Source organism: Equus asinus, chromosome 13 (assembly GCF_041296235.1).
Source record: "Equus asinus isolate D_3611 breed Donkey chromosome 13, EquAss-T2T_v2, whole genome shotgun sequence".
Lineage (NCBI taxonomy): Eukaryota > Metazoa > Chordata > Mammalia > Perissodactyla > Equidae > Equus > Equus asinus.
In genome coordinates this window covers 11,063,285-11,192,548 of record NC_091802.1, presented here as the reverse complement: position 1 = coordinate 11,192,548, position 129,264 = coordinate 11,063,285, and the positions used below count along the sequence as shown (strand labels likewise).

Genomic DNA, 129,264 nt, shown 5'->3' with positions numbered 1-129,264 from the left:
CACTGGGGCTGGCCCCAGATATGACACTTTTAAGTTTAATTTGCATTATTAACATTTTCTCCATTACCTTCTTAAATCTAGACAATCAACAAAGCCTGATATGTAGTGTTTGCCAATTTCTTTGTTGTAAATACTCCGACCAAGGCCAATTTCAAACTACCTACTTGATGTCACTAAATGAGTTGGGAAGAGATACACAGTAGTACATCATTATATAGTATTTCCACCATACAGATACAATAAATTTCAATAACCTCAAGAGCATATATAATAGTAAAATGCAGTAAAATAATCAGGAAGTAATGAGTTTGGGGTATTTATTACCTCTGTTTTTAAATATAATTTATATAATTGTAAGTTTGCACAATTTAATTTCTGATAAGAGCTGTGTTTAAAACCCGGTCCAGGGCCAGCCCAGTGGTGCAGCAGTTAAGTGCACCAGGGGTTCACCGGTTCGGATCCCGGGTGCGGACATGGCACCACTTGTCAGGCCACACTGAGGCAGCGTCCCACAAAGCACAACCAGAGGTACTCACAACTAGAATATACAACTATGTACTGGGGGGCTTTAGGGAGAAGAAGAAGAAAAGAATAAAAAAAAAAAGATTAGCAACAGGTGTTAACTCAGGTGTCAATCTTTAAAAAAAAAAAAAAAAAACCCGGTCCACAATGTTTCTGAAAAACAGTCAGCTTTCACAAATCGGTGGAGCACACCACTAGGTGGGAGTGAGAACCAGGCTACAGTGGGATGGGACTTTTCTGACCAAGCCTCTAACCATGGCCAGCAAAGTCCATCTTCCTTGCCTTCCCAACAGTCTGCTCCCCTACTCTCTGCTTCAGCCACACTCCAGGACCTCACTCAAACTGCTCCTGTAAGGGCGAAACTCCTGCCATGTTGGGAAAATTAATCTCTACCCCATAGCATCCTTTGTAGCATTTATCACAATTTGCTATTAAATTATTCTGGGATATAGGAACTTGTTTCTTGTCTGTCTCCACGAACCATACTATCTGTGATGGCCAAGGTTGAGTATGGGTCATAGTCACATTTATTCTCTCAGTACCTACTACAATGTTTCGCACATGGTAAGTGCTCAGTAAGTATTCATTGAATGAATGCTCAGGATGAAGGGCTGCCGGAATGGACAGTCTGCTAGGGAAAGGTTGCATGTGTGTGAGGGGCATCACCAAAAAGCACCTTCTCTGATGCCTTCTCCTTATTTGGAATGGCCTGTGCTCCACCATCTACGAGTGAAAGTACAGAGAATCTTCTCAACATACACTGAACCTTCCCAGGAAACACGACCCTGAGCATATTCATTCCGTGACAAGGTAGAACTTTAGGCTCTTGTAATTTGTTTGTACAATGCCTAATTGAGTATATTTTAAGAACTTTCTTTTGAACATATTCTTGTCAGTGCTAGCAGGCAGAAGCGGGATGTCCTCATCAAGCTACTGACTGAACAACAGGGGAGCTTTGCCAGGCTTCTGGGTACAGCTCTAATCACCAGGTGAGTCCTGCCAAGAAAGTGGCCCTTTCTGCCGTGGTGGGATGGAAGGTTTGACAATAAACCATTTGTGACAGCAAGTACAACCGGCATGAATGATCATTTTATAGAAAATCAGACACACACAAACATGCTCTGCTCATTTAAGCTTTGAAAACAGAAAACCAATAGACCTTACAACTACAGAGTTTAAAACCACACAGAAGACTAGACGCTTAGCGACGACACTCTCAGAAACAAACAAAACCTACTGGCAAATCTGACTTACTAGAAAGAACCCATCTGTATTAACATATCCAGCCCTGCTTCATCATTAAGTATCAGAAGACTTTAAACCCAGGTGGCTATCACTGTAACACAAAAGTTCGAAATGACAACCACACTATCAACATATCCGTGCGGTCACCACTAACCAGCACGCGGTTGCTAGCAAAAAACTATAACTCTGACTCTCAACAGAAAAACAGCATAAAGAATTACGATCGTCAGGAAGAATCAGACAGGAGCAATCAGGGTGTTGCAAGTCCTGATTACGCAGAGACGCTAATCACGAATCATGCGCACTCCAATCATCATTTTCCAATCTGCTCCCCTAAAGGGGAAACAGGTAAGGATTATCCTACCTGACGATATCCAACATTGTCAATGCATCCCGTACTCAGTGAAAAAGATTCCACTAACAGCTAGGGCGAGTATATAACGCGTTAGCCTAAGCAAATGGTTATTTAGGTTCCTCCACTTATGTTGCGACATTTATTTGCAGATCAGCTAAAATATATTTGTTTCCATTTGGCTACCAAAAGGGATAAATTAATTCCTCCCAGAATGCTCCACTCACTTACGAGCTTGGAGTCCTAGCCGTAGGAGCCGCTTATTTACATATCTCCGCCCACTCCCTTCGCCAGACAGCTACCGTAATAATCAAAATAAAAGCGATACTTACCTCCCGTTTCTCCAGTAGTTTGGCCACCCCGATCCTCCCCTGAAATTTTTACAAGTCTTGATCTTACTCTAAAATATATTTTATTACAAAGGGCTAAATAAAACGTTGATAATCCTAGACGCGAGAGAAAATTACCCTAACACTACTAACGCTGACATCTTCCACCAAATAGTTTCAGTCGCAGCGCGGAAGCCTTCTTCCAGGAACGGTGAAGGGTCCCTCGCTCCTCCAGCCTTCATCTGTACGTTCCCGTCATAAAGGTGGTCAGAAAGGTTTCTTTTTCAGCCCAAAAACGCTGATGAATAATGCCATTTCGGTGACAGCTGGGAGGGCACTGCCAAAGGTAGGTGGTGGGTTCAGGGCCCCTTCCAATAAAAATCCCCAAATCCCCAAACCAGAGACCCCACCCCCAAAGTGTAGGTGGGGCGGGATTTCAAAAGACTACAGGAATGTTGAGTGGATCTGAGTTTCACACACGGAGCAAAGGGCTGGGTGGGGGAAACTTTGCGATTTAGAGTAAACCTCCCACGCCCATATCCAAACATTGGGCGCTACCTACCTGCAGAAGACAAAAATGTACCAGTATGTGGTGCACTCCCAACGCTCGAATATGAAAAAGGAGAGGGCCACAGATGCACTACAGTGAGCTCCAATGGCTTGAGAATGCACCAGAGTCAAGGAGGCTTATGGAATGGTAGAAAGTGATGGGCCAGAAAAGGCCGGTGGTGAAGCTGGCATCCGCCCTCAGGTTCACCTCTTGCTCCTTCCCCACACTGCAAAGGCCAGAGCTGGCAGGCCCGCCTCCTGAGGCTTTAGGACAGCCATGTGAGTAGAGGCCAGGGGTGAGCCTGCACAGCTGGGACCCAAGCTACCCCCACCCCATATCTATAGGCTAGCCTGCACCCTTCAGGTGAGGTAGGAGTAGGCTCCTTCTCTCCCGCAGGCCACACAGAAATGCTCGCAGTGACTTGACACACTCTGCAGGATTACCCTCCAGCACCCTGGTCCTCCTGGTCCACAATTCAATGTCAAGAGCCTTCCCTGATCCATCTTTCTCACTTCCTCTATTTCTTCTGAGTTCCCACAAGGCTTTATACCTTTACACACTCCTACAGCACAGTGCTTATCACACTGAATTACAGATGTCCGTGTGTCTGCCGCTTCCTCAAGGTATAAATAAAACTGTGCTTTACCTCCCCTTTTGGATCTCCAGTGCCTGCTGCATAGCAGGGCAAATGATCGCAGATTGTATTAAATCTTCCGCATTGCCTAAAGAGATCTCTCAACTGGAGAGACTGTTTGTCCGCTAAGGCAGACACCATTGTGCCAGAAAGGCCCAGTTAGGCAGCTAAAGGGAGTTGTGATGGAAATGGACAGTGTGGGAAAGGTGCGCAGCCAGAAAAGATACAGATGAGGCTCTGGGTGCTGTTGAACATGGAAACTCCTAAGAAGAAACCGGCCAGCTCCACTGCAAAGAGGCCCAGGGTGACAGAGAGCGCGGCCACCAGCCTGCAGAGAAGAAAGAGGGTTAGTTCAGGCTTTCTGGACTTCTTCTAAGACCCCTGCACTCCCACCACTGCTTAATTCTGACCACCCCGCCCCAAGTGCTCACTGAATGTCCTGCTTCTCATATTCCTCGGGGGTGAACGTGAGAGGCAGGCAGGCCTGGATGTTGCTGTCCTGGGGAGCAGGGCAGAGAGGAAGAGAAGTGAAAAAAGGGCGGGCTGCGGGGCAGGCCTGGGGTCAGCGAGGGATGGGAGGACCCGACCAGGGGAGGCCCTGGGAAAGGGGCGGGGTTGGGCTGGGGCCACTCCGAGGCAGGAATGGGGGCGGGAGGTCCTGGGTCTTACCCGGGACCAGAATAAGGTGATGACGACCACCAGATGCGCCAGGAGCGTCAGGAAGCGAGAAGGCACGAGTCCTGAGATCCGGCCCATGGCCTCCAGCGGCAGAGGCACTGCCTGCAGCGGAGACCGTGGTCTCAGGGGCTGGAAGTTCAGGGACGGCCACTCCTGAAGTCTCCGAGGCCAGCACACAGAAACTCGACAGACGCCTCCTTCCCGCTCGCGCTGGCACCGCCCAGTTGCCTTGGCAACCGCGTAGGCGGGCTTCGCGGCCGGATCTCCGAAATCTCGCGAGAGCAGTAAATTGGGGAGCCGCAGCCGGTCTTCGGGAGGCTGCCGGTCTCGGGTGCCCTGCGAGTGGTCCCGGCCTGGTGCGGACCGCCGGCCAGCTCCCAGCGCGCAGCCGAGCCGTGTGCACCTGGGAGTGTGCGGTGTGGCGCCGCCCCGCACCGCCGAATCTGCCCCCGCAGGGCGAGCGAAAGGAAACCCGCCCTGCCCTAGCCCGCTACACCCCTTCCTCCCCGGATGCCCACGCCCGGTGCGGCCGGGCCCCAGGCCCCCGCTACGTTGCCCAAAATGACCCTCCGCGTAAGAGTTGCTCACCAGAGACGCTGTCACCGCCGCGCTGGGATTAGGGCATCTCCATGCCCAAGGCATGGACACTCGCTCCTTTTCTCACTGCATCCCTTTATCTTCCCACTGCCCAGGGCAGTGGGACAAAGGGAACTAAGCGTGGAGAGATGGATGTCCCCAGATTCTCCGGCTGTCACTTATTGTCACGGAGCCTCTGGTTGTCCAAGGACCTCAGACCTGAACCTTCCTTGATCTGATTCCGCCCACCCTACTCCCCAGACAACTGACCTTTGGGCCTCACAGGGCGTCCCTGCAGAACGGAAAGTTCTCGCCCACGTTTATTGCTCACAGTCAACTCCCATCCTCGGGGGCCCTCCCTGCCCACTTACCAGAAGATCATCCTTCTCCCTACTTTCCATCCCAGTGCTTTTAGGTCGGTCTAAACCACCACCCCAAGGGACATTTCTCATTCATTCATTCATTCACTCAACAGATATTCGTTGACCAACTGGTAAATGCCAGGTACTGTGCTGGGCTCTCGTTCTTGACAAAAGTCTCTACCTTCCCAGAGTTTATATTGTAGCCGGGGAGATCGACAACAAACATGCAAACAAATAAGTCCGCATGGTGATAGGTGCCATAAATAAAATTTTAAAAGGGAAACACTAGAATAATATGATCAAGAAAAGGCTATTTGAAAATGAGTCATTTGCTCTTAAATTTTGTTTTAGGCAATGTGGTCAAAATTGAGAGGAAACGCATTTCTCTCTTCCAGGCCCCCAATGTAATATATGGATTTCCTTTTTATAAACCAGTGACTGAAAAAATTCAGAATTCAAAGAGAGAGTCAAAAGATGTTTCCCTCAAGGTCATGAAAGACAAAGACTGAAGAACTTCCAGATTAAGTGAGACTAGGATGTGACAAAGTTGACATGAGAGATTTAATGTATGATCCTAATGAATCTTGGATTAGGAAAAAAACCTATTTCTTTTATTATAAAGGATATTAGTAGAACAACTGGCAAAATTTGAACAAGGTCTCTAGCTTAGATAACAGCATTGTATGAGTGTTACCTTCCTGATTTTTGAGAACCCTACTGCCTTTATGCACGAGAATGTCCTTGTTAGAAAATACACACTGAAGGATTTAGGGGCAAAGGGGCGTTACATCTGCAATTTACTCTCAAATGGTTTAGAAAAAATATATATGTGCCTGTAGAGATAGAGAGACACTGACAGAGCAAACGTAGTCTCAGTGAAGGCACACAGAAATTGTTTGCATTATTTTTGCAAGTTTTCTGTAAATAAAATTATTTTAAAATAAAAAGTTTTAAAAGATAAGCCTTTTTAAGTTTTTCTTCCAGGTCATATACAATATTATCATCGAGACATTAAATTGCTTCTTAAAGAAGAAGGAATGATTTCTAGGATTGAGAGTCGCTAAATGTTGAACTCCTGTATATTAAAACTATGTAATAACATTTTCATATAAAACCACCTCTTTAGAGGGCAGCACAGCTTCTTCATAATAGAGACAATGTGATCACCAAAACTCATAAAGTAAAAACTGCAATCATTTACACTTCTCAGAGGAATTATTTTTATAAAGAGTGAGGTTCAGCAAAGTCTCTTTATTCTCTACTGAAAAAATATTTGATTATAATCAAATATTACCCACACAGGTTTCTCAGCTCTCAGGTGTGTAGTGGAGGTTCTCTCTCTCTCTCTCTCTCTTTTTTTGGCGAGGAAGATTGGCCCTGAGCTAACATCTGTTGCCAATCTTCCTCTTGTTGCCTGAGGAAGATTGTCACTGAGCTAACATCTGTGCCAACCTTCCTCCACTTTTTGTATGTGGGATGTCACCATGGGGACACCGCTACAGCACAGCTTGATGAGCGGTGTGTGACTGAAGTCTGTGAATCCTGGGTCACTGACGCAGAGTGCGCAAACTCAACCACAATGCCACCAGGCTGGCCCTGGGAGGTTCTCTCTTTAACTGGACTGTTTCAAAGTTCTGAAAATACTTTCAAACCTCCCCCATCTCAGGAGGGACAGGCAAACCCATGAAGTACAGTGGACCCAACTGCTTCTCTCCCTTGAGGTGACCCTCATCACTATTAATGATGTGACAGTGATGAGTGACAGTGATGACACCTAAAGTACGACGAAAGGTGGGCTTCCCGTGCTCTCTAACATGGAAATTACAGAGTAGCAAGCATGGAAACATTCTGAGCACATAGACAAGATGCAAGGACTGAAGAGTCCTCATACTTTTCTTCCCTTTGCCTATAACTTACATGTCTTTTCTGCTGGGAATAGAAGGCCCAGGTCTTCAGACAGTTTATCAAGTTGAACTGTTCACAGATGAAGGAAGCACTGTCAGAGTAAAGCCCGTGGGCTTGCATAGAGGAAAGCCCGTGGCCTTGCTTTTGCAAGACTTCCCGAGGTCTCTGGAACAAGCAGAACGAAGAGAAGGAGTCAGTCATGTGAAGATCTGGGGACAGAGCATTCCAGGCATTGGAGCAGCAAGCGCAAAGGTCCTTAGGTGGAACAAGCCCAATGTGTTTGTTGAATAAAAAGGAAGCTAGTGTGTCCGAAGCCTGGTAATGGATGGAGAAGAAGAGATCAGGGTGAGCGGGATGGGTAGACAAGGGTCAGATCATATTGGATCTTGCACCCATGGGCAGGGACATGGTCAGAATTGTATTGTAGAAGATGAGTGTGGTTGCAACATGGAGAATGGATTTTAAGATTTTAAGCAGAAGGCCAGTAAAGAAGCCATAGAGTTATCCAGGAAGGACAGGATGAGATCGGGCCAGGATGGACTCAAGAAGGAGGAGCAAAGTGGAAGGAATCAAGAGATAGTTAGAAATGGGTGAAGGGGGGTATAAATTTATTATTTTTTTAAAAAAGAGATAGTTAGAGGATAAGAAGGTCTGGACATGGGGCTGTGGGTGGGTGAGAAAAAGGGAAGGGTCGAGGATAACTGTTAGATTCTGGACTCCAGAAGCTGGAAGTTTGGGGCATTCTGCTTATAATAGGCTTCCTGCGTAAGAGGCCTACTAGATAGTGAGAACTGGATGGTCACATTTCACATTGTGAGTTCATAAACAGTGAGCAGGCATTTAGGTCTGTTCTCTCATTTTCCCTGACCTTGGTTCACAGCAGCCAGCAGCTCTGCAGCGGTCTCACAAAAGTGAGCTTTGGAGCCACCCTGTGGCCACAGGAGGTACTGCTGGTGACCAGGTGTCCCCTAGTGGGCCACTGGCTTCAGGGCTGGAACCCATATGTCCTAACCTGGAAAAAAATTTTTGATCATGGAAAAATTGAAACATACATAAAAATCAAGAAAATAGTATAATGAACCCCTTTGAAGCCTACCATTCCACTTCAACAATTACCAACACAAGGCCAACCTTGTTTCCGATATACTCTCCCTCTCAGCCCCATTAGGTTATTTTGAAGCAAATCTCAGACATCACCAAAGAGTTCAAATTGCCCAATCTCATACATATTATTTTTTTTCACTGTTTATCCCTCCCCATTCCTTGTTTTCTTGCAATTTATCTGTTGAAGACAGTGGCACATTTGTGGGCTGTATACTGGTCATGTCATTTAACATGTTGCCCTGTGCCCAGTATTTCCTGTAAACTGGTTGTTAGATATAGTGGTTGATCAGCCTCGCATTCAATTTTCTGGTAAAAATACATCATGGGTGGTGCCTGGCACTTCTTACTCCATCAAATCAGGAGGTACATAATGCCTGCTTGTCTCTATTTTTCTGGTGTTAAATCTGAGCAGTAGATTCAGGTGTAGTCAGACTGAGGCAACCATTATATAAGTTCCCCACCAATTTTTCACCTCCTGCTTTAATTGATCATCACTACCCAGCTCCATTATTTCATGAGAGGTTGCACAATAGGATGTCCTAATTCTATAATTCCTTCTGCATTTATCACTTGGGATTCTTCTATAAATAAGGATGTGTCCTCATCAACCTGTTTACCATGAGATACAGGTCATACAGGAAAGGCTGGATAAATGTGTGATTTTTTCCCCCCATTATCCACCAGCTTTCAGAATGAGTTGATTCCCTTGCTTCCTCCAAAAGTGACTAATTAGTTGTTTTTAGTGTCACCGTGAACTTGTAGACTTCAACATCTTTTGTGTGTTTCAGTCCATCGCAGTTATTCTTTTTTGATGCTCAAACAGTCTCAGTTTGGGCTGGTGGGAACCTCTTCAAGTTGACCCCTGAGTTGTTTCTTTTCTTTTCTATGTGAAATTTACACAACGTAAATTAACTTTTGTAAAGTATACTTTTGTAAAGTGGTATTTAGACACAGACAAGGAAACTGAGGCACAGAGTATATTACCTGCCTGAGATCACACAACTTGTAACTGATGACACCAGGTTTCAAATCCAGCCTGACTTGAGAATCTGAGCTCTTCACCACCACAGTCTCTTATATCTCACTGGTCCTCGTTATAATCTCTGATCACTTATTGACAGTGGATGTGTCCAGTAGGCACTGGGGTGTGAACCCAGAGGTGGGAGAGGGATTCAGGAGCTCTGAGCACACAGGTGATGGCTGACTCCAGGGAAGGTGCGTAGGGTGAACAGAGAAGGCAGAACTGTGAGGGAAAGGGACAGAAAAATAGACCGGGGGGGGGGGATTTGGGTGGAGAGCTGGGGGAAGGGCAGCAGATGAGTGTCATGACAACCAAGAGAGAAAGAAGGCTCTTAAAGAATATGTTGCCCTGAGTCAATTAAGGCCAGGCCTGAGAAACATCTGTGGGCTTTGACGTATCTGTGGTTCTTGATAACTTTCCGGAGAGCCACTGTGCAGAATGTGCTGACATTTGGCTTGGAAGGGAAGGAGTGAGCTACACCATGACTTCTTTTGCCCTATTGGCCTGTTGAACGCCTCTCATCCTGCAAGAAGCAAACGGGGGTCTCTGCCAGCTTCTGGTATCCCTCTTTAGAAGTCCCCAGCTCTATCTCAGCTGGAGAGCTTTAAAAAATACTGATGTTTATGGTGATCAAAATCAGAACAGTAGTTGTCTCTGCAAAGGGAGGGGCGGGGATCGATTGGGAAGGGAAAGGAAAGAACTTTCCGGAGTGAAGGAAATGTCCTATATCTTGAAAGGGTTGTGGGTTGCATTTGTCAAAACTCATCAAAATATATACTTATCCGTGCATTTCATTGTATGTAATTTATTCCTCAAAATTGTAAAAAAGTGAGAAATTAGGGACGCCAGGACTCTACCCTGGGCTTCTAAATCAGAATCTCCGACCCTGGGGCTCGTGCGTGGCTATCTGGAAGGTTCTGCAGACGACTGCAACGTGCCGCCAGCACGGAGACGCACCACTGGAGCAGCTAATCTCTAACCCCTTCAGGTGTCCTGGGCTCTGGCACGACTCCCTCACATTCGGCCTGCTGTCCGTCGTTCCATCAGTTTCGGCGCAAGTCTGTCCCCGCAGGGAGCCCTGGGTCCCCCAGGTAACCAGCTCAGGGCCGGTGGTGGTGGGCAGGACGCCGGGGGGCGGGACGGCTGAACCCGGAGCCCACAAAGCCGCTGCCCTGAGGGGTGCGGCGGGCCCTGCTTGTCCCACGAGGCCGGCGAGAGAGCGCACGCACCACGCCGCAGGATTTTAGGAGTTCAGGAAGGCCCTCGGCTCTCTGTCCCGAGAGCCGGGACCCTTACCGCCTGGCCGACAAGTGGGCATGAGGGAACCTGTCCACCCCCATGGCCGGCCGACCTCGTGGCGCAACGGTAGCGCGTCTGACTCCAGATCAGAAGGTTGCGTGTTCAAATCACGTCGGGGTCAGTCCCAGCCCTATTGCTTCCGTCACTTTTATATTTATTCCCCCCATTTTCAACTATGTTCGAGCCCCAGCTCCCGGGTCCGAGAAGAAGACCTCGTAGAGGCAGGAAGGGGAGGGCTCCTGGCGCGAAGTCCCGTGCCGCCCCGTCGGGGGGGCCCAACGCTCTCGCGGTGTTTTTTGCGGGTTCCGTAGGTCCGGGCCGATCGCCGAGCTCCTGAGGACTGGCGCACGCTCGAGATCGCTCGGCCCAGAGGGAGGAGGGTCGGGCGCTGGGGCAAGCGAGAGGGTCTCTCGCTCGGTCAATACCCGGCGATTCGTTTTTGCCACGCTGGGCAGGATCCCGCAGACCGCACTCCCTCACGACATGGGTAGGTCCACTGAGAAGTAAGAGCTCAGACCCCAGAGAGAAGATGCTAAGCTGCACTCTCGTAGACGAGGTGGCCGAGTGGTTAAGGCGATGGACTGCTAATCCATTGTGCTCTGCACGCGTGGGTTCGAATCCCATCCTCGTCGGCCTGCGGTTGACGCGGTCTAGAATTAATTTTTGTGATCCCAAACCAAGGATTTTTCTTGTTGCTTTCCGTCTGCCTAGATTCAATTTCCGTGTCACCGCTTCACTGTCTCTCGCCCCCGGCCACGGTTTTCGTTTTCCAGTCTGGACAAAGGTTGGATATTTGGGGCACCTAGGCATTCACTCACCTGCGTTGGAGCTGACCTGCCCAGGGAAACAGGTGCAAGGCTGTCTGCGGTGGGCGCCGTGGCTTAGTTGGTTAAAGCGCCTGTCTAGTAAACAGGAGATCCTGGGTTCGAATCCCAGCGGTGCCTTCGAGAGTCTGTTATAGCTTTTGCAGACCCTTCGAGGGGCGGGGGGGAAAGTCGCTGAGTCCCTGGGCGTTCGGCTTATAGAATTTCCCACAGGTTCATCCATCCTCTCCGGGAATTCTCTGGGAATTCACCGGGAGCTATCAGGTGGCGTTTTCGACTTCTGGTTGTGTGCGTGGACGCAGCGTGCGCGCTGTCAGTCTTCTGCTCTACATCCGCCAAGCACCAGGGTCGCACCTTCTGTGCTTGTCAGTATTGCAGCTGGGCTATTCTCGAAATGCTCAGCGATCCATTTTTTGTATTCTGTTTTCATGCCTTCCAATGCGATTCTACCGATTTTTAAGTTTTCCTCAGCAGCGCTGAGCAGTAATGTGAATTCTACATAGGCTCATATTTGGAGACTGGGGCCAGGAGGCCGGTTAGCTCAGTTGGTTAGAGCGTGGTGCTAATAACGCCAAGGTCGCGGGTTCGATCCCCGTACGGGCCAGCCGCTTGTTTTTGCACTTCATACTGGGAATTTTTTGTTAACTCGAGAAGACTTCCAGGACAACATTCCCAGTCCTCGAGTGTTTCACACCCAAAAGAGAAACGCGTTGAAACTCATTCCAAAGTGGTAGTGTCTTGAGTGGGAGGAGGAAGCCTTAACGAATCTGGAGCTCTTTTTGTGATCTCTCATTCTAAATCTTCCGACTATAACATGGGCTGCTGGAACTTACTATGTGACCTGTAAACAGAAGGCTGCCAGGGGTTGGAACAAAGAGTGTCTCAAACCATACATATGGCACTGATCAGGAGAGTGTGAGAAATGGGGCCAGGGAGCTAACAAGTGTTTCCGGTCTTCCTCCAGAGCCAAGATGTCCAATTTGCCCAGCCCCTAACTGTCTACTTCCCGATCTGAGAAGATGACCCGTTACCTTTCTCATCTGGAGCACCTTGCTTCCATTTCTGCTTTTACCAGATTTCTGAGCCCATATCTGTGTCTTGCATTTCCTCTCAGATCTGCTGCCTAAGAGCAGGAACCATATTCCTCCCCATGTAGCCTGGGACCTCCACCCCACTCCCAGCACCAGCCCCAAGGGAGCTCCACGAAAAAGACCGACCCTCATTGCCATTCCTTTGGCTCACCAATCCCTGTAATCCCACACAGATGCAGCCTCAGCCTTAGCAGCAGCAGCACTTTAATTCCACAAACATTCGGAAAGCCAAAACTGATTAGAACACGCCACAAAAGTGGGCTTCAAAACCAGCAACAATTCTGCCTGAACCCTGAGAGCAGTGAGACCCCTCCCAACTCACCCCCTCTACCATGCAATGCATTCCTTCTAGCTCCACTGCGGTTCTGGCTGGGGAAGTGGGAAGGTAGGGGGTCAGCAGGCAGAAGCAGGAGGTTATCCATCTGCAGGTGTGCATCCTTGTCTGCATGGTGTGTCGCCAAGGACCACTCAAGCTCCCACAGTCCCTGGCACCTGAGATATAGCCACTGGAGTTAGGGTGGCCACAGTGGGGGCTGGGGCCTCCTTTGTTTTACTTTCTTGATCACATGTGGCAGTCATGTCTCCCACCCTGAGACCTAAAGCCCTGGGTTCCCAGGGATGGTACTCTAGCTAGGGAAGAGAGTTGGGGAGAACAAGGTAGCTACAGATGGCCAACTGAATAGAAGCAGAGCATCATCCCCTCCCACCAGGAGAGCCTTTAGAACTTCCCCATATACAACCACATAAGGCCCAGCAAACGGTTTCAGGCTTGCTAAATGCATCTGGAAGAGCCTCCAATATATAGGCCTAGGCTCAGCAGGCAGTTCCCACCAGGGCTCCTTGAAGAGTCCTTAGGATCCTGCTGGGCCCTGGCATAGCCTGGCCTGGCCTGGCCTCTCCTGCTCTCCTGGTCACTTGCACAGGGCCTCAAACACCTCCAGCGTGCGTCGAATATCCCGGACTTGGCGCGCCAGCCCCTGAACCGGCTGCAGAGCCCGTTCCAGCTCCTCGCAGCGTGCCAGCAGGGTGTACATGCCCTTGATGCTCATGTCCACGGCTTCGCCTAGGGAGTCCACTGCGTCGCGGTAGGTCTGGATGCAGCCCACGCTCAGCGCTGTCAGCTCCTGCACGGCGCCACCCAGCCCGCGAAGCAGACGGTCCACTCTGCCGCCCAGCTCCCGACTCAGACGCTCCAGGTCCCGCAGCACGTCGGGGTCGATGGGGGGGATGGCCGGAGTGGGTGCGGGCATTGAACAGGGCCGCGCAGGGGCAGGAGGCGGGGGTTGAGGAGCACCGCTCAGACGGATCTTGAGTTGCAGGTTGTTGGCGACGAAGTGAGTGAGGTCGCCGTGGCGGCTCACTGTGCCTTCGAGCTCCAGGGGGCTGGAGATAGTGGCGCGACGCCCGCCGCCCGCACCAGACTCGGCACCCGCTGCGGACCCAACGCCGCCGCACGCCCCGCTCAGCCCGTCCAGGCTGCGGCTGTCCTGAAGGCGGCTGGAGAACGAGCGGCCAACCCTGCCGGCTGCCGCCACCTCCTCGTCGTCTTCCTCCTCCTGCTCAGCATCCATCCCGCCACCTCCCGGGCTCCCTCGACGGCACGCCCTCTCGGATGCAGGCTTGTCCTCCGGCGGCTCAGGGTCCTTGCGCCGGGAGGACCCATGCGGGTCGTGCTCGGGACCCGGCACCCCCCGGCAGCTCCCCGCCCCAGACGGCGTGCCTCCGCGGCCAGGCCCGTCCTCCCGAGCCTTCCGCTCCGGCGGGTGGACGACGCTGCAGCTCGAAGTCTTCGGGGACGCCCTGGGGTGGGGGCTCGTGCCCCCAACGTTCTCGGCCTCTTCCTCCTCGGATAGCCGGAGGCCTGAGGGCGGCTCAGAGGGCGTTCGGCTCGGCCCGCCACCTAAAATTGCGGCTTGCTGTTCCCCCGCAGCCAGAAGGTCCGCCTCGGGCCCAGGCCGCCCCCGGGGCGACTCCATACTGCAGTTGGAGGCAGGAACCGAGGAATTGGTCGGTCCCGGCTCCAGAGGCGTCGGCGGCTCCTTTAAGGGGCGTTGGTAGAGACGCGCCGATTGGCAGCGGCTGACAATGGTAAGGACGGGGAGAACACTCTGATTGGTCGCAGCGACCAGGAAGTCCCGGAAGAAGAGCTGTTATTGAACAGCCGGCCACACGTGAGAGCCAGCGGGGTGGAGAGAAGACGGTGACAGCTGCCCTCGTCGCCCCGCCCTTTCAAAAAGTTGAGGGGGTAGAGCTTAAAGATGAAGGTCCTGAAATACCGGCGTCCTCTGGGGCGGGGCTCAGACTGTTTCCGCCCACAATTGTTGCTCAGCAGACACACCCAGTGGGGACCAGACTTGCGGTTCCTAAGAGAGGTTCTTGGGATGGAAATAGTATATCCTGCTTGGACCGTTGCGATTCAACCGCATCTAGTGGTCAGGAAGGACGAAACCAGGATTCTCAGCATGAATGGTTGGTTCCAGCGTCCTGACTAACAGACCTAGCGCATGAGCTGCCCAGAGGGACTCACAGTGGACAGCGAAGCCGGCTTAAGGGCCTTCCAATGCTTTTGCCATCTGTTCTCTGTCTCCTGCCCGCTCAGGTTTGAGAGTTTCTTCCCTTGGAGGATGATGTGTGATTTTGCCACTAGGTAAAATATCCAATAAATGAATGGCCCTTCATGAAGATCAGAGCCCTAGTACTGTTCTGATCTCGTCTCTTCCTTCTATTCCCCTCACTGGTCTTGAGGGAGCCGCACTGGCCTCCTCATTGTTCCTCTGACAAGACAGACATGCTCCCGCCTCAGGGACTTACACTTGCTCTTGCCCTTTTTTTTTGAAGCTGAGTCTACCAAGAAAAATGTTCAGGTTGGGCTTTCTCCTTCCTTTCTCTCCTTCAGGTCCTTATTCAAATATTACCTTTTCAGTGAAGCCCCCCTTTCAACCTGTTTAAAATTGCAGCCGCTTTCCCCAGCAATTCCAGATCTTCCCTCCCTGCCTTTTCTCCATAGCATATATTTTGCTCCTTGCTCATGTAACCTCCATAAGGGTAAGGCTTTTTATCTGTTTTGTTCTCATCTGTATCCCCAGTGCTTAGAACAGTGCCTAACATACAGAAGGTGCTCAATAAATATTTATGAAGTAAATAACCCCAAGCCGTTAATTTCCTCTTTTTGGCTTGAACTCATTCAAGATGTGTTTCTGTCACTTGTACCCAGAGTCCTGACTAATACACCATGAGGCCAATGGTCTACTCAGCTTTTCCATCTCTCTCTAGGACTGACACCCCCGTTGTCTTCCTTTTACCCCTCAGTAGGCAGTTGCTCTTTATTCAGCAAGTGACAGAAAACACAAGTTAAACCAACAACAAAAAAAACCTAGGGGAATTTATTGTCATGCAATAATGGTCTCAAGACAGAGTGCACATCAGAGAAGCCTGTGTTCAGTGCCCTAATGCTGTCTTGAAAGACCTGATTGCTGTCTGTGGGGGCAGCTTTATCTCAAGGAGGCTTCCTCATGGGGGCAACACGGCTATGTCATGTATCATTCTTTGGGGGTTATATTGGTCGGCTCAGGCTGCTATTACAAAATACCATAAACTGGGCGCTTTTTTTTTTGAGGAACATTCGCCCTGAGCTAACATCTGCCACCAATCTTCCTCTTTTTTGCTGAGGAAGACTGGCCCGGAGCTAACATCCGTGCCCATCTTCCTCTACTTTATATGTGGGATGCCTGCCGCAGCATGGTGTGCCAAGCGGTGCCATGTCCACACCCGGGATCTGAACTGGCAAACCCCAGGCTGCCAAAACAGAGCGTGTGAACTTAACCACTATGCCACCAGGTTGGCCTCAAATTGGGTGCCTTAAACAACAGACATTTATTTCTCCCATTTCTGGAGGATGGGAAGTCCAAGGTGCCAGCTGGCTCAGTTCCTGGTGAGGCCCCTCTTCCCAGCTTGCAGATAGCCATCTTCTTGATGTGTCTTCACATGGTGGAGAGAGAGAGCTAGCTCTCTGGCCTCTTCTTGTGAGGACACTAATCCCATCATGAGGACCCCGCCCTCATAACTTCATCTAAACCTAATTATCGCAAAAGGCCTCAGTTCCAAATACCATCACACTGGCGGGTAAGGCTTCAACATAGGAATTTTGCAAGAGACAAAAACATTCAGTCCCGGGATCATTCGTCATCCTTTTTGGCCTCTCAGGGTCTGAATCCCAACGTTTGAGACCTGTCCCGCCTCATCAGGCAGAGCCCATCTTCCACTACAAAAGCTGGAATGCCAAGCAGTCCCTTTCCCAGCTTCCCCGGCACGTGGCTCAGGCTCCACCATGATGTACGGGACCACTTCTGCAGTGGAGTTTTTCCTGGCAGTGTGGACTCCAAGCCTGGTCCTCCTAGAGATTCCTGGCACTCCTAGAGATGCTGTGACTTACCCAGGATACTTATTATAAGGTCCTTTTTCTGTGTAAGGGAGCCCAAATTGTTTTCTGTTGCACACAGTTAGGAACCCTGGCTGATATATTCCCACACCTTCCAGAAGGGGAGAAAGGAATAGCTTCCATTTTACCTCGCAGAAAAACAAAGATGCATCTTTCCCAAAAGCTCCCGTCAATTTCTGTTTACATCTCATTGGCCTAACCTGATTCACATGCCCAATTTAATCACTTTGGCCAGGGTAATACATGTCTGACTGACTTCGGACAGAGCATCCAGAAGCAATCACCCTGGCAAGGTGATAAGAATTAACTGATTAGGTTAAAACGTTATGCTCCTCCTGGAACATAATGGGGCAGGGAGGAGGGCCTGTGGGGGAGGGACCACAGTGTCCACGACATTAAGGGTCAGCAAAGTATGGGCTACAGGCCGAATCCAGCTCTCCACCCGTTTTTATATGGCCTGTGACCTAAGAATGGTTTTTACATTTTTAAATGGTTGAAAAATAATCTAAAGGGGCCGGCCCCATGGCCAAGTGGTTAAGTTCCGACACTCCTCTTGGGTAGCCCAGGATTTTGCTGGTTCGGATCCTGGGCGTGGACATGGCACTGCTCATGAAGCCATGCTGAGGCAGCGTCCCCACATGCCACAACTAGAAGGACCCACAACTAAAAATATACAACTCTGTACTGGGGGCGCTTTGGGGAGAAAAAGGAAAAATAAAATCTTAAAAAGAAAAATAATCTAAAGAATATGAAAATTCATGTAATTACATGAACTCTAAATTTCAATGTCCATAAAGTTTTATTGGAATACAGCCACATTCAGTCATTTGTATACTGTCTGTGGTTGCTTTTCGGCTATAGCAGCAGAGTTAAGTAGTTTCAACAGAGGCCATATGGCTGGCAAAGCCTTAATTATTTACTTCCTGGACTTTTACAGATAAAGTTTACCACCTCTTGCACTGCAGGTCTCCCCCACTTTAGGCTGTTGGGAAGTGGGAGCACCCCCCCCCACACACACACACACAGGAAGGGCTCAATTCTCCTGCTTGCCTGTCATTGTCAGCAACTGTCAGTCACTTCTGGTGGTCACATGTGACTCTTTCAGACATATGCACACTCCGTTCATGCGGCTTTGGAATCCTTTTGTCAATATTTTATAAAAACATTTTTTGGAAAAAGATGCCTGTATTACACAGGGCAGGGAGCTAGAGAGGGATGTTTTACTGCAATTAGGGACAAGTGTCTTGTTAAAAGCCCGTGTTTTCTCTGCTGCCCCATGAATACACATTTTTTTGTTGCACACTATGCAATTCCTGTAAATTGGAATTTCATATATGAAGAAAATGATGGCATCTTGAATCAATTTATATAAATGGAATAAGAGACCGGCTATTTGGACTAAAACAAAAACATTATTTCATTCCTTACACCAAAAAAAATTCCATTTTGGTCACAATTTTAAATGAAAACGCAGAAAAGTACTGTAAGAAAACAGAGGTGCATGTTTTTTTATGAGCATGGGGTGATGAAGGTTGTTTAAAGTAAGGCCAGAAGTCAGACATCATAAAGGAAAGAGATGATAGACTGGACAATGTAGAACTTGAAAACTTCAACGTAGAAAAACTGCCCTGTGCTAAAAGACAAATTGCAGAAAGGAAAAAAACACTGGCAAAGTATATGACAAACTGTTAATATCCCTTGACCTTACAAGTAAATTAGCAAAAGACACATATATTAGAAAAATGGCCAAGGACTTCAGGGTTGGTTAATTCAGCAGCTCAGCAAAATCATCAAGTACCCAGGCTCTTTCCATCTTTATGCTCTGTCGCCCTCAGTCTGCAGAGTTGTCTTCACCCCATCTCTCCTCATGGGCACAAAATGGCTGCCACACATCCAGTTATCTCAGGAAGATTTGAACTAGTTTCACTGTGGTATTAGAGGTCACTAGGTCACTCAGTCAAATCACCCAGTTTTGTTTCAAGCCACACCATTAGGAGACAGTCTGTAAAACTAGTACAACTGTTCCAGTTGTTAGACTCATTCATTCACATAATCAATGAGGTACCCAAAATAGAAGACTTCTATTAAAAAAGAATCATGCCACCAACAAGACCAGAGAGGGTTTGTAACACTGCAAAGCTCAGTAGATACAGGGGCACTGGGAGAATGTGGCTTTCTCCAAAAGGCTGCCTCACCATCTCTCCTTTTAACCTATTCTAAATTTCGAAAGCTCTTTGCTTGAAGTGCAGCCCATGTGTGGGAGTTTTTCTTCTTAGGAATTCCATTTTCCATTCCTTTGGAAAACCTACAGTCGAACCCTTTAGGTCTGTCCTGTCTGTCTTGCTTTTTGTAGGCATTCTAATAAGTGGCAATATCTCATTATGGCTTTAATTTAATGATGTTGAACATCTTTTCCTGTGTTTATTTGATATCTATGTATGTTCTTTGGGGAATGTAGTCCCACTTTTATGTCATTTTCTGCTTTACATATCTTGTAAACTACTTGAAATCCTTTCTAGATTAAGACTATATATATATATATTGCAAGGGAAGGTTCGCCTGAAGCTCACATCTGTTGCCAATTTTCTCCTCTTTTTCTTCCTGGTTCCTCCCTAAAGCCCCAGTGCATGGTTGTATATCCTCGTTGTAAGTCCTTCTAGTTCTTCTCTGTGAGCCACAGCATGGCTAGTGACAGACAAGTACGGTGTAGTTCCGCGCTCAGGAACTGAACCCCGGCTGCCAAAGTGGAGTGAGCTTTAACCGCTTGGCTAGCAGGGCTGGCTCGGGACTATATTTTTAAATGCTACTTAGATCCAGGTACATTACTGCACTAGAGAAGAGACCATGTTGTAGGAAAGGAAAGATTATTTCCATCTTAACAGCTCAAAAAAATTAAACAACTTAGTCAACGTCACATGGCTAATAAGCCGTGGAAAAGGAACTAGAACCAAGGCAAGCTGACAGGAAGTGAAAGCTCGCTCCTCCACAGAGCCCCCTACCCGCCAGTGCCACGATGTGGGGTGGGACAGATCACTCCACCCACTCTGGTCGGTGCCTACACCCCTGCGCGGAAATGCAGGCTGTCTTCCACTTCACGGAAATGCAGACTGTCTTTCCAGAGAGAAGTGTCTGCTACCATTTCGGGAGGACGTGAACAGATACCCAGGGAAGAAGAGAAGCGGCTTTTCATTTCTCCTATTTCTGTCATCATCCATTCAGTGGGAAGGTAAGGTGATCATCAAGTGCTCAAAGTAAGCAAATGTCCCAGTCAGTTGGACTCATCACTTTGATATCTTTACTCAGAAGAATGTCAACTAGGACAGTTTTCTCTGCACGCCCCAGAGCACCGGCCCTCATGTTCTTTGTGGGGTTTGTTGAGCAGGATGTTTGTTGAGTGGGATGTGGGGTGGCAAGTAGAATTATATCACATTTTTACATTATATTAGGGGGGTGGCTCTTCCTCTGGATGCTTGGAATTTTCTTTTGTTAAAAATGGGCACCAGAGCTGTTGCCAATCTTCTTTTTTCTTCTTCTTCTCCCCAAAGCCCCCAGTACCTAGCTGTATATTCGAGTTATAGGTCATTCCAGTTGTGCTATGTGGGACACTGTCTCGGCATGGTCCAAGGAGCAGTGCTAGGTCCGCACCAGGCATCTGAACCAGTGAACCCCGGACCCTGAAGCAAAGAGCATGAATTCAACCGCTATGCTACCAGGCTGGCCTGTGGATACTCAGAATTTTCATGAGTGAGATGATGCCTCTTAAAAAGGTCTCTGAGGGGTCAGGCACAAGTCAATGAGAAAGGTCATGGCACAGATCACTATTCTTTCCATTACTCACAATAGGCTGGGGAGTGGCATTCTAGCTAGAAAAGCAGGTGCAAAGGCCCTGAGGTGGAAACAAATTTGGCATGTTCAAAGGACAGCAAGGAGGCCAGTGCTTTAGTGATGGAAAAGGACGAGAAGTTAGAGATGAGCTTGGAGAGGTAGAAAGGAACAGGATCTCCTTGGGTGGGGATTTTTTACTCAGAGTCTCCTGGGGAGTTTTAAAACATACGAATGCCCCGGGTCTCAACCCAGACCAGTCAAGTCTGAATTTCTTAGAGTGAGGTCTGAGTTCTATTTTCTTTTAAAGCCCTCCAGCTGATTCTGATGGGTAGCCAGAGTTGAAAACCGATGGAGGACCCCTACCGTGGTAAGGCGTTTGGATTTTCTTCTAAGTAACTGCACTGAAAAAGCGAAGGAGGGTTTTGACCCTGGGAATGAGGAGCTCTAACTTCCGCTGTGTGGGGAATGGGCTGTAGGGCCCAGAATGGATGCGGGGAGGACAGTGTGGACGCTTCTAGCCATCATCCAAGCCAGAAGGGATGGGGCCTTGAACTAGCTTGAGAGCAATGGAGTCTGCGTGGAAGGAAGGCGGGGCTGGGACTCAGTGGATTTGACTGACGGCAGGAAGGCGGGGCTGGTGGAGAAGAAAAGAGAGAAACCAGGGGTGATTCCTAGATTTTTGGCTTCGGCAACTGGGTGAATGATGGCACCATGAACTGAGTGGGGGAAATATGGGGTTTTTTTGTGGTGGCGGGGTGGTGAATTGAGAGTACTGTTTTAGCGTGTTAACTTTGAGAAGACTATTCGATACAGTAAGTGGAGATGCCAAGGATATATGAGTCTTAGACTTGATGGGGAGGTTGAGGTGAGAGATATTGATGTGGGAGTCATGTTTAAAGCCATGGGATGGAGTGTGATTAGAGTGTAGATGGGGAAGAAAAGAGCACCCAGCAGAGAGTCCCTCCAGGTCCCCCATCAGGGCTCAGAGGAGGGCCCAGCTCGAGGGGCTTAGCTAGGCCAGGAGGAAAAGAAGCTAGTGCGGTTCTGGAGGTGGAAGGAGGGGAGGGGGATATTTCTAGACGAGAAAGGTCACCCCTGTTGAATGTGGCTTCGAGGTGGGGTCAGAGAAGGGCCCATTGGATTTGGCTGGAGCAGTTTCAGCTGCTGAAGGGCGGGGTTGGGGGAGGGACACAGGCCAGGATGCCTCTTAAAAAAGTCTCTAAGGGGTCAAGCACAGGTCACTGACAAATGTCATGGCACAGAGATGAGGAAGTCAGTGCAGATGGTGAGTGTAGACAATGTGCTCAAAAAAAATTTTGCTATGAGAGCAAATTGGGAGTCACAAGAGGTGGGGTCAAGCTACTGGTTGTTCGTATAGTGATGAGAATTATCCAGCAAAAAAGGAACATATTAATGTTCAAAAAGAGAATTGAAAAGGGACAATTGCTGGAGTGAAGTTGTTGAATGGAAAGAGGAGGGGGGCCAGAGCACACCTGGAGGGGCTGCCTCCTAGGGACCAGGGCACTTCTTCCATTGGAGGGTGGGAGTGGGGAGGCAGCTGACCCGTGAAGAGAGTAGCTTGGGAGAGTGGGTGGTCGGATTATAAAAGAGCCCTGTCTGATTCTGCTATTTCTCCAACAACTGCAAAGGGAGGTCGTGAGGGTGGAGGCATGTGGGGAGATTTGGTGGCTTGGGGAGTGGCAAAGCCAACACGTGGGGCCACTTAATGAGGGTGTTAGTCGGCATTACAGCTGCAGGAAAATGGGTGCCCTCCTTTACCGCTGGTGGGAGCGGGAGCTGTCCCACCACTGTGAGAGCAATTGGGCATCCTATCAAAGGTTTCCTGGGCGTACCCTATGACCCAGCATTGCCATGTCCCTCTCTAGATCCTCCCCAGAGAAGCCCTCACACAGGAGCACAAGGAGGCACGCCAAAGACATGGCCCCAGTACAAGGCACCGGAAATAGTCTACATGTCCATCAACAGAATGGCTTTGAAAGAACCTAAGGATTATAGTGCAGCAGTTTTAAAAAACAAAGCGTATCTCTCCAAACTGTCATCGAGAGCCTTCTCAGGCGTCGTGCAAAAAGGAAGTGAGAGAACAACACATACAGTGCAATACAGCTTACGTTAAAGAAATGTCCACATGCTAAAGACAATGCTGTTTTCTAGAAGTATACAGATATGAACGTAAATACAAAGAAAGAGGACTAGAAAGATATGTTACCAAACTGATATTCGTATCTGATATTAGTATAATTGGAAAAGTGGAATTTCACCTTATTCATATTATTTATAAGTGCATTAACTCATTTAATTTGTGTAAATTAAAACATTTTTTTAAGAGACAACACAGGGCTCAAACTCAAGCCCTGGGGAAGCGGAGCCTGGGGCATGAGGATTAGGAGTCAGAAGCATGTGCCTAAGAGGTTTGGCGGTGAGTGGGGAAATGTGGGCAGAGTGCTTCTAGGGCACAGCCCCTGCATTCGGAATTTTTAAAGCACCTTCGAAATACTCCTGGGTCAGAGAAGAAATCATAATGGTAATTAGAGAACACTGAGACCTGAATAATAATAAAATATACTCCATCTCAGGCCCGTGTGATGCAATGAAGTGACACTTTGATGGATGTTGACAGCTGTTAAGTGCTCAGACTTGGGGAGAATTTGGGGGTGGATTAGTGATCTGTAGGTTGGAGACTGAGCAAATGGCACGACTATTGACTTCAGAGATAATTAAAAGTTGTAAAGAAAAGAAAATAATGGAATGCTACATGAGTCAGCGTATGACCGTTTCATGGTCACAATATAAACACTGGGCACTGATCCTCCAGATTCGCACGGTCCATGAGCAGAGAATTTTTGCTCTTTCATTCACTGCTGTCCTCCAGCCTCTAGAGCAGTGCCTGGAATGTCAAAGGCTCTTAACAACTATTGTCGAATAAACCTAACCAGAATTATGACATAACTACATCAGAAGGATGCTAGGACATAAAAATGTACATGTGTATGGTGGCAGTGGGGTGAAAGAGGGACATCCTTAAATTTTATAGCAATAGGAAATAGAAATAGGAAAATAATAGGTAAAGCCTAAAATGGAAGATTTATGAAGTAGCAACAGAAGCATGTGATTTAGAAATAGATGGTAAATACTAAAAGCAAAACAAAACAGCAAAAAGATTTGGAACTGGATATCTCTGGCAAGAGAGAAAGGAACAGTTAGCTTTTAAAAAAAAGCCATATAACATTGTTCAGTTGTTTTAATCTCTGGGTACGTATTGTGGACTGCATGCTAGCCCCAAAAGATATGTCTATGTCCTAACCTCTGGAATTTATGAATGTGAGGTTTTTTGGAAAAAGGTCTTTACGAATGTAATTAAGGATCTTGAGATAAGATCATCCTGGATTATCTGGGTGGGCCCTAAATCAAATGACTAGTGTTCTTATAAGACAGAGAGAGACAGAGAGAGAAGAGAAGGCCATGTGAAGATGGAAGCAGAAATTGGAGTTATGCAGACAAGCCAAGAAATGCCTGGAGCCACCGGAAGCTGGAAGAGACAAGAAAGGATTTTGTCCTAGAGCCTTTGAAGGGAGTATGGCACTGCAGACACCTTGATTCTGAACTTCCAGAACTGTCATAAAGTAAGTTTCTGTTGTTTGAAACCACCAAATTTGTAGTAATTTGTTATAGCTGCTCTAGGAATCAAATACAGCGTGAATAACTGAGATAAAATAAAAATAAGAAAATTTATTGATGTACTTCACCACATTGATCAGAAGAGCAAATGACAGATACAGAAAAGCATCTGATGAAGGTCAGCACCTATTCATGGTATGAAAAAACCGGCCCTTTGCCAACTGGGAAGAGAACAGGCTTTCTTTAACCTGATAAAGGACTTTTTTTAAAGACTATACATAGTAACAGTAAAAACTGTAGTTCCTGTTCCAATTCTGTGATATATAAAATAAATGTGTGTGCTGTGGAAAGGCATCATTATACCACTCTAGCATGGTATTAAAGACTATGGACTTTGAGTTTAAAATTGGGCTCCCTCATTTATTAGCGGTGTGACTCATGGCAGATTATGTAACCCCGTTGTGTCTCAGTTTCCTTATCTGTAAAATGGGGGTAAACCTATAGCAAGCATCCTACTTAACACTGAAACCTTAGGTCAGGAACAAGACACCATCAGTACTGCTCCTATTTACTCTTGTATTAGATCCTGACCAGAGCTGTCAAACAAGCGAAAAAAAGACAACTTTTAGGGTACAGCAATGTTCAGTTGCTCCTGGGTTGACAGGACTGAACCAGGAGAAAGACTAGAGGTCAGACAATTGAGCGGGAAGTAAGAGAAGGTGGGCTAGACGCCCTGGTGTTCAGGCGGAGCAGAGTGGAGCACGGTCCCAGCTCCCCCAGACCCTGAAAGTCAGAGCAGGGGAAAGACAAGACGCGGGGGAGCAGGCGGCTGGGAGCTGACGGGGTGGGCATCCAAGCTGAAGGTGGGCACTCCTGGGGCAGTGACGCAACGTTCATCCCGGCACCCAGCATGGGCAACTCCCTAGCCTCCTCCCCATGGGAGACATCCGCCGCCACAGCAAAGTCTCCACCTGTAAACGTCTACACTCAGTATAAAAGGCTTCAGCTTTTATTAAATAAAAAGGAGGTAGAAGACAGATAAGGGAACAGGCCAGAGACCCCTCCTTCCAACTACACATATACAGACACACAAACACAGACACAACCGGGACAATTCAGGGGACAGACTGAAGGGCAGAGGGAGGCAGCACCCTCCGAGAATGGGCCCGGACCCAAGGGTGGGCTGAGACCTGGGCCAGGGGCAGCCGTTCTGAGGGGTTATGCCTGAGCAGCTTGGAGATGAGGTCCTGGGCTCCCGCGGGCACAGAAGGGGGGAACTTCAGGTCTACCTGCAGAAGTAGAGAAAGGCGAAGGAAGGGTTCCTTCAGATTCGGCCTGGTTGTTTTCTCCTTGACTGCCCATTCAATTTGGAGAGTTACAGAGGGCCCTGCAACTCCCAGCCCCTGGCCTCTGCAGCCAGCACCAAGCCCCAGCCAGGCAGCCAGGCCGGCCCTCCCACCTTGACGATGCGCCGATACGTCTCGTTGTGTGAAGCACTCTCAAAGGGCGGGTTTCCCACCAGCAGCTCATAGCAGAGTACTCCGATGCACCACAGATCCACCTTCTCATTGTGCGTGCGGCCCTCAATCATCTCAGGGGGCAGGTAGTCCAGGGTGCCACACATCGTCTTCCTCCTGGGTGGGGTGGGGTGAGTGGGCAGGGGTCCCAGAGACAGACAGCCTCTCCTTTCCCTGCTGCCTGACAGGGAGCCAAGGGACCCCAGGATGCCCCAGGGGAGTGTTCCAGCCAGGCTCTGACAGGGCCTTTGGGATAGGGATGGGGTGAAGATATAAACGAAAGCCCCAGAGGAGGGCTTACACACTGCCTCAGTGTTTCCGCACTGAGAGATGGCTCTTCAAACAATCAGACACGAGGGCAATGTTTGCCTTAGAAGGAAAGGAAAAACTGGGGACATCTCGAATGTCCACCAAGCGTGTCCTGCTTAAATAAATCAGGTCACATCTCTACTATGCAGCACTATGAAGCCACTAAAGATGATGTGGGAGTATTCTCAGTGATATGGCAAGGGGCTCCCAAATATAGAGTAAGAAATCTGGGCAACAAAATTGCGTTTCCTATTTTTGCAAAGATATTACTGTGTCTGTGTTTACATGAGGACAAACCCAAATGTCTCTGGGTAACAACATCTGGAGCAGTTTTATTTTGAGTGTCCCAGCCTCACATCCAGGACTGCCCTCCTGTCCCACCGTACCTCAGGGAGGGCGCGTGCACCGACCAGCCAAAGTCGGCAATCTTCAGCTCTCCCTGGAGCCCCAAGAGCAGATTCTCTGGCTTTATGTCTCTGTGAATCACCTTCTTCCCGTGGCAGTACATCAGGGCATCTGCCAGCTCCTCCATGATCTGGGAGAGCCAATGACAGGCAGTCAGATGAGGACGCATCGCCAGCTGCGAGCAGCGTTCCCCTAGCCTCAGGCCCCCCCCCCCCACCGGCGCTCCAGGTGCCCACCCGCCCCGACCGTGGCTGTCCGCTGCTCATCAAAAGTGCGGCTCTTCTGCAGCTCCTTGTAGAGCTCCCCCCGGGGGGCATACTCCAGAATCAAGTAGATCCTTCGCCGGTCATAGAAATAGTTGTAGAGACGCAAGATGTTGGGATGCCTGGGAGAAGAGAGACAGGAGGACTCGGGCTGCATCCTGGCATAAGGAAATGGGAAAGATGACAGGTCCCAAATGGGGTAAACTGGGGACCGACTTGGACCAGGCCGGCAACACCACGGCTGGCAGTGGCCAGTGGGAACTGGAGGCAGCTTTCTGGATTGAGAGCTCAATGTGGCTAAGTGGCCACAACTATAGAGAAAAGCCTAGATGTGGTGGGGCTGAAAGAATTGCTGGGGGGGGGGGGGGGGAGGGAGCAGAGGGGCTGGGGCTCAGAGGGCATTGACCCGTACTGCAGATGGGCCTGGATTTCGATCTCCCTGCGCAGCTGGTGCTCCACGCCCTCCTTCTCTATCTGAGACTTGAAGAGGACCTTGAGCGCCACGATGAAATGGCTCTTCTTCTCCCGAGCCAAGTACACGTTTCCAAACTTGCCTTTGCCCAGAGGACGCCCAATCTCAAAGTCATCAATTGTGAAGGACCGCCTGATTAGAGAGTCGTGGGGGAAGGCAGCTGAGCACTGGTTTGTCAGTCATCTGAGGTTGCTTTCCCCCTGCACGTCAGCCCCATTTCACTTTGGGGCAGTTGAGGATGGATCAGGCTCTCTTACCCCCGCCCCCACTCCTCCGGCCCTTAGCTTCTACCTCCCCCGTCTCCTAAGTGTTCACTGTCTCCCTCCTCTCTTGTCACCCCAAGGCTTGGGCACTTACATTAACAAGTTGGGTGTCACACTGCTGTTCTCCATCACCTTCTGGCCAAGGGCAACTAAGGAAAGAACAGGTAAGTTGAGGCCCTCCTTTGACATTTTCATCCATGCACCCTCCTCGTAGACTCTAGTCCTCTCAGGTTGTCCTTTCCCCCATCCCAGTTACCTGTGGGCTGAGCATTGGAGCGGCTCATGAGGACAAGTGCAGATGGGGTGGCAGGCTCCTTCCGGAGGACTCTCTGGGGCAGGGTGTTCAGGCCAGATTGAGCCTGAGAAGGAGCAGGAGGGAGTTCTGAGGGTGCCTTTGTCTCAGTGACCGGGTTGGAATGTGCTGCAAGCAGCATTTCAGTACTTACTATAGAGTCACCCACCCACCCATCCCCGATTCAAAGAGGAAAACTGAGACCACAGTTTTGCTACTCAGCTCCAAGACTCTGCTCAGAGCCCATATCAAAATGGGTGCTAAATAAACAACCCAAGTGGAGCAAAGGACTTACCCCAACACCTAACATTTCACCTCTTTGGCCCTGGCCCACATCACATTCTCAGGCAAGAAACTGTCCAACCTCTCAAGTCCTGTCTGTAACACCACTCATTCACCCAGCCCCCGACCCCAGGGGGCAGTAGAGGGCTGCAGTAATGAACACCCACAATTCAATGAATTTTAGCACAGAGGCATTCTCATAGCCCCTCAAAAGCTCAGCCTATTAAGGCTAACATAAGGTCCTTGAGGCCTTGAATGTTGCAGCAAATACCAGTATCTACCCCTTTGCAACATCAGGCTTTAGGGACAGACACTGAGGGCTATTGTGATGGCCCTGGACCACTTCTCACCTTCAACTTCTGAGTAATATACATAACTTTCTTTTGAGAGTGACCAGTGTAGAAGTGACAATGGTTTTTCATTCAGCCTCCATTCTGGACAGCCCCACTCAGTGCTCCACAAGGGAGGGAGCTGGGGGACAGGGGGACAGATGGACCCTCCAGGATATCCAAGCCCCACCAACGGGGAGCAAAGCCTGTGCCGGGCCCCTTCCTTCTTCTTTAGCCAGGAGAGGAAGAAAGCCTCAGTGCCCCTTCCAACCTGTTCCCAAACTGTGATATTAGTACAGAATTTACAAATAAGCAAGTTGAACAAAACAGAGTCCAGAAACAGACCCACATATATGTGAGAATTTAATATACATAAAAGGTGACATTTCAAATCAGAGGGTAGACTCTTCAGTGAAAGGTGTTGAGACAACTGGAAAATAAACCCATTTAGATCCTTACCTCATACCAGTCATTAAAATAAATTCCAAATTATTTAGACTGGTCCTGGAACTTTTAAACTTATAAACTTTATCTCAATCCTTCATGAGTCTATTTCTATTTACTGCTTAGTGTATATTTTTCAGGGCAAAGGTTGGGAATCATGGCCTGAAGGCCAGACCCTGCCTGCTCAGTCCCAGATATCATTTGTATGTGACAAGTAGGCTCAGCCCTGCAGAGCTCCTCACAGCACCCGACAGGATGTGGCTGGATATGACCAGAGTGGGTTCTGCCAGCAAACTCTTGGGGCCCATATAGTGGAGCATAAACGGGACGAAAATGCTTAGAGGATCGCCCTCTGCAGGACCTCGAATCTCCAAGCAGGAAGTCGCCAAGCGTGTGGGGGTGGAGGGTAAGTGGGAATGCCCTTACCGTCTGCCGACCGTAGGGCCAGGGGTAGGCGTTCTCCTTCTGGGTCATCCTTAGAGGGAAAGGGGGAGGAAAGCTGGGCAGAGAAAGGAAACAGAGCCATAAGAAGCAGAAAAATGAGGGAGCGAGAGCGGGAGGGGTCGGATCGATCTAGCCGGAAGCGCTTGCCTGGGGCTGGTGAAAGGGAGCAAATCTACAAGCTGGCCACATCAGGGCGCACCCGGGTGCTTGCCTCGCTGCCCCCGCCTTGCCACCGGCCCCACCCCTTTCCAGGACCCTCTCTCCACCCTTGAGCGCCCGGCAGCTGGCGGAGTGCGCGCGGGCTCGCCCAACGGACCCCCGACCTGCCCGATGACTTGTTCTCTCGGAGCAAGGCCCGCGAAAGGAGGGCAGCTCACCTGGAGCCGGTGGCGCAGCCACCCTGCTGGCCGCTGGAAAACGAATGGCCCTGCCCAGCCGCGCCCCAGCCGAGTTCCTTTCAAATCTCCCGCCCTGGTCCCATTGGCTGAGCGGGCCGCACATGCCCAATCCTCATTGGCTGGATGTCCAATGACCTAGCCCTCGAAGGGCCCAATCGAAGAGGCGGAATGCCAGCCGGGGCACGCTTGGGTTCCGGATTAGGAGAGTTCACCTTATCCCGTGATTCTCATATCTTTTTTTTTTTATTAAAAATTTAAAATTTTAACATACCTGGAATTTATCCTTATGTATATGGACTAGGATATAACTTGTTTTCTTTCAGATGGACAGCCAGTTATGCCAGCACCATTTGTTAAACAAACTACCATTCCCAGCGGAATTTAAATGCTACCTTTGATATAATAAATCATCGTAGATAGTTGGATCTATTTCCGGACTCTCTATTCTGTTACACTGTTTGTTTGCATGTGTGCTTATTCTTGTGTCATTACTATTTTGTTCTATAAAGTCTTTCACTCACATCTCTAGTAGGAGTTTTCCACCAGCGGACCAAGGCCACATTGTTTGGACTGACTGTCACATTTCTCCTTCCTGCCATGCTCCCTTCTTCTCTGCTCTTTCTGACCCCAAATTTTACTATTGGGTTAAATGAATCCATTTTGGGACCTTCTATGAAATAACTAGTGGATATTTGCAAGTATTGCGCGTCCAGTACCCTTCCTATTCCTTTGAATAATAACATCCTAACTTTGCTTTGGGGAACCACCTGTCTCCCCATTCTGTGTTGTTGGTTTCTGTTGCTGCTGGCCCCAAATCCCTATCTTGATGGAGACCTATTGTACTGGACATTGTGGTTATGTAGTCAGCGTCCCTTCTCCAAGTGATTCCCACTTCCTGAAAGCACCTAGAGTTTTGCGGGTCTGAGAGGGAGCTGACCCCATCCCAGGCCCAGGAGTGGATCTTGTTTGATTTACAGCAGTCAGGACCTTTTATTCCAGAATGATGGTCACTGGTTTGGGGATACACATGTAACTCAAGTGCACCAGTTAGTGGGAATTTTAGGATTCATGTCCAGAATGCTGGGCAGAAACTCCTTTTCTCCTGCTGGAAGTGGACAATGAAGCACGCAGCCCTCAGTGCTGCTGGCGGTCCTGAAGGGAGCAGCTGAGAATGAAGCTGACCCTGCAGAGGGCAGAAGAGAGGCCTGGGAAGAACCGGAGACCTTGATGACACTGTGGGCCTCTGGATGCCTATTTCAGCACTTTCCTTAAATGAGCCAAGAGTTTTCCTTCCCTAACGCATTAACAGTTCTGTTATTTGCTGTCCAAAGCATACTATTAAACTAAAAAATAACACAGCCAGTTATTTTACCAGCAAAATGGGTTTATTTGGGAACAGCAAAGCATTGCAAGTTGGGACAAGCAAGCTATAGCAAAAACCATAGGCAAGTGCAACAATCAGAGAAGAGGAACACTATTTTATAGGGAAAAAGGAGGAAATTGGGAGGGGTTGTTTTAAATGAAAGTCCCTTAGAGAAAAGCAACAGTTCTGAGTAGTTTCTCTCATTGGCTGAGTTGCTGGGGTAGTCAATTTCTGTTTCAGGTGAAATGTTCATTTCTTCCTGCTGGGGTTTGTGATTGATGATTCTTCCTGTGGAAGACTTCTTTCTGTTGGGGTCTGCAATTGACAATCTTTCCTGTACTTGTAATTGACCTTGAATGGTACTGCGAGAGCTCCCAAGACTATATTCTGGCCTCCAGACTATTTAATTTAATTTAATTTATTTTTTTTTGCTGAGGAAGATCCACCCTGAGCTAACATCTGTTGCCAATCTTCTTCTTCTTCTTTTATTTTAAGATTTTATTTTTCTCCTTTTTCTCCCCAAAGCTCCCCAGTACATAGTTGTATATTTTTAGTTGTGGGTCCTTCCAGTTGTGGCATGTGGGATGCTGCCTCAGCATGGCCTGATGAGCGGTGCCATGTCCGTGCCCAGGATTGGAACTGGCAAAACCCTGGGCCGCCAAAGCGGAGCACGCGAAATTAACCACTCAGCCACGAGGCTGGCCCCAATCTTCCTCTTTTTGCTTGAGGAAGATTTGCCTTGAGCTAACATCCATGCCAGTCTTCCTCTATGTTGTATGTGGGTCGCTGCCACAGCATGGCCATGGAGGAGTGTGTAGGTCCACTCCCAGAACCCACCCAGGCTGCCAAGGTGGAGCCCACCAAACTTAACCACTAGGCCACTGCGCCAGCCCCCAGACTCTAATTTAAATGAGGTTTCCCTTTATTAATTTTCACCATGCTAACTGACACACACCTACAGACCTAGAGTGTTCTTAGTTATTTAGGTTGAATGATGCAAAACTGCTGATAGTCAATTATTTTGACCTACAAAAGATACCAACTTCGTATGATTCAACCAAATATAGATCAAATAAGTCCTTATGGGTTTCTAGATCAGTTCATAATGCTTTCGGCTGCAAGTAACAGAAAAGTCAGTTAAGAATGGCATAAACAATAGGAACCTATTTTCTCTTCTGTAACAAGAAATCAGAAAGTAGGTAGTTCATTAGTGACCAGTGTTAGAGATCTGGATTGGGCTCTCTGTGATTCTCTTGGCATTTCCCTTATGACTGCAAGATGGCTGCCAACTGTCTCTGTCTCTTTTATAAGGAAAAGTAGAAGCCTTTCTGCAAGCACCCAATAGATTTCTCATTGGCCAGAACCGTGTCACATGACTACTGCAAAGGAGGCTGGTAAAGTGAATATCTCTTCCAGCCGCTACAGTTAAGCTGCAAGGGAGTGTGGCGGTAGAAATGGGTGTGTGCCACAATGGCTTACAATTTCATTCTGCGGAGCCCATGTTAGTTTAAAAAGTCAGAGATCTGTGCATGATGAGGGATCCTCAGAGATTTGATGATCATGGCCATCCTGCTTCCTTTTGTGAAAATTATTTTGCTTCTGGAGGTACACTGTCTTCCCTTAGGGTGAGCTTAACCCCACTTCCCAAGGTCAGGCAGCCCGTTTCAATTGTGGCACCTTTATCCACATCGTTGGCATAGAGGGACCAGCCAATGAAGAGCTTTATAAAAATTCTATCACTTGCAGTACACTTTATTCCTCAAGATCTAGTGAAAGGAGACTTTTCTGGAACCTTTAAGGGGATATAGTGCATGGGTGGGATATGCCTGATAGAGCCAATACAGTATCTCTGGCCTCTGGAGTCTTTAAATTCTCGCTTGCACGTTATGTTAGAAGATATTTGGCCTTCCAGGAATATTTGATGGGCCAGTGTAAAATCTGGATTTGTATTATTCATGAACAGCAAAGCAAAACAAAAACTATCTGTTCTATCAGCTAGGCAACTATCAGCTGTCTGTTCAGGTCAGTGAACAAAACCTCTGTTGTTTACCCAGTGCTTCTCAAACAATCTGTGGGGAAGCACCAGTCTGTGTGTGTGTGTGTGTGTGTGTGTGTGAGCAAGATTGGTCCTGAGCTAACATCTGTTGCCAATCTTCCTCTTTTTTCTTTCCTCCCCAAAGCCCCAGCACATAGTTGTATATCCTAGTTGCAAGTCATTCTAGATCTTCTATATGGGATGCCACCTCAGTATGGCTTGATGAGTGGTGTGTAGGTCCCCACCTAGGATCCGAACCAGCAAACCCTGGGCCTCTGAAGTAGAGCCCACAAACTTAACCACTCCACCAGGGGGGCCAGCCCAAGGGCCAGTCTTGATTATTTTCAACCTATCACAGATCAATACTATTATTAAATAAATAAAAATGAATTCCATGAAAAACGAAAACTAAAAAATATAAAAATTACAATCCCGCATTTTTTGTTATAATCAACATATATAAAAGTATATTTGTCATATACTCTGACAAATGCTGTAAGAGCTTTTAAATGCTTACTCTCAAATTCTGTACTCATCCCAGACTTGTAAGAAACAGTTCATGAAATGGCACGAGTCTGTGGACCACACTTTGAATACCACCAATCTATATCGGTAGCCATAAATGCAGCCCCGCCCAAAATTATGCATTGCTCTCCTTGGTCAGGCACGCTCAAAACCCACTCTCTTGCAAATATGCCCCGAGTTTATAATGATGGGAATTAGCAATTTCCTCTGAATGTAATTCTTTTCTTTCCTCTTGCTTTGCGTTTTGCTTCCCACTTCATGATAGATGTGGATTCTGGCTACTTGGCCAACTAACAACGAGAGGTGTCAGTGAGGGGCGACTGTCACTGTTCTCCTGCCGCGACTGGGAAAGGTCAGAATGGTTCTTGTTCCAAAGGTCAGGCAGGATGGCTAGGATACTATAATGTTTGTGAGGCACAGACGTCAGCCTCTTTAATCTCTGATAATGGGATATCCGAAGAAGAAATTTCAAGACAAGCATTCTCATCGTCAGCCAATATGCCCCTTCCAGGAGTGAGGAGTAGACTCAGAAGGGTCTGGAAGGGGCTTGTTAGGGAAGCCTGGCCAATACCCCCCACATCTTCCCACTAAGTTGTTCTCCTTAAGGTAAACCTGAGGCAATGCTGCTGAATTAAGTAGGTGCAGCAAGACAAGGCTGCCCTCCCTCCAGACTTCCCCGAGCATCCCCAGGTCAAACATCATTGCTGACCTTTGTTCTTGGCAAACAGGGCCCAAGTGCTGCTCATTGGTACAAACCACAGGCCTGGACCAAATGCGTTCCTGCCACAATGACTGAGGCCTGAGGCCCTGTCCAGGTCCCTTTATGTGTCCTCACAGATTGGATCAGCAAGGACAGTGCCCCTCCCCAGGTGACCAGACAACAAGCCTGTACACTACACCTTTGATGCATTTTTTAAACTTTTTATTGGGGGCCGGCCCTGTGGCCAAGTAGTTAAGTTCATGCGCTCTGCTTCAGTGGCCCAGGGTTTCGCTGGTTTGGATCCTGGGTGCGGACATGGCACCGCTCGTCAGGCCACTCTGAGGTGGCGTCCCACATGCCACAACTAGAAGGATCCACAACTAAAATATACAACTATGTACTGGGGGTATTTGGGGAGAAAAAAGCAGAAAAAATAAAAAAAGATCGGCAGCAGTTGTTAGCTGTGGTGCCAATCTTTAAAAAAAAACCCAACTTTTTTTTTTTTTAAAGATTTTATTTTTTCCTTTTTCTCCCCAAAGCCCCCCGGTACATAGTTGTGTATTCTTCGTTGTGGGTTCCTCTAGTTGTGGCATGTGGGACGCTGCCTCAGCGTGGTCTGACGAGCAGTGCCATGTCCGCGCCCAGGATTCGAACCGACGAAACACTGGGCCGCCTGCAGCGGAGCGCGCGAACTTACCACTCGGCCATGGGGCCAGCCCCCCAGCTTTTTTTTTTTATTGAGTTATTGATAGGTTACAATCTTGTGAAATTTCAGTTGTACATTAATGTTTGTCATTCGTGTTGTAGGTGCACCACTTCACCCTTTGTGCCCACCCCCACCCCACCTTTCCCCTGGTATCCACTAAACTGTTGTTAGTCCATAATTTTAAATTCCTCATATGAGTGGAGTCATACACAGATTATCCTTCTCTCGCTGGCTTATTTCACTTAACATAATTCTTTCAAGGTCCATCCATGTTATTGCAAATGGAATGATTTTGTTCTGTTTTGCAGCTGAGTAGTATTCCATTGTATATATGTACCACATCTTCTTTATCCATTCGTCTGTTGCTGGACACTTAGGTTGCTGCCACGTCTTGACTATTGTAAACAGTGCTGCAATAAACATTGGGGTGCATAGGACTTTTGGGATTGCTGACTTCAAGCTCTTTGGATAAATACCCAGTAGTGGGATGGCTGGATCGTATGGTAGTTCTATTTTTAATTTTTTGAGGAATCTCCATACCGTTTTCCATAGTGGCTGCACCAGTTTGCATTCCCACCAGCAGTGTATGAGGGTTCCTTTTTCTCCGCAACCTCTCCAACATTTGTTGCTATTAGTTTTAGATATTTTTGTCATTCTAACGAGTGTAAGGTGATATCTTAGTGTAGTTTTGATTTGCATTTCCCTGATGATCAGCAATGATGAGCATCTTTTCATGTGCCTATTGGCCATCAGTATATCTTCTTTGGAGAAATGTCTGTTCATGTCTCCAGCCCATTTTTTGATTGGGTTGTTTGATGTTTTGTTGTTGAGTTGCGAGAGTTCTTTATATATTATGGATATTAAGCCTTTGTCAGATATATGACTTGCAAATATTTTTTCCCAGTTAGTGGGTTGTTTTTTTGTTTCAATCCTGTTTTCATTTGCCTTGAAGAAGCTCTTTAATCTGATGACGTCCCATTTGTTTATTCTTTCTATTGTTTCCCTTCTCTGAGAAGCCATGGTGTCCGCAAAGATCCTTTTAACACTGATGTCAAAGAGTGTACTGCCTACGTTTTCTTCCAGAAACCTCATGGTTTCAGGTCTCACCTTTAGGTCCTTGATCCATTTTGAGTTTATTTTGGTGAATGGTGAAAAAGAATGGTCAATTTTCATTCTTTTACATGTGGCTTTGCAGTTTTCCCAGCACCATTTGTTGAAAAGACTTTCTTTTCTCCATTGTATGCCCTCAGCTCCTTTGTCGAAGATAAGCTGTCCATAGATGTGTGGCTTTATTTCTGGGCTTTCAATTCTGTTCCATTGATCTGTGCACCTGTTTTTGTACCAGTATCATGCTGTTTTGATTACTGTAGCTTTGTAGTATGTTTTGAAGTCAGGGATTGTGATGCCTCCCGTTTTGTTCTTTTTTCTCAGGATTGCTTTAGAAATTCGGGGTCTTTCGTTGCCCCATATGAATTTTAGGATTCCTTGTTCTAATTCTGTAAAGAATGTCATTGGGATTCTGATTGGGATGGCGTTGAATCTGTAGATTGCTTTAGGTAGAACGGACATTTTAACTATGTTTATTCTTCCAATCCACGTACATGGAATGTCTTTCCATCTCCTTATATCGTCATCCAATTCTCTCAGAAAGGCCTTGTAATTTTCATTATATAGGTCCTTCACTTCCTTAGTTAAATTTACCCCAAGGTATTTTATTCTTTTTGTTGCGATTGTGAATGGTATTGTGTTCTTGAGTTCTTCTTCTGTTGGTTCATTACTGGAGTATAGAAATGCTACTGATTTATGCAAATTGATTTTATACCCTGCAACTTTGCTGTAGTTGTTGATTACTTCTAACAGTTTTCCAATGGATTCTTTGGGGTTTTCTATATATAAGATCATGTCGTCTGCAAACAGCGAGAGTTTCACTTCTTCCCTCCCTATTTGGATTCCTTTTATTCCTTTTTCTTGCCTGATTGCTCTGGCCAGGACCTCCAGTACTATGTTAAATAAGAGTGGTGATAGAGGGCATCCTTGTCTCGATCCTGTTTTCAGGGGGATGGGGTTCAGTTTTTGCCCACTGAGTATGATGTTGGCTATGGGTTTGTCGTATATGGCCTTTATTATGTTGAGGTAGTTTCCTTCTATGCCCATTTTGTTCAGAGTTTTTATCATAAATGGCTGTTGGATCTTGTCAAATGCCTTCTCTGCATCTATTGAGATGATCATGTGGTTTTTATTCCTCAGTTTGTTGATGTGGTGTATCATGTTGATTGATTTGCGGATGTTGAACCATCCCTGTGTCCCTGGTATGAATCCCACCTGATCATGATGTATGATTCTTTTGATGAATTGCTGAATTCTGGTTGCCAAAATTTTGTTTAGAATTTTTGCGTCTCTGTTCATCAGTGATATTGGCTTGTAGTTCTCTTTTTTCGTGGTGTCCTTGTCAGGTTTTGGTATCAGCGTGATGTTGGCCTCATAGAATGTGTTAGGAAGTGCTCCATCTTCCCTAATTTTTTGGAATAGCTTGAAAAGGATAGGTATTAAATCCTCTCTCAAAGTTTGGTAGAATTCCCCAGGAAAGCCATCTGGTCCTGGGGTAAAAAAACCCCAACTTTTTATTGAAGTCTACAAACAGAAAAGGTATAGCTGGATGAATTTTTGTAACCAAACACCCCTGTGTAACCAGCACCCAGATCAAGAAACAGAACGCTTCCAGGACTTCACGAGGCCCCTCACCCTCCTTTTCCAGTCACTACCTTTCCCGAGAGTAACTGCTATCCGGACTTCTAACCCATATACTAGTTTGCCTGCTTTGACCTTTATACAAATGTAATAATACAGTATATATTCTTCTGTCTGACTTCTCCCATTCCACATTGTTTGTGAGACTTATCCTTATTGTTGATGTACTGATTCTTAAATATACATGAACATGATAAAATTTACACAGGTTAGTTAAAAGTCTCTCTACCAACTCTAATTGCCTTGTCCTCTGCTCCCAACCCCAGAAACAACCACTCTCATTAGGTTCTTACGTGTCACTTCAGAATCCTTCCGTGTGTGTGTGTGTGTGTGTGTGTGTGTGTATTTTGTTATCAAAATGATTCATGCAGACAAACAAACAAACAAAAAATTCAGAGTGATTGTAAAGAGGAAATTGAAAGTCCCCAGTTCCAACCAGAGCAGTTAACCAGAGGTAACTCCTGCTAACATTTTCTCTTATACCCTTCCAGAACTTTCCTATGGACATATTAGTCAATGTCTGTCCTTTAAAAATTGTGCAGCAATATATACAAATATTGAATCATTATGTTGTACCTTGAAACTAATATAATGTTATATGTAAATTATACCTCAATAAAAAATTGTGTAAATGGAATAATGCATGCATGGTTATCCCATTTTTAATCTATCAATTTAGCTTGGACATTTTCCCACATTAACACAGTCAAATATACCTCATTCATTTTTGTTGCCATATGGATTCCATTGTATAGGGAAGGGGGAATAGACAGAGATGGGCAGTGTCCATTAACTGATGAATAAATAAACAAAATGAGGTAAATCCATACAATGGAATATTATTCAGCTATAAAAAGAAATGAAGTACTGATCATGCTACAGCCAACGTGGATGAACCTTGAAAACATTGTGCCAAGTAAAAGAAGCCAAACACAAAAGGTCACATATTGTACGATTCCATTTATATGAAATATCCAGGATAAGCAAATCCATAGAGAAAGATTATGTACTGATTTCCAAGGATGAGGGAGCGTGGGGAGGGACTGCCAGTGAGTGCAGGGTTTCTTTACAGAGTGATGAAAATGTTCTGGAATTAAATAGTGGTGATTGATGCACAACTGTGTGAAAATACTAAAAACCTCTGAATTGTACACTTTAAAATGGTTGAAATGGTAAATTTTATGTTACGTGTATTTTGCCTCAAAAAATTATGAGATAGCTCAAATATCAAGAATACTGTTTAAAAGCACTTGTGTAACTACTACTCAATTATTCAAATCTTAATGTAATTTGCCATATTTGCTCCTGATTTTTTTAATGAAATAAAAGACACACAGGTGAAGCTCCAGTGTAAAATTTTAAGAATTAAGTCTATGTGTACTGTTTCTCCATCATTTTCCTCCATTGTCTTTTTTTCTGAAACTCCTCTTAGGGGTATATCATAGCTTCTAGTTCTATCCTCCACATCTTTTAGTTGACTTTTCAAGTTTTTAATTTTTCAATTTTTAATTTTTTAATTAATTGTAGTAACATTGGATTATAACTTCCAGATATAACTTTCAGATGATAAGCTTTCAAAATGTACATCGTAATATATTTCGAATTCTGTGTAGATTACATCATGTTCCCCACCCAAAAACTAATTATAGTCCATCCTCTAACATGTGAGCTTAATCACCCCTTTTGCTCCCTCCCCTTCCCCCATGGTAACCACCAATCCAATCTCTGTTGCTATGTGTTTGTTTGTCGTTGTTTTTATCTTCTACTTATGAGTGAGATCATATGATATTTGACTCTCTCCCTCTGACTTATTTCACTCAGCATAATACCCTCAAGGACCATGCATGTTGTTACAAATGGCCAGATTTCATCATTTCTTATGGCTGAATAGTATTCCATTGTGTAATATACTGCATCTTCTTTATCCATTTGTCCCTTGATGGGCACCTAGGTTGCTTCCAAGTCTTGGCTATTGTGAATAATGCTGCAATGAACATAGGGGTGCAAGTATCTTTACGCCTTTGCGTTTTCAAGTTCTTTGGATAAATACCCAGCAGTGGGATAGCTGGATCATATGGTAGATCTATCCTTAATTTTCTGAGGATACTCCGTACTGCTTTCCATAGTGGCTGCACCAGTTTGCACTCCCACCAGCAGTGCATAAGGGTTCTCTTCTCTCCACATCCTCTCCAACATTTGTTGTTTCCTGTCTTGTTAATTATAGCCATTCTGACCGGAGTGAGGTGATATCTCATTGTAGTTTTGATTTGCATTTCCCTGATAGCTAATGATGTTGAGCATCTTTTCATATGCCTGTTGGCCATCCATATATCTTCTTTGGAGAAATCTCTGTTCAGATCTTTTGCCCATTTTTTAATTGGGTTGTTGGTTTTTTTGTTGTTGAGATGTATGAGTTTTTTGTATATTTTGGATATTAACCCCTTGTCTGACATATGGTTTGCAAATATCTTCTCCGAATGGTTAGGTTGTCTTTTTGTTTTGTTGATGATTTCCTTTGCTGTGCAGAAGCTTTTTAGTTTGATGTTGTCCCATTTGTTCATGTTTTCTTTTGTTTCCCTTGCCTGGTCAGACATGGGACTTGAAAATATGCTGCTAAGAGCGATGTCAAAGAGCATACTGTCAATGTTTTCTTTCTCATGTTTTTTAAATCTCTTGTCTCTCTGTTCTGTGTTTTGGGTAATTCTTGAGTTCTATTTTTGAAATAGCTAAATCTTTCTCAGATTGTGCCCAGTTTAGAATAAAATAGGCTTATTTTATTACATCTGTCACTCATGTGTAAGATTTATAACTAGTCATTTACATATCCATGTGATTTTATTTAATTTCTGTCTATTTTTCTTTCATGATTTGATTTTTAAGTGAAAGTATTTCTTCATTTATCTTTTTATGTATCTTAATCATACTTACTGTAAATTCTTTGTCAGACTGCTCCATAAACTTATTTTCATCTAGAGCGAATCCACGTTCCAATCATTGTCTCTGTTTCATTTATTGTGTGCTAATCATGAAACGTCTTCGTGTGTTTTGGGATCTTGGTTTGTAACTCCATCTTGGGTGGGAGATCTTTTTGTTTTATTTGTGTTCTCTCTCCTTCTTCGTGTTTGCCTCTCCCTGACCTACAATTTGGACATGGCTGCTACCCACCTTCTTGCTCCCAGTTAATGATCCAGTCCTGTTATGGTATTTTTGGGCTCCTGCCCCACTGTGATATTGAGGGTATCTCAAATGACGTCACTGAGGAGGGGGCAAGTTGGTCCTCTTTCTGGTCTTGAGGCTACATCTGAGGCTGCCTGCCTTTTTGGGCCTGTAGCCCCAGGCAGGGAGCTGCCGGGTCTTACAACCTCCTTTTCTGATATAGGGATCCCATTGCGGCTCTGGCTCCAGCTCCCTGTCCCTAATCAGTCCCTATTTCCCTATAGGACCTTAACCCCCTGCTGCTGCTGCCCACCTGCAGGCCCTGAGCCCTGCGGACATGTACCATCAGCTCCCATCAAAGCTTTGAATTGATTCTAGGACTGGTTAGGCCTTTCAGTTCACGGTTTTTAATATTTTGTCTATTAGTGGTATGTATTTGAAGCAAAAGGGGCCAGGGTGGGAACATACTGTGCTGTCTCTACCAAAAATCCAGAGTTTTTTGAACACCAGGTTTCTGGAACGCATGCTAGGGTGGTGTATGAATAAAGTGGTGAAGTATGAGTAAAATAACTGGAGGTCAGCTTAGCATCGGGAAAATGACAGGGAGCAGAGGGGAGTGTGGCAAAGGGCGAGTACACGCCTGAATGGGCAAGGCAACACTCAGCTCTAGTTGATTTTCACTTTGTGGAAGTACAGCCTGAGTATGGACAAATCTTTCAATTTTTAAAGAGCAGCTATAAATCTAGATTTACTGAGTTGTAAGTGTTGTCAAGTAAGTCACCAAACAAGTGTGTGGGCTGGATTTGGTCTGTAGACTAGCAATATTCAACCCCTAGTACACCCAGGGCTCTTCTGGACCTGAAACCATACTTTACAGGTATCCTTCCCTCCAGAGGGCCACTGACTTTACCTAGTTCCTCACTAGGTGAGCTTTTAGGAAACACCATCCCGCAGGATTTCGCAGAAAGACCATGAGCTTGGGAGTTACAGGTTTACTTCTGGGCCTGCCACCTGCAATGTGTTGCTTGGCAAAATGCTCAATCCTTCTGAGTGTCAGCTCTAAAATGGTCATGGTTACGTTGCCCTGCAGCGCTGCAGTCAGGATTAAACGAAGTGGGATTAAACGAAGTGAGATCGCCGAAGCACTCAGCACAGTGCCTCGTGCACAGTAAGCCTTCCGTGTTAGCTGTTATTACGAGTAATAAATCACCCGGCCTCAGAGGATGGGAGAAGGATCTTCTCTGTGAACTAATGTCAACTAATAAATGCAGAAGGAAAGATAGATTTAGAAAATTACCATTTTGTATCACCTTAAACGTGCTCTGGTTTGGGGGGCAGCGAGGGCGTGCAGGACTGCAGACAGCCAGCCTCAGCCTTCCGCGGTAGGTCGCCAGACGCCTTGTTAAATCATCGGCAGTTCTGAATTCCAGCACATACCGCTTCTGCAGCAAAGGCTGGCGGATTGTCTGCCTCGGTCTTGGCACACGTGACGCAGTGACCGTGCTGGCAGAAGGCGAGGCAGCGGCCACGGAGGGCGAGGCACAGATTCCAGCCTTGACGGGCGTCTGCAGGGTGCCCGGCGGGGAGATGGCCTGAATTTCCCGCCAGCAGTCCAAACCTGTTACACTAACCAAGGCACTGTTAGTTAAGGAAAGAGATATCAAGGAAGAAATCTTCCACCTGGAAAGACGGCCTATGTGGTGGCTGGCCTGGATTTCTTTGTTTTTTCCAATGTAATGGAAGCAGGAAAAATCACGTGGCTCCGGGCTTCTAGTGACTCCGGGCTGAGTCACTTCTGGTCTCCGGGCAAAGAAGTCGGAGAATATTTGTATTTAATGCCCTTGTGTTCTCCTTCAGGTTGACATGGATAGAACATCAGCGATGATTAAAAGCATTAAAAAAAATTTTTGGACCGAAATTCTGAATACAAGAATAATGAAAGCAGAAATTGATTGACAAAAGAGAAGAGGAAAGGAAACGAAAGAAAAAAAGAAAGATCACTTTTGCTTGAAAAAGCCTTTTGGACAGCAGTACAGTTAGCGGTACAGCTAAAAAGAACCTTTAACTGCAGACCTGGAGTTTCCCGAATTTATGTCATAGACCTAATTCAACAGAGGCATAGAAAAAAGGATGCACAAAGATGCTCATGGTAACATTTTAAATAATAAGAAAGAAAGTGCAGATAACTAGACAACCAAAATGTCTACCTTTAGAAGAACTGTTTAATAATTTACAAAATTATCCTCGAATTTGAATGATCATTAAAATAATTCTAAGGACTATAGAATCATATTTCTATTACAATAAGTGAAAACAATGAAGTACAAAGTTATGGACACCACTCACAATTGGAAGTTAAATTGCCAAAAATTAAAACAGTGGTTTAGGATACAGACTATAAATTACTATTATTACTTTAAAATTATTCATTATTGCTACATTCTTTCCAATACGGAACACATTGCTCCACATACATTTTAGGAACAAGAATTGGGGGCTGTTTGGAAACAATTTCTGTGTTAGCATACCTAAAACATCCATGAGATGAAAGGTATTAGTATTTTAATTGATTTTACGGAAACAGTAAGGTGAAAAGTTCTAAAATTTTTGTTTTAGGGGAAAATTCATGTAACTTTAGGAAAAAAAACACAGAAACACTCAGGTTCATATTTTCCTCATATAGTAAAAGCAGGTGCTTTTTTCTTTATTGAAATATCTTACAGCGAGTCAGTCTATCCAGATACGGAAAACAAATGACCTTTTGACCCCGACGTGATTTGAACACGCAACCTTCTGATCTGGAGTCAGACGCGCTACCGTTGCGCCACGAGGCCTTCTGGAAGCCGCCGCTTGACGGGTCTCGTGAACAGACACATCATCAGCAATAGGGGCGGAGTTTGATTCTCAGACCTCGCCCCGAAGATTTTTGTCCACGTGTTTCTCAGAGCGGCTGGCAGACTAGATGCGCGCGCACAAGGGAATTAAACATCCTCCTCTGGACAAATTGGGCTTGGGCGCACTTGGTTTAAGGCCCGATTCTTTAATCTTGGGACACACTGAGGTCACGCAACAGAGAAGCGATTTTATGTGTTCGGGATTTATTTTGGGGGATGATAGAGCCATTATGTCGATGCAGATCTGGGCCCCTAGAAAATCTTACGGTTGAATCCCAGCTCTGCCAGAAAACCCCTTCACTTAACTTCTCTGGACCTTGGTTTCCCCCTCTGTCGACTGGGTAGAATCACACAGTCTCTCGTGGGGTGACTGGAGCGCACCGGCGGTGATGGGAGCCGAGCGCCGCTCACACGTGCGTGCCCCGCAGACCGCAGCCGTTGTGTCTCGGCCTTCCTCGCGTTTACCCCTTGCTGGGCTCTGGTTCAGACCCCAAGTTACATCTCCCAGGCCACGACTCTGCCGACGTATCTAAGTCCTAAAGAATCCCAGGAAGGGGGATTGTTAGCCGGCGTTGGTGGTATAGTGGTGAGCATAGCTGCCTTCCAAGCAGTTGACCCGGGTTCGATTCCCGGCCAACGCAACCGTGCTTTTAAAAAAAATTTTCCCCCCTTTCCCTGGGCCTAGTCCCAGTGTCGCGTGTCCAGGGTTGTGTGAGGCGCCAGCTCCCCGCGACCCCGGCCGGGTTTACTCCTCACGCCCCTCTCATCGAAAACAGCGCGCTGGACTCTCCGCCTGGGATGGCCGCGCCAATCCACAGACGCAGAAGAGAGGAGGCCAAGGGAAACAAAACCCAGGCTTGGCGCCCTGTGCGGAGCGGGGCGCGGGCCCGGGACTCCGCGCGGCTGCGGGCGAAAGCGAGCGCCGCGCCGGAGGTAAAGTCTGAAGGCGGGATTACTCGGGCCGTCGGTTTTGTGCTGTTTGCCCATCTGTGTTTTTCAAGTTATTGTCAAGGAACACTTCTAGTAAGCATATTGAACGATGAGAGTAATGGCTAATCAACCTACTGAATGGAGAGAATAATAGGTTAAGCACACATTTAAAATGCAAGTTACTTGAAGTAAAACATAAACTTGAAAGTTAGGATGTGAGCTTGAGAGTCAGGGCAAATCCCTCTCCTCTCTTCCTTTTCCTTCCCGTGTTCTTTTTATCTCCATCCCAGGGCTCAGGAATGGTACTTTGTGAAGCAAGAGTTAACGGATTTCAATCAGAAACATCGGAGAAAAACAAACACTGTGCTCCTCCCCGTCGGGGAATCGAACCCCGGTCTCCCGCGTGACAGGCGGGGATACTCACCACTATACTAACGAGGACTGAGCTAGCGAAACACCTCCCCAAACGCTAGATCTGATACCTTCACTCAGCGCGCTACCGGCAAGGTTCCTGAGGATTCTGTCCTTCCGAGCGCTACGAAATGCTGTCCCGAAAACCATGCGCGTTCTAGACCCTACCTGAGCGTGAGTCCCCAGAAGGGTAGTAACGAGCAGGAGTGACCGAGAGACAGACGGGCTGCAAGGCTGCAAAGACCTGAGTCCTGAAAGTCCCTGGGGTCTCACAAACACCACCCTGAAGAGGTCTCACTTCATTTCACGACCTGTCATCCACTACTATAGGTTGACAGGCATCAATCAAACCGAAACCAGGCTCTGGTGGCACAGGAGAAGCACCCAGCAGGAAGGAGGGGAGCAGAAAGTGAATGTCTTGGCCAAGTCTGGAGGTGCCTGCGTTCTTCCTGGCACACTAGGAAGGACCGTGCACTGTGAGCCTCTTCCTGCCACCGGGGTATCCACTCAAAACAAGAGACCTTACTGCCCTCCTCCTTGAAGCACTCGGTTCGCTCTTATCACTTCCCAGTCGAGCCTCCGCAGCGCCGTTCCAATAACAAGCACCTTAGGGCACGCTCTCGTCTCCGCAAAAACCAAAGTAGGGCTCGTCCGGGATTTGAACCCGGGACCTCTCGCACCCGAAGCGAGAATCATACCCCTAGACCAACGAGCCGACATGCGACGGCCATCGCGGACGCCCTTAGAGGTCGTACTAGACTTTCCGCAGCCCTAGCGCCTTGATTCAAGGCCAAACGGTCCTGGCGCGCGCTCAGGGACCACTCGCCCCCGTGCTGCATACTCTGGAGGAGGGATCCGGGAATCTCTCTGCTCGCTGGCCGCCAGCTCCGACTCCTCCCAGGAAATAACGTCGGGGAAGTAGGAGGGAGTGGTCTCGGCCTCGCCCCCGCGCAGCCCTCCAGGACTGCTTTCAGCACCCGAGTTCCCGCTCCCTGTGGCCACTGTCTCCGCGCCGTTCCATAACCTGGGGTCTCGACTCTTCCCGCCTCCGCCCGCCGTCCTCGGACTCAGCCTCCCGGCGCAGAGAGCTTTGAAGACAAGCGGTGGAATTAGCTGGTCGGGGACAGTTAATAAGAAACCTCTAGGTGAACTCCAGTCCCTCTTTCTGTCCCTGCATCTGTCCATCCTCCTGGAGTGACGGGCAGGGCCAACCCCGGGCCAGACTCTTCGATAGCCCACGGTCTCTCTAGACCGCGTGGTAGTTCCCAGGCAAGGGAGCAATTCCTGAGGCCAAGAAGACTCACGGAGGAGGCATCACTGAGAGGAGTGGCTGGAGGGGTGGGGTAGGGGGACCGTCTTTCCAACCTGCCTGAGTGCTGCGATGCGCCAGGCAATGCGACCAGGGCCGTCCCTGACGCCTAAAACACCTGCCAGCGCTGGTCCCAGGACTTCCTGCCTTTAAGAACAGGTTACCCCTACCCTCTCGTCTAGCTTCTGCTCTCCAGTTACCTCCTAGGATGTCCGGGAAGGAGACCCTCTTACCTGCCGCCTAAGACCCCCAAAAGGTAAGGGGCTCTGAGGCAAGCGCCTGCACGAGTAAAGTCCAAGGCCAGTAGACCCGGCCCTGGGAACTTGCAGAGTCTCCTGGGCTGCTCTGTGAGCCTCTGCTTTTAACACTTGGCCATGCTCTCACGTTGGGGGCTGCCAAGGGTCCTGGCAGGACCTGGTGGGGTCAAGTTGCAGGCTCAGTACCTGCTCTGGGTGGTCTTCGGAGGGTTCTGATCTGCCTCGGCCCTCGACCCCTTGGCAGCATCTATGGGCTGAACCATCTTGTTCTGCACCCTGGCTGTGTGCTTTGTGGGGCCAGCCCCTTACTAACGCCCACCACACAGATACTTTGGTGAAGGGTACTTCAATGAAGGGTTTGGCCCTTCACTTTATCTTTCCCAGGTGTCCTGGCCGGACAGTGGGGGAGGGCAGCAGAGAACAGCCCATCCTTTCCTCTTAGCTCCCAAGCCTTTCAGGTGAGTGAAGAAGCACTCAGGGCTGATCTTCTGGCATCACCCTCCCCCTATCTTTTTCCATTTCCTCTCTCCCTTTTCTTGGGCCCCAGCTTTCTCCCAGGTCTCTAGGCACTTCTCTCTTACCTCGTCTCAGGCACTTAATCTGCACAGAGGTGGAGGCCTACATCCCTTATAGAACATGATGAAGGCTATAGTTCCTTTCCCTAGAAAAATCCTGACAATATCAGAGAATTCACAGGTACTCTGAAGCCCCATTCATGGACCCCACTTTTAGAATACAAGAACTAAGATGTAGACAACTGATCATGGTTTAAACTTTGGCACAAGTATTTTAACAGGAGTTAAAGCTTTACATGGAAAGATTGAATTCTAAGGTATACCTCTGGGCAGTCACAGTTGTTTGAAAGAGATTGAGTGGGAAAGAGTGAAAAGACACTTTTGGTGAATTTGTTTACAGTGGTAGCAACCCCCCTCCCCCTCAGCCCTTCCCTAAAACAGAATCCTGGCATCTTCCTGAGTTTCTTCTTCCCCTTTAGACTCCACATGCTGTAAGTTGCTGAGACCTATTTTTTTTTTTTCATACTAAACATGTCTTGAATTCATCCCCTCCTCTCCATCTCTCCTACAACCGCTGTGGTGCAAGTTTTTGACATTTCTTATAACCAAGCCCTGTCACACATACTCTCTGATCTCTTGTGTTATTCTTCTATGTAGCATTTATCTAGCATATTATATAATTTAATTTTAAAAATATTTTTGTTGTGCTTATTGTTCCCTGCTGTACTCCCAGGGCCTAGAACAATGGTTGTTACGTCGTAGTTGTTTAATAGAACATATGGCGAATTTCCCCATGGTCTTTGGCTCACCTCCTCCAGAAAGCCTCCTCTGACCACTCTCCACTCTCAGGCGGGATGAGATGCCATTTCTCTTCTCCGTGTTCACCCAGCACCCTAGCCCTGCCATCAGGGCATTGTGTTGTGATCTCATCTTCCTTCCTATGAGCTCTTTGAGAAAAGGTGCTGTGCCTTATTCATTTGGTTATGCACAGCGTGCAGCCGAGCGCTTGGCAGAAACCTGGTCCCAGTGGTGGTGCATCACTTATTTGACTTGTCACCTCAAGAGACCAATTCCTTCAAACCAACACTTTTGCTCAGACTTCTTACAGTGGTTTCCCTGCCAAAGGATAGAGTCTAGACCTTTCTGCCTATCTTCCAAGGAGGTTTAGGCCCTCCAACGGCCCGCTGACCCTACCTCTTGCCTCCTTCTCCACAGCATTTACTTCTACTCTCACCAGCCTGGCTTCAGTGCTCTGGAAATGTGCCCTGGCCTTCCACACCAGGCTCTCTGGAGACCCCACTGAGAATGTGCTCTCTTCTACTCCCACCCTATCGACACGGTCCCAGTGCTTCCCTACTCTCTAGCAGGATACCAGATGGCGCCAGGACAACCATATCTCCTGATAACTCCTAACCCTGACTGCCAGTTTGTGGAGACAAATGAAGATAACTATACATAAGGGGCCTGGTACAGGAACTGCACATAGAAGACACCCCCCATTCCTCAAATTTTTTAATAAAAAATATTAAAAATATAGTATATTATATGTACTTACATAATTTTGAGGCCCTAAACCAAAAGAAATACAGTGAAGAATCAAACAAAACAAATCGACTTAGGTTCTAGGGGATGTCCTGGGTAGGGGAAGATGCGAGGGCGGCGGAGTGGCCCCCAGGGCTGGCCCACAAGCACCAGAGGGGTGTGGCATAAGCTGGGGAGAGGAAGGTGTAGGCCTGCGCCGGATTTCCGCCCTGGTTGCAGGGCGAGCTTTTAGAGCGGCGGTCTCCTGGGACAGGCAGCTCAGCTCAGCAGGAAATCTGGAACCCTTGCGTTCTCTAGTATAAAAACAATTGATAAATCCATCGGAGGGTACAGATGCAGCGGCAAAACGTGAGGAGCAAATTCTTCAGTGTTGAATAAAGGCACCGCTGGGATTCGAACCCAGGATCTCCTGTTTACTAGACAGGCGCTTTAACCAACTAAGCCACGGCGCCGCAACTGCCAAGTTCTCTTTTGCGGCTGCACTTCAGGAATATACCACTCGGAGCCTGGCCACATCTTCATCAAAGTTCTAGAAAATTAATTTTGACACATCAGCCACGTTTGGCGTCAGACATCCATCCATGAGATTCCCCCAGAAGTTGAAGGAAATAAATCAAAAACCTCAACTGCAGCCAGAAGTGTATGGTGGGGAACTCCCCAGAATTTAAGATTCCTGAGAGGGGGGAATTTCAGGCTTGTGGACAGGATCGATCTTCTGTCTGACCTCGGGCAGAAATGGACATATTTCGCACGTCGGAGAAGAAAAAGTACACGTAGTCGGCAGGATTCGAACCTGCGCGGGGAGACCCCAATGGATTTCTAGTCCATCGCCTTAACCACTCGGCCACGACTACACCGCTGCTGGAGACTTCTCAACTTGAGCCTTTCTTAGATTCCTTGCCCGGAAAACACTTCATCCATTTGGGGATTTTGCCGTTCCAGGGCTAGGAGATCCGCCGGTGCGAACACCAGAGGACAGAATAGGAATCGGTCGCGGCCCCGGCCCCGGCCCACGCCCGCTCCGCCTTATCTGGGATCCTCATCCCGGATCTTCCACTTTCCGCCTCCAGCAACACGCTCCCAAAAAGGAGAAGACGCAGCAGTCACCAAAGAACATTCCCTCCGCCCTAGCCCAGGGAGCTCCCTTCCACGTATTGGAATGCGCTAGCGATTCAGGTGTTGAGAAGTGGGTCCGGTGTGCGATCAGAAGGTAACTGGCGCCGGAGAGAACCTTCCGAGTAATAGTGGGTGTGGAGGGGGAAAGGAAGGAAAAGAAAAAGAAAAAAACACCTCTGGCCCGTACGGGGATCGAACCCGCGACCTTGGCGTTATTAGCACCACGCTCTAACCAACTGAGCTAACCGGCCAACTTGGTAGGCGGGTTATTCCGAATCTTTACATATGTATCACTAAAGTATAGGCAAGACCCTCTCTCTCAGAACAAACCAGGACACCCAAAACCTCTCAAATATAAACTGAAAATGGTTCCTAATGGACAGGAAGGAATGTCCTCTGAACAGCTTCGAGAGGTGTGGCTAGGCTTTCTCTCTCCATCTAGCTAGCAGGTCCCAGGAAAGAAATGGGAGAACACCAGCCAAATGCCTGAGCGCCCCAAATAATTGCTGCCGCAACCCCTAATTCTGTGGGTTCTGAATTAGGAATCCTGCTGGTCTCATGGTGTTGATCAAGGATCTGCCTTAGGCCTGGCCCATGGGAAACCCACAGCACTGACCCCCTGACTGGGCTCCCACAGTACAGGTTCCTCACATGCCCCTCCTAATGCTTGGTGCTTCCCTGCCCCCATACCCATCCTGTACTTCCCAACAACTCTAGGACTGACTTCTTTTGGGCCCAACCTTGCTGACTGAGACCATCATCAAGATGTTGTCTACCCTGCCTGCCACTCCCCAGCTGACCAACCCCCTTTAGGGCCTGACTTTAGTGTCATTTCCTCTGCTGAACCAGAAGCTGTTCTCCAAACCAGTTTTGGCACTGGTGGTAAACCGTGGGCAGGGTGCCAGGAGATCAGGGGGCCTGGGACCCTAGAGATAAGTACAAGTGAGAAACATCACCAGAGCTTTATTACAGACCAAGGGGCCTAGCACAAGCACCCCCACAAGGGGCAAGTCTTTTGTTCCTCTGGCCCCTGCCACAAAGGCAGAATCTAGATTCTCAGGACCACCTGTGAGTACAGGTGCCTTGACCCCAACCAGAGAGGGAATATCAATGGCACCATGATTTGCCTGTTTCCACAATTTCCCCAAGGCACCAGAATATGGAGAAATTATAATAGGGTAGTAGTTTGTGAATCCAGGGATCTGGCGTCCTGGTTCAATCACAGATACGGTTAGGGCTACGACAAGGGGGAAGAGCTGGAGCCCAGGCTTCAAGGTTTCCAGCAGGGCAGGGAGACCTTTCAGGTCCTTGTTGTACTTCAGGTTAGCAAGAGGAAACAAAGGCCTCCACGGAGCTGGGGTGCTCAGGCTCCTGGATAGAGAGGCATGACAGTCGGATCCTGGGATTCACACGAGTCAGGAAAGGGAGCTCCCCACACTGGAATCGCTGTAGCTGAGGAGGTTCTGAGATGGGAAGAGAGGAAAACACATGTCCTATGCGTGTGGTTTTTAGTCCCATCCGCCATTCCCCTTTCCAACTCCAAAAATCCCCTATCAATCCCTCATGTTCCTGGGTCCCATCGATCTACAGTCCTACCCCTCTATTCTCACCTAATGGGATGATCTTGGAGGGTTTCCTCTCAAGCTCAAAAGAAAGCACAATAGGGCGGAGGACAGAGGGGCTGGTACAAAGTGTCCGGAGGAAGAGGGTCAAGGGCTCATCAATCTTGGCTGAGGACTTGAAAGGGAAACTCAGGATTAATCAGAACTCAAACTCCTCAATCCTCTACCAACCCCCCAGGAATCTGGGTATCTGAGCCCCCACCTCCTAGCCACATCTCACCTCAAGGTGGGCTCCAGGCCCTGTAAATTGCAAAGCCACTCTCCCTGGTCCTTGGACAAACTCTAGGAGAGAGGTCCACTCACTAGGACACAGCCCTAGTGCTGCTGCCACTTGATGATTCCTACAGGCAACCACAGCTTCGGCAGTCCCATCCTCCACCAGGAAGCTGGGTGGGGGGATGAGGGGAGAGGAAACAAACTCTCACAGCAAACCCAGGTGGCCAGTCACCTGGATCCAATATGCCTCCCTCCCCATCTTTTCCAGTCTTTAGCTCACTTTCATTTATTCATTCAAAAATATTTATTTAGCAATTCCCACAGCCAGGAATTATGCTAACACAGGGATAGCAAAGTCATGTAATAAGGAAGTAAATGATGCGATGGGCACCTGCCTTGTGCTCTCACCTGATACTGGCCTGGCTTATAGATGTCTGAGCGGAGCAAGTGGGGCCCTGACGAGTACACCGTCCCTGGGATGAAGAAAGTGCTTGGGAAAATCCTCAGTCCCATCACACCCCTCTGGCACCCTGTACCCAGCTCAGCCTGTCCCCTCCCATACCTGGGGGCAGAGGCTGGTACAATGAGCACACACCCAGAAGAGCTGAAGGCTGAAGACAGAAACGATATGGCAAGAAGCAGTGGCCCGGAATGGGGCCTGGCCACCCTGAAGAAGTTCAGCCAGGTAGATGTGGGGCAGGGGAGCACTAAAGAGAAAGAAGGGGGTGGTAGTCAACAAATAGCCAAAGGGACTCTGAAAGCAGGGTGTGTGTCTGGAAGGACTCAGCAGGCACAGGGATGGGGACAGTAGTGCCTGCTGTGCTCTCCTGGAAGACCCCCAGCCCCCATTTTGATTCTTGATCTCTGATCATCATCGATTATTTCTCAGGCTTGAACAACCAAGATGTCGTTCAAGCCAAGAAAGGTATTTATATTTTAGACTGAAAAGCCTTTAAGACCCTAGAACACTAAATCTTTCAGGTAAAATGATAGGCATTGGACGTTTTTTATTCGGAGTAGAAGAAATCCTTCTGACAACACATTTTGCTAGGATTGGAGAAGACTGTAGTTATGGGAAAAACTCTAGAGGCAGAACAAGTGTGGGATGCAGATGCAGGGCCGTGAAGTTTGGGGATCAGGGCCTGGGGCACTGACCTGATTGTGGTATCCGGGGGAAAACTCAGGACCTGCACATAAGTAGATGACCGGAAACAACAATAAACATTGTGGGATCTGCAAGTGGAGGAAGAGTGATGATGAGAAAGAAGTCACTTTGAGGCAGGAGCTGGGACCGTATCACAGGCCTGACCACTTGCCTTGAGGGACGCGTGCTGATGCTGGCTCTATCAAAGCAGAGGGAAGAATAAGGGGAGGACTGGTCTGGAACATCTCATGAGAGTAGAGGGCATAAATGCCAGAGTAACATATAGACCGTAGCATCAAAGAGGTGTCGTTGCAGTGTAGTTAGGTAGGGGTGAGCATTTAAGAGACCTGCATCAGCAGGGAGAGGAGGCAAGGCCAGCTACATAGATCTTTACCTGGAAACCCGTTTCTCTAGCTGGTTAAAATAGACTCGGGCTCCCGGAAGAAGTCCTAGTGGGGGAGGCAAGTGTGGGTCTTCGATATATATGTCCAAGTGAGGGGGGAATTCATAGCCAGCAGTCTCCAGAGCCACGGTTAGCTTCACACACCCTCTCACTGCCCCAGTGCTCCCTACAGAAGGAAAGGGGAGGGGTCAGTAGTATCTGACTATCTGTCAGGACCACAAGGTCCCACCACTCCATTCCATACCTTCCCCCAAAGGAGGTGTCATTACCAGGCTTCGTCCAGAGAAGGGCCGAAAGTGGCTCACACGGTGTGCGTGACAAAATCTCAGCTGAGAAAGACACCAAGGAATCGGTGAAGCTGGAGGGTCAGAGAAATACAGTGAGAAGGGAGGCATAAGAAAGCAGAGAATGGAGAGAGTCAGATCCAAAGATAGAAAAAAGAGCTAAAGTATCTGCTAGAATATCATTTACAAGGTCCTGGAAAACTTTGCACTGTGTCAAATCACATGCTAAAAGTAACAGGGCTTATGGGAAAAACAGGGTTGTGGCAGACCAGTCAAAACGTATACCCCTCTGTAACCAGAGGCTTTGCCAAGTACACCAGCATTTACACTCCACTTACATTTACACCTAGAATCTCAGTCAGTCCATCATTTGCGGATTTATATGATGGGGCCCACGCCCCCTCCTTCAAATCATAGCTCCTCAAAACATTCACTTCTAATAGAGACCAGTTTCATAAAAATTACACATACAATGCAGTAGGGTTTTTGTCTGGTCTGTTTTTCTTTTACAGGGGGGAATACCTCTACGGCTTCTTCAGCCACCCCAAAAAGCTTACGTGAGGAAAGTATAGTTGTTCCTGAAGCTATAAGCCAGCCACTTCTTGCACTGAAGGCCCTTCTGTATAGATTTTCAACTTTTGTCCTTATATATTTTCTTTTTTTTTTTTTTTGCTTTTTCTCCCCAAATTCCCCCAGTACATAGTTGTATATTTTAGTTGTGGGTCTTCCTAGTTGTGGCATGTGGGACACCACCTCAGCATGGCCTGACGAGCAGTGCCATGTCCGCGCCCAAGATCCGAACTGGCAAAACCCTGGGCCGCCGAAGCAAGCGCAAGAACTTAACCACTCGGCCACAGGGCCAGCCCTTTTATGTTCCTTATATTTCCTTTTATTGCTAAGGCTTTTCCTGAATTGTGAGAAATGCTGCCCATGATCATATCAAAACAGTAACATGCTGGGAGAAAACTGGGGACGAAATGCAACTTCCATCTTACACTGACATTGTTCCTCTAGGTGCTAAATCATGTTAAAGAAACACATGCTGTAACAGAGAACAAATTATTCACCCACCCCAAGCATGGCAGAGGAAAAGAGAGCAGCCAAATTGGCTGGAGAAGCTGGTGGACATTTACTTGGCACTGAATAGGTCGGTCAGCGAGGATTCAGGCAGCGCCTTGTTGATGTCCAGCACACCTGGGATGTCCTGGGAGCTTGCAAGTTCCACGGTCCACTCATCCTGAACAGTGAGGCAGGAGGCATAGCCTGCCAACTCCAGAGGACGCTGCGATATGCAGGATGAACCTCCCTCCTCAAACAACATTGGCGTCTGCCAGAAAATGGGAAGACAACTGTCTCTAATCGTGTCCAGATCCAGAGGGAGGTTCGTAAAATACTATGACCCAATTTTGTTTTATCTCTGAAGCCTGGTGAAGGAAGTAGTCTAGACACAGACAGGCCTTCTATTTGATCTAGATCCACCCTTCTAGGAGACCTGAAAATGACCAGACACTGGAACTTCCTCTCCAGACCCCGTGCCAAAAAACGTCTTTTGGGGAAGGGTATGAAGTGGGCCACTCACGGGAGGGCCAGAAGCCACGAGTCGGTACACTTGCCCTGGGTGCAAGAACTCAAACCAGCGAACTGAGGAGCCAAGGAAGATGAGGAGAACCTGTGAGGAGGGAGAGCAGGGTCCTGGGGATTCAGACAGGAGCCAGGGGCACAGGAGGTCAGATCCTAGGTCTGCAGTTCCAGTTTACCTTCTGATCTTTGTTCTCATTTCCCTTGGGCTCAAATGAGCCCCATCCAGTCCCCTCCTTCCTCTGGGTGCCCCCAAGCCAGTTCCCTGATACATGGAAACTGAGGGTGGGCTTGGGCACTTCCAGACTGGCACCCGGGGGGACAAAAAAGTTCCTCTTCATCAGTGCCTCCTTGTGGGACAACAAGAATAGCCGGCTCTGTTCCACGTGGGGACCCCCTGGGAGGGTAGGCACTGTCTTAGGAGGTGTTGAGGAGGTGGCTGAGTGAAGGAAGGGTCTGGGTACAGGCAGGATCAGGGCATCGGCCAGAAAGAACTGGACATAGACTCTGAGAGGAGAGAAAAGGAATAGGTTTCTTAGTGGTGCAGGCATTGGGTGTTGTGGGCCCCAGCATTCCAGCACCTGCATCAGGCCCTTCCCCTCCCCTCAGAGACTGCAAGCACAGCCACTACCCCACAGAGCTAACCTGGCCTGCTGCTTCTGGATGAAGCCTGCCATGCTCAGTTCCTTCCAGGAAGGGAAGGAGCTTCTGACATTCCTCTCTACAACCAACTGGAACCTCTCTACCCGCACCAGGCAGCCTAGAGGAAGAAAGTTTTCTGTTTTGGCAAGAGGAGAGAACTGTGGGACATGCAGTGAAGCAGACCACACTGCAGGTCTCACTGCCCAACCCAGGCCTGAGCTGCTCCGCTAACACAGTGTGAAGGTCCAGACCTGACCCCCACCTTAGAGGGATGCTACCTCCAAGGGAGAAATCGTTCCGTCTGCATGTCCCACCCCTGGCCTCCTATGCTGGAAGGCTTCAATTCTACTTTGTCACAAATCTCTTAAACACCTGTTCTTAGATCTAAGAACCTCTTAGATCTTAGATCCTCTCCAGGGTTTCCTTGTCTAAAAATTTCAATAACCCCAAATAAGACCATTATTCTTCCAAAGGAAGAATGTAGGAAATGTGAGTTGTCATCCTGTCAGGAGCTATGGAGGGAGAAATGAATGTTGGGAATTGCAGTTCTGGCTAGGGAATCCCTTGCTCCTTTTCTCTACCTGCCAACACTGGTCTCCTAAACTCCCAAAACTTGTTGATCAACACATGCCACTTCAGCATCTCTAGCAAATCCCAGCAGAAGCTTCCTCCCAAGCCCCCTGTTCTGAAACCTCTACCCCACCACCATCTTCCCTCCACATCTGAACTCCAAACCTATGAGCTGGGGGTCAGCGAGGGGTTGTGAGTGCTTGGCCAGAAGGAGGCAGGGGAGGGAACCACTTTGGTCTCGAAGTTGCAGACAACCTTTACGAGATGAAGCCACCAGAACCCCAAGTAAAACCTGCAAGGAGATGAAGCCGACTGGTATTTACTAAACAAACTCTGAGTGTCTACCATGTGTCAGGCACTGTGTTAAATGTTAGACTACAAAGTGAATAAAAAAAGACACGGTCTCTGACCTCAAAAAACTTATATTCAAGTGGGGAAGACAAATGTGGGGGAAAAAAAAACATGCATTCACAAATTTAGGAGCAGGAGAGAAAGTGTACAAACCAAGGTCAGAGGCAGGAGATCATGCAGGACCTCAGAGGACGTAATAAAGAGTTAGGGTTTTATTTTATATGCATTGGGAGAAACAAGGATTTAACGCAAGAGAATTTTGTAATCCAAGTTATACTTTATCCCACCTCTTTTTAGTTGCTGCAGGGACAATGAATTAGAGGGAGCCAAGAAGAGATGGAACAATCTAGTTAAAAGGCTAGTGCAGTCAAGATGACAAGAAATGACTATGGTAGTGGTAGCAAGGATGGCACAAAGAGGAAGTCCCCTGGTCCCTGCTGGAGCCCCACTTACCGGGGCTGGGTGGAAGGCAGAGGGCAGCAGACAGAGCCAGGACCAGGCCAGGCGCTGATTAAGCTGGCAACTGGGCAAGTGAGAAGCCTCTGGGAGGGGTAGAAGGGTCTTAGGGTCAAAGGAGGCCCAGGCCCTGCGCTGCCCTTCCTCTTTCAGGGTGGTCAGAGTAGGGAAGCAGCAGGGAGTCTGCAGTCGAGCATACTGTCAGAGAGAAGAGAAATTAGATTGTGCATCCCATGCGCTCCAGGTGTCCCCCAGTGCATTAGCTCTGCCACCCATCTTTCCCCCACACCCTCAAACCTGCTGGAGTGGACAGTGATGTGGCTCTTCAAGGATCTCATTGTGTGAATTCCGACTGGGGCAGCAAGATGGAGCCAGAACATCCAAGGTAGGAGTCAAGAGTTGTAGCCCTAGGCTGGGGTTCCCAGGAGAGGAACACTGCAGGAACTGGTGGTGTCTGAGCACATGGGGACACAGCCTGGGCCAGAAAGAAGCTGAGTCACTCCCCCAAAGACCCTGACTCTTCCACAACCCTGCTTCTCTTACAGAGGAAATGTCTTACTCCCACCGCCTCCCCAGCCCAGACCCTCATCTTCCTCACTTGCGGGCCAAGTCCTCCAGGGCCTTGGTAGCCCACAGGTAGACTGGAAGTCCTAACTGATGTTCCCATACCAGCTGCTCATACAGGGAGGCCCCCTGGGCTTGGTGGGAAGACTGAGTCTCAGGCTTCTGACGAGAAAAGCCCCGAAGGAGAACAGCACCACGGAGGCAGGGGGCTAGCACTGGCCTTCTTGTCCCTCCTCCCACAGACTGGAGGAGGTGAACATCCTGGAGCTGGGGGAAAGCAGAAAAAGTGAAAAAGCAGAGGTGAAGCCCTCAACTCAATGAGCCCAGGTAGAGTTAACTGCAGTTCTCCACTGCCTGGGTTCCAGGAGAAATACAATTTCTCCTTTACAGGTTATTTCCTTCCAGCCTCCACGTTTCACTTTCCATCACAACCCACTCCCCCTTCAGTAAGCCTTCATCTCCCAGAAGCTCCACTCAGTCTTCTGTGAGCCAGGGGGCTCCTGGCTGGTGAGGCTTTGGCTACTCACTAGGCTGTCTGAGATCATCCTGGCCCTACACCTGCCCTTCAGCTCCAGCATCTCCTCCTCCAGTTAGAAGGCCCTCCTGTGAAGGAGATGCTCTGGCTCCAACCCCTCTTCCCCGTGCCCCAGACTCTACTCCCTTCTCATCTGAGCTCTCGTCCATATCATTCTTAACAAAAGCACCCCCTAGTCTCACACACACACTTATTATTTTTAGATTTTTGCTGAAGACATTTCTACCCTGCTGCAAAAAAAGACCAGCCCATAAAGGTAAGAGAAGCTGCTGAGAGGGCCTCTTTTTGTCACCAGTCTTGAACCCTCACATACCTCCAGACTGACTCCTGGTCGCACCACCTGCCTAAGGCCATGGAATTGCTGGTAGGCGAAGCAGAGCCCCAGCTGCCCATCCAGCTCATAGAGGCCAGCAGACTGATTCAGCACGCCAGTGACCGTTCCCTGCAAAGAAGCCAAAGGTCCAGTTGATCCCTATTTCCTTCCTCTTTGGAGAGCCCCACTTGCTGCCCCTCGAGTTCTAGGATCTCTCCCTTATGCTCACCGTGTATGATAAGAGTCTGGAGTCCCGGACAAGACCTTTTTGATCCTTCTTGTCTTGGGAGTTGCTGGGCCTGGGGAGTGGCTTGGGGTCACTCTTGGAGCGGTCAGCCTCTAAGAGGGGTCCATCCAGCTCCAGCTCCAGTTCCAGCTCTCGCACACACTCTGGTTTCAGTGGCAAGAGATGGGAGGAGGGACTGGTCGTCCAAACATAGTAACGATGACCACGGATCTTGGATACTCGCAGCTCTGTCAGTACATAGGCCCTACTAGGCCAAAGGGCTCGGTGCCACACCAGCTGGGCAGGGACCTGGCTTGTGCAGAGGCAGGCAACATGGTACATGAGACACTTCCCACGATGCTGCCCCTCTGCCAGAGTCCCTTTCCATCATTCGATTTCAAAGACCTGCTCCTCATAAGCCTTTCTTTGCCTCTTCCTCTTCCCTGTTTGCCAATTAAATCTTAAGTCATCAAAATTTCAGGATCTCTCCCCTCTCATAGGAGCTGCCAAATATTTCCTAATCCCTCCCACAAGATACAATCCATCCCTAAAACTTCCTCCAAAATACATAAATATCCCATTCAGAAAATTATGCCTTTTTTTCCTCCTACCCCACCCCATACTATACAAACAACTTTCATTTATTTAATCTATATGTACTAGCTATATGTATCCATATATCCATGTATCCAATATTGGGATAGATGTTAAGGGAAATATAATAGACTGTTCTCTCTTATCCAACATATTTCAAACCACTGGGGAACACAGACACAAACCCAAGTAATAATATGGAGCCATGTATGATCAAGTGGCAAAAACAATACACATTCGATAAGGCTTCAGAGAAAGAAAGAGAAGGTCAGGATGGGTTGGAATGATCAGGAAGGCCTAGTGAAAGAAGTGAAACTTGAACAGGGTCTTGAAGGACAGCTCTGGTTTGGTGACGTGGAGAGGAGAGGGAAGGATGATTCAAGTAGGTGGCAACAACATAGACTTGTTCAGAACTCAGAATGAGCATAGCAGTGAAAACACTGGCCAGGATGGAGAAGGAATGTTATTGGGAGTTGCAGAAGACAAGACAGGAGAGCTAAGATGAGGGGAAAAAACCCAGAAATGACATGCTGACGACTTTATTTTATAGGAAAATGAGAAATATCCAAGGGGGGAAATAAAAATAAACATCTGACAACAGGGTATCATACGGACTGGAGAAGGGTGGCTGTCAAAGAAATTTAAGCACAAGGAAAAAAGTTTCCCGTGTTGTTCGTAAATATAACAATCTTCTAGGGCATGTTCCTCCCACAGGCATAACAGAGCACTGCTGCCATTCTCAGGAGCTTCAAAACACACTGTGACTGAACATAATTGAACTGCACAGTCCTCCGTGCTCAACTTCGCAGACTTCCATTTCTAGTCTAAAACCAGCTGAGTATCAGCAATGAGACGCTGCACGTGACCACTCATCAGAAGGGATTACTGAGACCCCACTTTAGCTTACTACTTGTGCAAAAAAAGTAGTTAATAATAGTTTCACTGAACAAACAAGTATATGAATGAATACTGGTGTTTCCGCTCTCCCCTGACCACCCCCTCATGCTCATCAGACTTCCTCTAACCTCTCACTAGGACCTCCCAATATCACAGCCCCTTCTTCCTTCAGACATTGAGGTCCTTCCCTTCCTCAGATCCCAAATGCTGGGATCTGAATGCCAATCCCCTGAATCCTGTCCTTTTTACCCAACTTCACCCTTCAGTCTACCAATACTGTATCACCACAGCTCTGTTTCCTCAACCCCTTTTCTAAGACAAAAACCCTACCTGAAGCAGACAGACCCAGGCCACCCCAGTACCAAACACTGATGCTGACCCCCTCCAGCTCGGCCCCTGTCACTGCTTAGCAATCTCTTATCTCCAACTATCTAGCACAGCAATTACCCGGAACCTTTCCTCCTCTTTTCAGAGCCCAATCCTTCATTTTGAAGAGATGATCTCATTCCTCTATCATAGAAGAGATTCACTGGAGTCATCTCAAGCAACAGTATGTCTCCAATGCCTCTTCAGCAGCCTATAAACATACCAAGACCACTCCTCCCCTGACCTCCCAGGCTTATTCCAAAGCCCACCTCTGCACCCACACAGTGCCTCGTGCATGTGCATGTATCTACCACAGTACTTATGATCCTTAACAGTAATAGCTGACTGACTTCTCTGGCTGAGAGCTTCCAGAGGACAATTCTCTTATTCAATTTTGTGCCTCTGAACTGACCCAAGTGCCTAGCATACAGCACATGCTCAGTAAAGGTCAAATCTTGGTAGAGGTGATTCTCCAGTCCTGAATATCCTCCCTTCTCTTCTAGTGATTCAAATTCCATCCATCCTTCAAGACCCAGACCTAAGAAACTCCCTTGTAAGGCTCCCCTCCACATAATAAACTCTAGCTGACCTGCTACAGCAGTTACAAACTGTTTTCTATTATTCTATGTTTTATAAATAAGTACCATATAGAACCTACAATAAGATTATAAACTACCCAAAGGGCTTACCCTACTTTAGTGACCCTGCAGAAATTCAAGTGCATTTCAGAGATCTCTCCCTTGACATATAATACAAGAGTGAGCCAACCCCACTCTGTAGAGAATTTTTAATTGGTCTCTAGGAGACTTAAAACATTCTAATGGAAAGAAAATACACAAGCTCCTCTTTAACCCAGGAAGAAAAAACACGATCAGAAATTTGGGCAGCTTCTAAGCATTTTTAATTCCTTTACACTCTAATCACTGTTATTCAAGCTCATGTTTCACAAAGACACAGGAAAGAATTCTTAGAGTGCCAATAAATTTCATAGTTTCCTTTTCTTTTTTTTTGAGGAAGATTACCCCTGAGCTAACTGCTGCCAATCCTCCTCTTTTTGCCGAGGAAGGCTGGCCCTGAGCTAACATCCATGCCCATCTTTCTCTCTCTCTTTTTTTTTTTAAATATGTGGGACACCTACCACAGCATGGTGTGCCAAGCGGTGCCATGTCCACACCCGGGATCCAAACCAGCAAACCCCGGGCCACCAAGAAGCAGAACGTGCGAACTTAACCGCTGCGTCACCGGGCGGGCCCTAGTTTCCTTTTCTGATATGCAGTTAGAGAACCTTTCCATCCTTTAATTGTTTTGAATGCTTTTGAAACATTATTCAGATAACTGTGTAAGTCACATAACAACCAGTGTAAAAACTAATGATTTTTAAAATCATACCAGTTGATGTAAAAAGAATCAACAGTAAGTACCAAGTTTTTTAAAAAGTGTATGTATTCAATGTTTCAATGGTGTTAAGATAGTTTTCTTGGTCATCCTTCTAATGGAAGGGTAAAACAAGTGATTCGGGCAGTTTTTCAAAATGTGACACAAAAAAGTCGTCTACTCAAGTAACTGTACAGCAGAAAAGTCTATTCCCCACCTCCTGTACGTAGGAAAGACGTTACCTGGAATCTTCCCTCAGCAGCACTGTTCCAGAAAACAACTCTCCCCAGCTGTCCTTTCCTATATGGTTCCAATGTGATCTTTCCTATTAAGAGTTCTAACACTGGGGCCAGCCCCGGAGCCGAGTGGTTGAGTTCACCCCCTCTGTTTTGGCGGCCCTGGGTTTCGCTGGTTCGGCTCCTGGGCGTGGACATGGCACCGCTCATCAGGCCATGCTGAGGCGGCGTCCCACATGCCACAACTAGAAGAATACACAACTAAAAATACACAACTATGTACCCAGGGCTTTGGGGAGAAAAAGGAAAAAGAAAATCTTAAAAGAAAAAAAAAAAGAGTTCTAACACCCATTCCACACCTCCACACCCCCGAATTGACCCTAATCCTCACCTGTACGATGACAGACACATGGCTGCCAGCTTGGCCACCAGCTGGGGATGATCCTCCAAGAGTCAGGATGAAGTAAGCTTTCTTTTGACTTTTCACCAGAGCACTCAATCGAATGAGCTTCCCAGCCAGGTTTTTTGGTCCAACTCTGAGCTTGCTTCTAAAAAAGGTAGAAAGAGGAGAGGAAGAAGACTTTTTTTTAATTTGAAGATCTAACTAGCTATATTAAGCAATTCATGAATTAGGCAGCATCCCATCCACTAAGTAAAGAGATACTCAGAAGTCATTTTTCCCTACAAATGCCTTTCCTCACACTATAAAGAATAATCTAGCTGTGATGTAAAATTTCCGTAGCCCAAAGCCATTATTCTAAACACCCCCTTTCAACTCTTCTTGCCCTCAGATAAGGCACATTTCCCTTGAAGACTCCTGCTCTTAACATTCTGAGAGGCCCTATCGTTGCCTTGAGTTGGAACATTCCATCTATATTACTCTTGATAGCTTTCTTTCCCTCCTTTCACTGACCTGCCATCATCCTACCAGTTTCAAAGTGCTCCCTCCTCCCCCCGAGGGAAGAATTACCTGTGCCTGAGCAGGCAGGAAGCAGTTTCTGGGTAGAGAACAGGGATAGGGGTGAGAGGACCAGGACTGATGGTCAAGGGAAACACTGGCACGGGGACACCCCAGAGCTCCAAATGCCCTTCCCCTGAGGAACTCCACCTGGCAGGAGGGAGGTAACTCCAACTGGGGAACAGAAAGAGATGGCCCAACCAAGAAAGGTCCAGATCTATGAGCTAGAAAAGACCAAAGGCAAGGGTTAAAACCAGGACTCTAGCATCCAATCCACCCCTCCACCTTTGTTCCCTCAGAGGCTTGAGTGCCTTGCTCTCTAGACACCATTCTTGTTAGGAGCTGAGGCATCTGACCTCCCTCTTCCTACTCACCTCACAGCCCAGAATACCAGTGTTATCTCTCACATAGAGGTTTCCATTCCTGCACTCTTGTTCCAAGTCCCCTGGTAGGTCTGTTAGTGTCCCTACAAGTATCAGCCGTTCCCGGGGCAGGGGGACCCCACTTGGTCCAGCCTCTTGGGCCCAAGCCTGGTATGCAGTACTGCTCCAGGACAGGTGGCTGCAGCACGGGAGACGTTGGCGGGTCCTGAGGTCCTGTACTGAGGCAAAGCTGCAGAGTGAAGGGAGCAGAGGTCCTACAAAGCTGCATCCAAGCCTAGGACATTACCCTCAACCCTGACAAATCCCCCAAGATCCCAAGGAAAGGTCAATGGGGAACATGGACTAAGAGAGGAGTTTGATTGACTGATTGAAGGGGAAAAAGCTGGGGTAAGAGCCTAAGAAAATGAGGACAGAGTCTGGGTAGTACCCAGGGAAGGTAAGAAGAAAGTCTGTGCTGAATGATATCTTGAATAAGATAGTGTCACAGGGAGGACCCAGAGAAAAGAAGTAGGAATGCAGGAGCGGCCTGAGGAGATGAGCGTGTGGGGAGAACATTTTACAGATAACACTCAGCCTCCCTAACAGCATGTCAGCTCTTAGCTCCACAGAGAACTCCAATGGGGCCACTTAGGCATCTGCCCCAGCCACGTTTCCTTCCTCATCTGGAATATCACAGAACTAGAGACTGGCTGGGAAGCTGAGGCTGAGTTGGGAGCTGATATCAAGAGTTCCCAAATCTCCAGAGATATCTGAGATCAGTTATTCTTAAGCAAAGTGTTGCAACACTGCTGAGTCACTGTCAACTGTGAGGTGTATCACAGATAAAGCGGTACAAATAATAGTTAAATGATCAAAGTTGTGGTACATTCACATTTTCGTAACACCATTATTCTGCTCACTTGCATTCCCATGATTTTTTCAGTGGAAAAGAAACAGAATAAGGTAACAAAACATCACAATTTATCGTCCTTGTTGTACTCATGAACATAATCCACCTGTGAGAACTACAGACCGGGAATGCTGTTCTAGGTGGCCCACTCTCCTTCCACATCTGCTTCATCCTTTCCCAGCGACTTCGGAGCAGATAAAAGGCAAAGACAGAAACAAACATGTGTTGAGCCGCTGCCATGCACATACTATGTTGGGTCTGTTCACACTCAATCTGGCATTGAATCTTCACCCAAAAACCCCGTAAACACCACCAATGAGGAAACTTAGAGAGGTTCAGATACACAGTGGCATGGGTGGCAAAGCCAGGTGTGCCTCATTCAAAAGTCCATGTTCTTTCTCTGTGTTTTTCTATTTCTCTAAAGGCCCAGGAAAAAGCAACCAGAGAGATCTGTTCCTTGACCCTAGGCACCCTAAGAACAGAAAACAGTTAGGGTAGGGGTCCCCTCTCCCAGATCTTTCAGGGTCTGGGGCAGGAAACTGAAGGTGATAACCTCAAACCCTTTGCATTTGTCATTGCTCTCCACCTTTCAAGGCTTACTTACCACAGTGCCTGGCACACGGTAGGCACTCAACGAAGAAGAATGGGAAAATGGATGAATAAACTATTTCTATTAAATAATCTGTATTTTATCCTCATCCATCATGCTTTATTTCACTTCTACATATTATGCCATCTATGTTATATTTATCTTGAAGAATAAAAACAAATTTTACTTTTTTATTTTTTTTTTTATTTTTTTGAGGAAGATTAGCCCTGAGCTAACATCTGCCACCAATCCTCCTCTTTTTGCTGAGGAAGACTGGCCCTGAGTTAACATCGTGCCCATCTTCCTCTACTTTCTATGTGGGACGCCTGCCACAGCATGGCTTGCCAAGTGATGCACAGGTCTGCACCCGGGATCCAAACTGGCAAATCCTGGGTCGCCGAAGCAAAACGTGCAGACTTAACTGCTGTGCCACCGGGCCGGCCCCACAAGAAACTTTAAAAAGGTTCCACGTTTTCTAAAAATTGCTGACTTACAACTTTTCAATTATTCTAGTAATACCAGAATTTTGAGAGATTTGGATCTTCCTTTCTTTAATTAGATTGTGATCACTGAGGCCACTAGGCACACTCTCAGCTCATTGGTGGGAGATGCTAACCCCACTGCAGTAGAGGTTCAAGGAAGTCACTACTCCTTTGACTACCACTATTCCACAGGTAACTCTCCTGTCCTAGGGCTTTTCCCACGTTAGCAGGACAATTTACAAATGAGATTTCATTCTAAGTTTAAATGAACAATCTATTTAACCTCTACAGTTATGGCCATGGACAAGAATTGTAGGAAAAGAAAGGCAAAACAGGGGCTGGCCTGGTGGTACAGCAGTTAAGTTCACATATTCCAATTCTTGGCAGCCTGGGGTTCACCGGTTCGGATCCCGGGTGCAGACATGGCACCCCACGGCAAGCCATGCTGTGGTAGGCATCCCACATGTAAAGTAGAGGAAGATGGGCATGGATGTTAGCTCAGGGCCAGCCTTCCTCAGCAAAAAGAGGGGGATTGGCAGCAGTTAGCTCAGGGCTAATCTTCCTCAAACAAACTAACAAAAAAAAAGAAAGGCAAAACAGAGTCTAATGGTGTAAAATGAGAAGAGTTACATAAGAGGAAAAGGAAAAAGCCTCCAGGTAAGAGTGTCCTCAGAAATTACTTTGGAATTAAAATAAAATATCATTTAATGCCTACCAAATAGGCAAAAAAAAAAATTTTTACCAAGGTAAAAGCAGATATGGAAAAGGTTCAGGATACAGATGTGTGCTGTATGCGTGTCAATCGGTGCAACTCCATTGGAGAGCAATGTGAAACGGCTAGTGAGGCTGAGACCCGACGAGCCTACACTTCCCTTCGGGACAGTGGTTACTTCTGGAGAAGGGGAGGGAGGAACTGGATCAGGGTAGAGCACTCAGGAGACTTCACTAAATCTGTAATGTTTTGCTTCCCGTAAAGAAGAACTGAAGCAAATATGGCAAAACATTAAGGTTTTTAAAAGTCGAGCAGCAAGTAGCTAGCGAAACACTATGTTAACAAACACACTATTGAGTTCAGCTGACTGTCCTTCACAGGCAAGACTTTCTCAACGAAGGAGGCAGTGTACTGATTCACATTCCGGATGACCAACATCTTTAGTTACCATTGGTTTAGAACAAAGTCCATGAGTGAAAAAAACTACACAGAATTTTGAAAATGATGTTTTGGATAACACAGAGTACAATTAAGCTGTCTTTTCACTAAAGATCTGTTGTTGTTACTGACTGAAACAGATTGCCAGGCTGAGTGAAGTGTTTCCCAAACTGCCATAAGCAGACTAAGGGAGTGCCAGGGAAAAAGTATCCTGTGCTCAAGTAAGTTTGGGAAATGACAAATTATACAAAGCTAAACAGATTTCTACCTTTTTTATTTTTCAAAGGCTAAGTAAACAATGATATGCATACTCACATAATAACACAGAGCAGTTATGGTATGATTTATATAGTCTAAAGGTATGCAAAACTCTACTGTATATTGCTTAGGGGTAGGTGCATGTGCAGTAAAAATTTGAAGATATTCATAGGAATAATGCTCCTCATTCAACACAGTGGTTACTTCTATGAGGAGGTAATAGGTTTCTTTTTGTAGGACTTTTCAGAGCCTTTAATGGGTTAATGAACCTCATGACTCTGCTAAAGAAGGTTATCATATCCAATCTCTCTCAAACTTATTTGGCCATGGAACCCTTTCCTTGTACTTTATTAACATTGCCTAGGACAATTTGGGAAATGATGGTGTAGATAAAACAAAAACAAAAACAAACCACCTTCAGAAGATCTTAAATTTATGTTTTTTTTTAGAGATTGGCACCTGAGCTAACAACTGTTGCCAATCTTCTTTTTTTTTTTTCTTTATTTCTTCTCCCCAAAGCCCCCCAGTACATAGTCGTATATTCCAGCTGTGAGTGCCTCTGGTTGTGCTATGTGGGACGACACCCCAGCAGGGCCTGACGAGTGGTGCCACGTCCACACCCGGCATCCAAACCGGCGAAACCCCGGTCCGCTGAAGCAGAACGTGCGCACTAACCCCTCGGCCACAGGGCCGGCCCCTCACATCTTCTTAAGCATAACTATCTGCACTTGGTAAAAGCATAGGCCTCTGTATCCTAGTTTCCTAATCGACAAAATAAAATATCAGCCTCTGTATTTTCTTTTCTTTCTATCTTCTCCTCTTCCTCTCTTTGCTTCTAAATTTGACTTAGGCCAATTTAGGAGAATTACAGGAAAAGGTAGGCAGCTTGATGGAGAATGGGAAGTTTGGCAGAAGGGGTCGTGTTTAGAACACCTTTTCCTCCCCTCAGCAAGTTTCCCCTCCCTCTTCTCATTTCCCCTTTTATTAACTATAGGTTCTTCCTCTTCAACCCCAAGTTTACCTCCCCCCTGAACTCTCCGTCTCCTTACCTGTAGCTGAGGGGCAGCGTAAAACCCTGGCTCCTTCCCTGGGACAACCAGATAGTCTTCACACAGTCAATTACCAAGTGAGTCAACTGGACATCAGGCCCCTTGCCAGGTGGACACAGGGTCTCTTGGATGAAGGCCTGCGCAGCCTCAAGCCAGGCTTGCTCCTGAGGAAAGTGAATCTAGTTAAACATCTTCCTGATCATCCTGCCCACCAGGGAAATTTGGGGAAGGATAGACAAAAAAAAAAATCAAGAGGGTATGTATGTGGAGATGAAAAGTGAAGGAGTTTAGAACTTAAAGAAACTTTTGGGGCTGGCCCGGTAGCATAGGGGTTAAGTTCACGTGCTCTGCTTTGGTGGCCCAGGGTTTGCAGGTTCGGATCCCAAGCATGAACCTACACATCGCTCATCAAGCCATGCTGTGGTGGCATCCCATACACAAAGTAGAGGAAGACTGGCACAGATGTTAGCTCAGCGCCAATCTTCTTCACACAAAAAAAACAACCTTTCAGAAACTTTAGAAGTCTTAGTCCAGCCACACAATCAACTTAGACAACTGGTCATCCAGCTTTGGTCTTGCCTTTCTCTAACCTGTACCAATCCTTAAGCACTCACCTGGAATACATAGTCACACATTGCTAATGACAGGATAGTTCTGAAAAATGCATTGTTAGGCATTTTCGTCACTGTGCAAACATCATAGAGTGTACATACACAAACTTGGACAGTATAGCCTACTACATACCTAGGCTCTACGGTACTAATCTCATGGGACCATTGTTGTATACGCGGTCCATCACTGACTGAAACGCATGACTGTATTCCTCTGTGAACCCGCCTCTGACTATCCTGCTTTGACTATCCCAGGTAGAATGCTGCTCCTTCCCTGGAGCTCCCACAGCTCCCTGCACATATCTCTATTAAGAGTAATGATTACCACATATAGTGACTTCCCATTTATATGGGGTATGGGTCCAAAGCCAGCAAGTTGAAGAACAAGATTAGTCAAAATCACCCTTGAAAAAATCCTTTAAATTACTTTTAAGAATAAGACATAGTACTGTATAGTAACATGCACGTGAAAATGTAAATGTGCTTAATAATGGACAGTACATATAAAGGATATAGGCACAATATAATTTTTAATCATTCCCTTTTTTTTAACTCAAGTGTATACATTTCAGTTCCCATAAGCTAAATACATATATGATACAATCTAATTGGATTTGTTTCCCGTTCCGTCTTTTCAGCTAAGATGTGGGCTGCCTAAGGAGGACAGGAACCATCTCTATATACTTGCCACAGATTCTGGACACAGAGTTGCCTCTCTATGTAGATAACTCTAGGAAAGAGACCAGCTTGGCCTACTTCCGGTGTAAGGCAGCTTTATTTTAAAACTCCAACAGAGTTCGACAATACTTAGGGGTAGGACCTTTATCCTTCTGATCCCCAGTGATAATTCTAAACCATTACAGCTCTATCCCTGTTCCTCCACTGCTCCTCTATTAGCCTACTACTCAATCCTCCACATTCAGTTAATCTTCAGCAGCTTGAAAACAGGCTGATAAACCAGTCTTCAGGTCCAGATGACTTCAGTGTCCTGGTAGAAAGCCCTACCACTGACCTCCACCTTCGCCCCACCTCAGCCAAACAAACTCATTCATGGTCAGAGTTGTCAAAACCGGACCAGGTCATCATTCAGAACTGCCCACCAACATAATCAAAGCCCAGACTCCCACGCTTTTTGTCTTCCTCTCTCAGTCTCCTTTCTTTAGCTCCTATTCCTCTGAGAGCCTGTCCATTGCTTGGCACATTGAATACTGCGGTTTCTTACAGTGGAACCACTACTTCAAAATCACCAAAGTTTTATTAAAAATGCAGGTGAGGGGTTGGCCCAGCAGCGTAGTGGTTAAGTTCACACACTCCACTTCACCGGCCTGAGGTTCCAGGGTTCAGATGCCAGGTACAGATCTACACACTGCTCATCAACCCATGTTGTGGCGGCCTCCTACATACAAAATAGAGGAATACGGGCACAGAAGTTAGCTCAGGGACAATCTTCCTCAAGCAAAAAATAAAAATGCAGGTGATTTTTAGGTGAGCTCATCTACTGAATCAGAATTCTGGGGCAGGGCCAGAGTCTGTAATTTAAATAAGCTCCCCAAATTAATACGGATGTAGGCTGAAGTTTGAGAACACTATACACTTTCCTCTCGATAACCTCATCCACTGGACAGCTTTAATAGCTATCAGCAGATGCTGATTGTTCCTAAAGCTCTACTTTACCTGAGATCTCTCTCCTGACCTCTAGTTATATCCATCATTCTACCAGTTTCTCCACCTGGCCAACCAACAGGCACTACGCCCATCCAGCACTGAACTTTTCACAAAACCCACCCCTCTTCCAAGTTCACTAACTTAGCAAATAGCATTCTCAAACAAATAGTTCTACCCAGAAATGTGGATGTCCTCTTTAACTTTAACTCCTTCCTTTCCCTGCAGAAGAACCCAAGTTCTTTAGATTGTATCTCCTTCATACTTTTTTTACTCTGTCTTCACCTCTGGAACCTGAACACTGCTGCCATGGTAGGGCATCATCTCTCACTACATTTCAGCCACAGCCTTCTAACTGGTACTCTCTAGTCCACTCTCTACACTGCTACCTCAGGAAACGAAAACTCAAATCTCATCCAATCACTCTTCTGCTGCAAACTCTTCAATAACTCCCAATTAGTCTCAGGTTAAAGTCGCTGCTAAGTTAAGACTTACAAGACCGTCAGCTCTGACCCCTCCACCCCCACCCAAGTGAACTGACGGAGTTTTTCAAAGACACCTGCTCTATCTCGCCTTCGAACATGTTCTCGCCTACGCCTTGAACCTTTTTCAGCGCGTTTTTTGCCTTGCTAACTCCTACACGCACTTCGGGTCTCAGAAGCTGTTCCCGATTATCAGTTACCCCTTTCCCCAATAGCTGCGTCAGGGGTCTCCCCCAGGACCCCACAGCCCTACAGTTCGCCATTAGTCTGCTCCTGGCTTCCCGCTGGGCCTGAAGCCTAGAGAGGGGACGGAGACGTGTTTACGGCTCACAGCAGGCGCCGCAGAAATGAAGGAATAAATATATTCGCAGAACCAGTGAGACCGGTAGGACGAACAGCCTCACAGACCCCCCTCGCCCAGGCGCGGCCAGCGAAGTCAGGGAGGCAAAGAGGCAAGGTGCAGGCAACAGGAGAAGAGAGAAAAATCCGCGACAGACAAGAAAAAAACGGACGTGGGAGGGAGAACAGCACTCACACAGCTAGGAGCCTGCGAACTACTCGCCGCCATGGTGCGCTCCAGGTTCCGCTCCAGCGAGCCGCGGGAACCGCGCGAACCGCGACGGAGGGCTCACCGGAGGGACGCTCGCTGACGTCATCGGTGGGCGCGTCTCTGGCTCCTCCCACCCGGCATGCTTAGCACCTCTGTGCTCCACTGCGGCCTCTGCCCCTCTTTCCGGAGCCGCTGTCTCTCTTCCGCAGTGACATCCTGTCTGACTTGCGTGCGACAGAGTGAGGGAGCTCAGGAGCTCATCCCAGCCAGCCTGGTTGTTAACTCCCTAAGCATCTTTCGATCTCTCTGATCTTGCTAAGCAGAGAGTAGTGTTTCCTCTTTAGTGCACCCGGAGTACATCATTCATACTTGTGTTATGGCCTTAACTCATTGCTGTAATTGTTGAACTGTTTCCCCGACTTGACTCTGAGTACCCGGAAGCCATACCCTATTTTTATTCTATTTATCTTTGCATTCCGGTATCTAGAACTGTGCTTCTTGCTAAATAAGAACTTGATAAATATTTATGGGTCAACTAGTGAAGCCTCTGCTCTCCCTAATTCAGTCAACCAGCCAATCATTCCACAGCTTAGTAAGATGAGAAGAGAACAGAGTTCATGCAGCTATGTGCCAGGCTATGCACTGTTCTGGCTCTGGGGATGTGGCAGCAAACAAACCAGATACAAATCCCTGCTCTCATAGAGTTTACCTTCTAGGAGGAGGAAACTGACAGTAAAAAAAAAAAAAAAAGGTAAAATGTGTAGAACGTTAGGAAAAGGTGCTATGGAAAGAGAAATAGGGAATGCAGAGGGTAGTGTGTCCCTTTTATACAGAGAAGACCTTACTGAAAAGGTGACTTTATAGTAAAAAATTGAAAGAGATGAAGGACTCAAATGATGGAGATCAAAGAAAAAGAATGGGTAGAGAAACAACAAGCACAAAGGCCCTGTGGTGGAAAGAAATGCAACGAAGTCAGTGAGGCTGGAGAGAAGGAGAAGAGATTAAAAAAGTAAAGTGAAAGAGGGGCATTTAAAGCCATTGTACACTTATAGCAGCTTCAAATTGTTTTTGAAGCAAGATAGAATAAACATTGATTATAATGACAAACACATGGCAAGCAACAGGATATTGGAGTATATGAGGAAGCCATTTGGTGTAAAACTGATTCAGCCTATCAGTTTTTTTTTCCAAAAGGGCCTGCCGTGGCCACTTAGCATGCATTGTATATCTGCTTTAAGCATTTGATATATCCCAAAGACAAGAACAAATGGCCTTAAGGTAAAGATGCAACTTCCCCCACTTTGGCATTTCCTTAAGGATAATCATCCCTCCGTAGGCTAGGAATTGATTGCTGCACTCATCCCGTGACCACCCAGCTCCAGACAACTGACAGACTACCTGCTGTGTCCACTGAGACAGCAGACCTACTACCTGCTCTGTCCATCAATCGCTGTGCTAACAAAGCAATCTAGTGACTGTTTTAAAAAGCACATTTCAATCATATGTGATACATGCTCTTTGATGATATAGAACCACTCTGTACACCTCCACTTCTTTGGTGCCCTTCCTTCCTCGGGGAAGGAAGGACCTGGGATAAACTAGTCCTCAGATCTGGCTCATAGTAAACTCACCCCAATTCTCATTTATAGATTGGTTATGGATTATGTTTGTCGACAATAATATAGTAAGTATAAACATTGTAGACAATAAGAATGCTCTAATCATTTAACAGGAAAATAAAGACTTTAATTCTACAAATTATGTATCCTTTAATTCACCTTTATGTTTATACAAGTTCTCTATTCCTTATTGCATGAACTAGTTATGCACTGCAGTGCCAAGTTCTTTATAAAGTGAATCTTTCTTTGCAGTTATTTCCCATTATTACATCAGAGATGTGTTCCTTTCCTTTCTAGCAAAACAACAATAATGAATCTCCCAGAAGAAGCTGAAACCTCTGTCTCACTCCACTTCAGCCACACTGGCCCCTTTGTTAGAATACCTGTCAAAGCCTACTCAAAGTCCCAAACCTAATCATTCATTTTGCTCTTGGTATTTTCTCAACTCTGCAAGACTCTCTCTATTTATCAAATCCATGAAGATGTGCCCTATATCCTGGGATTTACTTTTGATAGTTCATAGGAGGAAGTGTTGAGTTTAGGCTACAGTGATCAGAGAAAGTTGTTCTGGATCCATCACCATCATCACCCTTGGTGTTATTTAAATGTCAGGTTAGGAGCTTAATCTGGCGGCAGCATACAGGAACAAATGAGAGGGGCACAAGAGAACTGGAGGCCTCTGAAGTAGATCAGTCTTGATTAAATAAGAGTTTTAAAGGAAAGTGGTGGTGGGAGGAAGATGTTAGGGACGCATGCAGACGAGTATGATCTGTCACAGAGGGAGGGAAGTATGGAGGATTGGGAGCTGTCTCAGACCTGGTGATTTTGTCCTGGGGGCAGCTGGAGATATGGGACCAAAGTCAGGAGAGGGATCAGGACTAAAGGGATGAATCTGGAAGTCTCTATATGGAGGTGAAAGCTAAAACCTTACGGTACACTGGAAGTGCTAAAATGAGAAGGAGACAGGACCAGATAGATAGAGAGCTGAGCAAACTAAGTTTCCCAGAAGGAGCTGGAAGGCAGGTATTGGATGAAGCCAGGGTGTGCCTGGAGGGAAAGAAGCCAAGGACTGCTTGCATGTCAAGGATCAACATGTGGCATCTGTCAGAAGGGAGTCAGAGAGTATTTATTTCAACAGCCTGGAACCTTATACACCAAACAGGTAATAACTTATGTCTGGGGCAGGGCTGGAATTCGGGTGAGGCATCCAAGGGGCAAAAGCTTAAATTTAAGATTTTGAGGCACCCCCAGGTACCTCACTTGCCTTAACCTAGTCTTGGCCCTGGGGAGGAGAATGGAATGGGAGAAGCAATGAGGATAAAGACTTTCACCTTTTCCTCTGAACATTTCTGTGTTGCTTGACTCACTACAAAGACCACTGGGCTTGGTATTGTGTTTGCCCTGGCATGCCACTCTGGCTTTCTTGCACTCAGGCTTCAGGCTAGGTTTGGCTAATGGGAGACAGAGACAGTTTGCACGGTGACACAAGGACAGGAGAAGAGAGAACCCAGTATTTATTCCCTTTCCCCCTCAACACTGTACTTGTGGGTTCCTTTGTCCTGTTGGAAGCCCTTCTTTTATGGCTCCACCTCTCTGCCAGCTGATAACACCATTCCCTCTCTTTTGCCCCTTCAAGCCTACAGTCAGTAACCACCTTCTGCTGTTGCTGGGCTCTGGGTGCCCCACTGTATTTTGTTGGTTGCCTTAATCCTGCCCACATCTCTGTAAATACACTCTATTAAATTCTTACTGATTAAGCCTTTTTGGGTGTGCCATCTGTTTTTCTGATAGGATCCTGATTAAGACAATCATGTATTAATGTATTATGAAGGTTTAAAAAAATGTACAAAAAATACATACACAGGGAGAAAGGGCTGTTTGAGTTACAAAACAAAGGAACAAGTCATTGTAATGATCCTCAGCTTCTGCATCTGTAAAACACGTTTCTTGCGAAGATCAAACGAGACTATGTAAAATGCCTTAATAGGTGCGCAATAAATATTTCCTATTATTATTGTTAGTGTAACTAGCAAGAATATGGAAATTAAGAAATATGGGGGCCAGCCCGAGGCGGAGCAGTTAAGTTCGCTAACTCTGCTTGGGGGGCCCAGGGTTTCACCAGTTCCAATCCTGGGCGACGACATGGCACGGCTCGTGGAGCCAGGCTGAGGTGGCATCCCACATGCCACAACTAGAAGGACTCACAACTAAAAATATACAACTATGTACCAGGGGGCTTTGGGGAGAAAAAGGAAAAATAAAATCTTAAAAAAAAAAAGAAATATCCCTCCCACTCTGCTGAGAATTAAATAAATTGGTTCATTCAGAAAAGGAAAAAGAGAAAGCAAGCAAGCCAAGGCAGTAAGGTTAGGGAAACTGAGTCCTGGACAGGGAAAATGCTTCTCATTCCGTTTCCTGCATTCAAAGTATCTGTCTACGTCACAGCTTGCGCCGGCATACGAGAGGCGGGGACACGGAACTGACCGTATTTTCACAAACGTTAACCCAAGACATATTTGTGAGACTAAACCACCTGGGGTACAAACCTCTAAGTCTCCAAGGTCTAGGGCGGCGGCCGGGGCGGCGGCCAGGGCGGCCCCGCCCCCAGCGGGAGTGGGAGGGCGCGGCGGCCTCAGGTTACGCCTCTGCCCGCGGCGCACGCGGATGACGTGGGCAGCGCGCCACGATTCGAGGACCTCAGAGGCCTGGACAACGATTCCACGTGCGTATCGCTGCCGCGCCACCGGGATCCTACTGCTTGCCGCACCCCTTCGCCACCCACCCCAAGCCTGATCCTGGCCGCTTTTGTATCCTTACCAGGCCGAACTGCGACCACTTGGGGCCCTCGTGTCTGCGTCCATTCGTGCTATCTCGCGCGAGTTCCACAGACGCCCGGCGGGGTGACCCCACGTAAACTCTGCCCCTCTTTCCCAGTTCATTCATTTAACCAACCAGAATATCTCTCGATCTCCTAGTTTATGTCATGCTAGTCATTGGCGATACAGTCCTGATGTAGACAACCGTGTCCCCGCGCTCTTGGAGCTTCTGTTTCACTGGGAATGATAGACGAAAACCAAATGTGATAATTCCTGTGACGGAATTATGGTATGGAGGACACCTGTGAGGGTCTAACTTTGGAAAGGGTGATCAGCACGGAGTGGGAAGCGCTGAGAAAGGGAGGAATCAAGACTGATCTGGCAGGAGCAGCATTTATGGAAATGAGGCCTGGCCTGAAAGGGTGACAGAGGCTGGTGAGTGATAGAGTCAAGAGTTTATTCAGTCAGTCAACAAGTTTTAGATTTTTTCCTTTTTAAGCCCCAGCTATTGTTCTAAGCCTTGGTAATCCAATGGAGATAAAACAGCTATAGTCCATGCCAACGTGGAAATTTTGTTCTAGTGGGGAAGGTAGAGGTAAAAATAAAATTTCAGATAGTGATAAGTACTATACCTTATAGAAAATTAAAATAGGGCCATGTGATAGGGCTACTTCAGAGCCATAGGTCAAGGAAGTCCTTTCCCAGAAGGTGAGTTTCACCTAAAATGTAAATAACAACAAAGAGCTAGCCACGCAAATATCGGGGTCAGAGAAGCGCCCTCCAGAATTGAGCTTGGCAAGTCAGAGGAATTAAAAAAAGCCATTGTGGTGGTACATCGTGGGTGAGGGGAGTGGCATGAGATAGAGTTGGACTGGTAGTCAGTGGCCAGACCAGGTAAGTCTGGGTACTGAGTTGGAAGGTTATACCATGTGTGATGAGAACCCATGATTTCATTTATGCTGGCCTGTGACAAGTGGATTGTGGTTGGGGCAGAGGTGGAATCAGGGCTACTTAGTCAGGAGGCCAATGCATTAGTCCAAGTTAGCGATGGTGTGACTTGAACTAGAGTGATGGTAGCAGAGGTGAAAGAATGTGGACAGACTTGGGATGTGTTTGGAAATAGATTTGCTGATAGATTGGGTATAGAGAGGCTCAGGGAAAGAATTAAGGTTGACTCCTGTGTTTTTGGCTTGAGCAACTGGTTGGATGATGGTGGTATTTACTGAGATGGGGAAGACTGAGAGAACAGCAGGTCTGGAGAAACAATAAATCAAAGTTTTCGTTTTGACCAAACCAGGCTATCATCTGTGTCTATGAGACATCCATGTGGAGATGTTATGTAAGCATTTGAATGTACTAGTTTGAAGGTTCAAGGAGAATCAGGATTGAATAAAGTTATGGAGTCTGCTGGCAGATAGTAACTCGAATAATATGAAATTACCATTTTTGGTCAAAATGGTTGAATGCTGGCAACTTCGTTGATTCAGTCTATTGGATGGTATTTAAAGCCACAGGTCTGAATGAAGTCCCTTAGGAAGAGCATGTAGAGAGAAGAGAACAAAGGACAGAGCCCTGGGCACCCAACATTTAGAGGTGGAGTGGAAGAGTAGGAACCAGCACAGGTGACTGAGAAGGAGCAACCAGAAGATAGATAGAGGAGTATCAGGAGAGTATTCTCATTTGACTTTACCAGCCAGGCCCTGTCCAGCTCATGCCGCAGGTTTATGCTTAGATGCCGGTTCTCCCACGAAGTCTTTCCAGACTCCTATAGTGCTAGGTTGATACCCACAGTCTCTTGGCCTTAACCACACTTGACTGGAAATGTCTGGGTACTTACTTGTCTCCCTCAATAAAATGTAAGCTCTCTGAGGGCAGAAATGCTTTCTATCTTGTTCACAGCTGTGTTCCTAAGACCTTATCTGGGGCCCAGCAAAGTGCAGGCGCTCAAGGAAAACATGTCAAAGATGCACCTGTACATCCCGATCCCACATTTTACAGGATTAGTTAACACCACCCCCCCAAGGTTACATTTTTCGGGTTACCTTGTCTCTCTGAACACCCCTATGACTTTGCCCCACCCCATCCCTAATGCCTTCAAAGCCTCATCTGTCCTTGAAACTTGAAGTCTGTTCAACAGATAGGCTATACTTAATATAATTTTTTAGGAACCCGGCTCATCTCTCCAGCAAGGGACGCTTGCAGAGATGTCCTCAGTCCTTCACTTCTATGTCCGTCCCTCTGGCCATGAGGGGGCAGCCTCTGGACACACTCGAAGGAAGCTTCAGGGGAAACTGCCAGAGCTGCAGAGCATCACAACTGAGCTGTGCTACAACGTGAACTGGACAGGTGGGGCCAGGTATTGGATTCTTGGGGGAGGTACCCCAGGGCCAGGGGCAGTGGATCAAGGTGTCCTTACCCTGTCTCCCTGCAGCGGAGTCCCTCCCAAGCGCTGAGGAGATGAAGAAGCTGATGTGGTTATTTGGCTGCCCCTTGTTATTGGATGATGTTGCTCAGGAGTCCTGGCTCCTTCCTGGCTCCAGTGACCTGCTTCTGGAGGTTGGGCCCAGGCAAGTGTCAGCCTGGGGCAACTCTTTCCATGTTCCGAGGCATATCATCCCTTCCACACACACCCCTCACCCCCTCCACTCTCATTTCTCTTCTTCCTCCTCTTGTGATCCTTGGGGGATTTGCTTTTCCTTCATCCTACTCCCTGCCTAGAAAGCTATGTACACCCCTTCCCTATGTGGGAAGATGTCTTTGAAGACTGAACTAGCTCCCAGGTATGTTCTGGAAGTAAGACAGATTGTATTCTGAGAAGGTGAAATCAAAGCATTTTGATGCTAGAAGGACAGGTATTATTTGATTTGAACGACCCTTGAAAGCAGGTTTCTTCATGCCCAGATCTGAGCCTGGAGGCCAATGGTGAGGTGGCTAGAGGTGAGAGGTTAGCTGGACAGTCGTGGGCAGGATCCACCTTCTCAGCTGGGGCTCTCAGGTCTTAACCATGTGGCCCACTCCTCAGGCTGAACTTCTCCACCCCAACATCTACCAACATCGTGTCAGTGTGCTGGGCCGCTGGGCTGGGGGCTGTGGATCGTGTGGAGACTACCCGGCGCTACCTGCTCTCGGTGAGGTGGTGGGCAATCAGCGGGAGATCAGGAGGAAGTGGGCCAGAGATAAGAGATTAGGTCCTAAACAGGGTAATAATGGGGGAAATGGGGAAGAGCTCCTGGCTTTAGGCCTGCCCTGTTTGCAGGTTGTTCACTTCCTGGGACCACCTGGTCAAGGAGTGAATGGGACAGAAATCCAGCCTGTTCTCCCATTACTAATCTGTGCATACTGACATGGACTCATACCTGGAAGGGACATCTTTTCTTAATCTAAACAAAGGTGCTATATAGGCTAGCAGTGGGCTGGCGCCGTGTGAGTTGGAGGACCGAGGGTACATCATTTTGTCTGTTCTTCAACTCCCCATCCCTTGCCCTCTGTGTCTCTGCCCTTAGTTTGCCCACCCCCCTTCAGCTGAGATGGAGGCCATTGCTGTGGCTACCCTGCATGACCGGATGATGGAGCAGCACTTCCCCCATCCTATCCAGAGCTTCTCCCTTGGGAGCATCCCAGTACCACTCAACGGCCCTATCAACATACTGACCGAGGGCCGGCCTGCCCTGGAGAAAGCCAACCAGGAACTAGGTAAGCAGGGGTCCCTGTGAGGAAGGCCCAGGCTAGGCTAGGAGGGGTGCTGAGACCTGGGATATGGTGACATGAGTCCCACTGTCAGCTCTTTCTGGGTTTGTCTCCTAGGTCTGGCGCTAGACTCCTGGGACCTAGATTTCTATACCAAGCGCTTCCAGGAGCTACAGCGGAACCCCAGCATCGTAGAGGCCTTCGACTTGGCTCAGTCCAACAGGTGGGGAGGAATGGAGACGTTCTGATGTCTGAGCCCATGGAGGTTGGAAGGGAAGGCCATAGGAACTAGCCTTCATGGCTCTCTCTTGGCTTAAGAGCCTCCCTGAGTCTGTTGAGCGCCTGGGATTCCCAGATGGCTGGTAGCCTACATTCAAATCTTGGTTTTATCTTTACTTTGAATCTGGACATTCACAGTGACACAGTGTTTGAAGATTATGACTTTATGGAATATATCTGGACATATTATCTAAATATGAGTTGGCTGTAACTCTGCTGTTAATGCTGGTAAGACATGGCAAGAGCTGGGACTGGGCCCAGTGGTGCAGCGGTTAAGTTTGCACGTTCTGCTTCGGCAGCCCAGGGTTTGCCAGTTTGGATCCCGGGTGCGGACATGGCACCGCTTGGCAAGCCATGCTGTGGCAGGCATCCCACATATAAAGTAGAGGAAGACGGGCATGGATGTTAGCTTAGGGCCAGTCTTCCTCAGCAAAAAAGAGGAGGATTGGCAGCAGATGTTAGCTCAGGACTAATCTTCCTCCAAAAAAAAAAAAAAAAGACATGGCAAGGGCTGAGAAATGACCCCATGTTTCTGCCCTGCCTTCCCCTCCCCGTGTCACCCCCTGCAGCGAGCATAGCCGACACTGGTTCTTCAAGGGCCGACTCCACGTGGATGGGCAGGAACTGGCACACTCACTGTTTGAGTCCATCATGAGCACCCAGGCCTCTTCAAACCCCAACAACATCCTCAAGTTCTGTGACAATAGCAGGTAGGCTGGGGTCACCTCAGGCTCAGGGGAGGGGAGGCCTGAGGCCCTGATGGGGTAAGCACAGATCCCAGAAAGGAAGCAAGGTCCCGAAAGGATGTGTCTACAGTGCAATCCAGGGGGAGGAGGTCCAATTCCTACGGCCTGAGGACCCCACACAGCCAAGCCGCTTCCAGCAACAGCAGGGGCTGAGACACGTGGTCTTCACAGCAGAGACACACAACTTCCCCACAGGTGAGCTGGGTCCCCGGGAGGGATAGGTGAGATCAGAGTAGGGTAGGGCGAAGGTCCCAGGCCCCCGGGTTGGGCCTGGGAAGAACAATCAGGTAGGCCAGTTGGCCTTATTTTCAATGAGCTAGTCAGAGCTGAGATTTGTCTCTTCAATACCTGTATCTCTCCCCGCTGTCTTCACAGGAGTAGCCCCCTTCAGCGGTGCAACCACAGGCACAGGGGGCCGTATCCGAGATGTCCAGTGCACAGGCCGCGGGGCCCACGTGGTAGCTGGCACTGCTGGCTATTGCTTTGGAAACCTGCACATCCCAGGTCCCATCTCTTTCTTCTCTACCATCTCTCCTTCCAGATTCCTTGTCTTGGCATGCACCGAACACTTTGATCTCTTAGGTCAAAGGGCCATCCTGGTTACCTTTTCTTGAGAGGGAGGGCTCTAGAGTAGCTGACCTTTCACTGACCATGGTCATGAGGACTGTAGGCCAGGGGAGAGCCAGGTCACCACACTGGCTTTGCACACCGCAATTTTCTTTATAAACTAGCATCGTCTCAGCAAGAAAACAGGATATTGGGTCAGTCTTATGACCATCACCTGCCACCAAAATCTAGTTTCTTAGAAAACCTTAAGAAGTGATCCCAAGAGTCAGAGGGGAGGCTGGTGTGGGAGCTGGGGAGCAAGACCAATACTTTATTGCAGGCTTTATGCTTTCCTAAAACAGAACTTCCCAAAATGAAATATTCCACCTACACAGGTGGTCCTTGGTGCTTAGACTCTTCCTGAAGGACTCTGGCTCCTCTGTCTTTCATCTTTACAGTGCATCCAACTTTCTCCTTCCCTGCCCAGGTTACACTCTGCCCTGGGAGGATCCGAGCTTCCAGTATCCTGGGAACTTTGCCCAGCCTCTGGAGGTTGCCATTGAGGCCAGTAATGGAGCTTCTGACTACGGCAACAAGTTTGGGGAACCAGTGCTGGCCGGTGAGGCTGGGGGGAGTAGGGGATAATGGACACCTAGTCCTGAGGTGGGGTGGGGTGTGTGACTGAGTGAGCGCTGCGGGCACTGAGTGACTGGACCCTATCCCCTCTCCTTGTGCTATTCGTGCTTCAGGCTTCGCCCGCTCCTTGGGCCTCCAGCTCCCAGACGGCCAGCGGCGTGAGTGGATCAAGCCCATCATGTTTAGTGGGGGCATTGGGTCCATGGAAGCTGAGCATGTGAGCAAGGAGCCCCCAGAGCCAGGTAAGAGCCTGCCGCCTTTCTCCAGATGCAGCCGGCTTTCTCCCTAGCACGTGGCACTTGCAGGAGGGGAATTTAAAGGACACTTGAGTGGTTAGTTTTTAATCTCTGAGCTCATGTCTCTTCTCTCCAGTACAGGTTTCCAGGGCAGGACAGGTGGGGCGGTCTCAGTCTGTGCTGTTGTCGTGTCCTCCCTGGTTTACTTCCGCGTGGCAGGGGCCCACCCTGCTAAATCAAAGCAGCCACTGTTTCTTCAGCACCTGCCGTCTGCCAGCGGCTTTTATCTGCCAGCTCAGTTCAGTTGGGCAAACATTTACTGAGCCCCCGGAGCTGGGCACTATACTAGGTGCCATGGTGGAATCAAGATAAAGGCCAGGTTCCACTTACTGAATAGGTGACCCAGTCACATGATTCAGAATTTAAAAGGCAAGAAAGGTTATACAGTGAACACTCCTTCCTCTACTTCCCGCCACTCACTTTCCCTCCTTAGAGATAACCGTTGTTAATCGGTTACTTTTGTACTCTACCAGAGGTATTTCCTGCATGTATCAACAGCCCCTTATGTATATTGGTCCCTTTTGAAAAATAAATAACATACGTATACACTTCTTTTTTTTAATAACCACTTTATCGAGATGTAATTCATATGCCATAACGTTCACCCTTTTAAAATGTAAATGTATAAGTCAGTGGTTTTTAATACTACATTAAAAGTTGGGCGTTGATCACCACTAATTCCAGAACATTTTCATCACCCCAGAGAGAAACCCCATCCCCATCAGCAGTCCGTCACCATCCCCCTCCTCTGGCAATCACTAATCTACTATGGATTTGCCTGTTCTGGACATTTCATATAAATAGAATCACGCAATATGTAGCTTTTTGGGGCTGGCTTCTTTCACTTAGCATAACGTCTTCAAGGTTCATCCCTTTTGTAGTATGTATTAGTACTTCATTCCTGTTTATGGTGGAGTAATATTCTATTATATAGACATATCACATTTTACTTATACATCAATCGATAAACATTTGAGTTGTTTCTACTTTTTGGCTATTATGGATAACGCTGCTATAAACATTTGTGTACGAGTTTTTCTATGTACCTATGTTCTCATTTCTCTTGGGTATGTAACTAGGAGTGGAATTGTTGGGTCACATGGTAACTATGCTCAACTTTTTGAAAAGCTGCCAGACTGTTTGCCAAAGCATCTGTGCCATTTTACATTCCCCCCAGCAGTGAATGAGGGTTCCAGTCTCTTCACCTCCTCGTCAACACTCGTTATTATCTGTCTCTTTGCTTATAGCCATTGTAGTGGTTATGAAGTAGGATCTCATTGTGGTTTTGATTTGCATTTCCCTGATGACTAATGATGTTGAGCATCTTTTCCTATGGTTGTTGGCCATTTGTATATCTTACTTGGAGAAATGTCTGTTTGGATCCTTTGCCCCTTTTTAAATTGGGTTATTTGTCTTTTTTTGTGGAGTTGCAAGAGTTCTTTATATATTCTGGATACTAGACCCTTATCAGATAGATACATGGTTTGCAAATATTTTCTCCCATTCTTTAGATTGTCTTTTTACTTTCTTCGTGGTGTTCTCTGAAGCTCAAACATTTTTAATTTTGGTAAAGTCCAGTTTATCTATTTTTTTCTTTTGTTGCTTGTGGTTTTGGTGTCATGACTAAGAAATCATTGCCTAAGCCAAGGTGACAAAGGCTTACTCGTATGTTTTCTTGTAATACTTTTGTAGCTTTTAGCTCTTACATTTAGGTCTCTGATACATTTTTAATTAATTTTTTTTTTTTTGGTGAAGTAGGGGTCCAACTTCATTCGTACACATGTGGCTATCCAGTTGTCCTAACATGACTTTTTGAAAAGACTATTCTTGTCCTATTGAATTGTCTTGGAACTCCTGTCAAAAATCACTTGTCCAGGGGCCAGCCCCATGGCCGAGTGGTTAAATTTGCGTGCTCCACTTCAGCGGCTCAGGGTTTTGCCAGTTCCAATCCTGGGCACGGACATGGCACTGCTCATCAAGCCATGCTGAGGCGGCATCCCACATGCCACCACTAGAAGGACCCACAACTTAAAATACACAACTATGTACTTGGGTCTTTGGGAAAAAAAGGAAAAATAAAATCTTTAAAAAAAAAAAAAAGAAATCAATTGGCCATAAATGTATGGGTCCATTTATGAACTCACAGTTCTGTTCCATTGATCTATATACCATACTGTCCTTATGCTACTACCACACTGTCGTGATTATTGTGCATTTGAATTAAGTTTTAAAAACAGAGGGGCCAGCCCGGTAGTGCAGCGGTTAAGTTCGCAGGTTCCGCTTCTCAGCGGCCCGGGGTTCGCTGGTTCGGATCCCGGGTGCACACATGGCACCACTTGGCAAAAGCCATGCGGTGGTAGGCGTCCCACGTATAAAGTAGCGGAAAATGGGCATGGATGTTAGCTCAGGGCCAGTCTTCCTCAGCAAAAAGAGGAGGATTGACAGTAGTTAGCTCAGGGCTATCTTCCTCCAAAATAAAAAAATAAAATAAAAGCAGAAAGTATGAGTCCTCCAGTTTTGTTCTGTTTCAAGATTCTTTTGGCTGTTCTAGGTCTCTCACGTTTGCATACAAATTTTAGGATCAGCTGATCACTTTCTGCAAAAAAGACATCTGAGATTTTTTTTTCCAAAGACTTTTTTATTTTTCCTTTTTCTCCCCAAAGCCCCCCGATACATAGCTGTGTATTTTCAGTTGTGGGTCCTTCCAGGTGTGGCATGTGGGATGCTTCCTCAGCGTGGTCCCATGAGCGGTGCCGTGTCCGCTCCCAGGGCCCGGACCGGGGAAACCCTGGGCCGCTGAAGCGGAGCGTGCGAGCTTAACCACTCGGCCATGGGGCCAGCCCCACATCTGAGATTTTGATAGGGATTGCATTGACTCTGCAGATCACTTTGGGGAGTGCTGCCGTCATAACAGTGTTAAGTCTTTCAATCTATGAACATGGGATCTCTTTCCATTTGTTTAGGTCTTCTAAGATGTCTTGTGGTTTTCTGTGTAGTTTTCTTGCACTTATATTGTTAAATTTATTCCCTTTTATTTCTTTTTGATGCTATTGTAAACGGTATGCATACTTCTCTACCTTACTTTGTTCACTTAGTAATCTATCTTGGAAATCATTTCGTATTGATGAAATCATGTTAGTTATGTGCTGCATAACAATGGACCACATATAGGACAGTGGTCCCATAAGATTAGTACCATACAGCCTAGGTGTGTAGTGTGCTATACCATCTATGTTTGTGTGAGTACACGCTGATGTTTGCACAGTGACGAAGTTGCCTAACAACACGTTTCTCAGAATGCACCCCTATTCATATGTAATTCTCTTTTGTGGTGGTGTAGTGTTTCATTATATGGCTGTACCATAATTTATTTCATCAGTTCTCTGTTGTTAGCATTTAGGTTATTTCCTATTTTTGGTAATATAAATAATGCTTCAGTAATTTTGTACATAGGTCATTTTGTACCTGTGCAGATAAATCTGGAGAATAAATTCCTCGAAGTGTATTTACTCAATCAAAGAATATATGTATTTGTAATTTCGCTTGCTCTCCCCTAATATCAGCTTCCCTTCGTCTCACACTTCTTCAGTGGCTTTCCCTGTGTTCTGATTCTGCCCTCCTTCCTGGCAGGCATGGATGTTGTAAAGGTTGGGGGTCCTGTCTACAGGATTGGAGTTGGAGGTGGAGCTGCTTCGTCTGTGCAGGTAAGTGGGGACATCTGCACATGCAGACGCCATGATACTGCCAGGCCCCGTGCGTGGGTCAGGTATGAGCTCCCAATCTCCCTGAGCTGAGCTATGCCATGTGTTCCTCCAGGTGCAGGGAGACAACGCCAGTGACCTGGACTTTGGGGCTGTGCAGCGGGGAGACCCAGAGATGGAACAGAAGATGAACCGTGTGATCCGGGCTTGTGTGGAGGCCCCCATGGGAAACCCCATCTGCAGCCTCCATGACCAGGGTGCTGGTGGCAATGGTGAGAGAAGGGGTTGGGACAAGGAACTGGACCTACCTGGTCTCCTGCCAGGTTTGGTTTAGGGAGAGGTATCAAGGGTCCACAGCCGCCCACCCAGCTCTGGGTCCCAGACTCCACCCCCTGTACATTCTGGACAGGCTCAGGCTTGGGGTGATAGGAGCCTGCTCCCATGGGGTGGTTGTTGGTGAGGGTGCAGCAGCGATTCAAGCAGGGAGACACAGAATCAGGGGCTCCTTTGGAGGCTGAGGATTGCCCTTTGTTTGCCTGGTGCTGATCATGGTCAGATCACCACCTCTCCCGGCAACCCTCTCACCAGGCAACGTCCTGAAGGAGCTGAGTGACCCCGCGGGAGCCGTCATTTACACCAGCCGCTTCCAGGTAGGTCTCATCCCCTGAAGTCTGGCTATCTCCCAACCCCTGCCAGACATAGCTGGCCCCACCCATCTTCCCCCACTCCCAGCAAGAACATGAAACTTGGGAGCACCCACTGACCCTTCTCCTTCCTCCTTCCCCGTGGATGTGCAGCTCGGCGATCCGACCCTGAACGCCCTGGAAATCTGGGGGGCTGAGTACCAGGAGTCGAATGCACTTTTGCTGAGGCCCCCCCACCGGGACTTCCTCAGTCGTGTCAGCACCCGGGAACGCTGCCCAGCTTGCTTTGTGGGCACCATCACTGGAGACAGGAGAGTGAGTTGGCCCGGGGAGTCGGCAGCAGACACTGGATGGGCCTGAGCTCCTTGTGTACAGGCTGGAGGGAGAGCTGTCAAGGGAAAGAGATGAGAGGAGGATGGGAGATGGCGGCACACATGTGTGGCCTCACTAGGACTCACTAGGGAAAGCCAAACAGGTGGAAAGAACATTTCTGCCCTGCTTTCTAGAAGTGTTTCCTATTGGTATTCACAGTCTCATTCCCTCTGGGCGGTGTCCCTGTGGTCTGTAGATAGTGCTGGTGGATGATCGGCAGTGTCCTGTGGAAAGAGATGGCCAGGGGGATGCCCCTCCAACCCCACCAACCCCTGTGGACCTGGAGCTGGATTGGGTGCTGGGCAAGATGCCTCGGAAGGTATGTGGGGGTGGGAGGGAAGGCTGGTTCCTCCCTTCTCTGGCCCAGCTCTTCAGACACCCTCTACCCTGGGTGTGCTCAGTCCCCTGAGTCCCCAGCCCTCCCTTGGCCTCACATCCTCATCACCATCTGTGTTGCAGGAGTTCTTCCTCCAGAGGAATCTCCCGGTGCTGCAGCCTCTGGCCTTGCCCCCGGGGCTGAGCGTGCGCCAGGCTCTGGAGCGGGTCCTGAGGCTGCCTGCCGTGGCCAGCAAGCGCTACCTCACCAACAAGGTCCTCCCTGCACCCCTGCTCTGCCCCCTCAGCCCTCTGCCCCCTTCCCTCTGCTCACCTACCCCTGGCCTCCCGCTCTTGGGGACTGTTGTGGGGGTTCACCAGGCCCAAGGGAGAAGTGGCAGGGGCAGAACAACCACCTTGATGGCCTGGTCCCTGCTGCCCACTCTCTGAGTCTTGTTTTTATGTTCCCGGTGAGCCAGACCTCCTACTGCCCTCGTGTCCCTGTCCCTTGGCTTCTTACCAACCCCACCTGGTTCTGCAGGTGGACCGCTCTGTGGGTGGCCTGGTGGCGCAGCAGCAGTGTGTTGGGCCCCTGCATACCCCTCTGGCAGACGTGGCGGTCGTGGCACTGAGTCACCAGGAGCTCATAGGGGCCGCCACAGCCCTGGGAGAGCAGCCAGTTAAGAGCCTATTGGACCCCAAGGTCGCTGCCCGGCTGGCCGTGGCCGAAGCCCTCACCAACCTGGTGTTCGCTCTGGTCACTGACCTCCGGGTGAGTCCCCTGCAGCTTCTGCCCTGGAGCCCCAGGCCTTTGGGACATGTCCACATCCACCATTTACTTACCCCTCCTGCCCTTCATGCTTGTGACCCCCAGCCCCTCTGCCTGTACCCTGGACTCTGCACATCTCTCTTCTTTCTCTAATGCTGAGTCTCCTCCACCTCCCAGGATGTGAAGTGCAGTGGGAACTGGATGTGGGCAGCCAAGCTCCCAGGAGAGGGTGCAGCTCTGGCTGACGCCTGTGAGGCCATGGTGGCAGTGATGGCGGCCCTGGGTGTGGCAGTTGATGGTGGCAAGGACTCTCTCAGCATGGCTGCCCGGGTTGGCTCTGAGACCGTGCGGGCTCCTGGTGAGGTCTGGGGGCCACGGGGAGAGGGGCAGGACCTGCAGGGCTGGGCTGGTGCCCTACTCTCTTACACCTTGCTCCTCAGGATCTCTGGTCATCTCAGCCTATGCTGTCTGTCCAGACATTACAGCCACTGTGACCCCAGACCTCAAGTGTCCTGGAGGGAGAGGTATGAGTTTCTCCTCCAAAACCCCCCACTGCATTGTGTATGCAGAGCCAGGTCCTTTGTTTGGGGTCTGCTTTGTGGGTGCTGGCCCCCTCATCTGGGCACTGGGGCTGTGGTACTTTCTGGGACTTGTGGTCTGGGTATCTCTCCACATGCTGGGAACTTCAGTGCTCCTGAGCATTCATCTCCCCTCACCCCTTCCCTGTCTCCCCAGGCCATCTGCTCTATGTCCTCCTGAGTCCTGGGCACCACCGGCTGGGGGGTACAGCTCTGGCCCAGTGCTTCTCCCAGATTGGTGAGCAGCCTCCCGATCTGGACCTTCCGGAGAACTTGGTGCGTGCCTTCAGCATCACCCAGGGGCTGCTGAAAGGTGAGTGAGGCCCTGGGGCAGACGGCGCTTGTGGCTGACATGTGGCAGGCATTCTCCAGCTGAGCATGTGAGGGTGGGCCAGGAGGGACTGGCTGCCCTTCTCTCAGTTCTCTGAATGTGCCCATATTCTCACACACACTACTGACTCTCCAGAAGAGGGGCGGGGCCACCAGGTTTGGGCCCCGAGGTTGTTGAGCTTTTTTCTCCTTCCTCCAGACCGCCTCCTCTGCTCAGGCCATGATGTCAGCGATGGGGGTCTCATCACCTGCCTGCTAGAGATGGCCTTTGCTGGGAATTGTGGGATAGAGGCAGATGTACCTGCCCCTGGGGTCAATGGTGAGGAGCCCAGGGTCTAGACTTGGGCCTGGGCTGCCTGCCCCACCCTGCAGGCCCCATGTCCTGTTAAAGAACGGAGTGTCCCCAACCCCTTTTCCCCTGAGACCCTTGCTGTCTGCTCTGACTGCTGAGCAAGATGACACCCACTGTTCCTGACTGCACCCCTCTGAAACCTTCACATACCCTGATGCCACATCCTTGGTCCCACTCTCCCAGGCCTCCCCCCACCCGTGATCCCTGCCTCCACTCCCTCAACCCTCGGCCATACTCTCCTGACTCCAACCTCTGAGTCCCTGGCAGTATTCTAGTCACCCTGATGCCCACATTGCTCTCCTAGCGCTGCCTGTGCTGTTTGCTGAGGAGCCAGGCCTGGTGCTGGAGGTGCAGGAGCCAGACGTGGCTCAAGTGCTGAAGCGTTACCAGGATGCAGGCCTCCACTGCCTGGAGCTGGGCCACACGGGCGATGCCGGGCCCCACGCCATGGTGAGGAAGTGAAGAACAGGCTGAGCTTCACCTCTGCCAGCCTTGGAGGGGGCCCAGCTTGGGTGTCCTTACTCTTGGCCCTGATAGATTTGCGCCTCTCTCTAGGTCCGGGTGTCAGTGAATGGGGCTGTGGTTCTGGAGGAGCCTGTTGGGCAGCTGCGAGCCCTCTGGGAAGAGACGAGTTTCCAGCTGGACCGGCTGCAGGCAGAGCCGAGCTGTGTGGCCGAGGAAGAACAGGGGCTGAGGGAGCGGACAGGGCCCAGCTACTGCCTGCCCCCCACCTTTCCCAAAGCTTCCGTGCCCCGCGAGCCTGGTGAGGGAATGTGCACAGAAGCTTGGCTTCCTGGGCACTTTGGGCGGGGATGCCCTGGCCTGCCCTGGAAAAGGTGTCTAGGGGGTTGGGATGGACAGTAGCCCTCTGGCGCAGAGACACTCCTTCTTCTCCCCGCAGGAGGTCCCACCCCCCGAGTCGCCATCATGCGAGAGGAGGGCAGTAACGGAGACCGGGAGATGGCTGATGCCTTCCACTTGGCTGGGTTTGAGGTGAGCAGGGTGGCTGGCAGAGCTGGGGCTGGGCCTTGGGCTATTTGTCCTCTGACACTTCCCCTCCCCACCCTGCCAGGTGTGGGATGTGACCATGCAGGACCTCTGTTCTGGGGCAATCGGGCTGGACACATTCCGCGGCATAGCCTTCGTGGGTGGCTTCAGCTTCGCAGATGTCCTGGGCTCTGCCAAAGGTGGGTGTGCAGGCTTCTGCCCACTGCCACCCTCACACATTCCTGAAGAGGTGCCTTAGCTCCCTTCTTCCTTGACTGAGAATTGGCGTCTCACCTCCACAAGGCCGGGGGAGAGGGAGTGCTTTCATTCTGGGCCAGATGCCAACAGAAGGCCTCCTGCAGGTAACTTAAATGAGGCAGGTGACTGCGTGGCACTCTGCCAACCTGGAGGGGACATGCCCTTTCTAAAGGGGTAGCTGCTACTCAACTCCAACACATTGTCCTGTTGCAAAGCTGGCTCAGCATGGCCAGGTCTTTCTGGTTTTCAAGAGAAGCCAAAAATCCAGATTTTTATATGAAATCGTATGTTTAAATGTTAGGCAACTAAATAAAAATTTTGAAAATGTGCTGCTGGCCAAGCAAAAAACTTATTATGGGGCCATTTCCTGGCCCAGGTGTTGATAACATCTGATTTAAGCAGATAAACCCATTTCTTTCTTCGAATTTTCCCAAGCTCTGCAGGGCAGTGCAGTCCTGGGGGAGTGTAACAGTGCCTGCGGGGATGGCAGAGCAGCCAACTCCTTCATTCCAGGTCTCACCCCAACTTCCCTGTTCCCTCCTAGGGTGGGCGGCTGCGGTGACCTTTCATCCACAGGCCGGGGCTGAGCTGAGGCGCTTCCGGAAGCGGCCAGACACCTTTAGCCTGGGCGTGTGTAACGGCTGTCAGCTGCTGGCTCTGCTGGGCTGGGTGGGAGGCAATCCCAATGAGGAGGCAGGGGAGATGGGCCATGACTCCTGGCCAGCCCAGCCCGGCCTCCTGCTGCGCCACAACCTGTCTGGGCGTTATGAGTCTCGCTGGGCCAGTGTGCGCGTGGGGCCTGGGCCGGCCCTGATGCTGCGAGGGATGGAGGGAGCCGTGCTGCCTGTGTGGAGCGCCCATGGAGAAGGTCAGGCTCTGGAGAGGCAGCGGGAAGGGTCTGAGGGCGGGGGTGGGTGGAGGGCATGAAGGAACTTTGCTCTCATTCCCCTTCTTCCCTCCCAGGTTACATGGCATTTTCTTCTCCGGAACTGCAAGCCCAGATTGAGGCCAAGGGCTTGGCTCCACTGCACTGGGCAGACGATGACGGGAACCCCACAGAACAGTACCCTCTGAATCCCAATGGGTCCCCAGGGGGCGTGGCTGGCCTCTGCTCCCTTGATGGCCGCCACCTGGCTCTCATGCCTCACCCTGAGCGGTCTGTGAGACCTTGGCAATGGGCATGGCGACCCCCACCATTTGACACTCTGACCACCTCCCCCTGGCTCCAGCTCTTCATCAATGCCCGAGAGTGGACCCGGGAAGGAGGCTGCTGAGCAGGCCAGGGAGGCTCACCTGGGCCTCATGCTTTGTCCCCAGTGTGTCTGCTGCCCTCTCCCTCGCCTCATGTTACTTCCAAATGTGTCTTGGACAGACAAGAACCAAAAAACCTCAGCTAATTTTATTAATCTGCCCGCTTATTTTTTATTTTTTTTATTGAGGTCATATTGATTTATAACATTGTATAAAGGTCAAGTGTACATTATTATATTTGAGTTTCTGTATAAACTACATCGTTTTCACCACCAAGTCTAGTTTTTATCTGTCACCATACGTATCTGCACCTTTATCCCTTTTGCCCTCCCCCCACCCCCTTCCCCTCTGGTAACCAACCTATTCTCCTTATCTATGTGTTTGTTTATCTTCCACATATGAGTGAAATCATACGCTATTTGTCTTTGAGTTATTTCGCTTAACAATCTGCCCACTTTTTTATTGTTAATCTTATGCTATTGGATCTGTTTTCTGTTCTGCTGCTGCAACATGTTTTGTCCTTCATGAGCCCAGGAAGCAGCCTGTGTTTCGGAGAACAGGCTGCAGTGGAAAATTAGGATGCGGGGGGAGGAGGGGCTTGCATTGCCCCGCTTCACCTCACCCAGCGGCCACCACATTGTGCCTCGGGTCACTCATTTGGGCTTAGAGGCATATTTTCTGCCCCCTTCCTCATCATTAGGTTTTAGGGAATGGGGAATAGAAAAGTGTGCAAGTCAGGACTTCAGCATTCTCATGTGGAAAACAGCAGAAGCTTTCCAGATTTCTCTTTTAAAATGCAATGCTTGGGGGCCGGCCCGGTGGCGCAGTGGTTAAGTGCGCCTGTTGCACTTCTTGGCGGCCTGGGGTTCGCTGGTTCCGATCCCTGGTGCGGACATGGCACTGCTTGACAAGCCATGCTGTGGTAGGCGTCCCACATATAAGGTAGAGGAAGATAGGCAAGGATGTTAGCTCAGGGCCAGTCTTCCTCAGCAAAAAGAGGAGGATTGGCAGCAGATGTTAGCTCAGGGCTAATCTTCCTCAATAAATAAATAAAAATAAAAAATAAAATCTACTAATGTAAAATGAAGGGTGCATGCTTCTCTTCACCCATTCTTGCTTCCTGCTGTCTGGAATAAAGTGATGGCTGGAACTCCAGCACCATATTGGACCATGAAGTAGCTTTGGGAATTGGCACCACACAAAGCAGAGTAACAAGATAAAGAAGGAGGCTGGGTCCCTTGACACTGAGGAGTACCTATGAGCCGGATAGGATATCATTGGATGTTCTAAGTGTGGGAGACAAACTTTTGTCTTATTTAAGTCCTATTAATCTTGATGTTTTCTATCATTTGTAGCCAATCCTTATCCTATTCAACTCTTCCTAACTCTTCCTCCTTCTTCAAGGGCATTGGTCCCTGGTTCTTAGTCTTGTTCTCCACCTCGATCCCTTCCATTGTTCTGAATCCATGTCCATGACCACTTGACACCCTGAACTTTTTTCTCCAATGACCTCATCCCTTTCACCTTGGCCAACTACCTCATCTTGGGTGATTTCTCTTTTTTTTTTTTTTTTGAGGAAGATTAGCTCTGAGCTAACATCCGCTGCCAATCCTTCTCTTTTTGCTGAGGAGGATTGGCCCTGAGCTAACAGCTGTGCCCATCTTCCTCTACTTTATATGTGGGACGCCACCACAGCACGGCTTGATGAGCAGTGCGTAGTTCTACACCTGGGATCTGAACAGGCAAACCCCAGGCACCCAAAGCAGAGCACACAAACATAATCTCTACACCACCAGGCCGGCCCCACACCTTGGGTTTTGTTATCACCCAGATCTGCTCCACCTCCAAACTCACTTATTCAAGCACCCTACCTCTGACCATAATCTCCTTTCCTTCCATTTTGCTTTTTCATCTTCAGTTCTCTGAGATCTCAAAGTCATAGGACCTCCAGATCAATAATTACTTTTCTCCAATCCATCTCTTCTTTTCTTTCTTCTTCCCCACTTATTCAGCTTCCAGTAATAGCCTTTCCAATGCCCTTTAACTTGACCTAGTATCTTTTGATCATTCTCATTTGACAAAAATCTCAACCCAGGGGCCGCCCTGTGGCGCATTGCTTAAGTGTGCATGTTCCGCTTTTCAGTGGCCTGGGGTTTGCCTGTTCGGATCCCGGATGTGGACATGGCACCGCTTGGCACACCATGCTGTGGTAGGCGTCCCACATATAAAAGTAGAGGAAGATGGGTGTGGATGGTAGCTCAGGGCCAGTCTTCCTCAGTGGGGGGAAAAAAAAGGAGGATTGGCAGCAGATGTTAGCTCAGGGCTAATCTTTCTCAAAAAAACAAACAACCCATTAGCTTTTTCTGAGAAAGCCAGACCACAGGGCAGATTGTCTCGTTATCATTACCCACTTGTGGGGGAAATAGGGAATGGGAATGAGAAATAGAGGTCAAAGGTAATAAAAGTGAGCACTCAAGTAGAGCAATCATAATAATGTGCCATGAACTAAAGGGGTATGATGACCTCAGCTCTCTACACTTGAAGTCTAAACACAGAAGCCATTTACAACAACGTCCAAACATAACAATCAAGTCCTGCCCTTGGGGCCGGCCCCGTGGCTGAGTGGTTAAGTTCGTGCACTCTGCTTCGGCGGTCCAGGGTTTCTCTGGTTCAGATCCTGGGCGCGGACATGGCACTGCTCATCAAGCCATGCTGAGGCGGCATCCCACATGCCACTAAACTAGAAGGACCCACAACTAAAAATACACAACCATGTACTGGGGGGCTTTGGGGAGAAAAAGGAAGAATAAAATCTTTAAAATATATATGCCATTACACTTTAAAAAAAAAAAAAAGTCCTGTCCTTTCTCTGGGTATAATCAGTCAACAGTTTCTGGTCAGATCCTTTGTTAAATACTGGATGCTCTTACAGTAGCATCACCCACCTCCCTTCTCAGCCCAAGTCACTGCTGTAATTTATTTTTCACCATTGCAATCTTACACTGAACTATGTGTTTCTTTGATCAGAGATCTGTCTCCTGAGTCGAGTGGAAACTTCGTGGGAGTGTAAACCCCATGTTTGCTCTTCACTGTGTCCTACCCCTAGCACAGTGCCTGGCACCTACTGGGTGCTCAATAAATACGTGTTGAACGAATGAAGAAATGTGGATGTTAAAATTAGTAACTTTTAACTTAGTAAAGTTTGAGACACATTTCTTTCCTTACTAGAAGAGTAGGTTGCGTTTATGGGTGTCTTTGAAGGTCTTCTCAAGCACTTCCCTTTTTGATTTCATTTCACCAGTCATTCAAAGTTACAAGTTCTAGTCATCACACTAAATGAAGGACACTGTGTGTTTTGTAGAGATGGGGGTGGAGAGACAGGGAGACCCAGTAAGTCTTGTCTCCTTAATTTAACACCTGCCTTGCAGCCAATATGGCCCTTCAATTTCACAGAAAAAGACAAAGCACTGAATTGAGCATGCATTATAGTCTCCTCAGCAAATGGTGTGCTACTGGGAGGGACTGAGCACAGAGAGGGAGGAGTGTGTGCAAGGGGTTTCAGATGGAACCACCTAGAGAAGGCCACATTCTCCAGAGAGGCTCCCAGCCTCTCCATCAGGCCAGCCCACCTCTGGGCATCCTTCCAAACAGCGCCTGGGACACCCTCCGCAAACCAGGGCGTGGACAAGGAGGATAGACTGGAAAGAAAGGAGGTGGGCATCAGTAGTGAGCCTTTTCGGGGAGGGTGTCTCCACGGCCACTGAGCCTTCAGAGTCCCAGGGTCCAGCAAGCTATATTTCTCCAGCATTCACTATATTCAAGACCCTGGAGTGGAAATCAAAGAAATCTTCAGTCTTGTCATTGGAAACCTGAGCAGCAAACAGCCAGATGATGGAGCCCTGTGGACTGCTGCAATGGGGCCCAGGTCTAGGAGTCCTGCCTCAGGCTTCAAGACAGACCCTCCTCTGTGAGCAGCCTACCAGGAGCGCCTTCAACTATGGGCTATTTTCCCCTGAGGAGGAGTGGGTCCCTGCGGCTTCATCTGCCTGGTCAGGCTAGAGGAGAAGCCTGTGGCTAGAGAATAGGACAAACCACATGAAACAGAGAACCCCACCCAATCTGTCACCCGAAGTATCTTTCAGGGGAAGCTCAGAGTACCATGGGGGCCCATAGCAGGGGATGCAGCCCAGACTTTTGGGATCAGAGAAGGATATCTGGGATTAGCTGAGACCTGAGGGATGAATAACAGCTTGTTAAAAAAAGGAGAGGAAGGGCACTCTAGGAAAGTAGAACAATATTTGCAAAGCCTCAGAGGCGAGGAACACAGGAGTTAAGGAACTGAACAAAGGTGAGTGATTCTGGAACATGATGGAAATGGAAAACAGGACAGGCACAGTTAAAGGCCTAACAGAGTGTGTGAAGGAATCTGGACTTTATACTAAGAGCAATGGGAAACCATTTCAAGAATTTTGTATAGGGGATAGACACGAACAGATTTGCATTTTTTGAGAGATCGCTTCAGCTACAGAAGAGGAAGACAGGAGAGGATGTGGGGACTCCAATAAGAAAGCTTTGCAGTCTCCAGGCAGAAGTAATGCTGGCCAGGATGAGGGTGGTGGCAGTGGAGATGGAGAGAATGGAAGGATTTGAGAGACTTTAGGAGGTAGAATCACCAGGAACTGGATGTGAGGGGAGAAGGAAAGAGAGAGAGGATCTAATGCCCAGACATCTTGCTTGGACCACCGGATGGGTGATAATTTCATGACCTGTGGCAGGGACATGGCAGATGGTGTATGTTTGGAGGAAGACAATATGCTTTGCTTAGGACATGTTGAGTTTGAGGTGTTGGTCAGACAGGCAAATGGAGGCCTCCAGGAGGCAGTCAGAAGAAATCTTGGGGGCTGGCCCCGTGGCCTAGGGGTTAACTTTGTGCCCTCCGCTGCAGGCGGCCCAGTGTTTTGTTGGTTCAAATTCTGGGTGCAGACATGGCACCACTCAACAAGCCATGCTGAGGTGGCGTCCCACATGCCACAACTAGAAGGACCCACAACAAAGAATATACAACTATGTACCGGGGGGCTTCGGGGAGAAAAGGGAAAAAAATAAAATCTTAAAAAAAAAAAAAAAGAGAGATCTGGGATGGAGATATGGAGATGAAGGTTTGGGGGGCACTGGTAGACGTATGAACAAGGAGGAGTGTGCAGGGCCTAGTAACCCAACATTTAAGGGGTTGACAGAAATGGAGGAGGCTGAGATGGCACCACTAACCTTACAATCTAACCAGCTGAGTGGCTTCCCACTGCCCTGTCACTGATTAGTTGCCACCAAGAACTCAAGCGTGGGTTTGGAAGCATTTAATTGTTTTTCCAAATTGTTTTTTTTGCCTTTTGTTATGTTAAGGAGATGCCATCACCAACTACCCTGAACCCAACCAAGCCTCACCACAAGAGCTACGACTGTGCCCTTTGCCTTATTTCTAATGCTAAGATCTCTCCAGGAGGAGCTTAGGCCTTATTACCATAACCTCTGGCGTATGCCAAAGCATGTTTTCCAACTGAGCAAATACCCACCCTTCCCTTTTGAATATTCATTCCCCGTCTGAAATAAAAGGTCCCTGCTTCTCTTTGTTCGGGGACATCATGACTCTGGAAATGATTCCTCATGGTCTCCCGTTTGCTGCAAAATACCTTACTTTGTGAGACAACTTACTTCTTGCGGAGAGTCTGATTTAACTCACCAGGAGGGAACCTGATGCGGGGTCGGCGAGCTGAAGAGTCGAAAGAAAGATTTCTTGGATTCTCAAGGTCTGGTAGTAGTGTTCTTTTATTTAGAGAATAGTGTGGAATAGCATGGGGACAGGACCCATGGGCAGTCAGAGCTGCTGCTGCAAACATGGGTTGAGGGTAGGGCTAAATTTAAGGCATAGGTATGGGAGTTATCTCTTTACTAGACAAAGGAAAGAATATGTAAAAGAAAGTTGTTAAAATGGTATCAGTGCAGGTGCGGTCTGGTTATTGAATGGTCCTACAACTTTTAGATAAGAATCAAACCAGATTAAGTAAATGGCTGAAGCTACCACCTTAAATATTATTTTTTAGCTAAAGACAAAGGAGGATGTTGGGGGTGGAGGGGGAGTGGATCATGGGAGATTACCACACAAGTACAGTAAACAAGATGCAGATTTAAGTCCTTGCCTTTGGCATTGATTAAGAGTTTCTAGACATAAAGTCATCCCCCCTTCTTCCTGGTACAGAGAGGGAGACACCTTTACAGATGGAGATTTCCTTTACAATGTAAATGTCTCTTAACAAAGAGTAAGTAAATTCTACTCCTCAGAGCCTCCTTCCCATCTGCAGTTTTCAAAAGTAGCCAGCCCAAAATAATCCTCATCAGAACCCGCTTTGGTTTTGCTAACAGAATTGGCATCCGATGTGGGGCTTACCCCTTTGTGGTGCTTCTGCCACCAGCTTGACATCACTGCCCCATCGGGAGACCCAGTGGCCACACTGAGCGCTTTGCTAGGAGGATCTCTCAGTGGAGATGAGTGGTGCCAACTCCACGGCACAGCTATAAGAGTTATTTCTTTAAGTTGTCTCACAAAGTCTGCTTGTTGGGGCCTGGCTTTGGGGTTCGAGTCCCCATCTGAAGGTAGCTTGGCTCAGGGGACAGAGAGTCCCCTCTAGTTGGAAGGATTGTACAACCCGGCCACTCCAGAGGGGGTGATGCTTGGTTCTGGCAAATAGGAGCAATCCCTGTTGACTAGTCAGGCATTTGAGTCCCATCTGGAGATTGACTCTCCTCTGGAGTGATGAGGTGGGGGTTTGAGGCCCTCCCTGAAGTCAGTGAGTCTGTCTTTGTGTTGTGTCTGTGATCAGCGGAGGGGTCCACTTAGATGGGGTCAAGCCCCCCCTGGAGTTGCTGAGTTTTTCGTTTGTTTGTTTTTGTCAAGGACACTTGACATTAACGTTTTTGTCAAGGACACTCAATATCAATCTTGTTTTTCCACAGTTTGGCTTTTCTGGGCTCATAGGTCTCCTTTTTTCCCTTGCCCTCCTTATCAGTGGTCCCGAGGTGAAACTCAGTGTCTACCAGTTTTATTTTCCCTTTCAGGATTTAGCTACTCAGCCTGGGTCTACTTTTAGGCTATTAGGGTGCTAAACCTTCTCTGGGCACAACCTTGTGGTATCTGCATCACCACTAATTGTTACAGGTTGCTCCTGGGAGGTTGGAAACAGACCATAAGAAAAGATGCTAGAATACAGTGTGAGCAATCTCCATCCCAGAGGAAAGCCCATTGGGCTGCATCCTCCAGAACTGGTACAGAGAGGTATTCCCTTTGGGAATTCCCCATTGACCCAAGAGCAGATGATCTTTTCATATAACAGCCTGACTGCAATATTCACTGAAAGATGGGGAAAGATGCCCTGAAAATGGGACCCTAAATGTTAACACCATACTACAATTAGATCTATTTTGCAAAAGAACTAAGAAATGGGAAGAAATCCCTTACCTCCAGCGCTTCATGGCACTACGTCTAAGTGAAGGGTTAAAGGTTGAATCTAAGACTTACCTTTCTGATGAGGAGGACCTGCTCCTCCAAATCAGGACACATGGGACTAAGAAGGCCCACCTCAGAGTCCACCTTGCCCACGGACTGCAGCTTCGGCCCCAATGTTAGACCAGCTGGGGAGCCCTGAGAGACCTCTACCTTGTTCCCCTACCTGACCCCCGCTTAAGCCAGAGGCCGTAACAGGGCCACAGCTCTTACTGTCCCCCCTGAGCAATCCCTCTACCAGGATTTGGAGTCTCCAACAAGCAAGGACCCGTCACCCTTCTCCTCCAGGTAGTACAACTAGGTTAGGAACAATTAGATTAGCTACAAACCGGGGATATATCCCCTAAGACGGGTGCTCGACGGTGAGAAGAGACTTATTAATGTGCACATCCCCTTTCCCACCTCTCATTTGTATAATTGGAAGGCAGGCACTAAAGGATTGAGGGCTGACCCAGAGGAGTTCATAAACCGGACAAAGGGAATCTTCTGCACTCATAATTCAACCTGGGCAGATATTCAAAGCCTGTTAACTACACTCCTCATGGCTGAGGAAAAGTCAGCTGTTCTGTTAAAAGCTAGAGAACAAGCAGATAATGAATATGACCCAGGATCAGACATTCGCAGGCCTAGTGAACAGGCTGTGCCAGGGACTGACCCTGGGTGGAATCCCAATGATCCTGATGTTCAAAAAAAGATAGGATATTTTGGGGTCTACTTTTGAAAGCATGAAAACAGTAAGCCAGCCACCTATTAACTAGTCTAAATTAAGAGAGGTCCAACAAGGCCCTGAGGAAAACCCCTCCGCTTTTTCCAGAGGCTGTGGGGACTGCCTCAGGGGATATACAAATCGGGACCCCAAGGCCCAGGGCAGTACAGTAGTTCTTTTTTTTTTTTTTTTTGAGGACGATTAGCCCTGAGCTAACATCTGCTGCCAATCCCCTTTTTGCTGAGGAAGACTGGCTCTGAGCTAACTGGCCCTGAGCTAACATCCGTGCCCATCTTCCTCTACTTTATCTGTGGGATGCCTGCCACAGCGTGGCTTGCTAAGTAATGCCATGTCCACACCCGGGATCTGAACTGAGGAACTCTGGGCCGCCAAAGCGGAACGTGTGAACTTAACCGCTGTACCACCCGGCCGGCCCCAAGTACAGTAGTTCTTAATACCTATTTCTATCTCAAAGTGCTCCAGACATCTGTATGAAACTCCAAAAGTTGGCTATAGGTCCTGATACTAATCGTGCACAACTAGTAGAGGCTGCATTTAGGGTGTTCAATAATCGAGATGAAGCTGAGGTTGAAAAGGAATGATACTGGTTCAACACAAGGTTGACATAAGGGAGGCCATATTGTAGAAAAGAAACCATATTGTAACTTTAAATGACCTGTGATTAACTAGCCCAGACATGCTCTGTATATTTTATGCCCCTCCCAGCTGCTTTAAGATGATAACTTTGTTCTTTTGAGTTCCTTAGGAATGTGGCGACTCCCTCCCACCGCCACCCTCTGGGCAGAGAGCCTATGCTGATAGCCATCATCAATGACAACCGAAAGATCAGGGTGTGGGGCGTTACTCCATTCTCTGATGCCCATCCAGTAAAACAAAGGACTATCAGGAACTAAGACCATGTGTCTGCCCCACCTGGAGATCAGATGGAGGCCCCTGCCAGAGACCAGCCACCTCCCAGACCTGGAGACCAGCCCTGTATATAACTGGCCTGTAGGTTTTGTTCTGGGAGATGGTTCTGACGGACATGAGTTGGCTATCCTCCGTCTTGCTAGCAAGCTGTAATAAAGAAACCCTTTCTCTCCTACTGATGTGGGGTCGGTGAGCCGAGGAGTCGAAAGAAAGATTTCTTGGACTCTCAAGATCTGGCAGTAGTGCTCTTTTATTCAGAGAATAGAATAGCAATGGGGACAGGACCCATGGGCAGTCAGAGCTTCTGCTTCCGCTGCCCCCGCTGGCATGGGGACAGGGCCCATGGGCAGGCAGGGCCGCTGCTGCTGCCCCCGCTGGCATGGGGACAGGACCCACGGGCAGGCAGAGCCGGTGCGTGGGGAGAGGACCCATGGGCAGTCAGAGCTCCTGCTGCTGCCCTGAGTTGAGGGTTAGGGCTAAATTTAAGGCATAGGTATGTGAGTCATCTCTTTACGAAGACAAAGGAAAGAACATGAAAAAAAGTTAAAATGGTATCAGTGCAGGTGGGGTCTGGTCGTTGGGTGATCCCATGACTTTTAGACAAGAATCAAATCGGATTAAGTAAAGGTCAGAAGCCACCACCCTAAATCAGTTACATGAGATTGCCAGACAGCAACCAACTTAAGTTCTTGCCTCCCCCATTAAGAGTTTCTAGGGATAAGGTCATCTCTCTTCTCCTTCCTTCCTTTCTACAGAGAGGGAGGCACCTTTTACAGACAGAGATTTACCTTACAAATGTAAATGTGTCCCAACAAGGGCAAGTTCCATTCCCCAGAGCCTCCTTCCCTGTCCCAGTTTATCAAAAGCCATCAGCCCCAAACAGTCCCGATGCCAAAGAGACACATCCTGGGGTGGCCAATTTCAGGTCCCTACAAGGTCATCCCCCCTTCCTTCACAAACGCAAATGTCTCTCAAAAGGGCAAGCAAAATTCCAGTCCTCGGAGCCTGCCTCTCATCTGTAGTTTTAAAATTAACCAGCCTAAAAATCCTCATCACTCCCACCTTGCCTCCTGACTGTTGGCATGTCTTGCAGTAAGCAGACAACCCCCTCTTGGGCAGTAACAGGAAGAAGATGAAAAGGAAAGCTGCCCTGTTAGCTGTGGCCATCCAGTCTGCTCAAGGTAACCTGAGGAAGAGAAGGAAGACACCATGGGTAAGTGACCCTGGCCCCTACTGAGGGACCAGAAAGCCACCAACAAATTTGGGGGCTAATCAGTGTGCATACTGCATGCAGGAAGGGCATTGGCGGCACGGTTGTCTGAACCATCCCCAGAGTAGGAAGGGATTGAACAAGACTGAGCCGTGGCAACTTCCATGGACACCAGATGAGATGTGACGAGGCTGTGGGGCTCCCCGTATGGCTCTAGGAGCCCTGAGTGACCTTGGAAATCGGAGGAGAGCATGTTGAATTCTTGCTCAACACTGGAGCCACATTCTCCATGTTGAATGCCCACAAAGGGAAATCTTTCTAAAGTAAAGTGTGACACAAAAGGAGTATCAGGAAAAGGAGAGACCAAAAGATTTCTGGAGCCCTTGAGCTGTGAAATAAGATAAAAAACAATGAAGCACTCTTTTCTGTATGTACCAGAATGCCCTGTTCCCCTTCTGGGGAGGCACATAGTATCTAAGTTAGGGGCCTCAATAAGCTGGGAACAAGATAAAATAGAGATCCAAGTCCCCAAAAGTCAGAGAGGTGAGCTCATGGCCCTATTACAGGACACACCAGCACCTGAGAAGGAAGAGATCCCCCCAGTGTTTGAAGCTGAGCTAATGCAGAATTATGGGCACAAGGACAGGTGGGGCGAGCAGCCGGTGTCAGGCCAGGAAAGGTAAAATTGAAGCAGATAGATCACTGGCCCTGGGTACCACAATATCCCTTGAAGCCAGAACCCATGAAGAGGAATCAACAGGCTTTCCTATAATCAGTAGGATTTTAGAACAGGGGAACACCCATCTGGCTGTTAGATAAAATGTTTTCCTGAGTTCTGTGAGCCACTCTATTAAATTAATCCAACCCAAGAAGCGGGTTGTAGGAACCTCTGGAGTGTGGCTGGTTGGTCAGAAATACAGGTGACAACCTGGACTTGCAGTTGACATCTAAAATGAGTGGCGACGTGTAATCCTGTAGGACTGAACCCTTAACCTGTGGAATCTGATTCAATCCCCAGGTAGATAGCGGCAGAAACGAGTTAAAAACTTCTTAGCTAGTAAGGGATATAAAGTGTCTAAAGGGAAGGCACAAATATCTAAAGAGACTGTAAAGTATTTGGGTTTCATTATTTCAAGGGAGCAATGCAGCCTTCCCTAGAGAGGAAAATGGTAAGATGTCAATTTGCTTCATCAAAAACTCTTAGGTAGCTACGAGGATTCTTGGGGACGGCTGGGTCTTGCTGCATTTGGATACCTAACTTTGGATTAAGTGCTAAGCCTCTCTGATAAACTGCAGGGGCCAGAAATGGGCCCCTTTGAATGAGATAAGCTACATGACCAAGCTTTCAATAAGCTTAAAAATTTGCTAACGGAAGTGCCTGTACTGGCATTACCAGACCTGAGCAAAATATTTGATCTATATGTTCATGAAAGACAGGGATTAGCTATAGGAGTGCTAACCTAAATGTTGGGACCCCGAAAAGGAATGGTAGCCTATTTCTCAAAGCAGCTAGACACCCCAGCGAAACAATGGGCCCCAGGTTTGAGAGCTGTAGCTGCCATCTGCCTCTTAATCTAGAAAGCAGAAAAGTTCACTGTGGGCCCACTTATGAGGGTATGGACTCCGCCATCAAGTCTCTAGCCTACTAGAGACTAAAGGACATCTATGGCTATACCAGAATGAATACTACAGTATCAAACTATGTTGCTAGATTCCCCTCAGATTTCTTTAAAACCCTGTCATACCCTAACCCAGCTACCCTGCTCTCTGATTCCAATGGGCCTATTAGCCAGCTTGCCCAGAAGTGACTGACCAGGTTTACTCTAGGCGTAGAGATCTCCAGAGCAAACCATTGCCTAAGGCAGAGGAAGAATGGTTTGCAGATGGGAGCAGCTTCATGAGTAACGGACAAGGAAGAGCAAGTTATGCAGTAGTGTCCCTGCATGCGATCATAGAAGCCAAGGGGCTGAAACCAGGCAGCTTGGTCCAAAAAGCAGAAATAATTACGTTAACCTGAGCTTTGCAATTGGGGGCGGTGGGGGGGGGGGGGGGAATAACAATAGACACAGACTCTAAGTATGCTTTCTCTGTAATTCATGTTCAGAGAGCCATTTGGAAAGGAAGAGGACTTTTTTTTTTTTTGAGGAAGATTAGCCCTGAACTAACTACTGCCAATCTTCCTCTTTTTCCTGAGGAAGGCTGGCCCTGAGCTAACATCTATGCCCATCTTCCTCTACTTTATATGTGGGAGGCCTGCCACAGCATGGCTCTTGCCAAGCGGTGCCATGTCCCCACCTGGGATCCGAACCGGCGAACCCTGGGCCACAGAGAAGCAGAACGTGTGAACTTAACCACTGCACCACCGGGCCAGCCCCCTCATTCCCCATCCAAAATAAAAGGTCGCTGCTTCCCTTGTTTGGGGACGCCATGACTCTGGAGATGTCTTCTATTGCTGCAAACATACCTTACTTTGTGAGACAACTACTTCTGGTGGAGAGTCTGATTTAACTCGCCAGGAGGGAAACCACTTTGGTTTCAGTAACAGCCTGAGTCACTGGACCATCCTGGGATGACCCCGGGAAGGTATCCAGGGCAACAGAAGGGATTAGGGAGCCACCTCTTCTCCTTCTTCGTCACTGAGTCCTACCTAGCACTCCTGATCCTGTCTTGAACTCGAGGCTAACTCCTCTCTCCTAGATCCTTTCCCAACATATTCCGGACAGCTCTCTTCACTCCCAAACATCTCACCTGTGGAAGGTTACAAGGAAATGGCCTTAGCTAAATAAAGCAGATGAAAAGAGCTAAATTCTGTGACATTTTGGAGCCTGGGGCCTCGTGGACTCCCAATGCCATTGATACCGACCCTGATATCAGTTTCCCCACATTAAACCCAGCATATATGGGGTTAAAACCAAAACACTCATTCCCTGCTTACTCTCTGGCTTCCTGGCTCCAGAATCCACTGTGCTCCATGGAGACAGACACCGTCAAGGACAAGCACCTGGACTATCTCCTCCCCACAAAGAGATACAGGCTGGTGGGAAAGCTTCTGACCAGCAAGGCCATATGCTCCCCCTCCCCTACCTAAAGCCCCAAATAAAAACCCTTCCTTTTAGCTTTTTGGGGAGTTTGGGATTTGAGCGTTAGCTGCCCTCTCTCCTTGCTCAGCGCTGTGCAAAAAATAAAATTCCTACTTTCTTCCACCACACCCAGTGTCAGAGATTGGCTTGCTGTGCAACGGGTGAGCGAACTCACTTCAGGTTCGGTAACAATTTGGCGACCCAGATGGGACAACGTCCCAGGTGGACGTCTCGCCTGTGGCACACCGGCCTCTGGCTAAAGGCCTCTCTTGGGAGCTGTCCTGCAGCTGCCTGAGCCCCTTGTCTCAGGGACAGCCCCAAGTGACTGGCTGCTAGCCAGACGTTGTTGGCCCACAGCACTTTTGCTTTGGTGGTGGAAGAAACTAGGTCTAGGACTTAGGAAAACGTTTCTTGTAAGTAGCTGGTAGTTTTTGTCTTTGTCCTTGTGTTAACCTTTTCCAACAGGACCGGCCAGAAATAATGGGTACCTTGGCAGCCCTCTGGGCTCCATTTGTTTTGACGTCGCTGCGACGACCCGGCCAAATTTTGGTAAGTCCCCCGGGCGTGCACAACCGAGGTCCCTTGTCCTTGCTCATTTGGGAAGATCTGCATGGCGGATCTTCATTTGTTGGGCGCCCACCGAGTGTAGGACACGGACTAAGCTGGGACTGGAAGCACTTTGGTTTTTGGTTTTGGTCTTTGTTTTGGCTTCCATTTGTGGCCGAGGGTTTTTGGGAATGCGTGCTTGTTTGGTATTTGTTGTTGTTGTCTGTTTGTCTGTCCTTTTAAAAGTGTTAACATGGGAGGTGCTGCATCTATTCCACCTAAGAGCCCCTTGGGAAAAACTTTGGCTGATGGTCAACCTATAGCTATAATACAATGTCTAAAGAGGGATGATTTTCTTTTGTAACACCACGTGGCCACAATATTCTTTAGACTCTGGAGAGAAAAAATGGCCAAATGATGGATCCTCAAGTTGGGAACCTTTTTAGAGAGCTCTTATGATCAACAACTGTTTTATTGGTACCTATGAAAAGACCAAATTAAGAGGAAACTAGAATGACTAGTCTTAAGAACTTAATCAAACTTGGGGTCTCAGCTTCTCGTAGTCTTACAGATGCTAAAGAAAATGTTAAGTCAACAAAGAGAAATCAGAAAGGGAAGTGTCACAGGACTCATCCCAATGGGATAAATGGAACAGACATGAATAAAGTTAAAACAAAGCTTTTAATAAAACACTGCCTAAGGTTGGATGGGCTAAAGGGACCCCCCTATTGGCTCCCCAACATTAGAGGACATCAGACAAATCTGTCCTATTTACCCCAGTTTGAAAAATTTAAAAGGTCAGCAGGCAAAAATCAGAGTGAGAAACCTGACCAACAATTGTTTGGGGCAACATTTAGGCTACTAAGATTAATAAGACCATAAAAATCAAAGTGTTTAAGCTAATATTATATGAAGAGGTTATGTCAACTTTGCCTGGATGTTTTCTTTGGGAATAAATGTTGTGTCTAACTGGGAATGCCTCCGCTGAACAATATTGTAATACCAAAACTTGTTAATAGAATTCTAATGTAAGTTATAATTAAAAGTATAAGGGTTAGTAAAACTAAGATAAAGTTTTGTAAAAATTGATATACTTAAACAGGCCAATTACAGTTCACCCAAACTGATGTATGCAATTGGAAAAGCCAGCTACAACAATGGGGAGCCTGTTTTAATCTTTTGAGGCTTCTAAATAAAATTAGAAATACTTTACTGCCTCTAAATTTAAGAGAAAATAATTAAATAATTAAACATGCCAGCAGCCGAACCCAAATCTGCTGCTTTTGTCTACTCTCTTGCTGAGCTTCCCAGCAAACTGAGCTTCGCTTCAACTCTGCCAAAATTCCTCACCTAAAATTGAACAAGTAAAAATAAGCAAACTTTTGAGATAATTTGGAATTGTAATGACCGTTATGAAAACCTGTTTCAGAAGAGGATTCAAAATCTCTCAGAATGGAATGCAGTCTTTAATGAATACGCAAAAACTTCTAAGAGACAAAGTTATTTAACATGATATCAAACGATCTTTGATGAATGAAAGCCTGTTTAAGTTTGCTGGTTTCATTTAAAATGAACATGTTCTCAAAGTTATGAGCATTGGCTATGATGCAGACATATAGCCTGGGTTTACTGGTCAAATGAGCTCATGTCATCTCTCTTACAAAATTTATCAGCAAAACTCATAACTCAGTATAATAGCTAATTTTGTTTAATGTCTCATGAGGTTTTTGTAGATGATCTAAATATAATTGTTAAGAACAGATAAACTAAATAAATATATATATAATTATATGTATAATAATTATATTGTGATATATGTACTTAAAACAACTGAGGATAATACTTCACTGCTATAATGTCACGTGAAGTTTTTAAGAGTAATTGTTAAAACTGGGTAAAAGTTTTAGGTACAATAATTACGTTTTATAGTCTGCATACTTAAAAACAGCTTCCAAAATCTTTTTGGAAACAAATTTTATAACTTTACTAAGTTAAGTTAAATAATAACAGTTTATTGGGTATCTAGGTAATTTCCACATAAGACAAAATATTAAAGGTTGCCTACTAAGCATGTATTTGTCTGCCTTTGGTTTCTTATATCAAAGAGACTGAAAAGTGCTTAGGTTTATTAATAAACGTTTTATATATGCTGAGAAATTTTCTATGAGGAAACATATATTTCTAAAGGGTCTGTATACAAGGCAAATAAAATATATGTTTTCAGTAAAAAGATATAAAGAATGGAAATATTTTTGTTTCTTGAGTTGAGAAAGATAAATTTGTCCTAAAGTGCTGGGACAAATTCTGAATGTAAAAAAGTAACCAAAGGTTTGTACAAGTAAAGCCCTAAAGAGTTTTATGTATGGTCAAGTTGTCCAGGATTAAAGTAAATCCAATTAAGTAAATAAACCTATATGTCAAAAGTAAACTGGTACAAAATTAAAACTTGGTTTCCTCTTTCTTAAAAGGATAATTTTCCTAAATCTTTAATCTGCTCTTTATAAAAAGGTACTAAAAAGGCTGTTTTTGACTATTTTAACTCTGTTTCCCCTTGACTGTTTCTGTTATCACTTCGAATAGATACCTGAGCATGGTTTTGCAGGGAGCTTTGTTTCCTATCTGAACAAATGTTTTAAAGCTTTTAATATTTTTGACAAGCTTCCCCCTACACACAAATATTCAAGTCTTGAATAAAAGCTTTCTTTTGACCTGGAAGAGGGGGGAGAGTTTCTCTGGGGATTTTCAGAGGGTCCCTGGGACTTCTCGGAGAGATTTGCTTTCTTCCTATAAGAAAAAAATGCTAAACTAATAAGGCTTATTTTGTATGTTAAATTACATGAGAAGCATTGTCAAGTAAATAACGATAAACTTTCTTAAATGATATATAAATGTTACTGATATAAATATTTTAAAAATTATCTGATCTGTTCTGATTGTCAGCTATAATCCTGGTTATTATCTCAAAATGTTATATATCACAGACATGGTCAAATGCCTTTGTCAGTTATCATTTTTGAATGTTTTGTTATTTATGAACAGTGGCTATTTTACTTTGATGTTTTTGCAAATATGTTTCATCTTCAGAGAAATTCATGGAAAGGACTCTGACATTCTAGAATACGGGTTTCTAATAAACATTCAGATTGTAAAACTAAACGAGGTAAAAATTACAGAACTCCAACAGAGAAACTGATGACCTCACAAACTGCTGACAGAAGATTAAGATCAAGAACCAATTACACAGGACAGAATAAACTGATAGGGATGATTATAACTTTTAGGCCTTTTTAATTGAGATATTACTGTTTTTAATGTTTTGCTTTTTTTCAGAGTTAAGAAAACCTTTTTCTCTATTCTCTTAAAGAACTATGACTTACAGCAATTTATAAACAAAACTGAAACATTTGTCTTTTCCTCCCTATCTGAGCCTCCCAAAACACAAAAACTTCTGATAAGTAAGTATTCTTATTCTTATGGCAATATAGTTGTTTGCATAAGTGCAATAAGAATCTGGTCTTCTTCTAACAGGACACAATTGGAAACACTGGTTATATTACCAAGACTTTGACTGGAATATCATATTTAAAAAAAATATACAGGCTTGGATATAACACGACAGCTTTTGAGGAACGAAGGTTGACATTCTGGAATAAAGCCACTTGGAAATATTGGCCTGGTACTGTGCTTGTGGGTTCTGTAACCTGGTAAGGTTGAGCAAAGAATGTCGCTCCCTCTGGCAGGTACAAGGAACCTCAATATTTTGGGGAACCTCACAAAGAGAGGGATTCACCCAAATCTGCAGGTACTGCAGGCAGAATGTGATAACAGGTCCTTTGCTTGGCTTTCCTTGAGAGGCCTTTAAAGTTCAACCTGAGATTCCTTGTAAGGTTCTAGCAAAGCAAATTTAAGAGTCTATATGGTCAATTACTATTCTTGCTGTACTTATGTAAATAATTATGCCAAATTTATTAAAATTAGACTTATTTTGCAAACCAGTTAGTCTTAATTTGGCTATGTCTAGTGAAATTGAGCGTGATTTTAGGGAGGAAGATTATGTTTCAATAGAAACTGTAATACACGTTTATAGATAGCAGATTTTAGGTTTTTCAATTGTCTTTGAAATTTTTGTTTTACTTCTGTTAACTGGACTGGATCTTAAATTCTTTGTCTCCTGAAATATCTGGCTAAAAACTTCCAAACTAACATTTTTAGGCTTTTTTCCCATTATTTTCATTTGGAGTCACTGAAAACTAAATCTGCCCTTTTTCCTAAAGCCTTACAAACTGAAGCTGGAAGACCCAATATAAACTTAAGAGAGATTCATGTCTACTGCTGTGTAAGCCACTCAAAAAGCTACCTGAGTGCCCGAAGACACCATCAGAGACATTTCAAACTGCAAAAGATGCTTTGACCCTGACTTCCAGGAATCTTGATTGGCTGCCCCCTGGGCTCAGAAACTGGTTTATAATTTGCTCCAACCATTAACTTTGTTTTTCTCTTTTTGTTTCTCTAGAAAAACTTCTTATTAAATACCTGGGTACTTACTTACATGATACAGGCCTAACTTCAGGAGCCCACCAGCATCACTGCCTTATTAAAAGACTGGTTCAAAGAGATAAAACGACCTACACCCCATTTCAGCAGGAAGTAGCTAGATCGGTCACCGCCCCAAATCCCTCAAGATTGAGGGATGGACATAAAATAGGGGGGAAGTTGATACCGACCCTGATATCAGTTTCCCCACATTAAACCCAGCATATATGGGGTTAAAACCAAAACACTCATTCCCTGCTTACTCTCTGGCTTCCTGGCTCTAGAATCCACTATGCTCCATGGAGACAGACACCGTCAAGGACAAGCACCTGGACTATCTCCTCCCCACAAAAAGATACAGACTGGTGGGAAAGCTTCTGACCAGCAAGGTCATGAGCTCCCTCCTCTCTGCAAGTGTCTCAAGGCCAAAGACAGGCTGGTGGGAAAGCTCCAACCAGCAAGGCCATATGCTCCCCCTCCCCTACCTAAAGCCCCAAATAAAAACCCTTCCTTTTAGCTTTTCGGGGAGTTTGGGATTTGAGCGTTAGCTGCCCTCTCTCTTTGCTCAGCTCTGTGCAAAAAATAAAATTCCTACTTTCTTCCACCACACCCGGTGTCAGAGATTGGCTTGCTGTGCAACGGGTGAGCGAACTCACTTCAGGTTCGGTAACACCATCTTCTAGGAGGTTCCAAGGGAAGAAACAGGGCATCCCCCTGGGTTAAAGACACAGCGGTCCTGACCTGGGTGCAGCCTGAGGAGACTGATGCTCACCCTCAAGGATGTGATGTGCCTCCCCTCCCCATGAGGATGCACTGGATTCTGAAGAGCTGTGATGGGACACTCCCTGCCCGCCCTCCAACTCAGGACAGGCAGTCAAGGGGATGTCTGCTATCACATACCACCTCTCCCATTTGACAGCATCCAAATTGCCTCCTCTTCCCACTTCTGGAATGCATGCTGAGAAACTACTGTGAGATGTGGGAGGGCTTGTGTCTGTTGAGAAGTCAAAATTAAGACTTGCCAGAACCTAGTCAGGAGAATATGTAACTTGTCCCGAGGGAAGTTCAGGAGAATAGGTAACTCATGTGGGGGACATGTGCTGTTTTCTAGCTCCAGACACAAAGTCCTTATGAAGATATGTTGGGGCCTTCCCCGTGGCCGTGTGGTGAAGTCTGCGCACTGCGCTTCGGCGGTCCAGGGTTCGGATCCTGGGCATGGACATGGCACCCCTCACTAGGCCATGTTGAGGTGACATCCCACATGCCACTACTAGAAGGACCCACAGCTAAAATATACAACTATGTACTGGGGGGATTTGGGGAGAAAAAAGCAGACAGGAAAAAAAAAAAAAGAAATGTTACCGCGCACTGACATCCGGTGCAGTCACCCCTGCTCCACTGGCTGTTGAGAACCCACACTGGAAATGGATGAATCACGGAAGCGGAGACACTGGACTCCTCTGTTGGGAGTGGGAAGCGGGGGACAGGGCAAGGACAGAGACCCTCTCCTCTTTGCCCCACCTACAACCAAACCCTTCATCTCCCTATTTCTGTCATCACTGTCTCCACTCTTCTTGGCCAGGCCTCCATCTTTGAATCTGCTCTTCATCCTTCCTCTACACTTTGTGGATCACCCACATTATTGCTTCCCTCACTTACTGCTTATCTGGCTTCATCTCTTCCTCTTCTACCTCTACTAGCTTAGCACAGACTCTCATCACCCCATACTTGGGATATTACCAGTTTTGTTTTTGTTTTTGTTTTTTTGCTGAGGAAGATTCACCCCAAGCTAACATCCTCTATTTTGTACATGGGTTACTGCCTCAACATGGCTGCTGAGGAGTGGTGTAGGTCCTTGCCCAGGAATCGAACCCAGGCTGCCAAAGCAGAGCACACCAAACTCAACCTTTAGGCCACAGGGCCAGCCCCTTCAATGACTTCTTATTCTGTTTCATCCCTAACTGGTCTAACACCAACTGGATGTACCACAATACAATTCTGGTGCTGACCACCCAGAGTTAGCATCCGATCCCACAAGTCAAGGACTCAGTTTTCCATGAGGCTGCCCTCATTTCAGATGCCAGCCACAAATCTCATGGGTCCCCAGGCCACCTGCCATTTCTGGCCAACTGGCTACATATCCAGGGGTTCCTGCAATCCCCATAGGTTCAATAATTCACTAGAACAACTCACAGAACTCACGGTAGTGCTATACTTAGAATTATTGCTCCATTGTAAGGATATAATAGGCAAAGTCTGGAAGGGTCCTAGAAGCAGAGCTTCCATGCTCTTTCCCCCGGGAAGTCAGGGTGCATCACCCTCCTGGCACCTCAGTGTGTACAGCAAGCAACAAACTTCCCTGAGCCTCAGTGTCCAGAATTTTTATGGGGCTTTATTGGGTACATATCAAGTGGCTCAAAGCTCCAATCCTCTAATCATATGGTTGGTCTTTCTGTTATGGCTTACTCCCATCCAGAGGCGCTCCTTATCTTAAGCTATCAGCACCCACCATAAATAACAAAGAACTCCTATCACTTGGGAAATTCCAAGGATTTAGTTTCCCTCCCACAAACCAGGGAGAAAGGCCAGTCAAGTTCTTTATTGTACTTCTCTTAAGTGGCCCTAATTGGTAAATAACCTCCTGTCTCTTAAGCAACATCCATTCAGTAAATATGGGCCAGGCCCTGTGCAATTCAGTGGGAAGCAAAGGGGAAAGATAGATATGGTCCCTGCCCTCCTGGTGCTTAGTCTACCAGGGTCTAGAGCCTTACAATACAGTGGAGTGTTGTGGAGCATTACAATCCAGTGAGGTACCGGCAGTGGGGAATGCAGGGCCAGGAGCCACAGGAGCCCACTGGAGGAGCAATGAACCCTGCTGATGAACTGGCCAGGGAAGAGGGGAAAAAGAAATTTCTAGGCAGAGGGCATAACGTGCAAAGGCCCAGAGGTATGAAAGAGGTTGACTCAATGAAGCGGCTGAGGGAAGTTCAAAGTGTGAGGGGAGAATGGTGAGATGTGGGGCCAGAAAGTTCAGCTGACAGCTATGGAATCATCCCAAATACAAGGACACGCTGGTCTGCCTCAGTCTTCATATCAGGCCTTTGTTTGGAAATCTACTGTGGCTAACATTCACTGCCACAGGACCCTGGGCATCTCTCTGAGGCAGTTTCCTCAGTTATAAAGCAGGGGCACTAGTGTCTATCACATTACAGGATGTGAACCGAACGCCCTAGCTCTCCTTGCTCAGGCCTGAGGCTCCAAAAGCAGCACTGTGTTTCACCCATTTTTGGATCCTCTCCCAGAGCCTAGTGCATGGCTAGGGCACAGAACACTTCATAGCTGGGTGTCCTAAGCTCTGGTCAATCAACCTCGATGGAAAAAAATTATGATTATTTTTAACCACCTCTTAACTGAAATTTAACATTTCCTTTAATTGTGATTATAGATAACCACCCACAGTAGCATTAGCAGTATCTGTGACTTTGTCACAATAGCAATCACGGATATTCTCATTCATGTTAGAGTTGTTGCAGATCTCTTAAACTATGGTTTATGTACATCGCTAGTTTGACATTATACTCCTTAGACCCACTGCTAAATCTTGTTAATGTGATAACAAAGAAGCACATTTTGACTACATCAAAAATCTGGGTGTTAAATTTTGATAATTATATTTAAATATTTTCATTTCCTTTGTATTCCTATATATTTTATTTTATGAATTTGAAAATAGTATTCTGAGTAGGAGTCCAGGGGCTTCACCAAACTGCCAAGGGGATGCATGGCAGAAAAAAAGGTTAAAAACCTCTGCTTAATAGAAATATATGTTGTCGTAACTCTTCCCAAAGGGATGCTTGACTTTGGGTGTTGAGTTCTCTCTCTGCTCCGAGTCCATCACTTCCACCTCTTGGTGCCCTCAAAAGTTGGAGGTAGGGGCTCTGGGACACCTATCCCCAAAGCAAAAAACTATATCCTCTCCATGCAGGGCATCAGATAAGGGAACGTTCCAGGGGTACAGAACCAATCAGTAGCAACCCTACTTCAACCAGTGAGCTGAGAGCTGGACATACCCTCACACCCTCTTGAGAAAAGTGGCTGCAGGCCATCTCGGCCTATTGAGATGATACCCATCATCTTCGCCACAGGCAGCTGGACAAGGGATCTCATTCGTGTCTGGCTGGTGGCCTGGGAAGTGGCCAGGCAGGAGAGCTTGCCAAGTAGATACTTTCAGATTGAAAGGCAACTAAGAGACCCAATTAGATCCTGTCTCTCAGGGAGTTTGAATTTGAACACATGGCGAGTCAGCTGTTGGGAAGGTGAGAAGTGACAGACACAAAGAGGTGAAGGGCAAGAGAGAGGGAAATGGAGTCAAGAATGGGAATTTGCCAAGTGAGGGTAGCCTTCCACCCCATTCTCCCAGAGGTTTAGCCCTGCACCTTTATTACTTCATTGGAGGCCTGCTTCCTACCAGCTGGAAGAGCCCACCTAAACCGTGCCCCAAGAGCTCCAGAACTGTGGAGGGCCAGGAGTCCCCAGCTGCTCAAGGCTCATAGCAGAGCTTGACTCCTGACATGCCAGAGACCCAAAATGAGCAAGTTTCACAATGCGGGGGAGGAGCGGGGGTGCTCCTCAGTCTCCTAATCCAGTCTGACCTCCTACTGGCCCATGAATAAGTTCCTACCCCTTGTGCCCAGTATCAGGCTTCTGTTAACTTCTATGTCCTTGCAGGTCCCTTTCTAAGGGTTCCCTATCTGCTTGACTGCTCACAAAGCAGACAGAGCCAGTATTGCCCCTGGCGGGGACGGGGGACAGATCATAGGTCAGCAGAAATGGAGAGGGAGAGCCAGAGAGGTCTATCCCTCCCTATGTGAGAGAGCCAGCATGAGTTCCCTTGGTTCCCCACGTCCAGGCTCCTCTCCCACTGGGACCCGTAACACTCCCCTCCTCTCTAGAATTCCTCATGGATCAAACTTAGTCCACTCTCTGGCCAGAAACAGATTCAGAGTCAACTACATCCACACCTGTAATTGTAACAATGTTCTAGAGATGAGGAAATGAGGCTGAGAGGGAAGTGAGGAGTCCAAGCTCCTCAGCATGCTCTATAAAGACCCTGCACATGGATACTTCTCCAGTTTCATTGTTCATAGCTCCCTGCCACCCATTCCCCTCTGCACCCTTGCCAAATTGATATACTTGAATTCCCCAAAACATGCTCTCTCATCTCCAAGTCTTTGCTCCTGATATTTCCCTGGCTAGAATATCCCTAGGATGCCCTCGTGAATTCTCTGAGTCAACCTTTAAGACTCAAAGTGTACCCCACTGTTCCTTGTATACTCTCAGCGAAGCAGGGACTGTATCCGAATAGCTTTTATATCTCCAGGGCCTGCCAAGGTAAGAGACCAAAACAATATGTTCTCCTTGGACTCAGTGTCATGAAATTATTAGGGTCCACAGGTATGGTCAGCACTTGGGATCCCATGGGCGGGATGGCCTCAGGATGAGGATCCTCCTCAGCTCAGTTCTTGGCTGGGAAGTAGACGACATCTAGAACCCCTGAGGGCATGACTGGTTCCCTGTGTTCCAGAATTCACACTATTGAGTCTATTCAATCACTCAACGATACATAATGGGTCTATTATGCTCTAAACATTCTGCCAGGTGCTGAGGATCAAAGATAAATGGAGAAATTAGATGAGAGGATATACTTCAGTCGCAACCTTAAAAACACTCTAAAAAACTATAAAAGAAAATAACAGAGGGTTTAATCTGTGCTTTCTTCCAGGTGTGTGTTGTGTGTGGGAAAGGCCCCCCTCCCCACCCCCTGGCCGCGCTCCCAAGGCGAAGATTTGAGGGGGATTAGATGTATAATCCCCAGGTTGGGTCTCGATTTCACGAAGGCGTGAGGCCTGAATCCTAACCTGGCCCCACACCTGGCCCCATTGTTCCCCTAATTCCCCAGCATCCGATCAGAGAATTAGCGGTCTGATTGGCAGCTCATTCGCGATCAAGAAGCCCTGGGGACAGAGCTGGGTGACCCTGAAACTATTCTCCCTTGCCTCAGGAGACCCCACCCAGATGTCGGTCCCTTAGACAAGCAACTGCCCCTGAAGAAGGTCTCAGGCGACATTCTTAGAAAGTGCGACCCCTTTAAAAGGAAGAGCCTGGCGGACGCGGGCTAGCGACCACGCGGTCGTCACAAATCCCAACCTGAGTTTTTACCTCCTAGCCAAGCCCGCGGTCCCGCCCCGGCGCCCTTCTAAGAGCTTGCTGGCCCGGAGCAGCATCGCTGGGTGCCGCCCCTAAGGCGCGGGCGCCGATTGGCCAGCGCGGTCACAGGGCGGGGACAAATCTTAAAGGGTCAAGGAGATAGGAAAAACCGCAGGCGGCAGTGGCCGCTGCGAAACGCAGTGAGGTGACGCCACGTGGCCCCATGTCGGTTTCTTTTAAATCTCTCTAACGCCCATACCCCAGCCTCAGATCCATGGAGCCCACACGAGACTATCCACTGTTCGGGGGCGCCTTCTCTGCCACTCTCCCTCCCGGGGCCATTGACGTAAGGTGAGAAGGCCCGGGCGCAGGAGGAGGCCGACCGGGTGGGTTGCGGGAAGAAGGCAGGGCCAACCAGGGACTGCTTCGCCTCTCTCCAGCGACCTCCGACCGGTCCCGGACAATCAAGAAGTTTTCTGCCATCGCCTTACGGACCAGAGCCTGATCGTGGAACTCCTGGAGCTGCAGGCCCAAGTGCGCGGCGAAGCGGCTGCGCGGTGAGGAAGGCGGGCCCGCGGCTGGCCAATGGGAGGGCCGGAGCCGAAGGGGGCGGGGCCTGTGACAGAAGGGTTAATCCCTGCAGTGAGAACTCCAAGGGCAACGCCTTATCGCCGGAAGTGAGAGAAGTTTAGGATTTAGAGATGCTTGTGAGGGGCGGTGAGAGATGCCCCTCCCTGACCCTGCTCTCCTCATTCCAGGTACCACTTTGAGGATGTTGGCGGGGTGCAGGAGGCTAGGGCTGTGCAAGTGGAGGCTGTGCAGCCTCTCCTTTTGGAGAATCTGGCCCTGAGGGGCTGCTGTCAAGAAGCCTGGGTCCTCTCTGGCAAGCAGCAGGTAGCTAAAGAACACCAGCAGGTGAGGGCCGAGTGAGTGTGAGGTGTCCTGGAAGGGTGAAGGGGATGGCCCTAGGGGACCAGGTAAGCATCCTGATTCTGATCTCTTTAGGTAGCAGAGGTCGTGACACTGCACCAGGCCTTGCTGCGGCTGCCCCAGTACCAAACCGATCTCCTGCTCACCTTCAATCAGCCCCCGTAAGGACAGAAAGGGCGCATGGCTCATGACTTGGGTCCCCAGGAGAATTGGCTGGGAAGGGCACTGCAGAAAGACGGGCTGGTGGGGTCCTCCAAGGAAGCAGGACTGGGCCAGAGGTTTGGGGTCACAGATACCTAGGTCCTCCAGGGAACAGGAAGTGGGAACCTCTAAATCCAAGGCCTTGATGACGTTCTCTTTCCGTCTGTTCCCGCACCCCCCCAGCCCTGATAATAGGTCATCTCTTGGCCCTGAAAATCTGTCACCTCCGCCCTGGAGCCTGGGTGACTTTGAACAGCTGGTGACCAGTCTGACCCTTCACGATCCCAACATCTTTGGTCCCCAGTAACGATGCTGAAATGTTGCATGATGCTGCTGAAGACCTAGGGACCCCATTCTGCAAGGAGTTGGATATATTCTCCTAATTCTTTCCCTGTGCATAAACATAAGACACCTCCTCTCTGCAGAAATAAACTTGCTTTATAACCAATATAATCTTTGTGCCTTTGAATCTAACATGACACCTGGGTCACCCCAATTCCCTTTGGTCTCAGAGGAGAGAGTTCAAAGTTGTGCATGGGTTCAGAAGGGCCCCAAGGCTGGCAGTGGGGAAAGAGAAGAAATACACTTTGGAGTGACTGGTTCAGCCCTGAGAGAGGGGTGTGACGTGTACAGAGGGCTAGGTAGGGAACGTTTAAAGCAACACCCAAGGAAGGGAGGGAAACTATCCCTTGAGTGATTCACCCTGAGAAGACAGATGGGGAGTGGGTTTGGCTGTCCCCTCGGATGGATGAAAGGTCTTCTGGTCAGAAGTCACCAGGACATAGTAATGAAGGCAGAAGTGTCCCAGGAGTGCCAATTTGGTGGAATGTGGAAGGATGACTGTTATTTGGTGTGTGTGTAGTAGAGGGTGCGCAGCTGGTCCCAGAAGAAGAGGGAGAGGATGGTGTGGGGGCCAAGACGGAAATAGGAGGCACCTATACCCTTGTACATGCCAAAAATGCCCTCTGTCCGAGCCGTCTGCAGCAGCGCGTCCAGAATCCCCCGGTACATGAGGCCCTGAGAGCAGGTTGGAGAGAAAGGGAGAACACAGGTTTGTTAGAGCCCATCAGGGGTCTCACCTCTGCAGGCTGCCTTTTAGTCCGTCCCTCCTGCACTCACAGTCTGCGGCCCGCCTCGGCTTTCCCTGCCTGCCGGCACCCCAGAGTACTCCCTTACCTTGCCCTGAGCGTCTGTGGGCTGGTTGTAGAGCCTTGTGCTGGCCACATCAAAGGGTGTCATGGCCAGGACCACTGCAATGCCACTCACCATGGCGGCCGCCAGAGCCACCTTCCAGCTCTGGGGAGGAAATATCTAAGAGGGGAGGGAGGAAGAGCTTTGTCAATCAGCCAATCATTCAACCCCTAGGAAAGGACAGGTCCTGTGCTGGGGATACAGGAGAGATAGCTGGTAACTCTGGGAGCTACTACTCCATCAGTTATAACCCAGTGTGATAACATTGTAAAGGAGGAAGGGCAGGATGCCCTGAGGACTCAAGGACACCTTCAATGGGAAGGGTATAAAGAGTCAGTGACCCCAAGCCCTCTTGTGGCTCCCTCACATTGAATGTTGGCACTGTCCCCTCTAGGGCTCACTTCAGCTTGCCCTCCCCCTGCCCATCTTCCCAGGGTGACCCCACCCCTTTCCTGGGCAGTACCTCCCACTTGGTCATGAGGTCCTTGGTGGATGAGAAGGTGCACAGCTGGGTGGAGGAACCGACGGTAACTCGGGGCACACTTCCCAGGGCCCCACGCCACAACCCCACCAGACCATGTTTCTGGCCGATCTCGGTCAGTGCTTGAAACATGCCCTGGTAGGGGGAAGACCATAGATAGGGGCAAGATTCAGTCACCTCAGCATCAGAGCTGCCACCTCATAACACTGCCAAGGATGGGTCCTTAACTGGTACCTGATGTCTAGACAACTGGTTCCATGTGGGCTTAGAGCCAGAATGTGGCCCCTCACTTGTCTACCACCCTGTTGTTCCCTCCTTCGCGACCCCAGAATAGGGGCAGTGAGTATGGAAGCGAGGACATTAGGAGGTCAGGAGAATGGGGCAGGAGAAACAGGTGCAGAAGACTAGAGGAACTGGGGAACATGTGGGAAAGAGGATCCCTGTGGACTCCAGCGGCAGAGTGGGACTTAATTGGTGGGCTGGGCAGAGCTGTAGCTAGGTTGGAGCTGTTGGGTGTGGGCAGAAAGCTGGAGGTAGGGGCCGGCCCGGTGGCACAGCAGCTAAGTGTGCACGTTCTGCTTTGGCGGCCTGGGGTTCACCGGTTCAGATCCTGGGTGCAGACATAGCACCGCTTGGAACGCCATGCTGTGGTAGGCGTCCCACATATAGAGTAGAGGAAGATGGACATGGATGTTAGCTCAGGGCCAGTCTTCCTCAGCAAAAAGAGGATTGGCAGCAGATGTTAGCTCAGGGCTAATCTTCCTCAAAAAAAAAAAAAAAAAGAAAGGAAAAAAGCTGGAGGTAAATGGGAGAGAATGGGCAGGGACTACAGCGGAGCTGGAAAACCCTCACCTGATGCTTATACTGGTGTCCTACGGCGATTTCTGAGGCTGCCTGTGCCTGTAGGTGAGTCTTCACCTGGAAATGAGAGAGTATCATGGCCTATGGCCCAGTGGCCATCCTCCCACTTGAGACCCAAATGCCTGACCCCCTCTCACTTCCTCTGAGGTGTTCCAAATACCCTTTTAATCTGATAATTACTGTTGTTCCCACTTAACAAATTGCTCTTGAGACTCTGTGTCCCTTGGCTCCAGTCCCAGGGGATGGATCTCCTAGCACTGCAAGACACCCGCCCCCACCCCCGCATCCTCCTTCCCCTGGGGGTAGGGGTGGGGGATGGGGAAGTTGGAGAATGGCAACATTTCCTAAGACTGTTCATGTTAGGCAAGACCTGGGTGTCCAGCCTCTCATGCCAGCTTCCACTCCCAGACCAGATCTCCATCTGCCACCACAACCAGGCTCCCCATCAGACTCTGGGGCAAGTTGTGAGGGGTGATCTGCAAGACTTGCTCTCTGGCCCCCAAGCCTCGTGGAGGCATGGGTCCAGTTGACTTTGGAGAGGCCACTGTCCTTGAATCTCATACCCTGGGAGTGAGACCAGACTGCCTCTCCTTCCATAGAACTCACTGCCTCCCAGTGTCTTTCCAGGAGGAACACTATGCAGGGCCTAGTCCTAGGAATAAGCAATCGTGAGACTTACCCTCTCTGGGCCTCAGGCTACCGACCCTTCACCTGTATCAGGTAACTCAAAGGGGCAGGCTGTAAGACTGTAATTCTGTGATGACCAGGACCTTCCCCCGATCCCTACACTTGCTGATATATATTACTCAAATTCCTCATCCTTCTCTACACGAATCCACTTCCAACCTCAGCGTCAGGTTGTGAAGGCCCAGGCCCCCACCCTACACCAAGGGTCTGCCCTGAAGGCCCCAGGAAAGACCCTTCTTCTCACCATGTAGATGGGGCTCCCCAAGTAGGCTCCCATGACCCCAGCCAGGGCCCCAGCTGCTGCGCTGCGGGCAGGGCTGAGGCCACCTTCAGCCGTGCGCAGGTAGCCCCCAGCCTCAATCAGCCCGTAGGTGCCCAGCCGGATGCCATTCATCAGGAACTGGTATAAGAGGGCAGGGGCCAGGCCCTTCTGCAGGGCAGCCAGGCCGTCCACCTTGCCGATGGTGATGAAGGCATGGAAGACGTTTCGGTAGTGCCGCTGGTAGCTGCCGGGGGCCTGCAGTTCTCCCTGCAACTGCATCCTGGTCTTCACCACCTCCAGGGGGTTGGTGAACAAGCAGGCCCCGCAGGCTGCCAGGCCGCTCATCAAGAAGTCCATGGTGGGGTAGCAGTAGCAGGAACTGGCCCAGGAGTAAGAAAGTCAAAATGAGCTTCAGAAATGAGGTAAGAAATCAGGAGAAGACCTCAGTTTCAGCAGTCCAACTGCAGGAGGTAGGAATTTAGAGGTCTGGAGACAAGAGTGTAAGGGTCAAACTTAAAGGGGTCAAGGGTTAGCTGGAATTTGGAAGACACAAGCTAGCAAAGAGAAAAGAAAGAGAAGTTTAGGAGAGTCTGGCGAGAAGGTTATGACAGGACCCTGTTGGCCAAGGGATTTGAGGTCTAGGAGAGGTAGAAGCCAGGAGGACGGCAGGTGGGATGCTGAGGATGGCGGGCTACGGGTTGGCGGGAGTAGGGGAGGGAAACGCCGAGTTGGGAGACGCGAGACCGGGAGGAAGGAAAAAGAAAACAATCAGGTTAAGGAGAAAAGGATCCAGGCGAAGATCCAGTGGCGTCCCCGGGACAGCAACGAGATCTGGATTTGGGAAGGAAGTCGGGACTCCCTCCAGGGACACGCGTCTTCAGGCTGCTGTCGCAGCTCGCCGCAGCTTCGCCCGGGCAGCCGCGGAGGCCGGGCCGGCACGCTCTAGTCACTGGAGCGCGGCGGCCAATGGGGAGCCTTGGAGAGCCGTAGCCGAGAGCCTCGGCCAATCAGCGCTAAGCCGGCTCCGCGGCCAATGGGAGGTGCTCTCGACGACCAGGTCTTCGGAATCCGCTGAGAGGCGGTTGGAATTAACTCTCCGCCTCCCGGCGTCCGGGCCGGTGCCTTGCGCTCGGAGCTCTGGGAGAGGTGCCCGGGGAGCCGAGGGTTTATCACTGGCGGGGAGGAGAGGTTAGAGCCTGGGTTACTGGACGGGCGCAGAGGCGGAGCGCGGAGGCAGCAGTTCCCCCGCTGGGGTGCTTGGGACTGCTCCTCTTCGGGGTGGAGGGCTCCCCTCCTTTGCCCTCTATCCCGGGTCATTGCTGGGTGGGGTTGCCAAACTGTAGACCCACGCCCTGCTCAGTTCAGGCCCGGGAGAGCTCAGAAGCTGCGGCTCCGCCCGCGAGGGGCAGATGGGACACACCTGCTGGATGGGAGCGAGCTCTTGAGGCTGAGTAAAGCTTTTGCAGGTTCTAGTGCCGGGGTATGGCTGGCTGCGGGCGTGGAGGGAGGGGGGCCTGAAGGATGGCGAGGGAGCGTAGTCACATCCCTAAGCTCTTTTCATCCCCACGGCAACCCAGAGGAGAAGGTCCGACAAGCCAAGGCAGGGATTTTGATCCCTGGGCTTAGGTTACACAGGGCCAGCAAGTTGGGGAGAGATTCTGCGATTCTGGATTCCTTCCCTTGCTCATGAGTCTGGTAATGGTTAATTACGGAAGAACTTCTGAGAAAAGAGACTGGGGAAGCCAGCTGGGAAGGGCTTGAGGCAGAAGGCTTAGAGAAAGAAGGCAGGAAGATAGAGGATGTCATCTGGGGCGGGAGGAGGCAGAGGGCTCACCTGTGTGTGAGGCAGCCACCAGACTTAGACTCGGTGCTTTTTGAGCTCCAGATGGGTCTTCCTGCTTACCAGCTGGACAGCCTTGGGCAAGTTACTTAACGTCTCAGAGGCTCCTCTGTAAAATGGGGACGGTAGGGGCCTGCTCCGTGGCCTTATGGTTAAATTTGTGGTTAACTTTGGCGGCCCAGGGTTTCGCCAGTTCCACCAGTTCTGCGGGTTCCGATCCTGGGCACAGACCTAGCACAGCTCGTCAGAGCTTGCGTAGGCGGCATCCCACATAGCAGAGCCAGACGGAGCTACAACTAGAATATACAGCTATATACTGGGGGGCTTTGGAAAGAAGAAAAAAAGGAAGATTGGCAACAGATGTTAGCTCAGGTGCCAATCTTTAAAAGAAGAAAGGGAATGGTAATTATCGCGCATACGCGAGTGAAAGTGTTGGACGAGGTGCTCAATTATCAGGTTTCCAGAAAACTCGAGAGCTGTCAGACCCCTATGCTCTTGTGTATCTTGTTCCCATGGCCGGGAATGTCCTTGTCCCCTTCTTTTGGTGATTTCCAAATCGTTCTTCACCTTGAGCTTCATCTCTTCTGACCCTGGAAGCTTTTTCAAATATTCCACATTCAGCCACTTCCATTCTGCTTTGCACCTCAAGCAATTGCCCATGTTCCTCATTTCTGTTAGCCATCTTTACTCTCTGACTCCTTCACCATGCTAGGAGTTCTTGGATGCCCCAGGGGCTGGGTCTGAGTCATTTCTATTTAACCAGTGTACTGCTAAGCCATTGAACCTTAGGATGAGGCTGGGGCGGGGTGGGGGTGGGAGGGCGGATAAACTAGAGCAGATAATGGGGCTTCTCAGAAGGGGCTCTGAAAGGGTCCCCCTGGGAAAATTTCCAAAGAATGTTCCCCAAATGCCTCCACCTACTGGATGAGGTGAGAGTTCATCATTGTTCTAATCTTTGAGTTTACACCAGCGGTTCTCAAAGTGTGGTCCGTGGAACAAAAGCAGCAACCCCTAGGGATTTACTAGAAATGCAAATTCTCTGGCCCTACCCTAGACCTCCTGCACCGGAAACTCAGGAGGCGGGGCCCACAATCTGTTTTAACAAACTCTAGGTTATTCTGATGTGTGCTAAAGTTTTAGAACCACTGGCTTTTATCTTTAATATCCAGATGCTCTAGAGATAAACAACTTTTAAAATGTTTTTAAAAAATAAACTTAGTTTTGGGGCTGGCCTGGTGGCATAGTGGCTTAAATTTGCGCTGTCAGCTTCAGTGGCCTCGGATTCGCAGTTTCAGATCCTGAAGCAAAAAGAGGAAGATTGGCAACAGATGTGAGGTCAGGGCCAATCTTCCTCACACACACAAAAATAATAATAAGCTTAATTTTTAGAACAGTTTTAGATTTACAGAAAAATTGTAAAGATATTATGAGAGTTCTCATGTACTCCACATCCTGTTTCCATTAACATTTTATATTAATATGATATAGTGTTACCATTAATGAGCTGATATTGATACATTATTATTAACTAAAGTCCATCTTTATTCAGACTTTCTTCATTTTTGCTTAAAGCTCTTTTTCTGTTCCAGGATCCCGCATTCCCACATTTCATTATCATATCTCCTTAGGCTCCTCTTAGCTGGGACAGTTTCTCAGACTTTCCTTGTTTTTGATGACCTTGACAGTTTTGAGGAGTACGAGTTAGATATTTTGTAGAATGTTCCTCTATTGGAATTTTTTTTCTCATGATTGGACTGAGGTTGTGGGTTTTGGGGAGGAAGACCACAGAGATAGCTGCCATTCATCACGTCATTTCAAGGGTGCTGCTGGATACATACTATCAGAATGACTTCTCACTGTTGGTGTTGGCCTTGATCTCCTGGCTGAGGTAGTGTTTGTCAGCTTTCTCCATTGTAAAGTTACTCTGTTTTCCTCCTTTCCATGCTGTACTCTTTGGAAGGAAATCACTATGCACAGCCTACATTTAAGGAGTAGTTAGGCTCCACCTCCTTGATGGAGAAGATCTACAGAAATTATTTAGGTTTCTGCCTGGGAGATTTGTCTCCCCCATTTATTTATTCAACCATTTATTTTTATCAGTATGGACTCATGGATATTTATTTTATACTTTGGATTATAATCCAATATACTTTATTTTGTTGTTCAAATTGTTCTAGCTTTGGCCCTTGGGAGCTCTTTTACTTGGTTCATGTGTTTCTTTGACATATTCCCATCAATTTTTTTTTTTTTTGAGGAAGATTAGCCCTGAGCTAACATCTGCCGCCAATCCTCCTCTTTTTGCTGAGGAAGACTGGCCCTGAGCTAACATCCGTGCCCATCTTCCTCTACTTTATATGTGGGACGCCTGCCACAGCATGGCATGCCAAGCAGTGCCATGTCTGCACCCGGGACCCCAACCAGCGAACCCATGGCCGCCAAAGCAGGATGTACGAACTTAACCTCTGCACCACTGGGCGGCCCGCAATTTTTTTTTTTAATTGAAAACAATTTTAAAGTATTGCCTTACTTTCTGGCAATACAAGATGCTCAGGCTCATTTTGTATACTTCCTGCCCTAGTCCCAGAATCAGCCATTTCTCCAAGGAACCCTAGTTCCTTTTCTTGAAGAATGGTATTAGAGGGGCCGGTCCGGTGGCGCAGCGGTTACGTGCGCATGTCCCGCTTCGGCGGCCCGGGGTTCGCCGGTTAGGATCCCAGGTGCGGACATGGCACCGCTTGGCTAAGCCATGTTGTGGTAGGCGTCCCACATGTAAAGCAGAGGAAGATGCGCATGGATGTTAGCTCAGGACCAGTCTTCCTCAGCAAAAAGAGGAGGATTGGCCGCAGTAAGCTCAAGGCTAGTCTTCCTCAAAAAAGAAAAAGAAAAAAGAATGGTATTAGAAACCAAAATCTGGGCACTAGGCATGCCTTGTTGCCACTGGAGTATCATTGCTTCTAGACCCTCTCAGCTGGGAGAGCAAGTAAATATATGTATGCATACGAGCCCATTTATGTACACATATCTATAGATATTTCTATATATAACCATCTTTTTCTATCTTAATTAGACATGAATTCATAGTGATGTCTCCAACGCTAATCCATTAGTATGTGGATCATTCTAGCCCCCTCTCTTTGCTTATCTTAAACTCTCACTCCAACAGTGAGAAACCTGGCTCCTACTGTCTGCCAGTCATTTGCATAATTGTTCAATTCCAGTATACGTGTGTAGGAGCATCAGAATTGCTAACCCGTAACCCCACAGGAAACCACCTTATCGACTAGAGTACAGTGCTTCTGTGCAGTTCCTTTTGGCTTTGGTCTTAGAGACTCCACTCATTTCCAAAGCTTCTTAGGTCAGCACCTTCCTTGCCCCCCACCCCCTCCTTTAGTCAAGTTATTTCATACATTTGTAATGCAGTTAGATTTAGTTGCATTCTCCATTCCTTCTTGGGATACCCTTACCTCCCAAATGGTTTTTTAAAACTTGCTTACATTAAAGTTTACTCTTTGTGCTCTAAAGTTCTAAGAGTTTTGACAAATGCATTATAGTTTTATACAGAATAGTCTCACCACCCTAAAAACATCCCCTGTATTTCACCTATTCAACCCTCCCTGGCAACTGCTGATCTTCCTGCTAGATATTTTTACCTTTTCCAGAATATCATATAGTGAATATCATATATTGGGATCATAAGGTATGTAGCCTTATCAGACTGGCTTCTTTGACTTAGCAATAGGCATTTAAGGTTCATCCATGTCTTTTTGTGACTTGATAGCTCATTCTTTTTTTTTTTTTATGAGGAAGATTAGCCTTGAGCAAACATCTGTGCCCATCTTCCTCTACTTTATATGTGGGACGCCTGCCACAGCATGGCTTGATGAGTGGTGCACAGGTCTGTGTCCGGGATCCAAACCGCGAACCGTGAAACTTGTGAACTTAACTGCTTCGCCACCAGGCTGGGCCCAGATAGCTCATTTCTTTTTATCACTGAATAGTGTACCATTTTATGGATGTACCACAGTTTTTTTATCCATTCATGTATTGAAGGCCATCTTGGTTGCTTCCAGTTTTTGGCAATGATGAAGAAAACTGCTGTAAATATTTTTGTGCAGGTTTTTATGCACACATTAGTTTTCAAATCAGTTAATACCTAGGACTAGGATTGCTGGATTGAATGGGAAGACCATGTGTAGCTTTGAAAGAAACTGCTAAACTGTCCTCCAAAGTGGCTGTACCATTTAGCATTCCCACCAGCGGTGGATGAGAGTCACTGTTCCACACCCTTATCAGCATTTGGGAGTGTCAGTTTTTTTAATTTTTGCCATTCTAATAGGTGTGTGGTGCTATCTCCTGTTTGTTTGTTTTTGGTGAGGAAGATTGGCCCTGAGCTAACAGCTGTGCCAGTCTCCCTCTATTTTGTATGTGGAACACGCCACAGCATGGCTTGATGAGCGGTGTGTAGGTCTGTGGCTGGGATTCGAACCTGAGAACTCCGGGCCGCCGAAGTAGAGCGCTTGAACTTAACCACTATGCCACTGGGCTGGCCCCTCTCCTGTTGTTTTAATTTACAATTCCCTAATGACAAATGATATTAAATATATTTTCATATGCTTTTGCCATCTATATATTTTCCCTTTCAGCTTTATTGAGATGTTGTTGACATATAACATATGTGAGTTTAAGCTGTGCAACTCAATGATTTGACACATGTACATATTGTGAAATGATTACCGCAATAGTTAACACCTCCATCCCCTCACATAATTACCTTTTGTGTGTGTGTGGTGATAACTTTTAAGATCTACTCTCTTAACAACTTTCAAGTATATAATACTATATTGTTAATTATAGTTGCTATTCTGTACATTAGATCCCCAGAACTTAATCATCTTATAGCTAGAAATTTATTCCCTTGTATATCTTCTTTAGTGGAGTGTCTATTCAGATCTTTTCCCCATTTTTTAACTGAGTTGTTTGCTTTCTTATTGTTGAGTTTGAATTATTTGTCTACTTTGGATAACAGTCCATTATCAGATACATGTTTTGCAAATATTTACTCCCAGTCTATGATTTATCTTTTTTTTTTTTTTGAGGAAGATTAACCCTGAACTAACTGCTGCCAATCCTCCTCTTTTTTTCTGAGGAAGACTGGCCCTGAGCTAACAGCCGTGCCCATTTTCCTCTACTTTATACGTGGGATGCCTACCACAGCATGGCTTGCCAAGCGGTGCCATGTCTGCACCCGGGATCCAAACCGGCGAACCCCAGGCCGCCAAAGCTGAACGTGTGTACTTCACCACTGTGCCACCGGGCTGGCCCCTATGACTTGTCTTTTCATGCTCTTATCAGTGTCTTTTACAGAGAAGAAGTTTTTAATTATAATAAAGTTTAATATCACGTTTTTTTTCTTTCATGAATTGTGCTTTTGGTATTGTTTCTAAAAACTTTTTGCCAAACTCAAGGTCACCTGGATTATCTCCTATATTTTCTTCTATAAATTTTATAGTTTTATGTTTTACATTTAGGCCTATGATCTTTTTTGAATATGAATGATGTAAGGTCTGTGTCTAGATTCATTTTTTTTACATATGGATGTCCAATTGTTCCAGCAACTTTTGTTGAAAAGACTATCCATTGAATTGCCTTTGCTCCTTTGTCAAAAATCAGTTGACTATACTTGTGTAGGTCTATTTCTGTGCTCTGTATTCTCTTCCATTGATCTGTGTTTATTCTTTCACCAATACCAAGCTGTCTTTTTTTTTTTTTTTTGGCTAAGGAAGATTCACCCTGAACTAACATCTGTCCCAATCATCCTTTTTGTTGCTTGAGGAAGATTAGCAATGAGCTAACGTCTCCTCTGTTAGACACTCCTCTATTTTGTATGTGATTCATCGCCACAGAATGACTGACAAGTGGTGTAGGTCTGCGCCTGGAATCCGGCCTGCAAACACAGGCCACCGACGCAGAGTGCACTGAACTTACCCACTACGCCACAGGGCCGGGCCCCGTGCTGTCTTGATTACTGTAAGCTGTCATTTTCTCCTGAGTATGAATGTCCTGAGACATATTTGAGAGGAGTGGAGGGGGAGCACAAAGATGGGCCCGAGGTGTCTGAGAGGAGGGGTAGAACCACAGGGAGGGGAGGGAGGAGGATGCAGCGCAGGGCTGTGCCTCTGCACCTCTGCTTGGGGTGGCCCAGATGCCGAAGGGTACATTTTGGCTCTCAGGCCCCATACCTGAAGCACTCAGACTCCACCTGGTGGCAGTTGGGCAGAATCTATCCTCACCCAGATCAGAACCTATTGATTCACAGAGCAGACCAGCTTTCCCTCACTGCCCCCTTTCTGATTTATTCCACATCACAGGCAGGCTACTTACCCATGACGGCTTTCTAGACAGAAAAGAGGGC

At 47.8% G+C, this 129,264-nt stretch overlaps 7 protein-coding genes, 3 long non-coding RNA genes and 10 other non-coding genes across 34 annotated transcripts; 9 read left to right on the top strand and 11 right to left on the bottom strand.

The window, feature by feature from the left end:
• Positions 1–1,589: 1,589 nt before the first annotated feature.
• TMEM107 (transmembrane protein 107) lies at positions 1,590–5,123 on the bottom strand. Its single transcript, XM_014861582.3, has 5 exons — positions 4,302–5,123; positions 4,064–4,131; positions 3,860–3,960; positions 3,011–3,107; positions 1,590–2,785 (listed from the first exon to the last, which is right to left on the bottom strand). The coding sequence occupies exons 1-5, from the start codon at positions 4,950–4,952 to the stop codon at positions 2,716–2,718; spliced, it is 987 nt and encodes a 328-aa protein (XP_014717068.2). The 5' UTR covers positions 4,953–5,123; the 3' UTR covers positions 1,590–2,715.
• On the bottom strand, positions 2,003–2,138 carry LOC123276556 (U8 small nucleolar RNA). Its single transcript, XR_006513060.1, has one exon. It is a non-coding gene; the product is annotated as a U8 small nucleolar RNA (small nucleolar RNA).
• A 5,503-nt stretch (positions 5,124–10,626) lies between the features above and the next one.
• TRNAW-CCA (transfer RNA tryptophan (anticodon CCA)) lies at positions 10,627–10,698 on the top strand. Its single transcript has one exon. It is a non-coding gene; the product is annotated as a tRNA-Trp (tRNA).
• A 429-nt stretch (positions 10,699–11,127) lies between these two features.
• Positions 11,128–11,209, top strand: TRNAS-GCU (transfer RNA serine (anticodon GCU)). Its single transcript has one exon. It is a non-coding gene; the product is annotated as a tRNA-Ser (tRNA).
• A 238-nt stretch (positions 11,210–11,447) lies between these two features.
• Positions 11,448–11,521, top strand: TRNAT-AGU (transfer RNA threonine (anticodon AGU)). Its single transcript has one exon. It is a non-coding gene; the product is annotated as a tRNA-Thr (tRNA).
• A 410-nt stretch (positions 11,522–11,931) lies between these two features.
• TRNAI-AAU (transfer RNA isoleucine (anticodon AAU)) lies at positions 11,932–12,005 on the top strand. The gene has a single exon. It is a non-coding gene; the product is annotated as a tRNA-Ile (tRNA).
• Positions 12,006–12,679: 674 nt separating this feature from the next.
• On the bottom strand, positions 12,680–15,167 carry BORCS6 (BLOC-1 related complex subunit 6). The gene has a single exon (XM_014861583.3). The coding sequence runs from the start codon at positions 14,466–14,468 to the stop codon at positions 13,404–13,406; it is 1,065 nt and encodes a 354-aa protein (XP_014717069.3). The 5' UTR covers positions 14,469–15,167; the 3' UTR covers positions 12,680–13,403.
• Positions 15,168–19,934: 4,767 nt separating this feature from the next.
• LOC106844241 (uncharacterized) lies at positions 19,935–24,741 on the top strand. The gene is made up of 3 exons (XR_001401356.3): positions 19,935–20,156; positions 21,063–21,122; positions 22,642–24,741. It is a non-coding gene; the product is annotated as an uncharacterized lncRNA (long non-coding RNA).
• AURKB (aurora kinase B) lies at positions 24,484–29,884 on the bottom strand. Of its 7 annotated transcripts, none has more exons than XM_070482363.1 (10): positions 29,789–29,873; positions 29,394–29,466; positions 27,877–27,979; positions 27,715–27,769; positions 27,298–27,489; positions 26,869–27,007; positions 26,604–26,752; positions 25,851–26,025; positions 25,582–25,680; positions 24,484–25,362 (listed from the first exon to the last, which is right to left on the bottom strand). In XM_070482363.1, the coding sequence occupies exons 2-10, from the start codon at positions 29,439–29,441 to the stop codon at positions 25,285–25,287; spliced, it is 1,038 nt and encodes a 345-aa protein (XP_070338464.1). In that variant the 5' UTR covers positions 29,442–29,466; positions 29,789–29,873; the 3' UTR covers positions 24,484–25,284. The 7 variants fall into 7 exon arrangements, with proteins under 7 accessions (XP_070338464.1, XP_070338468.1, XP_070338465.1 ...); XM_070482367.1 differs by having other exon boundaries at positions 27,877–28,041; positions 29,789–29,846; XM_070482364.1 differs by lacking the exon at positions 29,394–29,466 and having other exon boundaries at positions 29,789–29,884.
• A 13,920-nt stretch (positions 29,885–43,804) lies between these two features.
• Positions 43,805–43,876, bottom strand: TRNAW-CCA (transfer RNA tryptophan (anticodon CCA)). Its single transcript has one exon. It is a non-coding gene; the product is annotated as a tRNA-Trp (tRNA).
• A 2,044-nt stretch (positions 43,877–45,920) lies between these two features.
• TRNAP-CGG (transfer RNA proline (anticodon CGG)) lies at positions 45,921–45,992 on the bottom strand. The gene has a single exon. It is a non-coding gene; the product is annotated as a tRNA-Pro (tRNA).
• A 197-nt stretch (positions 45,993–46,189) lies between these two features.
• On the top strand, positions 46,190–48,896 carry LOC106844243 (uncharacterized). Its single transcript, XR_001401358.3, has 3 exons — positions 46,190–46,842; positions 47,228–47,301; positions 48,574–48,896. It is a non-coding gene; the product is annotated as an uncharacterized lncRNA (long non-coding RNA).
• A 382-nt stretch (positions 48,897–49,278) lies between these two features.
• Positions 49,279–49,352, bottom strand: TRNAT-AGU (transfer RNA threonine (anticodon AGU)). Its single transcript has one exon. It is a non-coding gene; the product is annotated as a tRNA-Thr (tRNA).
• Positions 49,353–49,672: 320 nt separating this feature from the next.
• TRNAS-AGA (transfer RNA serine (anticodon AGA)) lies at positions 49,673–49,754 on the bottom strand. Its single transcript has one exon. It is a non-coding gene; the product is annotated as a tRNA-Ser (tRNA).
• Positions 49,755–50,193: 439 nt separating this feature from the next.
• TRNAI-AAU (transfer RNA isoleucine (anticodon AAU)) lies at positions 50,194–50,267 on the bottom strand. The gene has a single exon. It is a non-coding gene; the product is annotated as a tRNA-Ile (tRNA).
• Positions 50,268–50,963: 696 nt separating this feature from the next.
• Positions 50,964–71,588, bottom strand: CTC1 (CST telomere replication complex component 1). 7 transcript variants are annotated; one of them, XM_070482361.1, is made up of 24 exons: positions 71,436–71,588; positions 68,146–68,309; positions 63,720–63,957; positions 63,496–63,569; positions 63,358–63,385; positions 62,779–62,935; positions 58,924–59,084; positions 58,695–58,823; positions 57,881–58,113; positions 57,580–57,757; positions 57,280–57,480; positions 56,641–56,767; positions 55,909–56,023; positions 55,443–55,770; positions 55,265–55,354; positions 54,819–55,012; positions 53,671–53,759; positions 53,393–53,567; positions 53,010–53,087; positions 52,417–52,561; positions 52,263–52,327; positions 51,859–52,024; positions 51,627–51,753; positions 50,964–51,479 (listed from the first exon to the last, which is right to left on the bottom strand). In XM_070482361.1, the coding sequence occupies exons 1-24, from the start codon at positions 71,466–71,468 to the stop codon at positions 51,340–51,342; spliced, it is 3,435 nt and encodes a 1,144-aa protein (XP_070338462.1). In that variant the 5' UTR covers positions 71,469–71,588; the 3' UTR covers positions 50,964–51,339. The 7 variants fall into 7 exon arrangements, 3 of the variants coding, with proteins under 3 accessions (XP_070338462.1, XP_014717073.3, XP_070338463.1); XR_011493571.1 differs by having other exon boundaries at positions 51,859–51,920; positions 58,924–59,229; positions 63,358–63,569; XM_014861587.3 differs by having other exon boundaries at positions 58,924–59,229; positions 63,358–63,569.
• A 4,071-nt stretch (positions 71,589–75,659) lies between these two features.
• On the top strand, positions 75,660–91,904 carry PFAS (phosphoribosylformylglycinamidine synthase). 3 transcript variants are annotated; one of them, XM_014861589.3, is made up of 28 exons: positions 75,660–75,791; positions 78,051–78,231; positions 78,317–78,452; positions 78,908–79,013; positions 79,389–79,578; positions 79,690–79,795; positions 80,421–80,561; positions 80,668–80,792; positions 80,973–81,101; positions 81,631–81,762; positions 81,893–82,021; positions 85,706–85,779; positions 85,892–86,048; positions 86,365–86,426; positions 86,574–86,735; positions 86,989–87,111; positions 87,252–87,383; positions 87,649–87,879; positions 88,054–88,234; positions 88,317–88,400; positions 88,612–88,767; positions 88,984–89,103; positions 89,441–89,586; positions 89,692–89,899; positions 90,038–90,129; positions 90,209–90,323; positions 90,926–91,249; positions 91,345–91,904. In XM_014861589.3, the coding sequence occupies exons 2-28, from the start codon at positions 78,090–78,092 to the stop codon at positions 91,653–91,655; spliced, it is 4,014 nt and encodes a 1,337-aa protein (XP_014717075.3). In that variant the 5' UTR covers positions 75,660–75,791; positions 78,051–78,089; the 3' UTR covers positions 91,656–91,904. The 3 variants fall into 3 exon arrangements, with proteins under 3 accessions (XP_014717075.3, XP_014717076.3, XP_044600278.2); XM_014861590.3 differs by having other exon boundaries at positions 75,769–76,320; XM_044744343.2 differs by lacking the exon at positions 75,660–75,791 and adding an exon at positions 76,062–76,174.
• A 5,359-nt stretch (positions 91,905–97,263) lies between these two features.
• On the top strand, positions 97,264–110,801 carry LOC123276340 (uncharacterized). Its single transcript, XR_006512724.2, has 4 exons — positions 97,264–97,436; positions 101,917–102,036; positions 105,579–105,662; positions 110,173–110,801. It is a non-coding gene; the product is annotated as an uncharacterized lncRNA (long non-coding RNA).
• A 5,807-nt stretch (positions 110,802–116,608) lies between these two features.
• On the top strand, positions 116,609–117,983 carry RANGRF (RAN guanine nucleotide release factor). Its single transcript, XM_014864103.3, has 5 exons — positions 116,609–116,750; positions 116,840–116,956; positions 117,158–117,314; positions 117,405–117,490; positions 117,714–117,983. Exons 1-5 carry the CDS (start codon positions 116,674–116,676, stop codon positions 117,835–117,837), a joined length of 561 nt encoding a protein of 186 aa, XP_014719589.1. The 5' UTR covers positions 116,609–116,673; the 3' UTR covers positions 117,838–117,983.
• SLC25A35 (solute carrier family 25 member 35) lies at positions 117,950–122,983 on the bottom strand. The gene is made up of 6 exons (XM_070482360.1): positions 122,847–122,983; positions 120,995–122,184; positions 120,055–120,120; positions 119,185–119,337; positions 118,707–118,841; positions 117,950–118,547 (listed from the first exon to the last, which is right to left on the bottom strand). The coding sequence occupies exons 2-6, from the start codon at positions 121,367–121,369 to the stop codon at positions 118,374–118,376; spliced, it is 903 nt and encodes a 300-aa protein (XP_070338461.1). The 5' UTR covers positions 121,370–122,184; positions 122,847–122,983; the 3' UTR covers positions 117,950–118,373.
• Positions 122,984–129,264: the final 6,281 nt, after the last annotated feature.

Bases quoted from the DNA above. Each gene is read 5' to 3' on its own strand.
- TMEM107 (XM_014861582.3), bottom strand. From the start codon at position 4,952: ATGCCTTGGGCATGGAGATGCCCTAATCCCAGCGCGGCGGTGACAGCG. The intron at 4,132-4,301 runs GTAAGACCCAGG...CCTGCTCCCCAG, and splicing joins TCACCTTATTCTGGTCCCGG to GACAGCAACATCCAGGCCTG. The intron at 2,786-3,010 runs GTAGGTAGCGCC...TACCTTTGGCAG, and splicing joins TACATTTTTGTCTTCTGCAG to TGCCCTCCCAGCTGTCACCG.
- BORCS6 (XM_014861583.3), bottom strand. From the start codon at position 14,468: ATGGAGTCGCCCCGGGGGCGGCCTGGGCCCGAGGCGGACCTTCTGGCT.
- AURKB (XM_070482363.1), bottom strand. From the start codon at position 29,441: ATGACCCAGAAGGAGAACGCCTACCCCTGGCCCTACGGTCGGCAGACG. The intron at 27,980-29,393 runs GTAAGGGCATTC...GCTCCTTCTCAG, and splicing joins GGCCCTACGGTCGGCAGACG to GCTCAATCTGGCCTGAACAC. The intron at 27,770-27,876 runs GTAACTGGGATG...TTCTTTCCTTAG, and splicing joins CTCCAATGCTCAGCCCACAG to TTGCCCTTGGCCAGAAGGTG.
- CTC1 (XM_014861587.3), bottom strand. From the start codon at position 71,468: ATGGCGGCGAGTAGTTCGCAGGCTCCTAGCTGT. The intron at 58,114-58,694 runs GTATGTGAGGGT...GCTTTCCCCCAG, and splicing joins GACCAGGAGTCAGTCTGGAG to CTCCAGGATGTTCACCTCCT. The intron at 57,481-57,579 runs GTTTGAGGGTGT...TCTCTCTGACAG, and splicing joins ATCACTGTCCACTCCAGCAG to TATGCTCGACTGCAGACTCC.
- PFAS (XM_044744343.2), top strand. The intron at 80,562-80,667 runs GTAGGCTGGGGT...ATGTGTCTACAG, and splicing joins AAGTTCTGTGACAATAGCAG to TGCAATCCAGGGGGAGGAGG. The intron at 89,900-90,037 runs GTGAGGGAATGT...TTCTCCCCGCAG, and splicing joins TTCCGTGCCCCGCGAGCCTG to GAGGTCCCACCCCCCGAGTC.
- RANGRF (XM_014864103.3), top strand. From the start codon at position 116,674: ATGGAGCCCACACGAGACTATCCACTGTTCGGGGGCGCCTTCTCTGCC. The intron at 116,751-116,839 runs GTGAGAAGGCCC...GCCTCTCTCCAG, and splicing joins CCCGGGGCCATTGACGTAAG to CGACCTCCGACCGGTCCCGG. The intron at 116,957-117,157 runs GTGAGGAAGGCG...TCCTCATTCCAG, and splicing joins CGCGGCGAAGCGGCTGCGCG to GTACCACTTTGAGGATGTTG.
- SLC25A35 (XM_070482360.1), bottom strand. From the start codon at position 121,369: ATGGACTTCTTGATGAGCGGCCTGGCAGCCTGCGGGGCCTGCTTGTTC. The intron at 120,121-120,994 runs GTGAGAAGAAGG...TCTCATTTCCAG, and splicing joins TGGGGAGCCCCATCTACATG to GTGAAGACTCACCTACAGGC. The intron at 118,548-118,706 runs GTAAGGGAGTAC...ACCTGCTCTCAG, and splicing joins CCACAGACGCTCAGGGCAAG to GGCCTCATGTACCGGGGGAT.